This window comes from Callithrix jacchus, chromosome 10 (genome assembly GCF_049354715.1).
Source record: "Callithrix jacchus isolate 240 chromosome 10, calJac240_pri, whole genome shotgun sequence".
Taxonomy (NCBI): Eukaryota; Metazoa; Chordata; class Mammalia; order Primates; family Cebidae; genus Callithrix; species Callithrix jacchus.
In genome coordinates this window covers 13,946,189-14,090,000 of record NC_133511.1, presented here as the reverse complement: position 1 = coordinate 14,090,000, position 143,812 = coordinate 13,946,189, and the positions used below count along the sequence as shown (strand labels likewise).

At 41.3% G+C, this 143,812-nt stretch overlaps 3 protein-coding genes and 1 long non-coding RNA gene across 10 annotated transcripts; 2 read left to right on the top strand and 2 right to left on the bottom strand.

Annotated features, from left to right (window-relative positions):
• Positions 1-7,801: 7,801 nt before the first annotated feature.
• Positions 7,802-17,971, bottom strand: RBM7 (RNA binding motif protein 7). Of its 5 annotated transcripts, none has more exons than XM_002754426.5 (5): positions 17,819-17,971; positions 16,722-16,884; positions 15,641-15,728; positions 12,171-12,264; positions 7,802-10,757 (listed from the first exon to the last, which is right to left on the bottom strand). In XM_002754426.5, exons 1-5 carry the CDS (start codon positions 17,912-17,914, stop codon positions 10,404-10,406), a joined length of 795 nt encoding a protein of 264 aa, XP_002754472.1. In that variant the 5' UTR covers positions 17,915-17,971; the 3' UTR covers positions 7,802-10,403. The 5 variants fall into 5 exon arrangements, with proteins under 5 accessions (XP_002754472.1, XP_009005083.1, XP_035120504.1 ...); XM_009006835.4 differs by having other exon boundaries at positions 12,171-12,261; XM_035264613.3 differs by lacking the exon at positions 16,722-16,884.
• A 152-nt stretch (positions 17,972-18,123) lies between these two features.
• On the top strand, positions 18,124-26,984 carry C10H11orf71 (chromosome 10 C11orf71 homolog). Of its 2 annotated transcripts, XM_035264616.3 has the most exons (2): positions 18,124-18,577; positions 26,762-26,984. In XM_035264616.3, the coding sequence occupies exons 1-2, from the start codon at positions 18,253-18,255 to the stop codon at positions 26,872-26,874; spliced, it is 438 nt and encodes a 145-aa protein (XP_035120507.2). In that variant the 5' UTR covers positions 18,124-18,252; the 3' UTR covers positions 26,875-26,984. The 2 variants fall into 2 exon arrangements, with proteins under 2 accessions (XP_035120507.2, XP_009005084.3); XM_009006836.5 differs by lacking the exon at positions 26,762-26,984 and having other exon boundaries at positions 18,124-19,405.
• A 33,513-nt stretch (positions 26,985-60,497) lies between these two features.
• On the top strand, positions 60,498-129,251 carry LOC128929077 (uncharacterized). Of its 2 annotated transcripts, none has more exons than XR_013523060.1 (6): positions 60,498-60,820; positions 72,430-72,591; positions 87,959-88,076; positions 88,902-89,019; positions 91,826-91,947; positions 129,014-129,251. It is a non-coding gene; the product is annotated as an uncharacterized LOC128929077 (long non-coding RNA). The 2 variants fall into 2 exon arrangements; XR_013523059.1 differs by lacking the exon at positions 129,014-129,251 and adding an exon at positions 92,160-95,450.
• Positions 89,749-107,615, bottom strand: NNMT (nicotinamide N-methyltransferase). The gene is made up of 3 exons (XM_002754431.6): positions 107,323-107,615; positions 105,875-106,082; positions 89,749-93,259 (listed from the first exon to the last, which is right to left on the bottom strand). The coding sequence occupies exons 1-3, from the start codon at positions 107,474-107,476 to the stop codon at positions 92,827-92,829; spliced, it is 795 nt and encodes a 264-aa protein (XP_002754477.1). The 5' UTR covers positions 107,477-107,615; the 3' UTR covers positions 89,749-92,826.
• Positions 129,252-143,812: the final 14,561 nt, after the last annotated feature.

Below are 143,812 nucleotides of genomic sequence, written 5' to 3'. Positions count from 1 at the left end.
GGTAATTTATAACAAACAAAAATATGTTGATTCCCAATTCTGGAGTCTGGGAAGTCTGAAATCAAGATGCCTACAGGTTCAGTTTCTGGTGATGCCATTTTCTTCTTCCAAGAAAGAAAAGATCTTCCACCTTACAGTTCATCCTCCAGAAGGGAAAAGGCTGTATTCTCACACTGCAGAAGGCAGAGGGGCCAAGAGAAAGAGCCTACTTCCAAAAGTTCTTTTATTAAGGCATTAAACCTACCCATGAGAGTGGAGCTCTGATGGCCTAATCACCTATTAAGACCCCACCCCCAATCCCGCTACATTGACAATTACATTTTAACTTGAATTTTGGAGTGGACAAACATTCCCCAAAAGTAGCATGGGGAAGAGATAGATTAATAATAATAAATTGTATTAGCAACTGGTAGTTACCTGGAAAAACATCTGAAATGGCTCCTGACTTCACAATTTATACCAAAATAAAATCTAAAGGATTAAGCATCTAAATGGGAAAAATTAAAAAATAAAATTGCTAGAAGAAAACAATAGCAACTGGTTTTGGTGATTTTTTTTTTTTTTTTTCAGAATCCAGGACCTGGAACAATGGTGTGGCAGACTAAATTTTTAAAAGATCATCAAAACAGTAGCAACTGTCCCATGCACTTTCCCTACAATCTGACTTTGAAATTTTCCTCTCACTGAGTAGTAGGCTTTGTGCCCCCTCACCTTGAAAACAGATTATTGTGACTGCTTTGACCAACAGAGTACATCAGAAGTGACTTCTCAGGCTAGATCATAAAATAACCTCTATTTATACCTGGCTGTCTTGGAATGCTCACCCAGACACCATGCTGTGAGGAAGCCCAAGGAGGCCCACATGGAAAAGAAGCAAAGCACCCAGCTCACAGCCCTGTCTGAGCACCCAGACAATAGCCAGCCCCAACTTGATAGCCATGTGAGCAAGCCATCTTGAAAGTGGACCATTCAGCCGCCATTTAAGTCACCTCACTGATGCTAAGTGGAGCAGAGAAGAGCCAACCCTGTTGAACTTGAACAAATGATTGTTTTTCTAGCCACTTAGATTTCGGGTGATCTGTTAAAAAGCGACAGATAACTAAAATAAATGAATTTTTACCTTCACTGCTAGGAACTGGGTCACTCTCTTGTTTCTTAGGCAAAGAAATGTTAATGTATTTAAGGAAATTTATACCTATTTTATTTTTTTAGAAACAAATATATTTTAGAAAGTATATTGTACACTGATATCAAAATAAAGCAAAGCAATAAGACACAAAAAATGATAATCTGCAAATTTCCTGAAAACTGTTTTTTATCAGATCCATAAAAATTACATTCGAATAATCACAATTCAAGACCTCTGGGTTATATGAAGTGCAAAAAGCACCATGTGAAAAAACAGTAGAGAAAATGAAACAATATTTGATAAAGAAACAGTAGAAAGACACAAACTGAGAAAGTGATTACTTACTGGGAACTGGTAGGGAATGAGCTGACAGGAACAGAATTGAGGGGAATACTTTGCAATATACACCTTTTAATATTGTTTTGATTTTTGAATCATGCAAATGTATTTTCTATTCTAAGAAATAAATTGTAAAAGCAACACAAATAAATACATTTTTAAATGGTATGTGAATAGAGCTTTGTATTTCAAAAGTCAATATCAAGATAAATATAGTCATGATTCTGTTCGATTTGGCTTTGCATTTGCTGGGAACATAAACTGCATATAACTGTAATCGTTGCATAAGTAGTTATACCGTTGGCATCTTTGCTATTATCATTTACAGAGGGAAAATTATTGAAATAATAAAAACTAAACAATTTCTTATTTTAAACATAAAACATAAGAATTCCATGCGACTTCATTAAGTCACAAAAGCAGTTTTGTCTATGCTCGATGCTGCCACACGTAATTAAAATAAACCTAATAGTTAAGAATTTTATCTTTGGAACATTTAAAATCCTCTTAGCTATTCTGAAATACATAAGACATTATTATTAACTGTAATCACCATGCTGTGTAATAGTAAACCAGAATATATTCCTCTGGTCTAACTGAAATTTTGTACCATTTGACCAATGCCTCCCCTTTCCCTGCCTACCCCACCCGGCTCTGGTAACCACCATTCTACTCTCCACTTCTATGAGTTCAACTTTTTTAGATGAGATGGGATAATATTTTTAAATAGTGTGTGAAACTGAAATCTCAGTGACTGTGTTAAAGCATTGTACTAGAGGTGATCTATACGTGAGACGTGGAAGAGAAGCAGCAAGGAATGTGAAGGTATGTGATATGGTTTGACTGTGTTCGCACCCAAATGTCATCTTGAAGTGTAGTTCCCATAATCCCCATGTGTCATGGGAGGGACATGGTGGTAGGTAATTGAATCACGGGGACTGTTACCCCTGTGCTGCTGTTCTTTTGAGAGTGAGTTCTCACAAAATCTGATGGTTTTATAAGGAGGTTCCTACTTTGCTCGGCTCTCATTCTTCTCTCTCCTGCTGCCTTGTGAAGGACGTGTTTGCTTCCCCTTCTGCCATGATTGTAAGTCTCCTGAGGCCTCCCCAGCCATGCTAGACCATAAGTCAATTAAGCCTCTTTCCTTTATAAACTAACCAGTCTCAGGACTCAGCCATCTCTTCATAGCAGCATGAGAACAGACTAGTAACAGTTCGCTAAAGCTATTTTCTTGGTGGAATGCAGGAGAGACAGATGTAATACTGGTATGGTGGCTTTGTACTGTGTCTACTTAGCTGAGGTGGAACTATGGTTCCCAGAATTCCCTTCCCTGTCTAGTTTCCATTTAGAGTCGGTGTTATACCTCAATGCCAACAAAGGCCAGAACTTGATTGGCCTTTGTTCCTGGTTCTTGGGAGAGAACCTCTATATTTTTGGAATTTCCCAAGTGACAGGGGGGCCTTTATTATTCCTGGCAAGCCCTGATCATTTATGCTACAAAGGTGACCCCTACAGTCCCTAGATATTTCAAGATGAGGCCTGGCCATGCTAGAAAAGTCAGCCATATGATTATAGGGCTGGGGCTTTATGCCATGTGATATCAATCTGATATAGATTGGGATTGGAAGGGATTAGAGATTAAGTTCAATCACATCACCAAGGATTAAATGATGCCTATGTAATGAAACTCCAGTAAAAACTCTGGCTATGAAAGCTTGGATAATGCTCCTGGCTGGTAATACACAGGGATGGGGAGTGAACATAGAAGCTTCTCCTTCAGGACCCTCCTGGGTTTTACTCTATGCATCTCTCCTTTTGGCTAGTTTTTATGTGTTTTCTTTTGCTATAATCAATCTATAATCTTAAGTATAGCTTTTTCCAAAGTTCTGTGAGTCATTCTAGCAAGAAGGTAGTGGAAACCCTTGAATTTGTAACCAACTGAAGTGTGTGTGGCCTGGGAATCCCTGAGCATGTGGCTGATGTCTGAACTGAAGGCAGTCTCAAAGAAGACTGAGCCCTCAGGCTGAGGAATTCGGCCTAACTCCAAGCAGTTAGTGTCAGAATTGCAATGCAGTTGACCACAAGAGAAATTTGCTTGAGATTTGGAAGTCATAGGGAAGCAGCAGGCATAATTTACACCCTCTGGAAGATTAATGCAGGGTGCCAGGCCCTGTGGTACCTCATGCACATTGTTGCTGATCCCCTGGCTCACCTTGTTGGCTCACCGTGTTGGCATGTGGCAGCACCCAGCCCACAGCTCCTCCAGCTGCTGCCACGTCTCCTCAAACTTCTCTGTGTTCTGGGCCAAAGATATGTGCAGCCCTAGAGCTAAGGGTGCCAGCTACTCCTGTAGGCCTCAGGCCATTCAAGTCACCTAAGGTGGAGTAATGAGAGACAGAAGCAAGCTCCATTTTTTTCCTAGAAGTTTTTGGTTGGTTCCTGCTCTTATTCTTATTCACCCTTCCTTCCCAACTGCTGGTCTGGCTGACCCATGGTGATTTCAGCCCCAGCACCACCTGCAGGCCAGCAGATTGCTCCACCAGCCATCCGAATCGCATAATGTTGAATCCCAAGAATCAGACTCTTATTCCAGATAACTCTTCGTTCTGCGTCTCTGATTTTTACCTTGACTGATACAACTGTTTCAGTCTATCCATTGATAGAAAATATGTTTGTGATTATTGGGAATTTAAGAGGAAACACCATGGGAATAGAAATAGGATGATACTAGAGTTTTCAAACCGAACAGATATTAGTCTTTAAAACAAAAATACTGATACTACTCTCTTCCTCTGAGATTTTGGGGTAAAGTTTAGGCACTATTTTTTTTTTTTTTGAAAGGTGGTTACAGTTTGCACTCAAGAGTTATGAAATGCTGCATAGAGGAAAGAAAAAACAAAAAGTGATCAATATCACAAACATACACATACAAGAAAGCACAGCGAGAATACATCAGAACATGAGACTCTCCTGATTCAAATGGCAGAGAAGTACTAAATTTTAACCAACAGACAAAGACATATTAGGCGAATATTAATTAAAATAAAGACATGATAGTAATATAAAACAAAATAGAATTAAAAGCTAAAAGAATGAAAATGGACCAAGGATATTTACATTAATAAAGTTCATAGTACATGATGAAGAAATGTTTTCTTTTTGCACCTAGCATAACTTGGCATTATACAAGGCAAAAACTGACAGACATACTCAGAGAAAAATGAGAAAGTAAAATCACCTCCCTCAGAACCAAGAGATCAAGAAGAGAAAAAATATAAAGGATTTGAAAAATTTAATTAGCAAGTCTAATCTATCATATTAGAAGCTCTTTTAATGCCACATTCCTGATTCATTGGATTAACTGATGTTCTCTATTCTTTCTTTAACAAATGTCAATGCCCTTGACACGCAAAGGCGAGAGGAGTAAGCCACTCTCAGAATTCACCCCTTTTTCCTCTCCCCAGTTACGTTAGTCCAGATCTTCTAATATTCCAGATCCTATTAATGTTACTTTTAATATTATGTAAACTAATAGCATATGAACGTAAAAAACATTAGTTCTTTTTTTTTGAGACGGAGTTTCGCTCGTTACCCAGGCTGGAGTGCAATGGCACGATCTCTGCTCACCACAACCTCTGCCTCCTGGGTTCAGGCAATTCTCCTGCCTCAGCCTCCTGAGTAGCTGGGATTACAGGCACGCGCCACCATGCCCAGCTACTTTTTTGTATTTTTAGTAGAGACGGGGTTTCACCATGTTGACCAGGATGGTCTCGATCTCTTGACCTCGTGATCCATCCGCCTCGGCCTCCCAAAGTGCTGGGATTACAGGCGTGAGCCACCGCGCCCGGCAACATTAGTTCTTACTAGAAAATTAGTTGAATATTTTGTAAAGATTCAATACAGATGGATCACTATGCAATTTGCTATCAGATAAGTATGCATAAGACAACTGTAAAATGATTTGAGTGAGAAACCTGGAAAATTTGAATACTCCACCAGTTTCTCTACATTTGCCTTGCACCATAAAGAAATCCAAATCAGAAATCATATGCAGCGCAGTCTGGTAGTGCAGTCCAAGAAAGTGGACTGAACTTTAATTGGTATACTCAAGAATTTTTTTTTTTTTTTTTTGTTAGACAGTCTTGCTGTCACCCAGGCTAGCTAGAGTGCAATGTCCGCCTCCCAGGTTCAAGTGAGTCTACCTTCTTCAGCCTCCCGAGTAGCTAGGATTACAGGTGCCCACCACCATGCCCAGCTAATTTTTGTATTTTTAGTAGAGACGAGGGTTTGCTATGTTGTCTAGGCTGGTCTCAAACTCCTGATCTGCCCACCTTGGCCTCCCGAAGTACTGGGATTACAGGCATGAGCCACCACGCCCAGCCTCAAGATTTTCTTAAAAAGACTTTAAAAAGATCCTGGCCCTGCATCAAAAGACTGACAACTGAACGTTTATTTTTGTGTATTAAACTAAAATAAAATGCATAGAAATTTATTTTTTAAATGATCCCTCAGTCTGACTTTTGGGTTTACAAATCTTATCAGGTAAGAGAGCATTTTGTAAAGATAAAATTTTGACACAGAGAAAACAAATCTTATTCAAACATACATGAAACCATTATAAAAGCTGGGAAAAGAAATCATCAAGCAAAACCATGCAACTAATGCAAGGCCATGCTGGAGTCACACAGCGTATGACAGACTCAGCCAGAGAGGTTGGATGCGGGCCTACACTCTCTTGGCATCTTCTGGAGAGGTGTGCTTGAGCCACGGTTCAGCCCAGCTAACTCACTGCCAGGCAACCTAGAAAAATCCTGTTACCAACCAGGTGGCAATCTGGTTTGTCTCTTCATGGGTTTTTATCACATAGGTTACATTCTCTGTCTACAAAACTACGGAATTAGAAATCACAACAGAAAAATGGAGGAAAAAAAGTCATTTAGAAATAAAGACTCTTCTCAATATCTAAAGTTAAAAGAGAAAAATCAAAACTAAAAATACAGACTATTGGCTGGGCGTGGTGGCTCATGCCCGTACTCCTAGCACTTTGGGAGGCTGAGGTGGGTGGATCATGAGATCAGGAGATCGAGACCAGCCTGACCAACATGTTGAATCCCCATCTCTACTATAAATACAAAAAATTAGCTGTGCGTGGCAGCGCACGCCTATAATCCCAGCTACTCAGGAGGCTGAGGCAGGAGAATCACTTGAACTCAGGAGGCAGAGGTTGCAGTGAGCTGAGATCATGCCACTGCACTCTAGCCTGGGCGACAGAGCAAGACTCCATCTCAAAAAGATTAAAAAAATACAGACTATTAAAAAAGAAGAAGAGTGAGGGCATTACAAATCAAAATCCGTGGGTTAACTTCAACTTCTGGCCAAGATGGAGTAACAGGGATTATTAGATTTGCCCTCCTGCCAGAAACAATCAACACAAAGGCAAAATGTATAAAACAAGACCATCAGGAACAAAGGACAGTGATCCCAGAGAACTGAAAACAAATGAAGCATGATTGCCTTGGTTGCTACCTTGAGGGAATGTTCAGGCTGCAGTGTGTGGAGATGGGGGACAGGGGAGGCAGATCCTGACAAACTCACTGAGCTCAGGAGACACTGCTGAGAGTCCAGGGAAACAAAGGCATATGGGATGCCTGGTACACAGCACTGAAAAGTGGCAAGTTGCACAGCGAGAGAAGTCCTAGAGACCTGCAGGTTTTCTCCAGTATTCATGAGAGAGCTGATCAGTATACAGGTTTGAAGAAACTACCTAAAGACAGAGAAAGGATTTCCCAAAAGAATTAGAGGGAATATCTCTTAGCCTTCACATGTGACCAAAATCAGTGCGTTTCCACTAGCCAGAATGGGTTATTTCATAACTCATGAGGCATCTACTTATTATTCAGAAGTCTTGCCTCACTAATAGGGTGAATTAACCCAAAACTAAATACCCATGAAATGCCACCTAACAAACCTTAAAAGCAAGTCCTGAGGAGACTTTCTAATGGAAGTAGTGCATAGATTGAGCAGTGAAGGACAGTTACTATGAGGACTAAAGCAGTGAAGTCATCGCAGGAGACTGAAGTAGCAGATGCCAAATAGGGGTCATAATAGGTTGAGAATTTTGTACTTAAGTCAGAGGCCACTGAAGCTTTAATTAAGGCAAGTGACAGATTTACATCTTCAATTTTCAAGAGTGTGGAATAAATTTGAAGAAAGAAGACTGGAAGCACGAAAACAGTAGGGTGCTGCTAGAATAATCCTGTAGAGAAAATTGCCTACTCTAAGATGGCAGCGGTGGGTACGGGGAAAGTGGGCACACACAACAAAACTATAAACTGGGATAAATAAAAATTTTATTTTAGATGGGGAAAGATAGAAAATACTAGGTTAAGTATAAAGGAATTTCTTTACTGTAGTACTTGTCAGAAATTTTATGGTGCTGTTTTTAACTAAGAGAAAGTCACACAATAATACACAATGGCTTCCAAACTATTTTTTTTTTGCATAACGCCTTATGAGAGTGTTTCCCATCCCATGGGAAACACTCTGAGAGAAACTGCTTTCCCACAAAAATAATCTCTTCTTCCTTTCTGTTCTTGTAGCTCTCCCAAAGCTGGAGCTGGAGCATCCCAAATCCGAAATCTGAAATGCTCCAAAATATGAAACTTTGAGTGCCAACCCAGATGTGACATTCAAGGGCAATGCTCATTGGAGCACTCTGGATTGCCAGGCTTGGGATGCTCAACCAGCAAGCATAACGCAAATATTCCAGAATCCAAAACACTTCCCAAGCACTTTGGATAAGGGACGTTCAACCCATACTTATGAGTTGTCTCACCAACTGTATTCAATTTTTTGAGGCTGTCTTGCCCTGTCTCTTTACATGTAGTTTGGTTACTTGCAGCTCACTGAACGTGAAGTGAAAAAGAAGATTCACCGGAACTTCACAAGCTTCCCCTAAAAAGTCACTGAAAAAGATTATTCTGAGTCAGGGTCACCTGTTAACCAGCATGAAAAGATCTGACCACAGGTAAAGTTGTAATAAAGCAGTATTAGGCGGGGCACAATGGTTCATGCCTGTAATCCCAGCACTTAGGCTAGGCGGGTGGATCATCTGAAGTCGGGAGTTCAAGACTAGCCTGGCCAACATGGTGAAACCCCATCTCTACTAAAAACACAAAAATTAGCCGAGCGTGGTGGTGCATGCCTGTAATCCCAGCTACTTGGGAAGCTGAGGCAGGAGAATCGCTTGAACCCAGAAAGCAGAGGTTGCAGTGAGCTGAGATCCAGCCATTGCACTCCAGCCTGGGTGGTGCAGCAAGACTCCGTCTCAAAAAACAATCAAACAAACAGCAACAACAAAAAAGCAGTATCCATCTTTGTTAAGTATCTACAAACCTACTGAATAAGTTTTCATACAGATAAGACACCCAATAATAATAATCTCATTGGAAACAAATTCTACTGTGAAAATGCTTAAGCAAACAAATTTTTCATAATTCTTTGAGTAGTTGAATAACTCCATTTACTTAGATACAGAAAAACTGAGTTCATTTTTAAACAGGAAATCTAAGTATACATAAGACTCCTAGAGACCACTGAAGGTAACTAAAGTATATAATCCAGGGATCACTGAAAATCTGATTCTGAAACATTATGCTCTATATGTACAAAAGATATATTTCAAGATGCTCCAAATTAAAGAACTGACATTCTAAACAGCAAGCAATCAGTGAATAAAAGTATGTTGGTGATTCTTTGTATACAATGTCTCTGAGTCAGTGACATAAAAAAAATAACACACACCCTTCCTTTTATATTTTTTTTAGTATATCAAAAAGTGACAGTACAAATGCTGTGGTATTAAAAAGGATCCTTATTTTTCAACAAATGAACTTTTGTAAACAATTCTGTAAAGGAAAACAGTATCTTAATACATAAAAGTTTTTGTTAAACAAGATTTTAAAATTTTAAAATTAGAAAATGTTAAGATTAGATTCTCTCAAAGGTTCAAACAAAAAGCTACCTGTACAATCTCCATTAAATGTCTTTGTACGCATCCTGGGCATTCTGAAAATGTTAAAATTTTTAACGTTTGACCAACAGAGGCAGTACTTAAAGGCTTCATGAATCTTTTCCCAAAGGAGTATGCTTTCAGTAAAACATTTTACCATTTTATCTAACTATGCACTGACCTTTTTGTTCTTCCTGAAAAGGGGATTTATGCTAACTCTGTATTTCAGTGTAAAAACATACATGTAGAGATATTTCACCTTCCTGAGTGACTTATTATACCTCGAATATGATTTAATGAACAATTTCTAAAATTTTAGAATGAAACAGTATGTGTAGATCTATACTTGCATGTTCAACTAGGGTAAAGCTCAAGAGCATGTCACAGAATTTATACCTAAATTATCTAAGAAGCTAAGCAATGCCTTTATCCCCAAACTTAACCAACAGCCTTCTCAAATAGAGCATTAGTAAAATGAATCACTGAACAGTTATATTTTTGAATATATTAACAAAATACTGGTGGCCATTTTAGACTGTCAACTTGGATGTTTTCTATTATGTACACCAAAATCTGATTCACTAGCAAGAAAATTCTTGCAATATAAAAAGACAACGAATAATTAAAATATCTGATTTATCATACAACTTTGCCCCCTCCTAAAGTGTCTAAAATGATTAGGAATTGTAGCACTTTTTTTTTTTGCATAAAACCCTTTCCTCTTCATAAAACCCTGAGGTGAAAGGTTATTACTGTAATAAAACCACAATTCATTTTGTATGAAATTGTAGCTTTAAAAAATGTATAAAGAAATGTGACAACTTGTAAAGCTGCTCTGTACAGTTTTTCAACAAACTATTGCCTTATCAACTTAGTCAAAGGGCCGAAAATGACCCTATAAAAACAATGTCCTTTTAACACGTGTTAGTGTCGAGATGAGCGCCATTTTCCATCTCTACTACTGTCTCTTCTGTTATCATAGTCATGGCTCCAGCCATCATGATTCCTATCTTCATAGAAGAAATCATCTCTGCTTCCCCTGTAATGATGGTCAGACCCATGATCAGTGTAACGCTGTTCCCGGCTATAATGTCTATCTGTTAGGTAGGGATGAGAATTCATTCTGACTTTACGCTGTGAGGATGGGGTATCTTGGCGCCACTGGGAGCTTGAAGACTGGTTAAAACTATGACTGTGTGATGGTGAAAATCCTGATTGATCCAGAGGTGGAGAAGCAAATTTTCCACCATATGACATTTGTCTCAAAGCACTGTTCATCTGAGGGGAGAGGAAAAGCGGAAATATTAATACTTCTAGATAGCAAAGCCAATATGTATTTGGTCAGTTACAGATAATGAAAGAAAATAAAATCACTGTTGCCTAGATGGATCCTATATTAAACACGACTAAAGCAGTACAATAGCTTGATTAATTCCAATGTATACCTACAAGATATATATACACAAATACTACTCTTTGTCCTCAAGAATGCAACTTAGAATAAGTCACACAAAATGCTTATAATGGAAAATCACTGTGTAAAAGCATATAAAGAATCAGGAGGTCAGTATCATTAGGAAAGGTTTCATGAATGTAGCATATGATCTGGGTATTAAAACAACAGATGGAATATTTTAAGAAAATATTTTAAAGGGGAGATATTCCAAGAAAAGGCAATGGCACAAACAATAATAACAGGGAAACACAGAACAGGTTCACAAAATACCAAGTAATTCCGGCTGAGACAGCTTACAGATCTTAGTAAGTAGTAAATAATTAAAGGTAAGACTACAGGGTTTACTGGAATCAGAAAATAAGAATCCCTAATAATTGGGCTATAGAAATGTGACTTTATCTTACAAACAATGGAAAGTCAATGTGCAGAGAAGACAAGCAAAACAGAATTGTAATATTAATTCTGAAATAGTGTGCAAGATGAACTAGTGTGGGAAAATGAAGGTATCATTGACTAGACCAGTGGTTCCCAAATTCTGCCTGTGGATAAATATTACTATATGATCATTTTTAATAGTCTACAGTAAAATTAGAAAAATAGGCAATATGTACATAAAAGTTACCATGCTTCATACTGGGCTCTCAAATTTATTTTCACTTCTATATTTCATTTTGCAAACCTATGAAATACAAAAGCCTGGGGACTATAAGCCAAGATCACGATTTAGGCACCAAACAGTTACCAATAGCTTCCTATTTGAATGTGATGACAAAGATGAAACAGTAAAAGATAGCCAAGCTTTTAAGCCTAGTCTCACGATGATATTACGCCACCAAAAAAAAAAAAAGGTTAAGTTCAAAAAGGAACTGGTCTAGAGACCCAAGTTTATGAAAAGTCACTCAGGATAAGGTGCAAGAACATCAGACAATGAGTAAATGATGGTTGAAAAGAAAAACAAATACAAAAGCAGTTTTACTGCTATTTCTTCAGTCTTTTAAGTTTATATTTCAGCCCAGTGAAAACTAAAACGAGTGCTCAATCTAAAAAGATCACACGAGTCTAACAAAAATTTGGGAAAAGGTTATCTAAAAAGTCCACTTACGCCTTGAGGACTAAAGGAATAAAACCTCCAACTTAACAAAGTTAATTAAAAACCAGTTACTTGATACAACAGGAACATTTTAACAAAGCATGGTTTGTTTTTGGCAATTCAAGTTGAAAACCAGTCAACCTACCACTGCTTGTCTCTGAAAATTTTCTGGAGAAGAGAAAGATCTCTGAATTGTCTGTGCTGATGAAGTCATGTTATCCATAGTTCTTTCGTACCTGCTAAAAGTAAAACCAACATGTAACCATTTAATAATTATTTACTAAATGACAACCATGAGCAAAACACATTTCTCAAAGGTCAGAATGAACAAGACAGACAAGGTATCTGCTTTCATTCAGCTAGAGTAAGAATACGAACAAGATATTTTCTCATGATTTTAAGTGATAAAATGTATGATTAAAGATCAAGTAGAAGTGAAACAGACAGGAGCTATCCCTATCTTTTACCTGGCAAGGGATTGTCTTTCTAAAAGGTGACAATTGTAGTAAAAACTGAACACCAAGGTTACCTGGAGGCAAAAGCTTTCCAGCTGAAGGACTAGCGCAGGGGTGAGCAACTATAGCCAGTGGGCCAAACTGCCAAATTCAGTTTTCCCTAAACAAAGTGTTATTGGAACACAGCCACACCCTTGTTTTTGTATTATCTATGACTACTTTAGTGCTACAATGGCAGAGACAGAAACAGTATCTCCGGCAAAGTCTAAAATATTAACTATGGGTCAGGTGAGGTGGCTCACGCCTATAATTTCAGTGTTTTGGAAGGCTGAGGTGGGTGGATTACCTGAGATTAGGAGTTTGAGACCAGCCTGACCAACAAGGGAGAAACCCCATCTCTATTAAAAATAGAAACATTAGCTGGGTGTGGTGGTGCATGCCTGTAATCCCAGCTACTCAGGAGGCTGAGGCAAGAGAATCACTTGAACCTGGGAGGCGGAGGTTGCAGTGAGCCGAGACCACACTATTGCACTCCAGCCTGGGCAACAAGAGTGAAACTCCATCTCAAAAAAATAAATAAATACAAAATAAAACATTAACTATATAGCCCTTTCTATAAATAATTTGTCGGCCCCTGAACTAATGCAAAGACATAGATTGAAAACTAAAATGAAAAGAATTTGATCGACGAGATATGCAGAATGAGGAAAACAGAAGAAATAAAGGATCAGCTCTAGACTTTTGGCTTGAGCAATTAGGCAGACATTTCCTGAGACAGAAAAGAAAGGTTTTCAGAGGTAAGGAGTTAAGAGTTCTACAACATGCATAGGACATTACTTTTGAGGATTTATACCTTATTCCTTACTTCCTATAGGAGTAATTTGCTCTACAGAAAAACTCACTTTAAGAATGTTTTAAATTATTTTAAAATGTCATTAGAATCAAATAACTAATTGGCTAGTCTTACAGTTTGAATCTTTTAATTTTCAGTTTTCTCTAATCAGGTTATATTATCCGTATGCTAAGTGGGGGGGGGTACAATTTATATTATAAAAATTACAAACTCTTTAGCCTTTGATTAAAACCAAAGTATTTATTATACATTTTTTTCAAAGAAATTCTTTAACGAAAGAGAGTGTCTCACTATATTGCCTAGGCTGGTCCCCAACTCAAGGCCTCAAGTGGTCCTCCCACCACAGCCTTCCAAGTAGCTGGGACTACAGGCATGGGTCACTGCACCTGGCTTTTTTACCCTGCAAGAAATTGAGGGGGAAACTTCTTTTTTTCCTCCACCTAGGATGCCTTTGAAGATTCATTAAAGTGGCTGAAAGTGCTTTAAATTCCAACTTTACCAAGAAATGTTTAAACACTGTTAGCTAACTTCAGCAGGCAAGAAAGAATACCAGGAGGATACCCTTTTTGCACTACTGCTTGCTTACAATTCCACCTTCCAGTATCTCTTCATATCCATCCACTTCTAGCTCATGGCACCACCTTAAACTAAACTATCAACCTCATCCATCAATAGCTTCCTCACTACCCTGCTACCAAGTCCTCACTGCTGTATTTTCACGCTTATGCCCTCCAGTCCATTATCCTACTGCAGCCAAACAACTCTTAAAATATAAACTTGTTCCCATCAGTATTCTACCTAAAACATTTCATTGCCTTCCTATTCTATTTTAGGGTAAAACCTCAAAATCCTGATAATAGTTTACAAGACCCTCTCCAGCCTATCTACCAATATCCCCTACTGCTCTCCATTTTCATTCATTATGATCTAGGCACACTGGCTTCTTTCAGTTCCACATTCCTCTATATCATCTCCTTCTCTTAAAATTTTCTCAATGCCCTTTCTACTCTTTCTTTAGAGAGCTTATTACAATAATCGAACAGGTAGTCACAAAAATATATATAATACGTGTCTTTAGACTTAAAGCTCCTCCCCAGAGTGGTTGGGCTTAATTACACTATACTGCCTGGGTTTGAATCCCAGCCCACTGAATCTGAGCAAGTTAACCTCCATTCTTCATTTCCCTTCATATATATGGTAGAGATAAAAATAATCCCTACCCTCATAAAACTGCTGTGAGGAATAAATGAAATCATATATGTAAAAGATTTGGTGAAGAACCTGACATATGGCAGGTATTTATTAAATCTTTCTTAAATGACTCTTTTTTTTTTTTTTTGAGATGGAGCTTCGCTGTTGTTACCCAGACTGGAGTGCAACGGCACAATTTCGGCTCACTGCAACCTCCGCCTCCTGGGTTCAAGCAATTCTCCTGCTGTAGCCTCGTAAGTAGCTGGGACCACAGGCGCGCACCACCATGCCCAGCTAATTTTTGCATTTTTAGTAGAGACGGGGTTTCACGTTGTTGACCAGGATGGTCTCGATCTCTTGACCTCGTGATCCACCCACCTCAGCCTCCCAAAGTGCTGGGATTATAGGCGTGAGCCACCGTGCCCGGCCTTAAATGACTCTTAAATAGCTCTATGAATATACCAGGAAAAAACTGGTATATTCCTGGTAAAATATTAACCTCCCCAAAGCAAATAAAATTATTTAAGTAAATATGACACCTTCTAATACTCAGTACCTGAAGGGATTTTACAAATCATTTAATTCAACTTCTTTTCCTTACACATGGGAAGATGGGACTAAGGAAAGGAGACTAGCTCAAGATTATACAACTGATAGAGGCAGACCTAGAATCCAATTCCAGGAATTCTTAGTCCAGTAGTCTGCTGACTAACTGGTATTTTTCAACTATAAGTAACAACCAATTAATGACTGTAAAATAAATATAAAATTTTAAAAAATGAAGTAAAAGAGAAATGCAAGTAGTGAGGGTAAGTAATGTTTTGAGAAATTTTGTTTCAAGTGTATACATGTACTGTACACATATGTGGGCGTGATTATGTTGCAACAAATGAACATATAGTTTCATAAGTATCTATTTTAAGGGAACTATATAGAATGTGTTTGTCAATAGCCCCCTTAGAATAGATATATAACAATAACCCCAAAAGGCAAGTAATACAGCAGAAGAATAAAGACACAGGACCATAAAAAGGAAACTATTCACTCATGTGTTTTGAGGCTATTCCGTATAAGAATTCCTGATAAATGATCTTAACAATAAGTGAGAAATACTACCTGCTAGGAGATGCGGAGGTAGGGCTTGAATTTCCAACATGATGCTGGGGATATGACAAACTGACATCTTGCGATGCATGACTACTTCCTAAAATGAAATTATTTGAAAAATTATTTTTGATAGAAAATTTAATTTGAAATTTTGTCTTCCCACTTGAAATCACTTCAAAAAGGTAAACAGTCTACAAGAGAAAAATCTCAAACTGCTGGTCAGGCATGTTGGCTCATGCCTGTAATCCCAGCACTTTGAGAGGTCGAGCGGATCACAAGGTCAGGAGTCACAAGGATCATGAGGTCAGGAGTCATGAGAATCATGATGTCAGGAGTCATGAGGATCATGAAGTCAGGAGTTCGAGACCAGCCTGACCAACATGGTGAAACCCCATCTCTATTAAAAATATGAAAATTAGCTGGGCGTGGTGGCACGCACCTGTAATTCTAGCTACTCAGGAGGCCGAGGCAGGAGAATCGCTTGAACCTCGGAGGCGGAGGTTGCAGTGAGCCGAGATCACACTACTGCACTCCAGCCTGGGCAACAGAGCAAGATTCTGTTTGAGACTCTGTCTCAGAAAACAAACAAACAAAAAGTCTCAAACTGCTGTAGACTGCTTTACAGTTTCATCAGAGTGAACATTATAAGTGTATAATATCGGATACGCAAAACAGCATTCCATAAATATCCAATCTGATCATATTTTTCTAATCACCACCCTAAATTGTAAGACTGGATACATGGAAAGTTTTACCCTCACATAATCAAGAATCAAAACATATAAAAGTAATTACAAAGCAGCCAGAAGTACTTTCAGAAAATAAACCTAGCTCTTTTCAGAGCACTCGAGCCCAACTCTCCTAGTGATACAGTTTATGTTCTTTTCACTAACCCAAAATGAAATTTTAAGCTCAGTTTTAAAATTATAATTTCAAAATCTGTCAATGTTACCCATTTTCAGGGATATATAAAGTTTGCTATTCACAATGAAGAAAGCAGTTTCATCTACAAATAAGAGGGTCTTTAAAATTAATAATAAATCTAAGAACAGCAGGAAACAATGCCCCCCTAACCTCATTGGACAGTTACCTGATCTAAATTGAATTTTGATAGGCCTTCCATAAAGTTTGATTCCATTAAGTAGATTCATTGCATAAGGAACAGATACTTCGTGTTTGAAATTCACAAATGCAAACTGCTTTGGTTTACCATCCTTATCTTTTGGAATTTTCACCTTTATTACTGGCCCAGCCTACAAACAAAAAGGCGTTTAGAATGTACATAAAGCAACTAACGGAAAATACTCAAATTATACAAATAAGAGATGACAAAGTTTAAAAACAACAAAAATGTAATCGGAAACTTCGTTTAAAACTGATGCACCGATTTCCATTTTGGCCACAGTAAGCATCCTAGTTATGACTGAACATTAGATTTACTTATTTGGGGAAGGGGGCTTATAAGGAACTGGAAACACCATCACTTTTGTAAATCACAGCACTGTATGACTTCTTAACATAGTGACCAATCGCCATTATTTTGCCACTCCGTGAAAATGAATATTTATGAAGAACAAGAGAATGATTTTCTTGGGCTAAAAACTGACTTTTGTATTGATTAATCAAACAATACCAGTTGTTAGGGGATAGGGCTAGGGGGAATGGGATACTCAGAATCTATCACACATTTTAATACAGCAACACTAAATGCCGTTTTTCTACGGAGCACTTACGATTTTATTTTATGTATTTAAATAATGTTGCAATTTTATAAGCAAACTTTAAGGGAAAACAGACACAAATAAATTAAAATATTACGTTCCCAGTCAGATAAACCAAAGACAAATTATCCTAAGAGGAAGATGAGAACAGGAGAAATAAAACGCGCTGCTCAACGAAGACCCTTCACACGCACCATGTCCCTAAGGACCCCTGGATCTCTACAAGCTTGACCGAGGATCCCTCCACCACCTTTAGTCGTCACTTTTGGCCTAAACGAAGCAAGATCTTCCAGGAAAGCGACACCCAGCGAGCGTTTCCCAACCCAGACGCGCCCTTCAGCCCCAAACAGCCACCCGTCCGGTCCCCAGAAGGCAGAGCTCGCGCAAAGAAAACGGGGTGGCCGCTCGGCCGGGCCCTAGGCCAAACGGAAAAGGAAAGGCAAAAGGGCCGATCCCAGACGCTTACCTGGTGAAAAAGCTCGAAAAGGAGCTCCTCGGTGACTTTCGTTTCAAGGTTGCCCACAAAGAGAGTACGATCCGCTTCCGCCGCCGCCGCCCCCATCTCAACGTCGCCCCCTCCCTAACCTGGCCAAAGGGTCGAGGCCGACGCACTCACTGCGCAATCTCGGAAGCCCCACCTCCTCACGCTCCCTTGCGTCACCAACGTAAACGCCCATTGCGCTTGCACTCTGGGAGTCGACGTGCGCGGACGGACTGCGCATGCTCATGAGGGTGGCGCTCGTTAAAGGCAAGACGGCGTCTTGCTCTTCCGCCGGCCCAGTTATGGCTTCCGGTGTGGTTAGTCGCTGTGTCCGAGACAGGGTGGACTGATCTAGGGAGCCGCGAAGGGCCTGCCTTGACCAAGAGACGTAGCGCAAATACTGCGGGCAATGTTTGAAGATGGCCCTAAACAGTGTGTCCCTGTCCGCCGGTGATCAGAGAAGCAGGGTAGCCTACCGCTTTTCCCACGGCGACCTCAGCTCGCCGGCGTCAGCGTTGGCGATGGTCTCTGGAGACGGCTTCCTTGTTTCCAGGCCCGAGGCAGTTCATCTAGAACCTCGGCAGGCTTTGCGACCAGGCGTTCGGGCCGAGAACCGTCGAGGGAATGGCGGGGGCCGCGGCCGGAGCCGGAGCCGCCACGGCCGACTCTCACCCTACCCGATACCTGACGTTAAATCCGATCTCTTAAGAAGTGTGCTGCAACAGCGTTTGATTGCATTAGGAGGTGTCATCGCAGCTCGACTTTAAGTTTAAACGAACTCTTTTCTTCTGGCCCTCAATTAGCTTGTAAACACGCCTCTTTAAAATCCTTTGTTGGTGTAGCAGCAATCGTGTTGTCTTATTTTTAGATGGATTTATTTTCATTTAATATAATACGTGGGAGTTATATGAATATATCCTAGCACTAACGGAAGTGTAACAGTTGATTGATTCAGGTGGTTTTATGCAGCCAGAATGATCGGATCAGGGAAGGGGGTGGGTGGAAGGGATTTTCTTTTTTCTTTTTTTCTCTTTATTTATTTTTTCTTTTTTTCAAAACGGAGTTTCACCATATTGGTCAGGCTGGTCTCAAACTCCAAACCTCAGGTGATCCGCCCGCCTCAGCCTCCCAAAGTGGGATTACAGGCTGGGATTACAGGCGTGAGCCACCGCGCCCAGCGGGATTGTCTTAGGTCGTCTCAAAGCTGAGCTGATGGGACCACCCTCCCCAGAGAACAACAATCCTTTCATTCACCTTTTGTTCACAACTTTCCTGCAAGGAATCCCAAGATTCCAGCTTCCTGTCTACCTCTTCAACTCAGACATTTTACTTTTACTTCTGTTGGCGAAAAAGAAATGCTCTTTTTTATTACAGTGACTTATCCTTCCATCTTTTCCTCAGCATTTACCATCTTCCATCTCTCCCTTCACTTTTTATTTCAGATATGTCTACAAACTCCAATCTCAGTCACACTAAAAGTAACAAACCCTACACCTTACTGTTCTTTCAAATTATTAAATCAATTTACCTTTCTTTCTTTGGCAAAGGTTCCGAATAAATTTTTTCCTTATATTTGTAATTTTACTATTTGCATTCAATCCCAGCGCCTTAATCTGAATCTGCTGTCGTAAAATACACTGGTGAAAACATTAGTTGTACAGTCTCCTATCAGAAAGCTGTTCATCCGCTCACTGTAGCCCTCCTTGAAATTTGTGTTTATTCATTCAACGAACAATATTTGGGGATCCCTGGAGTAAACACTGTGTATGAACTTTATACAGTCTGGCCATCAAAAAAGATTACCGAGTATATTCTAGATGGGGAGGCTACTAAGTGAATAGAAATCACCACACTGGGCTGTTTATTAGATACAGTAATAAACCTAACTATTGGTCCATAATGCTGCACTATCCTGGATCTTCTCTTACCTGACTGATCACTTCTTGTTTGCTGATATTTTATGTTCTCTTAACCGTACATTTCCCAGTGTTTAAAGGGTTGTATTGTGAGAAAGTTAATGGGTTTTGTAAAGCACCTACTCTTTATATAGGCTGGTAGACTAGCTTTTTCCCAGCAGACTCTTGTTTAGACTTCTTTAAAATAATTATGTTCAGATAAAGCAGTCTCCCCATACACCACGTAGTATTGAATTGTTAGAACTATATTTTAAGAAGAATGTTGATTAAACAAGGTAGCTTCCATAAGAGGGTGAGAATTAATATATTGAGAATTCTAGAAACAAGATCATAGGAAGAATGAAAGAATAGTAATAGCTACCTTTTAGTGAGTGCTATGTGCAAGTCAATGTGCTAGGACTTTTTATTGTTTATAGAGAGATTTATTGAGAACTTACTCTTCCTTGCTACTGCCTGCAGTAGACACTTAGAACTAAGTGGTGAGCATGATAAAGTCTCTGCTCCTAAGGGATTCTCACAGCAGCCCATAAGAGGGGTATTTTACTTTCATTTTGTTGCTGAAAAACAGCCTGAAGGAGATAAAATAAACTTTCCAAGGTCATACAGCTACTAAATGATAGAGTCCTGCAGTCTTTCAAATGAGGTGCCTCATCTGAAGGCAAAAAAATGACTTGAGTAACTATTTTCTCAATTTTCCCAAGGGTAATATGTAACTAATATTTCAAATAACTAAAAAGAAGTTAGTTTATAATATGCAATTGATGCATTAACCTGGGCATTACAAAAACTCGTGGTTGAGAAAGGAATTCCAAACTATAACCAGAGTTTCAGACTGGGGAAGAAGAATAAAATTAAAGCTGAAGATAAGACTTTCTTAAAACTCAGAGATGGCAAATCACACTGCCACGTGTGTACCTATGCAACTATCTTGCATGTTCTTCACATGTACCCCAAAATCTAAAATGCAATAAAAAAAAAAAACAAAAAACCTTAGAGATGACTAGTAGTGGCCGGGCACAATGGCTCACACCTGTAATCCTAGCACTTTGGGAGGCTGAGGTGGGTGGATCACAAGGTCAGGAGTTAGAGTCACCATCCTGGCCAGCATGGTGAAACCCCGTCTCTAAAAATGCAAAAATTAGCCAGGTCTGGTGGTGTGTGCCTGTAATCCCAGCTACTCAGGAAGCTGAGGCAGGAGAATTGCTTGAATCCAGGAGGCGGTGGTTGCAGTGACCTGAGTGCCAGGGCACTCCAGCCTAGGCAACAGAGCAATACTGTCTCAGAAAACAAAAAGGGGGAGATGCCCAGTAGTGGAAAATACCACCTGAAAAGGTAATGAATTAGCTGCCAGAAAGTTCAGATAGAGGCATCCTATGAAGGATTTTGTCAAAGGAATTCTCATAGTGTGAAATACAACTAGATGACTTCTTTCTTCCCCATTTAGTATATAATCCTGTGCTTTAAAAAATAAATGTGGTTAAAATTGGAAATGGGAAATTGGGGGATGAGAAGAGAAAAATTAGGTATGACACATCGGGTCACCATATCAGCAAATGAGGCACTTGGGAGTGGAAGAGAGGGCTATCAATTATGCTGAGGTGACAGGCAGACCAGTTGCCTCTTCTAATTATCACCTACAAAATGATTCAGCATTAAATATGCCTTGGAAGCATATTTTTTAGCTTGTGAGGGAAAAGAAGATGAGATCTGTCAAATGAAGGAACAAAAGTCACAAAAGTGCACTAAAACAAGGGAGGGCCAAGTGGAAGTGACTTCATTTCTGTTTGTTCTGGAATGGGGTCATCAAGAATAGGGCTTTGGTTGAATAATAACGTATGTGCAGTAGAAAAGAAAATGGTGTGGTTTATGTTTTGTTTGGCAAGAGGAGAACCCTGTTTACATAAGTGCTCCATTATTTTAAATCTGAGTTAATGAATATCTAAATTCTTGTTCTTAACCTCTGCAGTAGCATTCAAGTTACAATGTGACCCTCGAGTCACAAAGACTATGTTGTAGAAGCACAAACCAACCTAAACCTCTTTTTAATTAAATTATCTAAAGCAGGGACAACTAAGTTTCCCAAGAGCAGACCATATTATTAAGCATCCATATATTAGTGCACAAAATGAATTTTTATATAATATCAATGATTAATCATAGCATTTTGTCATTCTAAAAGAGATGAGTTTTAAGAGTAGTCCCAAACAATTACATTTCTGTAAGTTTTTAAAAAGCCATTGTAATTTTCAATTTGTATTGCCCCTTCTTCTTACATCATACTAAGCAACTGGCTAGTATATGTTTAAGTAGGGTCCTAATAAGATATTTATTTCCTCTATTCAGCAGCACTAAAACTCCTAAAAAGCAGTTTTAAGAACTCTGAAAAATAAGAGTTGTGTTATTTTTTGTTTTGTTTTAATTCCATTTGGGAGACAGAAAAAAAGAGACCAATGAGATTGCTTCCCTCAGTAGCCAGATCTGGTGATAAAGGTAACTTTAAGAGGGCCGACAGAGGTAGAAAAGAAAAAGAAAGGGTGAAAAGTCCAACTGGAAGAAAAGGGCAAGGTTCAGCTATCTTTCCAGCAGAATTAATTGTAGGTCTTTCATTCCCTTGGTAAGCTTATCCAGATCCCACTAAGGTGCAGTTTTTATTTTCTTAATTTCTATGAAGAGTGTACCAATTTTTCTAGTCAACAAAATGTGTGTTTGAAACTATGACTCAGTACCACCTGTGTCCTCTCCTTGCTGCCTATTTCCATTCAATTGCAGAGTCCTGCCCAATTGAAATTCACAAAGTATTTATGTTACCTTTTGATAATCACGCTCATCACCTGGACTATGTTTACCTGGACATATCGCCTGTTTTCTTTGCCTCTGTCTCTCTACTTTATCCTTAATGGATGTAGCCTCCAAATGAATATTCCTAAAGCACATAAGCACATATTCCTGATCACATAACTAATACTTTATTGTTTCCCAAAATATATTCTACAGAACTTCTACTAGAAATACAAGATACTCCTTTGAAAAAAGGACATGAGACCAATGAATTTGACAAGCGCGTGCTTTATCGCCTTCTTAGAGAGCCATAATGTGTAAGAGCAGATGAAAGGTTCAGAAAAAGAAATCTCTTTGGCGTTGTTTCAAATAGTGTTTCACAAACGTATTCGTCCATAAATTCAAAATATTTGCATACTACTGCCTTCCTGAGGAGCCTCTCTTCTACAGAAACATAATTAGAAATGCTGTACTTAAAAAGCTCCATTGGCTCCCTACTGGATCCAATTTTTCAGATATTAGGAATGGATTTTTATACAGTGTGGCAGATTTTGGTAAGATTCCAGAATTTTAGGAGTGGGGCACGGTGGGTTGGGCCTGTAGTCCCAGCTACTTGGGAGGCTGAGGTGGGAGAATCCCTTGAGCCTAGGAGTTGGAGGAAATGTAGTGAACTCTAATCACACCACTGCACTCCAGCCTGGCCAACAGAGGGAGACTCCTTCTAAACAAACGATGTCATACATTAGGCAGATAGGCTGGTTTTCTCACTCCTGGTTTGATAAGGTTCAACCCTGTCTTTAATGCATGTGACGACCCATACCTATCAATGTCTTTGGCAAGTGGGTGGGAGAAGGGATTCCCTAGACACTGAGGATCAAAATTGGCCTTGTTACTGATGACAGGCATTAGGAACATCCCCTGATGAAGAGGTAGGTGCAAGTGTTATCTTAACAATGCTAATAATGTATTTTCTTTTTAGAGTAACAGTTTACTTGGCTCCTTATTTCACTAGAATATCTGAAGGCTGCCCTACTTCAAAATGCACTGCTAAATCAGAGGAAGAAAACATTGCCTTCAGCTTCCCAAAGACCTGAGAGTCACTGAAGCAGTGTAACTCTAATACATTGCACACTTCAAAAACAGACATTTAAGGCTTTCCATAATCTGCCCAAGCTGCATCGCCAGCCTTTTCTCCTTAACTCCCCCAGGTGGTTGCTGCTCTTCTCTGCATCTGTGCCTATGCCTATTCTAGTCTCCTTAATTAAAATTGCTTGATCCCTCTCATTTTTTGTCAAACTTTAATCCATCTAGATTAGTAAATGGCTCTTTACATTCAAATAACACACTTATTTTAACCAGGTTAAGCAAAAAATGGACTGTATTGACTGACAGCTGGAAAGGAAGAGGGTGCCTCCTCTCTCATTCTGTTCAAGTATTTGGGTGGGACTTCACAGATAACACCGGGGATAGAGGTGTAATCTATGTCTTATCTCTCCTCTGTAGAAGCTCCTGAGGGTAGGCAACATGTCTAAACTGTGAAGCTGTTCACAGTTCAATAATAGTGGTTAAAGTAGTTCTTCCAAGCATTTCTAAATGCCCAGAGTAGATATTTAATGAATGCCTGTTGAACAACTGAATAACCTTCACAGACAGGCTAACTCTCCTTGGAATCAAAATCCAAGGATAGAACATGTCAGGAAGGCAAGGGCATAATTGTAGTCTCTTTGGTCTAAAATTATCTAATTTCCTGGGCAAATAAGACTAACGTGGTAAGGTAAATATTTCTTAAAGGGTAACGTCAACTTGAAATCAACCTGCCTCTAGGAATACAACCTAAAGTTAGATCCTAATCCAAGATGTGGACAAGTATTTAAGAATATAAATATTTAATGCATTTATCATTTTTCTGTTTATAATTTTAAAAACCAACGGAAACCTATGTCCAAAATAGATGACGGATTTAAAAACTATGCTATCAACTCTACCATATTCTAGTTTGCTGCTAGCCACTTTACAAGGATTCTTCTATTCAATCCTCACATCATGTTATTACAAGGATTGGCGAACATCTTCTGAAGACCTAGGTAGTAAATATTTTAGACTTTGTGGTCCAAGAGGCAAAATCGAAGCTCTTATGTAAATACTTAGAGAAAAGAGAGAAAGCCAACTTTCACAAAATTTGTCCTAATGAAATTCCAAGTATAATACTGATTGAATACCATTTTTTTTGTAGTGCTAATGCTTTCAAGGAAAAGATGGAAGTCTTTTTGGAGGGATACCATTTCACTTAACACAAAGTGAAGTGTTCTTTATCATCAAAATCAATAGCAAATGCTCATCTATAAATGCTGATTTTAAATGAGATTTTATGTGTTTCATCTTCAAAATGTCTCTTCATACAGTTAGGTACTGACAAATACTGATATGAATCCATAGGCATGTGATTGTAATTGAACATATTCATCGTTGGGAAGGCATTTATAGAATTCTATTACATTTTTCTCTTGATATTTGCCTTTTAGCCTGTCCTTACATTGCAGATTAATTGCTACCAATTGAAGTAGAAGCTCTTCAATTGCACAGTTAAATGGATTTTGAATTGTGAACATTTTCTTTGCACTTACGTCCAGGTCTAAAAGACACTGTTAGACTTCTACTTTGAGCTTGTAAAATTTATCTACTGCAAATGTGCTTGGGTATGGAGATCTGGCTTCTTGTTTTAACTTTTAACATATAGGAAGGCATAAAGCAGTTTGAGATGCTGGTGTTCAAACAATGTTAGTTATTGTTGCAATGACTTTATCACCATATAAGTGTGGCATGTAAGAGCTGTTTTGCCTTATAATTTTAGGTTTGAGAAACGTAAGTCTGCAGCAAAAGCTAATTTCTGAAGCCATTCACAGTTCAATAACAATGGTTCAAGGTAGTTCTTCCAAGCATTTCTAAATGTACCAACCATCCTTAGCAGGAGGGCTGTACAAAACTAGCAGAGGGCTAGATGTAGCCTTCAGGCCTTAGTTGCAGAGAATTTTAGTAACTGCTTAAGAGCACAAAACTATTTAGTAGTGGAGGGAGTATTCACTTGTTGACTATGTAATACCACTTATCATGCTAGAGTGGCCAGTGGGCAGATCTGGCATGAGATTTTCTGTGGCTAACAGTTTTTTTTCTTAAAAAGATGCTTTTTTTTTTTTTTTTTTTTTTTTGAGACAGAGTCTTGCTCTGTTGCCCAGGCTGGAGTGCAGTGGCATAATCATGGCTCACTGCAGCCTTGACTTTTTGGTCTCATGTAATTCTGCCACCTCAGCTTCCCCAGTAGCTGGGACTATACAGGCACACACCACCATACCCAGTTAATTTTGTTGTTGTTGTTTTGAGACGGAATCTCACTCTGTCACCAGGCTGGAATGCAGTGGCATGATCTCAGCTCACTGCAACCTCCACCTGAGGGTTCAAGACATTTTCCTGCCTCAGCCTTCTCAGCAGCTGGAATTATAGGTGTCCACCACAGCACCTGACTAAATTTGTATTTTTAGTAGAGACGGGATTTCACCATGTTGGCCAGACTGGTCTCGAACTCCTAACCTCCAGTGATCTACTCACCCCGGCCTCCCAAAGTGTTGGGATTCCAAGCATAAATCCCAGCTCCTGGGCCCTAGCTAATTTTTTTGTAGAGACAGGGTTTTGCCATTTTGCCCAGGCCTGTCTTAAATTCCTGGGCTCAAGTGATCTGCCAGTCTCGGCCTCCCAAACTGTTGGGATTACAGGCACGAGCCACCGTGCCTGGCCACAATAATATGTACAAAACAGTGTAAGTAAAATGCACCAACACCTATATGCCTACCATTCAAGTAAAATATTGCTCCACACTTTAAATCCCTTATGTTTAACTCAGCTTGATAATCTGCTCACATCACTTTCTCCTGCCAAACGTAATCATTGCCCTGAATTTGGTGTTTTGCATTCCTGTGCTTTATTTTTTTCAAATGACTTTAACTGCATGTGTATCCCTGATGTATCCCTAAGTGTAATATCTAATTGTTTTACATGTTTTAAAACAACATAATGATATTATATTGCACGTATTCTTTTGCGACTTGCTTATTTTCCCCAGTGAATTTTGTCAGCATATGTTTCTAAATAAAACTAAATTTGAATGCCTTTTGCTAGGACATGCATTTTCGGTTACCACCACCTCCTGCCATCTTATACTCATCTATTTTGTATATTTTAGTTACTACCTGGCCCCTGAAGCCATTTGATTCTGCCACCACTGATTTAAGATGGTGTTCAATGTATAGTCATTCAAATACTTTTGAAATTTTATTAATATGCACTTATTTGTGATATAATTACATTTATATTATATAAGATGAAAATTGGATATGAAATTATATGTATTATATTATTTTACCTATATGAATCAAATATGCATTAAAAAACTAGAATTGCCAAAATGTTATGGCATTTTCTGTGATATGTACTTTGCTCATTATATTTTTCTGAATGTATAATTGTACATTTTAATCAGAAAATGTATTTGTTTTATTTTTACTTTTCATAGATATGGGATCTTTCTATAATACCTAGGCTGGTCTTGAACTCCTGACCACAAGTAATCCTCAAATCTCAGCCTCACAAAGCCCTAGTGTTACATGTGTGAGCTACCACTCCCAGCCAGAATTTCTTTTTTTTTTTTTTTTGAGACGGAGTCTCACTCTTGTACCCCAAGCTAGAGTGCAGTGGTGGGATCTCAGCTCCCTGAAACCTCTGTCTCCTGGGTTCAAGCGATTCTCCTGCTTCAGCCTCCCTAGTGGCTGGGATTACAGGTGCCAACCACCACACCAGCTAATTTATTATATTTTTAGGAGAGACGGGGTTTCACCATGTTGACCAGGGTGGTCTCGAACTCCTGACCTCAGGTGATCCACCTGCCTCGGCCTGTCAAAGTGTTGGGATTACAGGCGTAAGCCATGGAACTCACCCAGAAGATACTGTTAAAACTTTAAATTATCTGTAAAATATTTAAATAAAGCGATTACTATTTCTCTTCATTTCTCTTTTATTTATTTATTTTTTAAAAATATTTTGTAGAGATGGGGATCTTCCTATGTTAACCAGCTGGTCTCCAACTCCAACCTCAAGCAATTCTCAGGTCTTGGCCTCCCAAAATGCTGGGATTACAGGCATGAGCTACAGCTCCCAGCCTCTTTCTTTCTTTCTTTCTTTCTTTCTTTTTTTTTCTTGAGACAGAGTCTCACTCTGTTGCCCAGGCTGGAGTGCAGTGGAGAGATCTTGGTTCATTGCAGCCTCCACCTCCTGGATTCAAGTAATTCTCCTGCCTCAGCTTCCTGAGTAGCTGGCATTACAGATGTGCGCCATCATGCCCGGCTAATTTTTGTATTTTTAGTGGAGATAGGATTTCACCATGTTGGCCAGGCTAGTCTCCAACTCCTGACCTCAGGTGATTCACATTCTACCATGTTGGCCAGGATGGTCTCAATCTCCTGACCTCGTCACTACCCGCCTCAGCCTCCTAAAGTGCTGGGATTACAGGCATGAGCCACCGAGCCCAGCTGGGAAGTCCTTTTGGCCCTGGCCAACATGGTGAAACCCCATCTCTACTGAAAATACGAAAATTAGCTGGACATGGTGGCGGGCACCTGTAATCTCAGCTACTCAGGAGGCTGAGGCAGAATCGCTTCATCCCAGGAAGCAGAGGTTGCAGTTAGATGAGATTGCCCGATTGTACTCCAGTCTGGGCAACAAGAGAGAAACACCATCTCAAAAACAAAAAACAAAGATTGTTCATATTGATACAATAATGGGTTACATTATGGTCCCTGGACTCAGTGAATATGTTGAGCAACAAGTAGTCTCTTTATTAACTGGAGAAGGCAGCATTCTTTAGTTTAACATGTGTTTATTTACATACATAAAATACATATATATAAAACCTAGTTTAACATGTGCAGATGACTTTTTTTTGTTTGTTTGTTTAATTTTGAAAGCCCTCTCCAGGCATGTTTTAAAATGTATTTGTAAAACTAAGTTATGTGTGTGAGTGTGTATATAATATGATTTGGGGTGGCATCATTCTGATCATTGTGCAAAATATACATGTGTAAAATCATACATGTGAGGTCTTAAGATGAGGTCAATACATTGTCTTGATATGTGGCTACTAAAAATAGACTCTGGCCAGGCACAGGCTCACCCTTATAATCTCAGGGCTTTGGGAGGCTGAAGGACAAGGATCATTTGAGGCCAGGAATTTGAGACCAGCCTAGGCAACATAGTGAGATCCTACCTCTACAAATAATAAAAAATGTGGTGGGGTGTACCTGTAGTCCCAACTACTCAGGAGGCTGAGGCAGGAGGATCGCTTGAGCCTAGGAGTTGAAGGTTACAGTGAGCTATCATCCCACCCCTGCACACTAGCCTGGGCAACAGAGCCAGACCCTGGCTGTAAAAAAACAAAAGTTAACTCCATCTTATATATTTTCCATTTCATTATTGGTTCTAATAAGAGTGGACCTTATAAACTCTCTCTGAAAGTACTATCTAAAGGCTATTGTGGGTAAACAGTTGTAGTATATTTATGCCATGAAGTACTACTCAGCAATCAAAAAGAATTATCTACTGATAAACACACAACATAAATAAATAAATTGCAAGAACATGCTGAGTAAAAGCAGCCAGACACAAAAGGCTATATACATATGATTCTACATAGATAAAACTCTAAAAGGACAAATCTAATGTATAGTGGTAAAAACTGATTGGGGTTACTTGAGGATGATAATTGATTGGGAAGAGGGGACACAGAAGAATTGTTTGGAGGGTGATGAAAATATTCTATATTTGATTGTAATGATTATTACATGGGTATATAGAGCAATCAAAACTTATCAAACTGTACACTTTGAATTGATGCATTTATTGTATTTACTTATTTATTTAGAGATATGGTCTTGCTCTATTGCCCAGGCTGGAGTGCAGTGGTGTGATCATAGCTCACTGTAACCTCCAATTCCTAGGCTCAAGTGATCTTCAACCTCAGCCTCCTGAGTAGCTGGGGTTACAGGTGTGAGCCACCACACGTGCTTCTCTATATAAATTATATATTTCAATAAAATTAGAAAATAAAAAATATTTTATTAGCAAAAGGGGTAGTCTACATGGTATTTCTTTCTTTTTTTCAGACGGAGTCTCACTCTGTAGCCCAGGCTGGAGTGCAGTGGCACGGTCTTGGCTCACTGCAATCTCCACCTCCTGGGTCTTGGTTCAAGCAATTATTCTGCCTCAGCCTCTCAAGTAGCTGGAATTACAAGCATGCACCACCATGCCCAGCTAATTTTTGTATTTTTAGTAGAGATGGGGTTTCACCATGTTGGCCAGGCTGGTCTTGAACTCCTGACCTTGTGATCCACCTGCCTTGGCCTCCCAAAGTTCTGGGACTACAGGCATGAGTCATGGCGCCTGGCCTATGTGGTATTTCTAAAGAGATAATCTTATAAGCAAGTATTTGCAAGGGTTTCTCCTATTGAGGGAAGTGTGTGCCCCAATGTGAGAACACCAACATCTCATTGCTAGAGATGGATGCCTGGCCAGATAAAACTACCAGGTGAAACCCATCAGTTTTTTTTTTTTTTTTTTTTTTTTTCTGCCCTTTCTTCAAGCTATAAAAGCAAACATTGATCTACCGTGTCTTGAGGGAGAGAGTGCTCAGTTCATCTGAGCATTCCAAGCCCCAAGGTGTCTTAGTCCATTTTCTGCTGCTGTAACAGAGTATCACAGACTGAGTAATTTATAAAGAATATACATTTATTTGGTTAACAGTTCTGGGACCTGAGAAATCCAAGAGCATGGTGCCAACATCTGGTGAAGGCCTTCATGCTGTGTGATGTGTTATCCCATGGCAGAAGAGCAAGCAAGAGCTGAGACAAAGTAAAAAGGTGCCAAACTCCCACAGAACCCTAGTGACCTAATCACTTATTAAAGGTCCTACTTCCTAACGTTATCACATTGGGAAATAAATTTCTTTTTTTTTTTTTTTGCCAATCAGTTTGAGCTTATGAGGTTAGCCTTGAACTGATGACCTCGCCTTCGCGAGCGCCATGATCTCCGGCGGGAGCCACTTTGGACCCCTTTTTTTTTAGACGGAGTTTTCGCTCTTGTTACCCAGGCTGGAGTGCAATGGCGCGATCTCGGCTCACCGCAACCTCCGCCTCCTGGGTTCAGGCAATTCTCCTGCCTCAGCCTCCTGAGTAGCTGGGATAACAGGCACGCGCCACCATGCCCAGCTAATTTTTTGTATTTTTAGTAGAGACAGGGTTTCACCATGTTGACCAGGATGGTCTCGACCTTTTGACCTCGTGATCCACCCGCCTCAGCCTCCCAAAGTGCTGGGATTACAGGCTTGAGCCACCGTGCCCGGCCGGGAAATAAATTTCAACTTCAGTTTTAGAGGGGACATTCAAACCTTAGCACATGGTTATTGGCATTCTGTTTTACGTACCAACTCTCTGTCAGTTTGGTTTGTATGAGACAGTTCCAAAGAATCTCATCATATTTGGAGGCCCTTACAAAGAGTTTCTGAATGTCTGAAGCTTGAGGACCGGATCCTAGAATACAGTGTCTGTATCAATGCACTTCTGTTTCTAGAAAGCCTTTTCTCAACCATCCTCCAGTTCATCATCTCTTAGGTCATACTCCCTTCACATCCTTTGCACTTCATGGATACAATAAAACCTCAATTCCATTTCATTTTTCAACTTATTAACAAGCCTATATGGTCAAAGTGAAGACTTGGCAATCACAGGTCAACAATGTAAGTATTTTCCAGTAAAATCCTACCTTTCTTTCTGTTCATGGGGTCAATAAACACAGCAGGGTCTTTGTTGCTGGGTTATCTGGTTATAGCTGGCCTCTGACAATATTTTACACATAAATTAATATTCATAGGCTACTTCATTTCAGGCAAAGCAAAAGGTGTTGCCACACCACGGGAAATCTCAAGATTTTTGTCGGGGAATCCTGGCAAACTTGCCAAATTAGGACATACTAGCAGTTTTGAAAACAATCTAATATGTTGGTGTGGAAAGACTGCATATAAATTCTTTAATTATCTCTCATTTTGGCTAAATTTTAGCTTTGTGGTGTGAGAGCAGATCTGCACTTGCACTGCTGCCATAATATTTGATGGCAGTTCCACTTGGCTCCTTTCTAGGCCTGAGTTCAGAGCAATATGGCAGTTTTGTGATGTGGACACAGTTTCTATGCTAAAGCCATCCATTTTAATAAAGTAAAGGTCTAGCCCATTGAGCCTAGTTGAATACAGCTGTTGCACTGATCTCTTCTGATGCTACAGCCATTGAGTTCATTTCCTTAATCACGTTTTCCATACGGGTAAAAGCATGAAGCCGCTTAGTATCTTCCAGAGTGCATGCATTCTAATTTCAGAATGTAATCAAATGGAACTGGCTTCCTGACAGAGTAAACAGAGCAAAATACTGTATCCAGACCAGCTGCCAAGCTAGCAGCCTGAATTTATTTTTCCTTGCTTTGCTAAATGCATCTTGAATATTTGAAAACATAGTCCAGGTTTAGGAAATTTAACATTTTTGAATCAAGACCAGTCACCTCTAATATTCCTCCATAAGTACATCCATTAAATTTTAAAAGTCAGGTAGCTGAGTTAATCCTTTCTCACATGGCTGTGGCAGAGAAGAAAACACATTTCTCTTTTTCACAGGAATTGTGTACACAGACCCTGGCCATTTGGACTAATCTAATGGCAGAGTAACTTTAAATATCTATCTTTTTTTCTAATGACTAGCTCTGTAGTTCTTGTTTGATTCTTAGAATCTAACTCATCTCTAGAATCTTTCCAGGTATTCTCTATGCCACTTTTTAATACATCATTCCATATACAAATATTAAAGTTTTATTTATAACATAGATTCTTTGTAGCAGCCAGGACACGTAAAGAGAAATGAAAGAGGCAGCTGAGTGAAAATACCTATTTCTCCAACCACTCGACTTATGAAAGAGGGCTTGAGGAGGTATAGAATATTGTTACCAATTATTTTGTGATTGCTAGTTCTAATTTTTCTATCTGCAAAAATAAATTATTTTGCTGCTTATGTATCCTTTATTAAGCACAAATATTTTGGTTATAGTTATGTGGTAATTTCATGTATCCTCTAATGCAATATCAGGGATAGCCTTCAGAGGCGGTATGTGGTGGACTGAGAAACTTTATCATTTAGCTAGGCGATTCCTGGAAATGCACATATCCTCAAATCAAATGAATACCACTTTTTCACAAGTAGTTTATTTATATCCTAACTTCCTAGGAACTCTCCTATTTATATCCTTGCCTCTTTTCCAGGCTAACCTCTAATCATATATAAAAATTTGATCAGCTGTCACCTCCTCCCAGAAGCCTTCCATGCTCTCTTCTCTTCTGTTTCTTCATATTCTTTCTTAATTTCAAATGTCATCCATATGCTGAGGACTCCCAGATCAAATCTCTAATCCAGATCTCCCTGAGTTTCAGACTATGTATAATAATTCATATGCATAACTGTTTACTTACTGTCTCCATTTAGATGACATCTCAAACTCAACATGCCCAAACCAAACTCATCATTCCTTTGTCAAAAAAAAAACCCTAACCTGATACTAATAAATTAGTTTTCCAGTGCTGCGAAATGAATTACAAAAAAAATCTGGTGGCTTAAAATGTAATGAGCATTTATTACCTTACAGTTTCTGTGGGTCAGAAACTTGGGGGTGGTTTACCTAGGCTGTCTGGCTCAAAGTCTTTCATAAGTTTGGTTGGCGAGGACTGCCGCTATCTGATGGCTCAAATGGGGATGGAAGATCCCCTTTCAAAATGGCTCACTAATATATCTGGTAAGTTGGTGCAGTCTCTTGGTAGGAGATTTCAGATCTTCCCCATATGAACCTTTCCATAGGGCTCCAGAGGACTGCTTGAGTGTCCTCACAACATGGTGGCTGACTCCTCTCCAGAGCAGGTAATCCAAGTGAGAACAAGGAGGAAGCTGCAGTATCTTTCATGACCCAGACTTAGAAGGTAAACACTGTCACTCTCTCAGTATTCTCTTAGTCACAGAGGCTACTACAATATAAGGTGGAAGGTGAGTCATAAGACTGTGAAGGTCAGGAGATAAGGATCATTTGTGCCATCTTGGAGGCTGGTTACCACCACTGTCAATCCAAGGGCTCGGACCAGATACCTAAGAATCATTTTGACACTCCCTCTCTTTACAACCTTCAGTCAATATCAAATCCAGTCTACCATATCCATACTCTGACTATATCTATTGTTTTCTCTCTACTCTAAGCCACCATCACCTCTTGTCTATGGTCCTGCAATAGCCTCTGAAGTGTTCTCTCTCATCCTACTCTTGTACGTCTTCAACTGATTTTCCACACCAGCATCAGTAATCTTTTAAGAATGTTAAACTATTACCACTCTTCAACTTAAATACCTTTCAGTGGTTTCCTTTCGGATATACCAGACATGTGAATTGGAAAATGTACTTAACCATTTTTAGACTTAGTTAATTCTTCTTTAAAATGAAAATAAAAAGAGCCAACTCATGGAATTGTAGTGAAGATTAATTTAGGCATAGTATTCGATTGTAGAAAAGTTTCTAAAAGTGAACCAGTGCCCAATGCCTATCGAAGAACAGGTCACTTCTAGTTGGCACATATTGTTTTACTCTAATGGCATCAGAAGAAGTCTTTCTGGGAGGAGGTAATTAGCCTGAAAGGGTGGAGCAGTTTAGCGAACTCTGTCTTCTGGGATAAAATAGAGAAGAATCACAGTCAGGTCTCAGTTGCTATCTCCTTGGGCCTGCAGCAGGGAAGTAAGGAGAAGGTAGCAAGAGGGAGAGGGTGGAATTGATGGCTTGGCCTAGACATGATAATAAGAAACTTTAAGGTTGGGTAATCTCTTGGCATTATGCAATGTCCTTCAAACCATAGGCTTTTAAACTTTTCTGGAGTGAAGAACCCCTTTGGGAATCTGCTGAAAAATTGACAAGTGGGATCTAATTAAACTTAAGAGCTTCTGCGCAGCAAAAGAAACTATCAACAGAGTAAAGAGCTATAGCATGGGAGAAAATGCTTGCAAACTATGCATCTGAAAGAGGTCTAATATCCAGTATCCATAAGGAACTTAAACACATTTACAAGAGAAAAACAACCCCATTAAAAAGTGGGCAAAGAACATGAACAGATACTTTTCAAAAGAAGACATGCATGCCATCAACAAGGATATGAAAAAAAGCTCATCACTGATCATTACGGAAATGAAAATCAAAGCCACAGTAAGATACCATACAAATCATACCACTCAGAATGGCTATTACTACAAAGTAAAAAAATAACAGATGCTGGTGAGGTTGCAATTAAGAGGGAACACTTATACACTGTTGGTGGGAGCACAAATTAGTTCAATAGCTGTGGAAAGAAGTATGGTGATTCCTCAGAGAGCTAAAAACAGTAATACCATTTGACACAGCAATTCCATTACTGGGTATATACCCAAAGGAATATAAATTACTCTCCCATAAAGACATATGCATGCAAATGTTCACTGCAGCACTATTCACAGTAGCAGACATAGAATCAACCTAAATGCCCAGCAATGAGAAATTGGATAAAGAAAATGTGGCACATATATACTATGGAATACTATGCAGCCATAAAAAAGAGTGAGTCATGTCTTTTGTGGGAACATAGATGGAGCTAGAGGTTATTATCCTTAGCAAACGCAGAAACAGAGAACCAAATATGGCATGTTCTTGGTCATAACTGGGAGCCAAATGATAAGAACTCATGAACACAAAGAAGAGAACAATAGACACTGGGGCCTAGTTGAGGGTGGAAGGTGGGAGGAGGGAAAGGAGCAGAAAAAAATAACTGTTGGCTGCTATGCTTAGTACCTGCATAATGAAATAATCAGTACAATAAATCCCGGTGACAGAAGTTTACCTATATAACAAACTGGCACATGTGCCCCCGAACCAAAAATAAAAGTTTTTTTTAAAAAGAGAATTGCTGAAAGACACAAGCTCTCTATACAAAAAAAAAAAAAAAAAAAAAGTACATAGTCATATGCATGTAAAATTTGGCAAATAATTTCAAGGAGTCTGGGGGGTTCACATAAGAACTCCTGCTCTAAACCGAGCCCCTTCCCTAATAATCAGATTCAAAGGCCATTTTACAATAAAAAACAAAAGGAATTAACTATGCATATGGTACATATGACGATTTTCATGTTTGCTCTACAGGTCACTTAATCAGACTGTTCTTTCAATGATTATATTATGTATTTTGAAGGTATAAAGATTGAGACACACACTGGCTCTCACGCATAGTCCCATTTATACTTCATCCCATCTGTTAATATTGATACCTGCCTTAGTCAAACAAAACTAAGTGACCTAAATTCGTGCCAAATGTTGGGCTATTTGGAAACACACAGTTTATCTTTAAGACCCCAAATAAAAATGCAAGTGTGTTTTGATTTCGGAAAGTTTAAATATAGTTATTCCGAAGTTTTTTAAAAAAATTCAAAAAAAGAACAAGTACATAATTACATTCTATTTTCTTCTCCAGCTTGACATTTTGTGTTTAAGATTTTAGAATAACTGTGGGAGTAACTTGTTAGTGTATCAGTTGTAGTGAATTTAAACTAGGCTGTCACTCTGTTGTTTTATTTGATGAGATCCCACTAAGACTACAGCATCTCACTGTATGAGAGCCGAGAGCTGGCAGGAAGTGTGCAATCTCTTCTGTAATGCTTCTGTATATTTCACAGTGGAAGCTGTCCTGGACCATTACTCAAGCAACTAAATCACAGTATTATCTCAATGCTTCCTCACCATCCAAATTCTTTTTTTTTTTTTTGAGACGGAGTCTTGCTCTGTCGCCCAGGCTGGAGTGCATTAGCATGATCTCCGCTCACTTCAACCTCCGCCTCCCAGGTTCAAGTGATTCTCTTGCCTCAACATCCCGAGTAGCTGGGATTACAGGCCCATGCCATTATGCCCAACTAAATTTTATAAATTGTATATTTTTAGTAGAGACAAGGTTTCACCATGTTGACCAGCCTGGTCTTAAACTCCTGACTCAGATGATCCACCCACCTCAGCCTCCCAAAGTGTTGGGATTACAGGTGTGAACCACCACACCCAACCCCGAATTCTTTATCTACAGGATGTTGGAAAATGAAGGAAACTGTAGTTACTGAGCTCCAGGTATCTAACATATATGATATATTTTAATTATTACAAGAAGCCTGTGAGAAAGGGGTCTTTACCTCCATTCCTTCACAACAGGAAACAGAGTCACTAAGTCACTAACCTATATTGTCACGGCTAGTAAGTAGACAAGCTCAGCTCCAGATCCAGTTCTGCCTGCTGCAGAGCTCATTTCAGGGTCTGCCTCTGCAGAAAACCTCCTTCAAGGCCCCTGCCTACAGTCAAGGCAGCAGTTTGTGTGATAAGTGTGGTCTTTTAATAAAGAGATTTCAGTCTTGACATAGAAAAAAGGGAAGGTATAAGTTAGAGGAAAGTTTTTAGCTCTTCCTTTCCCCTCTAAAGAAGTAAGTGCTACTTATCTCAAAGAAAGTTCAAGTCATTGTAAGCTGGGAGGAGAGACTAATCTTTAAGAGAATCAAGGCCCTCGGCGGCGGAGAGAATTGAAAGGAAGATCAGAAGCTGACGAAATGTGTCAAATAGAAAGCTGAGGGAAAAGGAAACGATTTCTGTTTTCAAAACTGGTCTAAAGCACTCAGAGACCGTGTCTTGTTTGGTGGCCTGAGCAGGAATCAAAGGTGAAGTTTGTGTACACCTCTTTCTGGAGGGCACAGCAGTGGCAGACTGCTCAGATGAGAGTGTGCTTGTGGTTTACTGCATCCAGGGGTCCAACCTTCTTTGGTCCCTCAGCGGCCTCATGTTGCCAGAGCTGTTAGGGAAGATTTCATAATTTGCACTGCTCAATGACAGAACATCCTGATGAGGAGACAGCAGAAGTTGACTTAACAGGAAAGCGCCGCAGCAAAAATCTGTACCTCAGAAGGCTTCTTTGCAATAAATGGAGGGAGTTTCAGAAAGAGGACCCAATTAGCTCTTGACTTGTGTCCTCCTCAGCTCCGGGGACCAAGTGTGGTAACATGGAAAGGGCATGTCCAGGCTTCACCGTGGGAGAGAAATAGGTTCTTTTCCCAGCTTGTCATTTATAAGTGGGTGCTGTTTGTGTCCCTCCTCCCCGGGGCTCCACACCTCCATTGTGACTCATAAACTTAGGTGAGAATGAGATCCCTCGTTCTTACCTAAGGGGTGTGTGAGACCCCCTCCTCCGAAGCTTTTTGCTTAAGAAAGATAATTCCTAGGAAAGATAAAGGAATAATTCTCTTACCTCCAACGATGTAATACCTGGTATTTTTGGCCTCCTGGCAGGCAGGCAGGACACTATTTTTAGGTAGAGTAGGCTTAGCATGCCTGGTCAGATGCAGGTGCCCAGGGCAGCTGTACCACACTCAGCCCAGCTCTGTTCCTGTGTGCCCTCATGAGCTGCCTAATTTTTTCCCCAAACATCTGCTGGCTGTCAAGTTAGGAAAGTTACATCTGCCTTCCACTTTCTCAGGGATGTTGAGAGGATTCGTGAAAGGCTGTAATGAAAGGAATTGGGAGATTTTCAAGACAGATATTGTTTAATTGCTTAGGTTGTGTCTGTGAGTAGCTCAGATGTGGAGAGCTGACAACTGCCTGGGGCATCAGTCAAGGTTCCTGTTCTGGAGCAAAGGGCAAGCCCCAGGCACGGTCCAGATTGCCTCTGCCACTCCTCAGCATAATGGACATGAACTCCCGCTAGCCTCATCTTAGGCTAGTTGCATGCTACGGCAGGCGCAGGGGGATGTAAGGTGAAGACCTTAGGCTTCACGGTCCTTACCTTGTGAGACTTCCCAGAGAGGAGGGGTATTCATAGGAAGAGAGGCTTGATATCAAACACCCAAATGAGTCTACCATCCTTGCTTAATTTGCCCAGAGTAGTAAGATTAGGCTGGATAATTCAGATGAACAGTAGGGTCAATTTTAGTTTTCACAATTGTTGCTTCCATAGATGGGTCATTTAATTACAGAGCAGCTATAATATATTTGTAAAACACTTTACAGTTTATAAGAGGATGTCTCCTACTTTTTTCTCTTTGGCTTCTCACAGTTCTGTGAGATATACCCAACTAGGATAAGGTTGAATTTCAAAAACTTGAAATACACAATTGGTCAAGCAAAATAACTTATGTCATAAACTAACTAGCTTAGCAAGCAGCTCTCTTCCCTACAATTATTCAGGGACCAGAGTCTTCAGCATCCTGTTTCTTTGTCCAATTTTCTGTGGGTGCCTCACCTGGACCATTGCCAGTGGAAAGGGGAAAGCTTATGATCGCTCCTGGTCTGGTCCTAATGGAAGGCACCATTTCCATCACATTCTTCTGGAGAGAACTTAGTCACATCTTCTTCATAGAAGATGGGGAAAGGTAGCCTAGCTGCTCAGCCCTGCTCCTGGTTCCATCTCTGTTACTGCAGAAGGAAGAAAGAAGGAAAGCCAGCAGTGTGTGTCACCCTTACATAAGGTCAGTATTAGTCCTTTCTACAGACGAGGAAACAGGGTCAGAGAGGGAAAGTGACTCAATCAGGGACACACAGCACAGCTACAAAGGGATAGCATGGGGGCAACGGCATTGGCTGTGTCTCCTCAGTCTTTTCTTTATTGCTACCATTATTCCAAGACCTTAGGATAGATCATTTGAAATTAGAGCTACCCTGGAAAGGCTGGGGTGTTATTAACACCCACCTAGGAGGCCAAAGGTGTGAGTGCTGGAGAGTGACAGCATTGTCACTCCTCCTGTCTTCTTTCCCTCCTCCCAAGGACAAAGACTCCAAGCTGTGGCTGTACTTCCTGCTGGAGTCCTAGGTTTTGGAGAGTGACTGCGTGGGAATAAACAGAATCAGGCAGATATATTGGTAAAAGCTCTTCTCTCACTCTCTTTACCAGCCTTCTCAGGTCATCCATCTCTGCCACATATGTTTTTCTATGACTGTTCCAGTTCCCACTGGCTTCTATTATTTTAGAATTCCTTAGGCTCTTAACTGTTTCTCTGCTATAATCAGTCTATGGAGAGTAAGAATTCAGTAGGCAAAGAAGACTCAGATGGAAGCAATTGTGGTCTGTCCTTTCCTGCATTGGCATGCATGACGATTCCTGCCCCAGCCACTTCCCTCCTACCAGGACTCCTGCAGGAAATCATCCTGAAACCAGTGCCTTTGCATGACGTGACTCACATGTTTCCAAGCATCATCAGCCTGTGGACTCAAGCTTGTATTCCTTGAGATTCAAACCGAAGTCTTGTTAATTCTGGGCTTTGATGACTCATAAAAGTAATTCCAGTTCCTTCTAAAACCCCAGGCCCCAAGCTCTTCTGAGAGTATGGGCGAAGGGGCTGTCTGACATATGTTCATGTTTCAGGGCTACCTTCTCGGGTCTCTGATGCTTTAACGTGCACCCCTCTGTGAGCCTCAGCTCCTTCCGAGGAAAAGATATTCAACCCTCATTGCTCTCCGTCCTCTGTGCCCCAAGTTCCCTGACCTGTCAAGGGTTGAGCAGAGAAATACTTCCTCTACCATTTAATGCCCTTAGGGGACTCCCACAGCAGAGTTGCTTGGGCCCTGAGGGGTTGCCAGTCCGGTGAGATGGCTGGTTGAGTTCTACACACTTGCCAGAGTATGTGTGCTGCCAGGATAACTGGGCCTGTTAAGTCCTGGGACCTCATACTCCTGATCACATAACTAATACTTTATTGTTTCCCAAAATATATTCTACAGAACTTCTACTGGAAATACAAGATACTCCTTTGAAAAAAGGACATGAGACCAATGAATTTGACAAGCGCATGCTTTATCGCCTTCTTAGAGAGCCATAATGTGTAAGGGCATATGAAAGGTTCAGAAAAAGAAATCTGTTTGGCGTTGTTTCAAATAGTGTTTCACTAATGTATTTGTTCATAAATTTAAAATATTTGCATACTACTGCCTTCCTGAGGAGCCTCTCTTCTACAGAAACATAATTAGAAACGCTGTGCTTAAAAAGCTCCGTTGGCTCCCTACTGGATCCAATTTTTCAGATATTAGGAATGGATTTTTATATAGTGTGGCAGATTTTGGTAAGATTCCAGAATTTTAGGAGTGGGGCACGGTGGGTTGGGCCTGTAGTCCCAGCTACTTGGGAGGCCGAGGTGGGAGAATCCCTCAAGCTTGTATTCCTTGAGATTTCAAGGGCTGCCTACACCTGCACATGCATTGACCCTAGGCACTGACGCTCGGTCCATTCTCTCGCATTAGGATGAATTTTCTGTGCCCTGCCCGCTCTGTAAATTAGCTTTTCTGGAGTGTCCATTCACTCCTAGTTTGTCACAATTCAGCGTATATCCCCAGGCACTGACATGACTTACTCTTTTTTCAGAAGGAATCTTGGCTAATGGAGCCCAGGAAATTCGATCAGGTTACAAAACTTTACCCAAAGCCATGTCCAATCTCAGCCCTGGTCCATCCCATCATCAGTACCACCAGAAAACAAAAGTGCCACCCCCAAGGGTCTCCAGGCACCTCCTAGATTAATGCTTCTCTTTATTCCAATACTTCATTAGTAATCTTTTTTCTTTTGATGCATAACCTTTCAGTCTTGGCTATTGCTTTCTTCCTGGGCTCCATCTTCAGACACATTGAGAAATAAAGGAAGTATTTATGCACAAATTGTATAGCTGCAAAAATTACTAGTTAGCCCAGACATCTGTCTTTAGAAAAATTATTAATTTGTTCTGTCAATTTTCCCAAAAAGATCATGAGAAAAGTATTTTGATCAAGCAAAGCTGATTGGATTAACTGAAGTAAAAAAAAGAGGACACACTTGGCAGTCTTAGTATCATCTCAAAGGGGGAAAAATGCGAGAAAGATATTCGTAGTATTTTAAGACTAGAGCCGGGTGACTGAAGACAGGTCTTGCAAGGCAGAGAACTAGTTGGTATTGAGCAGAGTTAATGACAGGAGAGCTTTGGCCTGATGACCATACAAAGTAACGGAGCTCTTAGAGTGAATATTGCCAAGCAAGCTGTCAGTCTTTCTATAAGTAAGCTCGTTTAGTTGACTCACAGCATTAACTTCCAGAAACAATCTTTCCAGAAACCATTAGCTAAGTTACTTCTGCCTAGTCCCAGTCTGATTTAGCACAGAAACAGGGACATAAATCTCAATGTATTTGTATTACACATCCTACTCTAGGTTGTCTTCATTTTTAAATTTCAATTGTGTTCATTTTTTCTCCTTGGCTAGATTCAAAGCTTCTTTAGGACAGAAGTGAAAGCTTACATGTGTTAATCTGGCAGTACGCAGAGCAGGGCTGTGCACAAGCATCCCACTCACTGAACCTCCCTTCTTCCAGGAAATCTTTTGTGATGCTTCCTCCAAGTGCTCAGTAATTTCACATGACTTTGTTCACACCATGGTTTTAGTGCATGTCATCCAGGGCAAACTAGAGCTTTCTTCTCTCGTCTTTTTCTCCTTCACACTTTCGTGGGAGGGGACCCTTTGGTAAAACAGAGTAAAGAGACAAGGACTTGGTTAATATGATAATTCACTGAAGTTAATCCATGAGAAGATACCAGTATTAGCGAGAGAGAAAGAAAGGATTTCTCAATTTGTGAATATAGAGAACTAAAGCCCCTTCAGCATTTCCAAGATAGGTAACATTTGATGCTACTCCTGCACATGGAACTGAATCTTGGAGTTGGGGAATTGGAGAAACTGAATGAAATCAAGGATCCCATGGGGAAGAAGAGTGAGGGAGACTAGAGAAAGCAAGGTCACCCTGATACCGATAGGCAACTGATTAGAGACTCACTGGGAAATGTCGAGAATAGTCTGCCTCGTCCTTCGTAGCTGCATACAATTAGCCTTCGTGCCTGCCTGTTTCTCTGCTAGATTATGAGATCCCTGAGAGTGGCCCAAAACTATGGCTTACTCATTTTTGTATCCCTGGTGCTTACTAGGGTGACCTCCCTTCACAACAAGGAGTTCTCAACAAATTGATTATGGGGCCGACTTTCTCCATTTACAGGAAAAGAATCAGCCTTTCCGTCAACCGCAGCACAATTGGTTACGTTTGTTGTTTAGATGTCTAAAACTTTGCAAAAATGGCTGCATCACATCGTGTCTATCTTCATGGTCTAAATTTGGCAATTATATATATATATCAGCCACCCTGTAATCCTCTCTAACCTCCTTCATTAAGTGCCTCTTCAAAATGTCTTTTGAAGTGAAGCATCATTATATCATTTTTACTGATACTAGTCCCAGGTCCAGTTTTCCCTCTGGCAGTTTCCTTAATTGGTGATTAGGCAACATTGGGTTTTTTCTTCCAACCTGCCAGTTTCCGTCATTTAAAGCAAATTCTGTCAAATGAATAATTGCCCATAGCACAATTACCAAACACAAAATGAAACTGCAAATACGCATTAGCTTACCAGGGTAGTGCCCAGTATATTAAAAAGAAAAAGACAAGGATATGAGATTGACAAGAGAATGGAGCATTTCATTTTTCCCTTCTGTTTTATTGCTGCAATATCCCATTTGATGGCCTCCAGCTTTCACAGCATCAGCTTCCTGCAATGACACTAATGAAGAAATGCTGCCTTTTGTTCATTCTTTAACCAACTGTGCTGCTCTTTAATGGGAATGTGGCATTTTCCACCCTATTCATGCAGAGTTATGAACAGCAGAGTCTCTAGGGTATCTCTGATGTGTACAGCACTCTTTTCCTTTTAGGATTTCTCTGATTAGATGGTAAATACACTTCCTGTCAATAAATTCAATGTTCTGGATATTTCAAATTATGGGCAGAAATAGGGATATTTTTCCAGCTGGGAAAAAAATAAAGCCCAAGGGGGCAGAGTGATTATTTTTCATCACATTCTCTGCTTTGTGGAAAATATTGTTTTCCTTTTAATTATTTCCTAATCATGTTCTTCGGTCTGTTCCTTATTAAGGCACCCACATTTATAACCATTTTGTTTAATTATTTTCATGTGACTGACTTCTAAATAGTTTCTCATTTAAGCAGAAAGTTATTCTGCCTCTTTGCCAGAGTGTCCCCCCGGCTTGATTTCCCATGAGGCTCACTCAGTTTATTCTCTATTTTCTTCTTTGGGTTCCTTCCATTTGCTCAAAAGTGTGGAATTTGATCTTCTGTCAGTTCTCAGGGACGCCAAAATAATGAAGGCTAGGTTTAAGCTGCCAGAACCGTAAGGCCGGTGAGGTGAGTACACTATTTTCAATTCAGTCTGACCTCCTCTCACAAAATGTAGTGGAGTACCAGGTTAGGTCCAAACTAGCTGTGACATGACCTCACACGGACAAAATCTGCTTCGAGATCTAAAGGGAATATGTTCTTGAGAGCAGGAAAAGAAATGGATTCCCCTCTCCTTCCCTTTGTAGTCATTGCATTTCTAAAGAATAATGAACAGATTTGGTATTACCACATAATAAATGAGTCTACATCACACAGAAACTTCAAATTGAATGGAAATGAATAGGCATTTCAAGTAAAGCTTCCAAAATAGGTAAATAGATCAAGAAACGTCTTTTCAGTTGGGGGCAAAGAAAAACTGATACAACTTTTTAAATAAAAAAAACTTTATTTTTTGAATCTTACTGAATTTATTGAGTATGAATGCCTAGCAAAGGCTTGCTGACATTATTATCATAATTGCTATTGTTGTTATTAGCAATTCAAATCAACAAACATTGATTGAGGCACCGTTATAAAAGACGGGAAGAAAGTAAATGACAAAATTAAATGACATAGCCCTTGAATTAAGAAGCCCGCAAGACAATGGGAGAAATAAACACACAGATGACTAGCTATAAAGCAAGGTGGAATGGCCTAAGTTCTAACCCTGAGGAAGGAATGGGTAATTTTGACTTGGGGTGTTGGTGAAAGAGACCATACATACAGGTAAGCTTGGCACTGAAGTATCTGAAGGGTTGTAGGCAGTGAAAACTTGTCGGCTTTACGGAGTAAGGGAACTGTACAACCTAAGCCATAAAGGCACTAAGGGGAGTCCCATATCCAGGGATTGATGGGCAGTCTTATGTGCCTGGAGCCAAGGGTTGCAGAGGAATGTGTAGGGTGACAGGCTGGAAGCACAGCAGAGGCTTGGCCTGAGTGCCATGCCAGTACTTTTAGTTTGTGGAGGTGACAGGATGTGCCACAAGAAGTATTAACAGAGAGAGTAAGACTTCAAATCTCAGCTCTGGCATTTGATAGCTTTGTGAACATGGGCACCAGTTTTTTGATCCATAAAATAAGATAAATAATAGGTTGCTGCCGAAAATTTTGAAGATCAAATACCTGTGAAAGAACCTAGCACATATCCAGGCACAAAGTTAACTTTCAGAAAAAGGTAGCTACTATTACTGTAAATATTTTAATCTTGTGACAGATCACTGTAGGAAACATTCAGAATTTACTGGAAATACATGGAAAGAAAAGAAAGAACGAGGCGCCTTGGAAATTGTTGCAATGACCAAGTTGTTAAACAGAAAGTCGGATAGGAACCAGAGGTAACAAAATTTAGTAGCTTATGAAGTGTAAAAAAAAAAAGTATAAAATGAATCTAAGTTTCTAGCTTATATCATTGAGAAGACTGTAGAGTGTGTTGCTATTATCTGAAAAAAGAACTTTGGAGAAAATACAAGTTGGGGTTATCGGTGAGTAAAGGTGTTGTTCTGTTCGGTTTTGGACATGATGAGTATATTAGTTTCCTAGGGCTGCCGTAACAAATCGCAAACTAGGTAGATTAAGAGCACCAAAATTTATTGTCTGGTCATTCTGGAAGCTAAATTCTAAAATCAAAATGTCAGCAGGGCTCTTCTCCCACTGAGAGCTGTAGGGGAAATGCCTTCCTCCCCTCCTCTACCTTCAGGTGTTTGCCCGCAGTCCTTGGTGTTCCTGGGCTGGTAGCTTTAACGCTCCAATCTTTGCCCCTGTCACCACATGGCCTCTTCTCCATATGTGTCTGTGTCTCTTTTTATAAGGACACTAGTCAGATTAGATTAAGGGCTCACCTTACTCCAGTATGACCTCATCTTAGGTAAATTATATTTGCAGCAACTCTATTTCCAAACAAGGACACATTCATAGGTAGTGGGGATGAGGGTTTCAACGTATCTTTTTGGGAAACTCAGTTCAACCCATAACATTGAGTTTCAGATGCTTAGGGCCCTTCAAGGTAGAGATGTCCAGTGGGAAGCCGAGATGTGTAGGTCTGGGGCTCAGGAGAGAGGTAAGAGCTATAGACTTACAGCTTAGGAATCATACCTTGAGGTGATAGTTGAAACAAGGGTGTGACCATATGAAACTGCACAGAGTAAGAATAGAGAGTGCAAAGAAGGAAATGTATAGAACCTCGTACAGTTCTTCTCATAATTATGCCAGCTTCTGCTCCACAACAGACCTGGAATTACCGCTGAGGATAGGTCTGGCAGTGGGTACTTGCTGAGCAAGGATTGAGCCGGAATTGGCGTGGAATTGATACTGACAGCAGGAATAGCTCTAAGTGGTTCCCCTGGGATATGGAGTTGGCTGTGAGATCAAGATTGATGGCCGAAAACAAGGTTATGTCAAATAGAAAACTTACATAGACGACAGAAAGCCAATTTCTGCTTCCTGGAGAGAGCTGGACCAGATAGTTACCTGGACTAGTGATTCTCAAAGTGTGGCACCTGGAGCAGCAGCAGCACCATCACCTGTGAATGTGTTGAGATGCAAATTCTTGTTGGCCATTCCAGATCTACCCAATGAGAAACTCCAGACCAGGGTAATCTGTGTAAGAACAAGTCTTCCAGGTGATTCTTCTGTGCAGGTAAGTGTGAGAACCAGTCCAGAGTGTTAAGCACCAGTCCACAGACTGAGAAATTGGAAGCAGAAGGAATACTGCTGGATGGGATATTTCACAAGCTGCTGCCCAGTGCTTAAGTCCTTTGCAGATGATTTTCTCTCTAAGTCCAGAAGAAAGGAGCAGGGTTTTAAGTTAACTAAATGATTAATAATAGCTGAAGATCAGTGCAATGACATCTGACTGTACCTTTGCAATTGTTTTAATGTAATGCTAATCATGGTATAGATTAGTCCTTATTACATTTATTACTGTATACAAGGTCAACATTTTATTGGAAACACAGTATAATTGGGACGTAAGATCACTCCTATAGATGATTGTGAATGGCATATCTCAAGAGGTATGTAAGATTACCAGGGGATTCAAAGAATATGTTAGGATTTCTATATTTTAAAAAATAAGAAATTTAAGGCTAAAAATTTTTTTAGATGGAGTTTTGCTCTTGTTGCCCATGCTGGAGGGCAGTAGTGCGATCTCAGCCCACTGCAACCTCTGCCTCCCAGGTGCAAGAGATTCTCCTTCCTCAACCTCCCGAGTAGCTGAGATGACAGGCATGTGCCACCACGCCTGGTTGATTTTGTGTTTTTAGTAGAGACAGTGTTTCTCCATGTTAGTTAAGCTGCTCTTGAACTCCCGACCTCAGGTGATTCACCCACCTCAACCTCCCAAAGTACGGGGATTACAGGTGTGAGCCACCGTGCCCGGCAATAATTTTTAATATTCAGATTGACCCTGGCACCCTCAGTAAGTCCATTTGTCAGATGGACACATTTCTCGGGTTCTCCTAAAGGGGAAGAGGGAATTCCGTAAGGTTGAGGGTTTAACAGTGGAGCCCTCATCCATTCAGTTCCATTCATTATATTGCGGTATACATTGTGGTTTACATGTGTCCAGTTAAGTGGATTTTTGGACTACATTATCTAGTTTGACTTAAAGTCAATGTACACTAAATAGACAAGTAATATTCCTGAAAGTGTGGACCAGAGTTTAATTCTAATACTGAAAGTACAAGGGAGAGCAAGAAAGTGGAAGAGCCAATGCTTCTCCTTATGCCTGCTTGGGGCAGCTTAGTTCACTAGATAAGAGCAAGGATTCTGGAGCCAGCCGCCTAGCAGCTGTGACTTGAGGCAAGTTACCTAACCTCTGTGTGCTCAGTTTTCAAATGTTTAAAAGGGGGGTGCTAATAGTACCCACCACTCAGGGCCTATAGGATAATTAATAAGTTAATATTTTTGAAACTCTTAGGACAGTGCCTAGTGAAGAGCAAATAATATGTCTGTTATAACAAAAAATTGTTTGAGTTTTTTTGCCAGTGATATTACAAGACAAAAACAAGGATCTATTTAGATCTAATAGAAAGTTACCCATTTTTTTCAATTATCAAGAAAACTATTTAAATTATGGATTTAAATCCTCTGACATAAACTGTGAACCTAGCTCTCAGTGTATGTTGTACTTTTAGTTATTACTCAATGACAGTATGAAGTCATCACAATTAAATTTATATTCAAAAGCATTATTCATCTATATCTCATTTTTAAAAATTTTCTTAAATGTTTTATAATGAAGCAAATATTAGCACATTCATGCTTGTATATAATTTATACATAAATACAAATATACAGTATTGGGGTTTGTATTTAAGGCATTGTGGGTTTGTATGTATGTGTGTTTTGTTTTATTTAAACTGGTAGCATGCAAAATCAAAAGAATTGAAGACAACTTCTCTTGAGCAAGTGTTGGCAGATTATGGGCCACAGGCCAAATCCAGCCCACTGCTTGTTTTTCTAAATAAAATTAAATGTGGCTGGGCAAGGTGGCTCACACCTGTAATCCCAATACTTTGTGAGGCCGAGGTGGGAGAATCACTTGAGCTCAGGCGTTGGGGACCAGCCTGAGCAACATGGCAAACTCAGTCTCTACAAAAAAACACAAAAAAATTAGCTGGGTATGGTGGTGCACACCTGTAGTCGCAGCTACTGGGGAGGCTGAGGAGGGAGGATCACTAGAGCTTGGGAGCCGGCAGTTGCAGGGAGCCAAGATTGCACCACTGCACTCCAGCCTGAGAGACAGAGTGGCACCTTGTCTCAAAATAAAATTAATTGCAACACAGTCATGCTCATTCTTTTACATATTGTGAATAGCCCCTTCTGTGCTACAATGAGAGAATTGAGCAGTTGTGACAAAAACTGTGAGTCCCACAAAGCTGAAAACATTTACTATGTTTTCCCTCGGCAGAAAAAGTTTGTTAAACCCCTGGTTTAGACAACTCTTTGTCCACAGTAGTTTAGCTGAATTGCGGACATTTTACCTAGAATGAGTCACATAACCTCAGAATATCAAGCCTTGCAATGATAGACCTGTCCGTTTTTGGCAGACATTATACTTGCCACAGGTTAAGTCTGTGACATTGTGGCTGAGAACACAAACGTTGCTTATCCCCAACCTCCAGCTTCTCCGTGAGGAGCAGAGGTACTCCAACAACTAGCAAATTGCAGAGAGAGTTCTGCACAGTCCTAGACTTTTCCCCGGGGCATGGAACGTCCTCCCCAAGGACCCCGTCTCTCATTGCCCTGCAGATGGTCAGCCACAGTACAGAAATTTTCTGCCTGCACCACAAGTAAGGAAGAGTTGATGCAGATATGGTCTGATAGCAAAGGGAAGGTTTGTTCCCATCACTTTCATCCACAATACATTTGACCTGAGGCATCAGACTAAAAAAATATGGCTAACCTTTTTGGTCACTTAATAACAAGACAGTTCCGATCACAGATAAAGCATCTGTCACCATTTACAGATAATCAAGTTATGATGGAAAGAGAGGAAGCAAGGTTTTTAGCCATGTCTGTGTGCTTCAAGGAAGCTACTGTTTTAGACTTGCTTTTGTTTCATCAATGACCTTGGCCCAAGAAATCAATCAAACATAAATCAAACATGAGAGTTAATTGGTAAAAAGTATTGAAAATTTAGTGATCAATGGATTGCTTGGCACTGTGGATTTTAGATGACTGCGAAAATGCATCAGCTGAAGGATTTGATTCAGTTACAACATCTACATCATCTACAACTCAGAAGTAGGTCTTTCAGCTCCCAGATAAATCAAGTCACAGGAAATGCACTAGAGAAAGTACCTGCTACTGGAATGTTCTTTTTTATTTTTAATTTTTTTTGGAGACAGAGTTTCGCTCTTGTTGTCCAGGCTGGAGTGCAATGGCGCGATTTCAGCTCACTGCAGCCTCTGCCTCCCAGTTTCAAGTGAGTCTCCTGCCTCAGCCTCCTGAGTAGCTGAGATTACAGGCACGCACCATCACGCCCAGCTACTTTTGTATTTTTAATAGAGATGGAGTTTTACCATGTTGGCCAGGCTGGTCTTGAACTCCTGACCTCAGTGACCCACTCACCTCAGCCTCCCAAAGTGCTGGGATTACAGACTTGAGCCACCATGCCCGTCCTGGAAGTGTTCTTAATCATATTTTTCCAATGTTAGTAACACAATGGTTTGATTTTTATTGCCAAACCCTATCATTTATTAGATAGCAAATCTACAACCAAAGGATTGTTTCTTAATGTATATGTTCTTCTTCTTTTTAAAAGAATTTAGCTGTGTAAACTGAAATGTTGGGAGCCAAGACTTCACTTAGTCTCTGGATGCCACAGGTAAGATCATCCATGACTCAATGACAACCTGAAACAGCTAAAAAGCATAAAAAACGAAGGAAGACTGTGGGATTTCCTAGGTGCTGTCATTGACAAGGATACTCTTTGTGAGTGTTATAAAGCAAAAACAACAGCCTTTCTACACTGGTAGAGGAGGTTAGTTGTCTAAACTCAGGAGAATACACCAGAGCTAATGTAAGACAAAGCTTAAGAATCAGGCATAAACAATACCTAGATGGAGCTTCATTTCTCAGGCTTTCAGTGTCAGCTCAGGGAATGGGCTTTGCTCCTGAGAAAAGCTGTTTGCTGTTTGTTCCTAATGATGGCTAATGTATGAACAAACATACTCCCGGAGCTATAACTGATATCATCAATGATGCTGGTACACAAACAAAGACGCTAATGAAGCGAAGCCATGTGGCTTCTGCTTTAAAAGAGCCTGTGGTGGAGGCGGGAGGGTAAGAGTTTGGCTAAATGAAGTCATTTCTCAGAGCAGTAGATAAAAGGGTAGCGCTAGAACAAAGCAACTTCTAAAAACAATTACATATTTAAATTCCCTTTACCCTGTGTGGCAGGAAAATTTTTATCACTCTCTCCTCTGTCATGTTAAAATACATAAAGCTTTGATGTCCTTAGGGGCTCTGATCTCCAGAGAGAAAAATAAGAGGGCCGAATATCTGAGAGGGCATTTTGGCACCAGTGATGGACAGGTAGAACATTCAGCACACTGCTCTGTCATTCATCCCTCCTCTGTCCACGGAGCTGATTGCACATGTCAGCTGTGCCTCTCTGCCTGGTTACCCTCATGTTCCATGTTGATGCCACGGCTGCCTCAATGATTCGTTTTGCTCAAAGACCATTAACATTCTGAGGGTTACAGAAATGGAGCTGTTCTGTGGGGCGGGGGGTGTGGGGGGAGCTGGATCTCGGCATGTTTTGCTACCCTTGTGAAAATGGCTGTCCCTAATTACACAAAATGATAGAGAGAGCAGTTGACTAAAATCACTGCAAATGACAGTTATTTCTCTGAATAGCCTAAAAGAATAGGTCACTCTTGCTAATACACTAACAGCATACTTTTCTGTATATGCAATTTCCGTCACATTCCCGGAATGCTTCAGCGCTGACTGACATCCGCACTGAGCAGGGAAAACAGTCTTTTTTTGGTCTTCTTCTTGTCAAAATCTCCAGCAATGCATTTATACATGGACTCTGTGATTTGTTTCAGTGAGTATGTCATGCATTTGTTGTAGGAACAAGAAAACAGCTTTGAGTTAGAAAGCGAGGACTTTATGGGCATAACCACAGCTGTAGCTATAGAACAAAACCTATGGTATTTGTCCTCCCTCTTCTTTGCATTTCAAGTATGGGACAGTTTGGTCCTACCAATAATGAGCTCCCTGCTACCGTCATGTGTTTTTACCCCACCTCATTTTCATCTACTGGACAAGCAAGTAAGAACTGCAGGTCATTGATCGATTTCATTATAGTCTTAACTTCACATGCCTGGCCCAGCTCAGTGTCCAGATGGCTTGGGTCTGGAACTACCTGTGGCTGTGTAGGTAAGTCTGTCTAGTTCTGGAATTTAACAGGAGCTTCATTCAATTTAAAAACTTCTGCTCTGTGAAAGACACTGTTAAGAGGATGAAAGAAGAGCCTCAAACTGGGAGAAAATATTTATAAAACATATATCTGATAAAGATGTAGTATCCAAAATATACAAATAACTTATAAAACTTACCAATAAGAAAGCAAACAACCAAATGAAAAAAATGGGCAAAACATCTGAATAGACACCTCACCAAAGAAGACATATAGGTGATAAATAAGCATATGGAAAGATGTCCCACATTATGTAATCGGGGAAATGCAAATGAAAACAATACTACATATGTCCTATTAGAATTTCAGCCTATTAGAATGGTTGAAATCCAAAACCCTGACCACCACGTGGTAGAGAGAATGTAGAGCAACAGAAACTCTCATGCATTGCTGGTGGGAATGCAAAATGTTACAGCCACTATGTTAGACGGCTTGACAGTTTCTTACAGAAGTAAACATACTCTACCGTATAATCCTGCAGTCATGCTCCTTGGTATTTACCACAATGAGTTGAAAACACATACAAACCTGCTTACAAATGTTTATGGCAGCTTTATTAATAATTGTCAAAACTTGGAAGTAACCAAGATGTCTTTCAATAGGTCTGAATAAATGGAATATTATTCAATGATAAAAAGAAATGAACTATCAAGCCACGAAAAGATGTGGAGAAACTTCAATGCATATTGCAAAGTGAAAAAAGCCAGTCTTACAGCGTTACATACTGTGTGATTCCAACGATATGACATTCTGAAGGAGGCAAAACTATGGAGACAGTAAAAAGATTAGTGATGGCCAGCGGTTGAAGGGAAGGTAGAATGAGTATGTGGAGCAGAGAGGATTTTTAGGCAGTGAAACTCTCCCGTAAAGGTGTACTGTAAGAGTGGACACGTGTTAGTATACATTTGTCAAAACCCACAAGTGTACAACACTAAGAGTAAATTCTAATATAAATTTTGGGTTTTAGTTCATATTGGTTCATCGGTTGTAACAAACATCCCACACTAATACAAAACATTAATAATAAAGGAAAATGGGGGCTGGGTCTGAGGCGTACATGGAAATTCTGTATTTTCTGTTCAATTTCCTGTAAACCTAAAACTATTCTAAAAAATAGTCTATTATTTTTTAAACGTGTATGTGAAAGCCATTTCTAACTAAAGTACTATATGAGGACATTTTGGCTACAAGTAATAGAAAACCCAGTTAAAAGTACATGTGTGGTTTTTGGTTTGTTTTTCAAGACAGGGACTCCCTCTGTCCCCTGGGCTGGAGTGTGCAGTGGGACAATCACAGTGGATGGGAACCTCGAACTCCTGGGCTCAAGTGATCCACTTCAGTCTCCCCAATAGCTGGAACTACAGGCCCGCACCACCGTACCCGGGTATTTTAAAATGTTTTTGTAGAGATGGGTTCTTGCTATGTTGCCAGGGCTGATTTTGAACTCCTGGCCTCAAGCAATCTCCCCACTTGGTCTCTCAAAATGCTGGGCACCACTGTGGCTGGCCCATATGTTTTCTTGATTGTGCACACCTAACAGTAAAAGAAAAATCATTTGATAATGCACTCAACAATTCATATAAAAGTATACATTTATAAAGTATATATGTTACCCATATTAATATATTATGTACATTTATACATACATAAAAATACAGTTTTAACAATATAAATAAATATAAATAAACTTTAAAAATAGTTACAGGTAGTATACTTATTACTGACACTTTTAGCAGGGGTACTCTGCTTTATTATTTTTGAAACTTGAAAAATATTTCAAACTTAAACAATCTGAGAGTCTCAATTTGTTTTTGTACTAGGTTTTGGTGGCTGTCAGAATAGAAAAGGATCCTTGGAAAGTATTGATAGAGCTAAATGAAAGCAGTTCATAACTGGCTGTCATTTCTAAAGAGTGGTACTTACCCTAATGGCAATGAAAACACATACAAACTTGCTTACAAATGTCTGTGACAGCTTTACTAATAATTGCTGGAAGTAAATCTTGGAAGTAACCAAAATATCTTTCAATAGGTCAATGAATAAATGGAATATTATTCAACAATAAAAAAGAAATGAGATAGAAATGAACCACCAGCCACAAAAATACACAGAGAAACTTAAATGCATATTGCTAAGTGAAAAAAGTCAATTTTAAAACACTATATACTGTATGATGCCAAAAGAAGCTATATTTCTTTTTCATGGGTATAGATGATGCCAAACTCAGGATAGTCATTCTCAAAGAATGATACCTAACTTCATTCTGTGATGTCCTGGCAAAACCCAGATCTGATTAAACTGAACAGCGTGCATTTGGGAAAATGCAGGAGAGAGGATGGAAGTCCTCAAGGGTGCAGAAATCCTTATTTTTTCCATACCATATCCCCAGTGCCTAGAATAGTACCTGACACATAGAAAAAGTTCAATAAATACTTGCTACAAGAATGAATAAATTAATATAAATGGAATAAAACTGTTAATAATATAAGCATTATTAATTCAAATCAATTCATATTTCATTATCATTGGAATCATTCTACCATATAGGAAAGACATATAGATAGTAACAATGTGTTACTATTTGTCCAATTCAATACATTCCAAAGATAGGGGAGTGCAGGGGGAAAGAGAGAGAAGGAGAGAAAGAGAAAATCACTACATTAGTGGGCACATTCTTATCATTCTTTTTTCTACATAGTAAAGATAGCTTCAGTAGACTTTCATAGGATAAATGAAATCCTTGAAGACTATGCTGATTATCTGCACATCAAGCAGCCTTTTGACCACAGATCTGGATGTCCAAATACTTAATACAATACGTAGGTTTCCTGGAAAGAAGTCACTTCCAGGCACCTGAAAAGTATGGCCACCACTGTAAGTTAATAAGACAGCATTCTGTGGTATATAGAAGACATCATGTGAATGCCTACATCTCTAACTTCGCTGGGAAGGTCTGAGATGGTCTGCATGTGGTGCCAGTTTAGATGGGTGCTGATATGTTCAGGGTTACGAACTTCATCCCTGAGAACTCTCAGAGTCCACTTTTATCTCAATCAGACTGTACACTGTTGGTGGTGTTTTCCAAGATGGTAGCTGGGACAGCAGCCCCACTCTGGTGGCTCTAGTTACCTGGACCCATCTCTGAGTGAGCTGTCATGTGACAAGTTAATTAAGTTCTCTGTGGGACCCTCAGACCAGGTGAAATTTAGAAGTTCTATGCAAGTCATAGGCAGAGGTTTGCCACATCTCAAACATGAAATTACCCATTTCGTCATCTCCCTCATGCAAATATTTATAATTTATAACTTTGTGAGGGAGGCTAGAAAATTGTTTTAAATTATCTTAAAACGTTTTGGGAGTTAAGATTATCCTGAAGGCTATGATCCAAGGAGCAGAGCCTGTCTGTGCAATGGCTCTGTCTTCACTTCTGCAAATTATTTACTAAGGTGTCTATTTTCCCAGAGCTGGCTTGCCCGAGTACACCCTGTTTTTCAATTACAGGCTCTATAAGACACCACCTACATCTTTCAGTGTTTCCATGGAGCTATGGCTCTAGAACTGGGGTGTGTGGTAAACAAGCACTGCAATCTCCTGGAAATCTAGGATGGCACCAGAGGCTTCGAGTTGTATACAAAGGGAACATGGGAGAGTGGGATTCTACTTGAGGAGGTCGACAGTGGGAAAGCCATTGGCTTTGAGAGGATTAGAATAGCAGAAAGTCGGGAAAAGGAGGTAAGAGGCCTGGACTATGGCTGCAAAAGGCATTGGGATGTCCGCAGCTTAACTTCATTGGTTGCTGGAGGCATAGAATATGAACGTGCTTGTCCCACCTACAGATCTAAGTCTAGTCAAATATTCTCAAACCACAAAAGGCAGTTTTCTGCTCAGTAAGGTGGTTTCAAGACACCCTTGGGCTCTCCCAGTCCATATTTGTGATGCACTTGGGGCATTCTAAAGGTAACTCCTGGTTCTCAGGATCACTCTTTTGGTAAAGCTCTCTCCATACATAAGGTGACGGAGCTGGTGCAGGGCCTGGTAGGAATATAATTGCTATTTCATTGCATCCATCTCCCATTACATATTACAAAGGCCAACTGAGTTCTGGAGAGTAACATCTATTTGGACCTGCAGTAGCAGGAATAGTGTTACTGACAAAGTGAGCCTCCATAGATGGGAGTAGATATCAAAGCGTTCGAAGAAAGGAGGGTCGCAGAAGATTGTCCTGAATAGCGTTGGTATGTCGGAAGCTCAGCACTACTTCCTTTGTTTTCAGGGGCCTGTTCAACTTTGGGTAAACCAATAAAATCTACGTTGTGGCTATCTAGAAGTAGAACCATAACCTCAGCTGCTTCCTGTGACCCTAAAAACATCCTGGCCTTTGAAAGTTCTCTTGTATAGCTAAAGGCATGCCTAGTTAGCAATGTTGACATTTTCTATTTATTTTCCTGATAAAGTTTAATATTTTAAGAGTGTTGTCTTTTGCTAATCTTATATATATTATTGAAAGGTGTTTCAAAACTGACCTCAGGAGAAGAAAAAAGATCAGCGATGAAGCCACTAGGGATAGACGCAAGAGAGCAAGAAATAATCAGAAAGCAAAGCTGAGAAATTCCCAATAAGCAAAAATAAAAATACACATACTGTCTCAAAGCTAATAACCCAGGAGGGCAACTGAAGAATATCTTCATGCAAACTTTAACAAATATGAAGTAGTAGTGGGGTTTCCAGCGGAGGGTAGCTACAAGCAAAACTGTAGCTTTCAAGCATGGGCATATATTATAATTGTCTACACTGATAAGGGATAGGGATGGAGGGACATTGTCATGAGGCATTTTGATAAACAGAATAAATGAGGCTCTGTGGGCCCTAGGGGACTGCCAAGCAAAGGCAGATGATGTCTACTACCAATTAATTAAAAGTTAGAAGTGAGTGTAATCGTGGCTGTTGAGTTTATACCCAAGTATAACTTTAGCATGCATCAGAATTACCTGGAGGGCTTGTAAAAACATCAATCACTGGCTGGGCCCGTGGCTCACACCTGTAATCTCAGCAGTTTGGGAGGCCAAGGTGGAAGGATGGCTTGAGCCCAGGAGTTTGAGACCAGCCTGGACAACATGGAAAAACCCCTGTCTCTGCAAAAGAGAAAAACAAAACAAAGCAAAAAACATTGATTACTTGACCCCACTCTCAGAGCTGATCCAATACGAGTGGAATAGAGGCCTGAGAATTTATATTTCTAACAGGTTCCTAGATACTGCTGATCTGGGATCACTCACTGAGAAACACTGACTTAGAAAAGAGCAAAAAGGCTCCTAGCATTCAGTTCTTAACTTACACCCTCACATTCCACACAGGTGAGGGATTTTTAAACATTTTGCGCATGTGTGTCATAGAGTTACAAATCATGTTACAAAAAACAAAATCGAATACTTTTTCTAACTGTAATTAATAAGTTGGAAATTTCTTTTTATGACTTAGAGAATAGAAGAAATTCAAATTATAAAGTAATAATGGGTAGAATTTTATAAAAATGAAAAATAGTAAAGTAATGAAAATTCACAAAACCAAGGCAAAAAAAGTTGTAAGAAAATAAGAAAAACTGTTTGCCATAAATATGGCTCCATATCCAAAGTTTCATATCTTAAGTATATTGAGTTTATTCAAACCAGGATGCCAGTGGGACCAAGACACACACAGACAGTCCAGACACCAGGAAAGCCAACATAAAACCAACATGCGAAACACTAAACCTCAAAAGTTAATTAAAGAAATTCAGATGGAAACAATTACGAGGGGCCATTTAACACACAGCAGATAAACAAGTATAAGAATAAATGACAAAATCCAGAACGAGTGAGACTGTTAGGACATGGTTGCTGATAGAAGTGTAAATTGGTTGTGTTTTGGAGTTAAGAGCCATAAGAATAATCAAAAAAAAAAAAAAAAAAAAACAAAACAAAAAAAAAAAAAAAAAAAAGAATAATCATACCAGAAAATGTAGCCTATATAAGCAATTCATAAAAAGAACAAAACTACAATTATAAAAATATTTATAGCTGAGTTGTTTATAATAGCTAAAAATGAAAATTACCAAAATACTCAATATTTAGGGAAATAATAAAACAAATAACATGATATAAACCTAATTTTCATTCATTAGAAGTGAAAACATGAAGATTCTGCAAGCAAAGACGAATGTACACTTCATGGACATGTTAGACTCCAGAGATTTAAAATGAAGATGAATCCTTTGGCTAAGGAGTCAACCTCTCTGAACTTTGTTCATCTTCTAAGAAAGCAGTTTTCCACTAAAACACAGCAATTTTCAAATGTTTTGACCACTACCTAAAAATGTTTAACTTTTTTTTTCTTTTGTGGTAAGAGCACTTGACGTAAAATCTATCCTCTTAGCAAATTTTTAGTATTGTCAGCATCGACAATCATATGTCCCATGTTGTGTAGGAATGTCCAGAATTTATTTATCTTGCATGACTAAAACTTTGCACCCTTTGACCCACCCATTTCTCCATCCCCCAGTTCCTGGCAACCACCATTCTTTCTGCTCTTATGAATTCGACTATTTTAGATTCTGCATGCAAGTGAGACCAGTCATACCTCAATAAAGTGGTTGAAAAAAAGGAAATTTTATATTGACTCCATATAAACATACATACTGTACACACACACTGCACACACACTACACACTACACACACTACACACACTGTACACACTACACACACTACACACACATACACACATAATCACCCATAGTAATGGTAGGCCTGGTGCAGTGGCTCATGCTTATAATCCGAGAATTTTGGGAGGCTGAGGTGGATGATCACTTCAGCTTAGGAGTTTGAGACCCACTTGGGCAACGTGGTGAAACCTCATTTAGACAAAAAAAAAAAAATACAAAAATTGGCCGGGCATGCTGGTGCACAGCTGTAGTCCCAGCTACCCCAGGAGCTGAAGTGGGAGGATCACTTGAGCCCAGGAGGTTGAGGCTGCAGTGAGCCATGATCATGCCACCGCACTCCAGCCCGAATGACAGAACAAGACCCTGTCTCAGTAACAGTAATGATTGATTCCATTCTGTTCTACTCTCCATTCATTTCTTTCCACTCCATATAAAAGTGCTGGTTACTAAATTGATTTCAAACCCTCTAATATATCACGACCAGCAGTTCATACAACACTGGTCTAATTTATAGGAGTGCTCAAAGGTTTACTGCTCAGCCCTTCTCCTCTCTCCAACACTCCATGGTTTCCCCAGCCCCCAACCTGCAGACACTCACACAACGCACCCAGAGAGCTCTATTTTTAAAGCCAAGGCCAAAATGAAGCCATGGATGGCAGAAATCATAAGAGGCATGAATTTTATGCCATTCTACAGATAGGGCGTGTGTGCTGGGAAGAATAAAGTGGTATTTAATACACATGGACTGGGATAACCTGTTTCGTAGATGGTCTCAACAGCTCTCTCGAATCCCTCTTAGGCTATTTCTTTCTCCCCTCTTTTCTCCTATAGCTCAAACACCGGAAACTATATGAGTTAATTATAGTAAAATGAACAAAGTGCTCATAGTTCGTATGAACAAGTGCATCGATTTCTGCTGGTTTGGTTGTGGTAAGACAGGCCTGAAGGTGTCTTCTTCTGCTTAGACAAGGAACTGACTGTTTATCTTACCTCTAGTTTTGACAAAGTCTGTGATTGTCTAGCTCAGCTCGGAAGTCCTGGTTTATAGTGCTGAACATTTGCCTGTGTGTCTTCTGTGACTTAAACTCTTTAAAACAGTGGTTCTTGAATTTTATCTTTTTATTTATTGATTTAACTTTTATTTTAGGTTCAGGGGTACATGTTTCTTTTTATTTTTTTGAGACAAGTTCTCTCTCTGTTGCCCAGGGTGCAGTGGCACTGTAATACCTCACTGCAAACCCAAACTCCTGGGCTCAAGAGATCCTCCCACCCAGCCCTTCCAAAGCACTGGGATTACAGCCAGGAGTCGTTGCACCTGGCCTCAATTTGTAATATGCTTAAGAATCCCCTAGGTATCTTTTTAAAACCTACAAATGTGTATGCCCCATTATTGAAGAGCCTGATTCAGTGATGTGGTAGGTTCAGGAAATTACATTTTAAACAAATACCCCAAGTGCTTTTTCCAAACAGGGGAAACCCTCCTGTGGGTTCTGTAGCCAAGGCAGAGGGCTGACTGGGATTTTGGGGATTGCAGATCCTGGCCACTGCTGCTTTCCACTGAGCATTTCCAACAAATTCTAGTTTCCTCACCTGTAAAATATAGAGGACATATGAGATCTGTAGGCCTCTTTCAGTGTCCAGAAATAATATTACATGAAAGAACAAAGAAGGCTTTTTATATTGTTTCCAACTTTGTAAAAAAAAAAAAAAGGAAACTATAAATATGTCTGGAGACTAGAAGAGGTCAAAAAGATTTCTATGTAGTGGCATTATAGTGCAATTGTGGATGTACTTCAAACAATAAACAATGAAGACATTAAATAATTTTTTAAATGGGGAACAGCAAGGGCAGAGACATCAAGGAGGATGAGAACTAAGACAGAATGTAAATTAGGTGACTATGACATCACCAGTGATGATAGAGAGAGCAACTTGGCACCACCATGGGCATGAAAATCATTCTGGAGCTAGGGAAGAAGAGGTGGATAGTAAAGGGAGGTAGAAAGAAGAAGAACGAATGTAGCTGAAGGGAAAAGACAGGGTTAAGACAAAATATTTCAAGCTAGATGAGCCCTTGTTAGACAGACTGAAGTCCCAGGAGAGTGAAATCTGAAGCACACTGGAAAGAAATGGACTTAACAAAAAGTTATGTTTTCTCATAGAGGAGGAAAAAGAGAGGATGTGCTACTAATTGCTCTTCCAAGTAAGGCACATGGAAATCGTGCCCCAAAGAGTTAAAGGAACCAACGACTAACAAAAATTTCTGTTTGCAGGATAGCAGGTAAGGAAAGAAACAACTTGCTGAGACTCTGATAGTGAGATCAAGACAAAACTGGCTAGAACTGGTTGAAACTAAGATGGCTAACTGGAGTTTGCACAGAACAAGCTTGATGGCATTCCAGCCTGAATTTCCATGTTTCATACTAACTCCCCCTGAAATTCACACGTGTGACCCATGAGATAATGAGATAGCCGGAAGACACAACGGGACGTGCCCAGGGACTTCCCAGACCTCCTCTTTCCTTTCACCAGTTAGTTACCTATGAATCTCAGAACCTATCCCCTGAACCTTTTCTAATAAAAATACTGCTTTGAAGCCAGTACAGGGAAACAGATTAGAACTTGACTCCTGTCTCCTTGAGAGTCCACTTTCAGCATAAAGCTTTTCTTTTCTCCAAAACCTGGTTCATAGTATTGGCTTCTAGTGCATTGGGCACCCTTTTACTCAATAACAGCATCAGTCAGCTTCGGACGGTGCCCACTCAATGTCTTATGTGAGGACACACTTTTATTCAAGCCACATCTGGGAGGAGAAAATCTTGTGGCTAATAATCAAGGTTCCACCTTGGGAATATTCCTTACAGAACTGACATCTGCACCAGCCATTTCCCAGGAGAGAAATGGCTCCTTACACCATCCACCTGGAGGCTAGTACCGCCTGACATCTGTGCTCAGTTTCATTTCTAAAATACTTTCAAGTATATAACTTCATTTCATCTCCACAGCCCAGCAGGGTATGGGGAGTGGGCTACGCCTTGGCATGTGCTTGCATCTTCTCCCCCACCCCAACTCCTAAGTTCTCCCCCGCCCCGGGTTCCTGTGTACTGATCATACACAAAGATCAGTAGCCAAGTGAAAAGGATTCCTCACTTTATGAAAGATGGCAGGACAAGAACCCAAGATTTTAATGCAAAGACCTGGTAAAAGCTGAGCCAGGGTTGGTGAGCCCATGTCAGAGTGGAGGCTCCTCGCTGCACTCCATCTAAATTTGGAAGTGGCACTCTCAGGGGCCAGAGAGCTGAGTAGATCCAGAAAGATTCTTTGGCTGGATTTGCCGATTTCAAGGACATATGAGTCTGCTTACCTACAGCAATGGGAAAGGAAGACAATGCAGGGCCTGTGCCAAGCATTAGTGCTGGCCTACGACACTTCCTATGATGTAACCCTGCTATCGGGGTGGCTCTATCAGTGATAAGTGGCTGACCAATACAATCTGCAAATCCTCCTTCCTTTGGGAGGAACTAGCAAGGGAGAAGAAGGGGAAGCCTCAAGTGTCAGGGTAGCAATTCCCAATCTTATGGGTCAAGATTAAAGGATGGGACAAAGAACAGAAACATTTCCTCTTTTTTGCAACACAAAATATGCAAGGAGGTTATTATCAAATGATCCCCATTTTATAGATGAAGAAAAGAAAGGACAGAAACATTAAATGATGTCGTTTTCGTCACCAAGCTGGTGAGTATCAACGTGGGTCTGCCGGTGCCTCTTAGTTAGTGATGATGGTGGTGAGAAGATGGCCAGCGTCCTAAATCTCCAGTTCCTGCTCAACTGCTGCCTGCAGCTGCCACTCCACGGGGTCCCTAAAATAGCCATAGACGAGGAGTTCCAGCACAGCACGCCACCTGTTTCTAGCTAGGCTCTTGCTCTCAAGCCTGGTCTCCTATCCAGGTGAACTGTGAGGGGGAAGGGTGGGGGCATATGTGAGCTAGACTGGAGATGAGCCCACTCCCAGCGTCCTTTCCTGGGGCCTCACCCTGTGCTGTCAAGCCATGTCCCCTCCAAACCAGAGAAAGAAAGGAAAGAGCCTTCTCTCCTGAGGGAATGTGCTGCTCTGGAGCGAATGCCATCTAGCTCCGGACTCAGCACCCTGATTTCCATCTCACAGAGCCCCTGTGCTGGAAGGGAAGGTGACTTCACCCCGGTTCCAAGAATGGGGCTTGACTGACTTGAGGCTATCGACATGGCCACATGAGTGGCCAGAGATGGACACAGAACCTAATTAAGGTCACTCAAAGACGAAGACACATTTCCTTGAGGATCTTGGATTTTCTTTGGATGTGAGCAAGGACGTTGGAGTGCTGAAAGCTACTTGCCGCCATCTTGTGGCCACTTGGAGAAATACATGTCGTGTAAGGCAGAAAGGATGGGATCTTTACTACCCTTGAGTTGCTGAATCAAGTCTTGGCTGAAGCCTGGTATCTTTAGGCTTTTCAGACTTGTCAATCAATAAGTTTTCTACGTTCAAGCCAGTTTGAGTGACATTTTTGGTAGTCGCAGATTTCCAGTTAACATGCGCTGTAACACATAAGCGTATTAGTTTAGAGAGCCCACAACTTCCCCTAACCACACTAGAGTTTTCTGATGATGGCCAGAGCAGAAAGTCAGATATTCCTGTGTCAGCCACATGGAAGGGAAGAAAAAAGAAAGTTTAAAAAAACTAAAAGGTCTTTGATGTAATTCCCCCAAAAGACACATATCCAAAGAAAAAAGTAAAGGGCCAAATATATAACATGTTCGAAATAAATTATTATTATTATTACTAGCTTGTAAGTAGACTTTACTTTTTCAGACAGTTTTAGGTTCACAGAAAATTTGAGTGGAAGGTTCTGAGACTTCCCGTACACCTGCTGCCCCCCACATGCACGGCATCCCCCATTACCAACATCCCCCATTACCAACATCCCCCACAAGATGTTATCATTGCTGGACCTATGTTGACATGCCGTTATCACTCGGTGTCCAAAACTTACCTTAGGGCTCATGCTTGATGTTGTACATTTTATGGGTTTAAACAAATGTATAATGACATGTATCCACCATTACAGAATCATACAGAGCATTTTCACTGCCCTAAAAATCGTCTATGCTCCACCTGTTCGTTCCTTCTTCCTCCCAATCCCTGGCCAGCACTGATCTTTTTACTGTCTTCTTGTCTTCCCAAGTTTCTATAGCATTCTGCATTCCCACCAGCAATAAAGGAGAATTTCTGTAGCTCCACAGCCTCACCAGCGTTGGTTGTTGTCCGGGTTCCGAATTTTGGCCGTTCTGATAGGTGTGGGTATCTCATCGTAGTTTTAATTTTCGTTTCTCTGATGACATGTGATGTGGAGCAACTTTTCATGTGCTTATTTGCCATTCCGTGTCTTCTTTGGGGAGGTATTCGTTCAATTCTTTGGCCCATTTTTGAATTGGGTTGTTTTCTTATTGTTGACTTTTAAGAATTCTTTGCATATTTTGGGTTCCGGTCCTTGATCAGATGTGTTTTTAGCAAATATCTTCTCTCAGGCTGCAGCTTGTCTTTTCATTCTCCTAACAGTGTCTCTGGCAGAGCAGAAATCTTTCATTTTAATGAAGTCTGGCATATCAATTCTTTTTTTAATGGATTGTGGTTTTGGTATTATATCTAAAAAGTCATTGCCAAACCCAAGGACATCTAGATTTTGTCCTATGTTATCTTCTAGTTTTACAGTTTTGTATTTTGGTCTGTGAGGTGTTTGAATTAATTTTTGTGAAGGTGGAAAATTCACTTCTCTGCATGGGGGCGTTCCGTCGTCCCAGCACCATTTACTGCAAAGCCTGCCTTTTCTCCATGGTATTGCCTTTGCCCCCTTTCCAAGACCAGTTGACTGTGTTTATGTGAGTCTATTTCTGGGCTTTCTATTCTATCCCATTGATCCTCTGTCAGTTTTTTTTGTTTCTTTTTTGTTTTTGTTTTTTTTTTTAACCAATATCACACTGTCTTTATCACTGTGGCTTTATAGTAGTTTATAGTTTATAATGAGAAAACTTCTAGTTTCTCACCATAGTAATGTAGTAGTTTATAGTAGTTCATAGTAATAAGTGTTGATGTCAGTCCTCCAATTCTGTTTCTCTTCATCAATATCGTGTTGGCTCTTCTGTCTTTCGACTCTTCATATAAATGTTGGAATCAGATTACTGATATCCACAGAATATCTTGCTGGGATTTTGATTTTGATTGCATTGAATCTGTAGATCAAGTTGCGAAGAACTAATATCTTGACTAACACTGAGTCTTCCTATCTATGAACATGGCATAATTCTCCATCTATTAAGTTTTTATTTGGTTTCTTTCATCAGAGTTTTATGGCCTTCCTTACATAGACCATGTATGTATTTTGTTAGATTTATACCTAGGTAGTTTATTTTGAGGGACTGTTAATATAAATGACAATTTCTTTTAAACATCAAATTCCATTTGTTCATTGTTGCTCTGCAGGAAAATATTGACTTTTGTATGTTAGCCTTGCCTTGCATCCTGATACCTTGTTATAATTGTTTATTAGTTCCAGGAGCTTTTTGTTGGTTCTTTCAGTTTTTTATTTGTTTGTTTGTTTTTTTGAGATGGAGTCTCACTCTGTCACCCAGGCTGGAGTACAATACAGGATCTCAGCTCACCACAACCTCCACCTCCTGGGTTCAAGTGATTCTCCTGCCTCAGCCTCCTTAGTAGCTGTTATTACAGGCACTCACAACCATACTCGACTACTTTTTGTACTTTTAGTAGAGACGGGGTTTCCCATGTTGTTGAGGCTGGTCATGAACTCCTGACCTTGTGATCTGCCCACCTCAGCCTCCCAAAGTGTTGGGATTACAGGTGTGAGCCACTGCACCTGGCCTAATTCTTTCAGACTTTCTATTAGATAATCATGTCATTTGTGAACAAGACAGTTTCATTTCTTCCTTCTCAGTTACTATACATTTTTTTTTTTACTTATCTCATTGCACTATCTAGGATTTCTAGCAACATGTTGAAAAACGGTGGTGAAAGAGTTTGCCTTGTTCATGATCTTAACGAGAAAACTTCTAGTTTCTCACCATTAAATATGACATTATCTGTAGATTTTTGTAGATTTTTAAAATCAAGTTGAGGAAGTTCCCCTCTATTTCTCATTTATTGAAAGTTTTTTTTTAACATGAACGTTATATTTTTGTCAAAGGTTTTCTCTACATCTATCGATGTAGTCATCTGATTTTTATTCTTTAGCCTGTTGTTATAATGAATAGCCTTAATTAGTCATCAAATGTTGAATCAGCCTTGAATTCCTGGGGTAAATCCCCCTTGGTGTGGCACAATTTCTTTTTATACATTTAATGGATTCAATTTGTTAATATTTTGTTGAGAATTTTTGTATCTATGTTCATTAGAGATACTGAACTGTGGATTTCTTTTTCTTTTGGAGAGGGAGTCTTGCTCTGTCGCCCAGGCTGGAGTGCAGTGGCATAATCTCAGCTCACTGCAATCTCCACCTCCCGGGTTCAAATGATTCTCCTGTCTTACCCCCATACCTGGCTAATCTTTGTATTTTTAGTAGAGACAGGGTTGTGCCATGTTGGCCAGGCTGGTCTCAAACCCCTGATCTCAGTTGATCTGCCCGCTTCGGCCTCCCAAAGTGCTGGGATTACAGGTGTGAGCCATCACGCCCAGCCAAGAGACACTGAACTGCCAACTTATTTTCTTGCCATGTGTTTGCTGGGTTTTGGTTTTAAGGTGATGCTGACTTCATAGAATGAGTTAGGAAGCATTTCTTGTGCTTCTATCTTCTGAAAGAGGTTGTAGAAAATTGCTATAGTTTTTTCCTTAAATGTTTGATAGAATTCTCCAGGGAACCCATTTTGGCCTGGTGCTTTCTGCTTTAGAAGGTTATTAATTATTGATTCATTTTCAGTTGAATAGATATACACTTACTCAGTGTCTATTACTTCTCATATGAGTTTTGGCAGATTGCATCTTTCAAGGAATTGGTCTATTTTATCTAGGTTATCAAATTTGTAGGCATCAAGTTGTTCATAGTAGTCCCTTATTATCCTTTTAATGTTTATGAGTTTTGTAATGATGTCCCCTCTTTCATCTCTGATATTACTAATATATGTCCTTTCTCTCTCTCTTTTCTAAGTTAGCCTGGGTAGGGGCTTATCAACTTTATTGATCTTTTCAAAGAACCAGCTTTTTTGTTTTATTGATTTTTCTCATTAATTTTCTGTTACAATTTCATTGATTTCTGCTCTAATTTTTACGTTTCTCTTCTTCTTCTCACTATGGATTTAGTTTGCTCTTCTTTTTCTAGTTTCCAAAAGTGAAAACTTAGGTGTTTGCTTTTAAATCTTTCCTATTTTCTAATATATGCCCTTCGTGCTATCAGTCTCCCCCCAGCACTACTTTTATTGCACCCTGCAGTTTTCGATAACCTGTGTTTTTATTTTCATTTAGTTCAAAGTACTTTTTAATTTCTCTGAGATTTCTTCTTTGACCCTTGTGTTATTTGGAAGCATGTTGTACTTGTATCTCCAAGTATTGGGGGATTTTCCAGGTATCATTCTGTTATAAATTTCCAGTTTAATTCCATTGTGGTCATATCATGATTTCTACTTTTTAAAAAATATTTTTAAGGTATATTATGTGGTCTAGACTGTGGTCTATCTTGACAAATATTCCATGTGAACTTAAGAAAAATGTGCAGTGTATCTGTTATTGCTGGATGAAGTAGTCTATAGCTGTCCATTATTTACAGTTTATAGATGATGTTTTTGAATTTGATATGGTTCTTAATGATTTTCTGCCTGCTGAATCTGTCCGTTTCTAATAGAGGGATGTTGGACTCGCCCACTATACTAGTGGACTCATCTATTTCTCTTTACAGTTCTATCTGTTTTTAACTTCATGTGTTTTGATGCTCTGTTATTAGGTGCACACACATTAAAAATTGCTATGCCTTCTTAGAGAACTGACCCCTTTATCATTATACAATGCTCCTATGTATGCCTAATAATTTCACTTGCTGTGAAATCTGCTGTGTCTGAAATTAATATAGCTTCTTCCACTTTCTTTTGATTAGTTTTAGCATAGTATATCTTTCTCCATCCATTTACTTTCAGTTGATATCAGTCTTTATATTTAAAGTGGGTTTCTTATAGACAACATGGAACTGAGTCTTGTTTCTGTATCCATTCTAAGAATCTCTGTCTTTTAATTGGTGTGGCTAAGGCCACTCACATTCAGAGTGATTATTGATATAATTGGGAGAATATCAATCATATTTGTTACTGTTTTGTTACTCTTGTTCTTTGTTTCTATTTTTGTCTTCCACTCTTGTTCCACGTTTCATTGTTTCAATTTAGCAACTTTATATGATTCCATTTTCTCTCCTTTCTTATATCAGTTATACTTTTTACTTTTTTTAGTGGTTGCCCTGGAGTTTATAAAATACACTTACAACTAATCCAAGTCGATTTTCACTGAACATTATGCTGCTTCATGGTTAGTCTTATTGTAACAAAATAATCCTAATTCCTCCCTTGTACGATTGCTGTCATTCATTTCACGTATACATAAGCATATGTAATAAAATACATTGTTGGTATTATTCTTTTGAATAAACTGTTATTTGTTAGATAAATTAAGAATACGAAAAATAATTTTTTTGTTTTACTTTCATTTTTTTTCTTCTTCAGTATTTTTCTCTCTTTATGTAGAGCTGAGTTTCTGACCTATAATTTTTGTTCTCTCTAAAGAATTTCTTTCAACGTTTCTTGCAAAAGTCACTGGTAACAAATTTTCTCAATTTTTGTTTGTCTGGGAATGTCTTTATTTCTCCTTCACTTTTGAAAGAAATTTGTTGTATACAGAATTCTAGGCTGGTAGGTTTTTTCCCTCTCAACACTTTAAAATTTTCACTTTATTCTCTTCTCCCTTGTATTCTGAGAACTCAGATGTAATTCTTACCTTTGCTCCCTGTAGGCAAGGTATTTTTTCTCTATCACTTCTTTCAAGATATTTTCTTTATCTTTGATTTTCTATAATTTGAATAGGTGTAGTTTGTTGACCTTTGTCCTGCTTGATGTTCTCTAAGCCTTCTAGATCTGTGGTTTGGTATCTTGACATTCAATTTGGGAAATTCTCAATCATTTTTGCTTCAAATATTTCTTCTGTTTGTTTCTCTCTTTTTTCTTCTGGTATTTCCATTGCCTGTATGTTACACCTTTTGTAGTTATCCCACAGTTCCTGCATATTATGTTTTGTTTTGTTTTTCAGTCTTTTTTCCCCCTTTGTTTTCAGTTTTTGCAGTTTCTACTGAGGTATCCTCAAGGTCAGAGATTCCTTCCTCAACAATGTCCAGTCTATTAGTGAGCTCATCTAAGGCATTCTTCACTTCTTTTAGTGTTTTTTATCTCTAACATTTCTTTTTCATTCTTTCTCAGAATTGCCATTTTGCTGCTTACATTGTCCATCTGTTCTTGCATGCTATCTGTTTCATCCAGCCCTATTACAGCCCTTAGCATCTTAATTATACTTATTTTAACATCCAGTCTGATAATTCAAATATCCCTGCCATATCTGATGCTCACTGTGTCTCTTCAAACTGTCTTTTCTGCCTTTTAATATGCCTTGTAATTTTTCCTTGATAGCCAGACATAATGTGCTGGGTAAAAGAAACTGCTCTAAATAGGCCTTTAGTAATGTGTTGGTGAGGTATGAATGGAGGGCAAGCATTCTATAGTGTTGTGATTAGGTCTCAGTCTTTTGTTGAGCCTGTACTTCTGGACTATAAACATCACAAGTGTTTCTCAGTCTCCCACACCTGCCCCTTTAAGTGGAAGAAGATGATGAGAGTGGGTTGGAGTTGGGTATTTTCTTTTCCCTGGTCAGTTAGGCTTTGATAAAACCCCAGAAAATTAGGCTTTGGTTGATTAGTTTCTCCTTAAGACAGACTGTGTTAAGAAGAACAAAATGCTTTGGCATATTTCAAAATGATTGTTTCCCCTCAACCTAAGGGAATTTTATCCAATATTCACTACAAGAATCAAATAGAGCACCTGGGGGTAAAACTCACAAAATATAACCCCCACCCCCAAGATTGGGTCCCCCTGGAGCTTTTGACTCTCAGAGTTGTCCATTCTGAGCCTCCAGCAATTTGTCAACTATGTTTCAGGTTTTCCCACTCAAGCATTGATTCCTGTGGAGAATTCTGCTTGTGGGTTTCTGTCCCATAAGTTATGATTCTCTGTATTTGTTCATTTTTCTGTTTGATTTTGGGGAGAAGTTTGCCCTGTGTCCTCACTTTTTTTTATGAATTTAAGATGAGTTGATTTTTTATTTTGTTCAGTTTTTTTTTTAATTGTTCGGATGGAGTGATTTCTGAACTTCTTACAAGCTAGACCAGTTATTATTACTTCTTTAACACCTCTCACAGAATGTTCCATTACCTGCTGTGATGGTTTCATAGGTGTCTTTGCAAATTTCGTTTTAACCTAGTTATGCTGCTCAGGGGAAGGGACAAACTTTCAACTACCCTCATAAATTAAAAACTTGACCACTTGACCCTGCTGGTACCGTAGCTTCTTCAGGGACAGGAACGGTTTGCAAAGATACAGAGCTCTACAGCGTAGTAGCATCTGAAGAATGGCTCGTTTTCTGAATCTTGAAAATGAAACCAATGCAAAATCTCCTGTACAAGAAATCTTCAAATTCTAAAACTAGTGGGGATGACTCTTCAATTTCCTTTGAAACAGAAGTAGCCATCATACGCTTGCCAGGTTTGAGGAGGAGGCAGTAAGAATAAATAAACATACCAGTGACCCTTTGCAAAGAAGGTCTGGGGTCTCTTCTCTTGTAATCAGTGATTTTTCTTACCCTAATGAAACCCACATGCTTCCGATGAAAAGAATGGCTGGCATTCAAGCCATTTGCAAATTCTGCCTAGGGGTAAAGGGAAAGAAAGAAAAAAGCTGTGCCCCACATCATTAATTTTAAATATCCTATTCTGTTTTATTTTCAGAATGAAATGGTATGGAACAGTGTAATGAGCAATAGAAATATGGAACCAAGAAGCAATTATATCTTCAAAGGAGCAAAATGAGAGCAAATAAAAGGCCTTGCACAAGTTAGCATACAAACAGGCAGATCAGAACATCATTTACAGAGTCCAAATCATGCCTGTTGGTTATGTCTGTAAATTATCTTTCACAAACATCATGTTATATCTCTGGAGACTCATTTCTGGGTTATAATAAAAATTGGATTTCTCAAGAGGCCCTAAAACATCTCAAATTCAGTTTTGACACTATTGAGTGCTTCTAATCTGTAGCCATTGTGCCAGGCACTAGGGAAGAAAGATAACTTGGGCATAGCGTCTACCTTCTAAGGGCTTACAGTCTAGTAAAGAAGACAGAGCTATAAGCAAATAGCGATAATGTAATATATGCTGGGTAACAGAAGATGGTGCATTTAATTCTAATACATTCACATTTATTTAAAAAGATAGGAAAAAGTTTTACAAGGAGGTAGGCAGGAACTGAAGCCATGCAGTGCAAGAAAAACTGGGACCAGCTAGACTGTATGGAGGCTGTCTTCAATCATTCTGTCAGAAAAGTGCCCAAGAGCCACTTCAGGGGTGGATGGGAATCAGAATTCAGCACCCTGTCTGAAACTTGGGACTGAGCCAAAGTTCTCCCCAAGTGAACTGGCACAAAGACAGCTCAAAGTTGTCAGAATCTTTCTGCTTGAAGTAACAGAGAGCAATGAGATAGATAGATATATTAGATGGAGTCTTACTCTGTTGGTCTGGCAGGAGTGCAGTGGCATGATCTGGCTCACTGCAACCTCTGCCTCCCGGGTTCAAGTGATTCTCCTGCCTCAGCCTCCTGAGTAGCTGGGATTACAGGTGCGCCCCACCACACCCAGTTAATTTTTTTGTGTCTGTGTAGTTTTAGTAGAGATGGGGTTTTGCCATGTTGGCCAGGCTGGTCTTAAACTCCTGACCTCAGGTGATCCGCCCACCTCAGCCTCCCAAAGTGTTGGAATTACAGGCATAAGCCACTGTACTTGGCCAGAAAGCCATGATTCTCATATAAAAACAGGAATTGGACCTATGCTGTGCATAAGTAGTATATCCAAAAATCGTGCTATATAATAGAGCAAAATGCCTAAACCTTTATTTGAAGATCTGGTTCAGAACTGTGCATCTCGGAGAACCAGACTGATGTAGCAATGAAACCATGCAACAGGAAGGAGAACGCATGATAAAAATTTCTATTCATGATCAGTTTTCATGCAAAAATTACGAAGCACATGATGACATACATAATAATGAGAGCTGATTGGCAAATCCAATAAATAGGATAAATCACACGTAAGGAAATAGAAATAGTGGAGTAACTTACCAAGGTGTTTAAAACAAGTTTGTCTACGATCCTCAAAGAGATAAAGAAATAGCATTTTTTTTTGGCATGGGAGTGTCTGTCTCTTCATTTGTTTATAAGAATGTTTAGTCACATATCTAGGTAGAATAGCATTCATAAACTGACAATAAGTCTTTACATTAATGAAGGCATATACAAAAACTGAACTAAAAATTATTGAAAATAAAAAATTGAGTAAAAAACTTAGTATATATAATTAAATAGTAGGCAAGATGAGATAGAGAATCTGCACATTGGAAAAGAAAATTAAATAAATTTGATGGAAGCTGACTAAATACCCATTCGAATTTTTCTTCCTGGGCACATAAGAAAATCATATTTTCTGGATGTTCTGGTAATGGTATTGGGGTCATGTGATTGGAATATGGATGAAAGTAATATGTATGCTTTCAGGTCTGGCCACAAAACATCCTGGAAGATCATCTCCTTCTTTGGAGGTCATGAAGGCCACATGTTGATGATGGCAGCATCACAAGGTGAAAGGAAGTTAAATCCCTGAGTCATGAGAGGAAATCTTCCCAAAGAGCCCTCAACCTGCATCAAACTGTGGCAAAGGCAAGAAATACACTTTGAATGCAATAAAATAACTACATAGAAAAATGAAACTGAGATTATAGAGGATCATCTGAGAAGTTCAAACATATGTATAATTGGTGCTCCCAACAGGATAGTTCAAATAGGGGAGAGAAAATATTATGAGGGATAAGAGACTGAGAAATTTCCATAATTAAAAAAAGACATAAATCTTTAGATTTTTTTTAAAAGTCATTCAATAATGGTTTATTGAAATAGTTAATTTCACCAAAATTATTCTAAAAAACAAATTGAGCAAACTTTAGAAATACATGAGGCTGGGTGCAGTGGCTCACTCCTGTAATCCCAGCACTTTGGGAGGCCGAGGTGGGTGGATCACGAGGTCAAGAGATCGAGACCATCCTGGTCAACATGGTGAAACCCTGTCTCTACTAAAAATACAAAAAATTAGCCGAGCATGGTGGCGCGTGCCTGTAATCCCAGCTACTCGGGAGGCTGAGGCAGGAGAATTGCCTGAACCCAGGAGGTGGAGGTTGCAGTGAGCTGAGATTGCGCCATTGCACTCCAGCCTGGGTAAACAAGAGCAAAACTCCGTCTCAAAAAAAAAAAAAAAAGAAAAGAAATACATGGTAATTTTTTAACCATTCATTCTTTCATACAAAATATGTTAAGAACTCACTATGGATCACATTTATTCTTTGAAACTTAGAGTTTATAATATATTGGGAAATCAGAAAAGTCACTGGCAATTAGTATGGAGAGCATAGTATAGAGAAAGGAGAGATTGAGGACATCCTGGCATAAAATGGCATAATACATGAAAAAAGATATGAATAATGAATTAAGGTTAGAGTGAAGGAGTAAAGGAGACATGTGAGCAAGTAGCTGGAGATAATACTAGAATAGTAGGCAAGGGCCAGATTCTAAACGGACAGATTTGAAAAATAGCTTGAAACCTTAGAAGCAACATTCTCACTAGATGCTTTTAAGCACAGGAAAAGATTTTTCTTTTTGGTGGGGGGATGGAGTCTCGCTCTGTTGCCCAGGCTGGAGTGCAGTGGCATGATCTTGGCTCACGGCAACCTCCACCCCACAGGTACAAGCGATTCTCTTGCTTCAGCTGTCCATGTAGCTAGGATTACAGGCATGCACCAGCACGCCCAGCTAATTTTTGTATTTTAAGTAGAGACAGGGTTTCACCATATTAGCCAGATTGCTTTCAAACTCCTGACCTAAAGTGATCCACCTGCTTTGGCCTTCCAAAGTGCTGGGATTACAGGTGTGAGTCACCATGTCTGGCCATAGGAAAAGATTTTTATTTTTGTTTTTGTTTCTAAATTTTTAATTTCCATAAGTTTTGGGGAGAACAAGTGGTGTTTGGTTACATGAATAAGTTCTTTAGTGGTGATTTGTGAGAATTTGTTGCACCCATCACCCGAGCAGTATGCACTGCACCCAATTTCAGGTCTTTCATCCTTCACCCCCTTCCCACCCTTTTCCTCTCATTACACTAAGTCCACTGTATCATTTTTATGTCTTTGCATCCTCATAGCTTAGCTCCCACTTACGAGTCAGAACATACGATATTTGGTTTTCCATTTCTGAGTTATTTCACTTAGAATAATAGCCTCCAATCTCATTCGGGTTGCTGCAAATGCCATTAATTCACGCCTGGAAAATGGCTTTCTAAAAACAAATCCCTGCCCCACTCTGCTATCTGAAATACCAGCACAACTCTAAGGAGCCTGGATTTTGACTTGGACAAAGCATTTTGCATACCTCTCCAAAGCACACACACAAGAGGAGAAGCATCTTAGCCAGGTTGCACCATTGCTGTGATTCATTTCTCTTGTTTGTGACATACTGCCTTCCTTACCAGACAAGAATTTTTCTTTCGGTTGCTCTACGACCAGGCTTTTATTATGACAAGTAGAAAAATGGGTAAAATGCAAAACTGAAAAAAAAATGGAGAAGAAATGGGCCAAAAATGGGGCAGAGTATGAGAATACGGTGGGAAGACTAAGGGGCAGGAAAAAGGGTCAGCTGTAGGGTGGCTGGGCCATGAGGAGTTAGAGACAGTCAGTTACTTGGGGAAGAAAAGTTTTAAAGAGAGAGAAAAAAAGATTCCATTGTGAGGAATGGGACTGAAGAAAGTTTTAGAAGTGAATTTATTTTTAGAGATAAAGTCTAGGTACATTGCTCCAGCTGGTCTGGAACTCCTGGGCTTAAGCAATCCTCCTGCCCTGGCCTCCCAAAGAGCTGGGAATATAAGTGTGAGCCACTGTGCCTGGCCTAAAAAGTGAATGCTTAGGAAATCTTTCCCTGAGTTGTACAATATGACATATTACTACCTCAGGACACCTCAGAAAAGACTGTTGTTACTTTTCAGTGCTTTTAGATTTCGATTTTTATTTCATTTGAAGGTAATATTGGCCACGAGGGAGCCTAGTTTTACTTGGGTTACATATTCATACCCTGTTTCCTAATATGAAAGTCCCAGGCACACAGTCCACATGATTGGAAAAGAAGCCTATTGCTACATGAGGAAGGAGAATGAGCAGCCAGCAGTAGCTCACAAGCAGTCAGTGTCTAGAGAAGGGAGAGCACTGGGCGGTGTGGGGTTAATGGAGACAAATTTCAGCCACTTCATCATTTTGACCAGATCCATTCTCGTTGTACAAATGGCCACAGGCCTTGGAGAAATGAGATGACACCTGCATGATATAAATTGTGGTCAAGGGAGAATTTGTTAAAAGGTGAAAATTTGACCCACCCTGCTGGGCTATACTAAGACTGTTACTCTCCTTAGATGCATCCTTGGAACTCGGAGGGACTGGAGAAATGCCCCTTGGGGAGGGTAAGTTACTTTAGAAGTTCTGAGGGTGGGAAAGAAGATTGGTTCTTCGGATGAAATAATCAGAGCAGTGCCAGGCAGATAGGCCAGGAGGGAAACATGTGCAGAGCTGGTTCTTTATTCATCTTGCATGAGAGGATTGAGAAAAATGGCAAACATTCCCTCTGGCAGAAAGAGAATTTGTATATAGGCAGCAGTCGTACCTTCTCCGGAGATGTTGGCCTTTCTCTTCCTGGAAAGGTCTGACAAGTGGCTCTGAAGTATGGAAATGACTCTCACTGGAGACATTCCAGAGTCTCCTTCCAGCCACAGACATTCTAAGCTGGCTCCCAGAATCTCCTGTGACCATTTGAAGGACTCAAGTGAGGACTGTAAGCAGCTCAGGATGTGAATGGCGACAGTGTTTTTTGAGAACGAGGGCAGTTATGTTCAGAATAAAAATATCTAGGCCACAAATAGGGCTTTGATTCTCAGTTCCCTTGGTGCAGGCAGGAGCTCACTGGTCAGAGGAATTATGGATGTCCTGGTACCTAAGATGGTATTTCTTTTTATGCTTATTCATTCCCTGAGCACACAGCCATTTCCTCCAGGTTGAGCAGCCCGGGCACGCTGTCAGTGGGATAATGGCAGAAAACTCAATAGCTAGAGCTTTGGCCATTTCCAAATACCTGACATTGACCTCAAAGCATGTGGGGAATGATGATTGAGGTGTATGTACTATAGAGAATTCTCTCATGCTACACAGGACTGTCTAGATCCTGGGTGGTTAAGGCACGATGGTCCTCCTCCTGACATAACCAGGTGTCAGGCTGCTACCTGAAAGGCCTTCACACCCCAAGGCCAAGTCTGGGTCCTCCCTGGGTCCCAGGCTTCTCACTCTACTGCTGGGGAGCCTCTGTTAAGGCTGTGCAGTGCCTCTGCCATGCCCTACACTTAGGTCCAATTTGGACAATTCACTTGCCAAGCCTAAGTACAAACCTTCCTTGTTTCACCCATAAACAGAAAATCTCTCCTTCCACACAATAGCTTTGACCATTCACCTTTTCAAATTAATGAGGGAATTCAGTCCTCTAGGGGTATAAGAGGTCCTGGTATCGACTCTGCCTCCTCCTAGAAGCCACTCCTCCTTCCTCTTTCACCAGTTGGGCCAATTGTCATTCTCTGTGGTTGATTAATTGGTTTATTATGCTCAGGTCTCGTGTTTTGTTTTTTTTTTTCTAGACATTTCTCCAAAAGGGCTTAAATGCACAGATAGAATAGCACAGCAATTAAGCATGCGGGCTTCAAGCCCATGTGAAAACCTTGCTACAACTATTAACTATGTTACTATAGGCAAGTTTTACCCTATCACGGCTAAGCCTTGATTTCCCCATCCATAAAGTAGGAATAAAAATAACAGCATCTAATTCAGAGAACTCTTGTGAGCGCTGGATGAGAAAATGGCATGTGGAAAACTACATGGTAAGATCTCCAAGTCCATCTGCTGTTGGCATTATTTCTTATTGTATGCCAGCTCCTCAAAGGGCCCACACTGTAGTCACCAGACTCTAGTGGAAGAAAGGACATAAATTACCAACTTTCATTCAGGGTAATAAATGCTATGATAGAAATACAGTTCATTTTCATTATTCGTGAATTCTGGACTTGCTGATTTGCCTTCTTACTAAAATTTTTAATCTCCGTATCGACACTTGCGTCACATTTGGGGTTGTTTGTGGACCTGTGAGAGGTGGGACATTTGAGTTGCCTGACATGCATATTCTTAGCTGAGGTCAAACAAGGCAATGCTCTGTCTTTCTGTTTCAGCTCTCATACTGTAAACAAATGTCTCTTTCATGGTCTATTTAGTGCCATGTTGTGTGTGTGTGTGTGTGTGTGTGTGTGTGTGTTTTGCATTTTTGTGCTTTTAGTTGTTTGTTTCACTCTGTAAAATGACCCCAAAGCATAGTGAAGTGCTGTCTCCTGTCCCTCAGCACAGGTTGGCTGCGATGTGCCTTACAGGGAAAATATGCTTGTTAGATAGGCTTCATGCAGGGGCGAGTCACAGTGCTGTTGGCCATGAGTTCAAAATTAAAGAATCAACAATCTAAAGTAAATACGATGTTTTTAAAACAGGAAACAAGGTTATGCATTGGTCAGTTGGTGAAAATGTCACCAGAAGCTCGCAGGAAACTGGCCCTGCAACTTTCCTAGGAGCAGTGGATCCATATTTACTAATTCAGCACAGTGGTGATTTTATAGAACGTAATGACCACAATAAGAAGAATCAATTGTACGTGGAAAGAATGCAGAGGAGAGTCTCTCAGCTCTGCCAGAGGCAGGGACTTCTTGGCAGAGGGACTTCTGAGTTGGTTTGGCAAAGGACCCCAAGGCCAGGTCTGGGTCCCCTCTGGGTGCCAGCCTTGTCCCTCTGCTGCTGGGGAGCCTCCACCAAGGCCCTGCGGTGCCTATGCCACTGCCTCAGGCAGTTAGGTCCAATGCAAACAATTCATTTGCCAAGGCTAAGTACACATCTTCCTTGTTTCAGCTGTAAACAGAAAATCCTTCCTTCCACACAATAGTTTTGACCATTCACTTTCCTGGTGGATCCAGGATGGCAGTGACATGTGCAAAGCCCGAAGGCCTGGGGGGCACATTTGTCAACCACTGAGATAGATGCCCAAAGACAATCCAGGGTTCTTTCATTTAACGAGTATTTACTGAACACATTCTAAGTGTCAGGCATGTATGAATGAGGGTGGAGAATGAGGGGCAGAGGTAGGTGGGGCCATTGATACAGACCCTGGACGCCATGCTAAGGGGTCTGGACTTGATCCCATGTGCCATAGAGGATTACCAAAGGTTTATAGGCTGGAGTACGGAATGAGTAAATGTGGCCAGGGAGCAAAAGGCCTGGGTAAAATTAACGTTTTAAGAAAAATCTCTTTTTCTTCTTTATTTCTTCTAAAAAATAAAACAGAATACATGTGCAGAACATGCAGGTTTGTTAATAGGTATACGTGTGCCATGGGGGTTTGCTGCACCTACTGACCCATCCTCTCAGTTTCCTCCCCTCACTCCTCACCCACCACCAGGCCCTGGAGTGTATATTGTTTCCCTCTCTGTGTCCATGTTAAACATTCTCTTTCAAGACATGAACACTTTTCAAAAAAGACAGACATGGGGCCAACAAGTATATATTTTTTTAAAACTCAATATTATGGATCATTAAAGAAATGCAAGTCAAAACCGCAATGAGATACCATCTCACACCAGTCAGAAAAGCTATTACTAAAAAGTCAAAAAATAACAGATGCTGGCAAGGCTGCAGAGAAAGGGGGATGCTTATGCACTGTCGATAGGAATGTAAACTAGTTCAACCATTGTAGAAGGCAGTGTGGCAATTCCTCAAAGAACTCAAAACAGAAATACCATTTGACCCAGAAATTCCATTACTAGGTATATACCCAAGGAATATAAATCATTCTACCACAAAGACACATACATGAGAATGTTCACTGCAGCCGTATTCACAAGAGCAAAAACAGGGAATCAACCTAAATGCCTATCAATGATAAATTGGATCAAGAAAAGGTGGTTGTATACACCATGGAATACTATGCAGCCATAAAAAATAACAAGAACATGTCTCTTGCACGAACATGCATGCGGCTGGAGACCATTATCCTTAGCAAACTAACACAAGAGCAGAAAACCAAATACAGCATGTTCTCATTTATAAGTAGGAGTTAAATTATGAGAACACATGGCTACGACGAGGGGAACAACACACACTGGAGTCTACTTGAAGGTGGAAGGTGAGAGGAAGGAGACGATCAGAAAAACTAACTTTTTTTCTTTTGAAACCAAGTTTCACTCTAGTCACCCAGGCTGAGTGCAATGGCATGATCTTGGCTCACTGTAACCTCTGTCTCCAGGTTCAAGCAATTCTCCTGCCTCAGCCTCCCAAGTAGCTGGGATTACAGGCATGCTCCATCACATCCAGCTAATTTTTGCATTTTTAGTTGAGACGGGGTTTCACCATGTTGGTAGGGCTGGTCTTGAACTCTTGACCTCAAATGATTCACCCACCTTGGCCTCCCAAAGTGCTGGGATTACAGGTGTGAGCCATTGCACTCAGCCAGAACAAAATAACTATTGAGTACTAGGCTTAGTGCCTGGGTAATGAAACAATCTGTACCACAAACTACTTTGACATGAGTTTACCTAAATAACAAACCTACACATCAGAAGAAATAACTATTGGATACCAGGCTTAGAACCGGGAGATGAAATAATCTACAACAAATCCCAGTAACATGGGTTTACCTAAATAACAAACCTGCACATATACACCTGAACCTAAAATAAAAGTTTTAGAAAATGTTTTTTAAAAAACATTTTCTTTCAGTTACCCAGCAGAATAAGCAGCCCAAAGAAGCTATGGGTTCCCTCCCTGAAACTATCGAAGGACAATAGAAGTCTCTGGTTCTCAAGGCCAGAATGTGTTACATCTTTCCTTAACCACCTTCAAGGGCCTTTCCTGTGCTTGGAATTAAGTACAAATAGCTTCAGTCTTTCTGATTCAGACTTTGGTTCTCTCTTTAGTCCACCTGTAGCCATTTCCTCATTAGACCAGCCACATGGAACTTCCTTTGGGTCTTCGAATGAACCATGCTCTCTCTTGTCCCCAAGTGTTTGTTGTATTTTGCCCGGAATGCAGATCCCCCTTTCCCAATCCTTACTTGCAACATGCACCTTGCTAACTCTATTCATTCTCTAGGTTTCAGCTTGAAACTCACTTTCTCCAAGAAATCATACCTACATGTGTTTCTTTCTTTCTTTCTTTTTCTTTTTTTTAGGAGAGGAAGAAAGAGGAAGAAAAAAAGGGAGAGAGAACAGGAATGTAGCTTTATTCTAAAAATGGGTATTAATAATGGCCGATCAATATTTTGTGTATTTAAGGTGGAGAATGTATATTTTGTGTATTTAAAGTGGAGAGCTCTATAAATATTTATTAAGTTTACTTGTTCCGGATCTGAGTTCAAGTCCTGGATAACCTTATTAATTTTCTGTCTCGTTGAGTCTAAATCTCTTTATGAGTCTTATGCATCTGGGTGTTAGGATCGTTAGCTCTTATTGTTGCATTGATCCTTTTACCACTGTATCTTTGTTGCTTTGAAATCTATTTTATCAGATGCAAGAATTGCAACTCCTGCTTTTTATTTATGTATTTATTTTTGCTCTTCATTTGGTTGGTAAATCTTTCTCCATCCCTTTGTTTTAAGTCTTTCTGTATCTTTGGATGTGAAATGGGTCTGGATGTAGCATATCGTTAGGTTTTGGCTGTATCTTTTGATTGGGGGATTTAGTTGACTTAAATTTAGGGTTACTGCCATTTGATGTTAACTGGCTATTTTATCCATTCATTGTTGTAAATTCTTCTTTATGTTGATGCTCTTTACTTTTTGGTATATTTTTAGAAAGGCTAATACTGGTTTTTCCTTTCTATGTATAATGCTTCTTTTAGAAGCTCTTGTAAAAACAGCCTGATGGTAATAAAATCTCTGAGTACTTGCTTGTTCATAAAAGATTTTATTTTTCCTTCAATTGTGAAGCTTAGTTTGGCAGGATATGAAATTCTGGGCTGAAAGTTCTGTTCTTTAAGGATGTTGAATATTGGCCCCCACTCTCTTCTGGCTTGTAGGGTTTCTGTTGAGAGATCTGCTGTAAGTCTAACAGGCTACCCTATGTGGGTAACCTGACCTTTCTCTCTGGCTGCCCTTAGTATTTTCCCCTTTGTTTCAACCCTGGTGAATCTAACAATTATGTGCCTTGGGGGTGTTCTTCTTGAGGAATATCTTTGTGGTGTTCTCTGTATTACCTGGGGTTGAATATTGTCCTGCTTTGCTAGATTTGGAAAGTTTTCCTGAATGATATCCTGAAGAGTATTTTCCAGCTTGGATTCATTCTCTTCGTCGTATTCAGGTACACCTATCAAACTTAAATTAGGTCTTTTCACATAGTCCCATATTTCTTGGAGACTTTGCTCATTCCTTTTTATCCTTTTTTCTCTATTCTTGTCTTCTCGTCTTATTTCATTAAGTAGGTCTTCAACCTCTGATTTCCTTTCTTCTGCTTGATCAATTTGGCTATTCAAACTTGTGCATATTTTGCTAAGTTTTTGTGTTGTGTTTTTCAACTCCGTTAGTTCATTTATATTCCTCTCTGTATTGTCTATTCTTGTTAGCATTTTGTCAAACCTTTTTTCAAAGTTCTTAGTTTCTTTACATTGGGTTAGAACAAGTTCTTTTAACTCCCAGAAGTTTCTTATCATCCACCTTCTGAAGCCTACTTCTGTTAATGGCACACAGTCCTTTTCCATCAGGGCTTGTTCCGTTGCTGATGAGGAACTGTAATCCCCTGTAGAGGGAGAGGGGTTCTGATTTTGGGTATTCTCATCCTTTTTTCTCATACCTACGTATGTTTCTATATGATCGTCTTCATCCTGAATTGTCGTGCTTGATTTTATTGTCCATCTTTGCTGTGGTAGTCAGTTCCAGCTGCTCTAATACAATACCATAGACCATGTAGTTTAAACAACAAACTTACTTCTCAGAGTTCTGGAGGCTGGGAAGTCTGAGATCAAGGTGCCAGCAGATCTGGTGCCTGTTGAAGGCCCTCTTCCTGGTTTGCAGATGACCCTCTTCTCCACGGGTCCTCACATGGCACAGAGCAGAGCATAAGAGTGAGCTCCTGTGTCTTCTTTTGTAAGGACGCTGATTCTGTGGGCCCCACCTTCATAACCCAGTTACCTCCCAAAGTCCCCACCCTCTAATACCATCACACTGGGGGATAGAAAGGGGGACGTTGGGAGGTAACGGGACTATGAATGTATGAATATATATGAATTGGGAGGGACGCAAACACTCAGTCCCTTGCACTTGGCAATCGACCATAAACTTGGAAAGGGCAGGGACTGCGTATGTCCGATTTACTGTTTCTCTCCCTAGTATTTAGTGCCTGACACTTAGTGTCAGGTGCCTCTGAGCCCAAACAGAGGGAAACAAACAAGTTCACCTCGGGGTACTTGGGCGTTTAGCTCCCCTAGCCTAGGGATTACTGGGGTTTTCCATTACGTTAAAGGTTAAATGTTCCATTCTCCACTCTGGGGACTGTACTGTTCCCTGAGATCCAGGTTTCCTCAAGCCCTACTCTTCTAATGATGATAAAGTTGCTGAGGGTGCTGAGTTTGCCCTCCAGCCATCAGGGTCCTCCTTGAACTATGAAACAATTCTTCTCAAATGCACAAAGTACACTTAAATGTCTACAATTATAGTTGCATTTTCTAAAAGGACACTAATTATCTTTAATTCATGGATTATACTTACTGCCTGGGAGCAAGAAACTGAAAAGCACCTTGCATTGGTGGGGAGGCGTTCTGCTTCTTTGCCTCCCAGTGGGTCTTGTTGGAGTTCCTGCTACTCACGCTTCAAGTTCCACCTCCCATCCTGCCCCACTATGGGAGGTCATTCACCCTGATCTCTAGGAAACTAAAGAGAGGGATGAAACATTTGACTAGTGCAAGGTAAGTCTCAGAAAACATCAATGTCTTATTTTGGTGATTGGTCTTGTAGGTTCAGAAACATGATTTTTTATTACATTTGTGGCTGGTCTGATTACTCACTTATGCAGGTCAGACTCATACGAGACTGAATCAGCACCAGAAAGTGGACTGTTTTCACTTGGTATGTGGAGTTTGCACTCCCAGAATTTGGAATTCTGGGAGTTGTGATTCAGGGCATTCCTGTCCTCATATCCTAGAAGATCAAAGAACATTATATCCTCTCTTTTTCTTAGAGATGGGGTCGCGCCCTGTTGCCCGGGCTGGTTTCAAACTACTGGGCTCAAGTGATTCTCCCGCCTCAGCCTCCAAAACTGCTGGGACTACAGACATGTGGCACCACGCCCAGCTGTCTCTTGAAGAGTGTTTTAGGCTAGCTGTACCCCGACAAAGCAGGGAGAACATGGATTACTCTTCTCTCTTTTTAAAGGACTGAGGTTTTACCTGAATGTCATGATTGACTAGATTTTGGAGTCCTTAGTTACAATTTAAGAGGCTGGAGTAAGTCAGAGTTACGTTTAATTTACTGTAATCCTAATAATCAAATTTAGATGGATACATCACATAAGAATTTTCACTGAAAACGGGAGTAACTTTAGTAAAGCCTTAACCTGTTCACGGTTGGGGCTCAAATTTGGACCTAGTGCTTAAGTCCAAACTTCAATCTCAGCTTATTTTCCTTTGTTATTGTCTCAGCCCAGGTTTCACAGAAGCAGAGTCCAAGACAGGGATTGGGAACATGTAATTTATTGAGGGAATGCTCTTTAGGGAAAACGGGTTAGAGAGGTAGAAGGAGCCAATCAGGGATGTGGTCTCAGGTGAAATCTAATCTCGGCCTGATCCACGAGGGGAGAAGTGCAGAAACAGAAACTGCATTGATGAGTGTCCCCCCCAACCCGTGCAGGAGGGGGACAGGATTTTGAATCCCCCTATCAGTCAGGCATGGCTATGGGTAAGGGAGGGGACAGTGGCCTGTAACTCATTGTGTATATCACTCTCATCTACCTGCCTCTACTATGCTGTGCTTGGCTTCACTCAGTTACTGATTAACTTGATGTTTTTCAAGTTTAAATCCTTTAGAAGAGCATTGTGAAATCCTGTATGCAAAAAGGATTTATCGAGTGCATTTATTGAGGTGGTGGCTCTGATTAGCTAAGAGCGGTTCTCCTGAGAAGGGGACAGCTGCGAGCTGTGAGCAGTGAGCAGCACACTCCCCTTGGAACAGCTGGGGGCTGGGTGTGCTGACTGGGAGGAGGCCCAGGTGTGGCACCGCAGCATCTACAAGGGTCCCCAATCCCGTGTTCCATCCCTCTCACCTCTGGGCATTCCCATCCATGCTCTGTTCCCATACATTCCCAGACGTGCTCTTTTGTCTGACTAGAACTTGTTTTCTTCTCTTTTTCATATTAGACATCACCCCCTCCAGGACACCTTTGCCAACCTTTCGCGACTAGTCTAGACTTTCCTGTGTTTTCCCATCTACACAGCATTCCATCTTAGAGCTGGCAACCTGCTTATCTGGGCCCATCTTAACCGTGAGCTCCAGGAATTCAGAGACCACATCTGTCTTGGCTTCCTCTCTATGTAACACTTGGACTCATTTCTGGCACTCAATAAATGCTTTTTGTAAACAGAATTTCGTAACGCTCTTCTAAAGGATTCAGACTTGAAAAACATCAAGTTATAATCCGTAATTGAGTGTAGCCAGGTACAGCCCAGTAGAGGCAGGTAGGAGAGAGTGATGCACACACTATGCCCCCATCGTCATGAACTGTGAGAGAGTTTTCAGGGGAAAGTCGTGCTTGTGTTGAACAACACTGTTTTGCACTGATGAGCACAGTGAACTTTGTGACATATTTCTCCTCTTTGCTTTGGAGGCTTGCAAGCCCAGAGCCCGAGCGCCTGATTAGGTAAAGGGGGAGAAATTTCTAATTTTAAATATTGGCACCACAATTCCTTTCAAGGAAAACACCTTGAAGCCTTCAAAGAAGTGAAGCCCCAGGGGTGCGGTCAAGACTTGAAGAAGCAAGTAAAATGAAGAGATGAGTACAGCAATTCAGGAGAGGAGGCAAACAGCACAGGAAGAGTGGGCTGGGGACCAGGGCAAAGAGGGCGGATGCCAGAGCAACATGGCCAAGGTCCATTGAAGAAGATGAGTCACAGAGAAATTCCCCATGAGATTAAGAGCAAGAATGCCAATTATTTTCAGTTGGTATGGTCCTAAGTGTGAACCCATTCTGTTGTCTTGAGCCTTTAGCAAAGGCTGCTACTCATATATATTAGGGCCAGGGGAATTTCTGGTCTGGTTAGGGGTCATGTGGTGCAGAGAAGAATCAGCCCATGCTAGGGGTGAAGGATTCACACACTGGAACACAGAGCAAATGGAAGTTCCACTCCAGGGGTCACCAGGAAAAATACAAGTTACTGCCCCTACAATTCCCTGCAAAACGAGAGGAATCATAGGCTGTGTGAAGGACAGGGTTTGAGCCAATTTCACTTGAATCTTAAAGGATGGGATTAACTCAAGTGGTCCTTTTGTTAGAATTCTGTTTTAACAAGTATTGTTCTCTAATTCATAAATCAAAACACTGGAATTCACAGATACCTAATTCAACTTTTCATTTACAGTAGACTAAGGCACAGAAAGGTAAAGCTCCTTTCCCCCTTACAGTCTCTATTTCTTCACCTTTAGAGGTTTCGATTGTTAATTTTATAAATGTTAACTCACAAGCAAGATTATAAATTCTGCAAAGGCAAAGGTCATATTAAACAAATGACCTTCCTTCCTTCCTTCCTTCCTTCCTTCCTTCCTTCCTTCCTTCCTTCCTTCCTTCCAATATTTTTGTAGAGACAGGGCCTTGCTCTGTTGCCCAAGCTGGTCTCGAACTCCTGGATTTAAGTGATCCTCCCGCCTTGGCTTCCCAAAGTGCTGGGATTAGAGACATGAGCCACCATGCCTGGCCAACAACTGGGATTTCTATAGCATTTAACAAGTATTAGACAGCAGTGAGAAGGGGCCAGAAATGAACCCTTGAGAGGTAAAGGAGCAATAAACTAACTGCTTCCCCTCACCTTTCTAGAAAGCTCTTCTTCTTCCTGGTGCAAATGAAGTGTTTACCTCCCTGCTCTTAAGAAGATTACCAGGTCTCTTAGGTGGAAGGCTTCAAAGCGAATTGTTCTTGCTATTACTGATCTTTCTTTTCTTTTCTTTTTTTTTAAAAAAAAAACAGAATCTCGCTCCGTCACCCAGGCTGGAGTACAGTGGTGCAATCTTGGCTCACTGCAACCTCCAACTCCCAGGTTCAAGTGATTCTCCTGCCTCAGCCTCCCGAATAGCTGGGATTATAGGCATGCACCAGCACGCCTGACTCATCTTTTTGTATTTTTCGTAGAGACAGGGTTTCACCATGTTGGTCAGGCTGGTCTCGAACTCCTGACCTCATATAATCTGCCCACCTCTACCTCCCAAAGTGCTGGGATGAAAGGGGTGAACCACCTCACCCAGCCTGATCTTTCTAAAGAGCAGCCTAAATGCTGTTTACAATTCTTTAACTCCTCTTCTGTTTAAACATTCGGAAGCTTTCCTCTGAACTGGAGAGACAGTAACCTACCAGGAAAGAAACTACTTCCTGGCTTTCAATACTAAAGCCCAAACAAAGGCAATAATAACTCGTAATTATTTGTTGAGAGTTTGAAATTCAACCCCAACCCTTCTTCTGAATTCACCAGATCCTTTTAAAGTGCTAAGCATAGCGGTTTGGCCGGCAACCGCAGCCATAGAAAGCCTTCTTCATTTTTTAAATATTAGAAAACTGGAGTTTGAAAAAGCACAAAAACCTTCTTTCCCTTCTTTGGGTAAACAGCAAGTAGGTGAGTTAACAGCATGATCTAATGGCTATCATTTCTCATGCTAATCTGGCCAAGAGCCTCTGTACAGTTTATTAAAATTTGCATTTTGTCTGTACACCTTAAAGGGAGAATGTTAAATGTGTGTATCCTTAAAAATAATTATACACTTTTTTTGTTAAAGAAAAATATGCTGAATTCCTCTTTCCCTTTTCCTAGCACCCTCATAAGTAGAGTGTGAAAAAGGAGACAATGCGGAGAAGCTTCTTGTTTGGGAAGGTTTAACTCAATTTAAATTCCTTCCTGTATAAATGGTCAAATTCAGGAAGGAATGGCTTCAACAAGAGCCACGTGCACCCTCTGCTGGCGATCAGAGGGCCAAGGAAAGCATTTGAAAGGCCAAGGAAAGCAACTCCTTTCAGTGTGAAACCGGCCAGCAAGGGAGACGAGAAGGCCAAACTCAGAAAGTTAAAATCCCTGCTTTCACTAGAAGATATGAAACAGAAAGCTTCAGTGACCTCACTCGCAATGGTGTTTTTCTTTGTGATAATCTTCCTTAAACACATAATCCTAGCTCAACATTTTTTTGTGAAGCTGATCTATACATGAAAAAGTACAGCTGTAAGAAAGGCCTGGTTTGTCTCATTTGGGTGGCAAAAGGTCCTGACTGGCTGACTTGAGAACCAAAAACATCTAGCACTTCTGCTCAGGCTGTGTCAGAGTGCATTACTTTCTGGTCTTCCTTGGAGGGATATAAGTCCCATGAGGCCAGAGACTGCGTCATCATCAGTGCAGGATTCTCAGCCCAGACTCAGTGCCTAGCACGTAACAGGGATGTGAGAAACATCTTCCGAATGAATAAGAAACTATGAAGAGGGTTCTGGATGCAAGGTGCCTATGGGGCTGACTTGCATATAAAGCACACGCAAGGCAGGTTTCGTAGGCCATACTCAGCTTATTAAGAAATTTTTTCTCACTTTTAAGATTTGTTTCCTTCAAGTTTAATTCTAGATTCAGGGGGTATGTGTGCAGGTTTGTTACATGGATATTGCGATTACTGACCTCTCTTTTTTTTTTCGAGACAGAATCTCGCTCTGTCACCCAGGCTGGAGTGCAGTGGTGCGATCTTGGCTCACTACAACCTCTGCCTTCCAGGTTCAAGCGACTCTCCTGCCTCAGCCTCCCGAGTAGCTGGGATTACAGGCATGTACCACCACCATGCCCAGCTCATCTTCTTGTATTAGAGACAGGATTTTACCCTGTCGGTCAGGCTGGTCTCAAACTCCCAACCTCAAATGATCTACCCACCTCAACCTCCCAAAGTGCTGGCATGATGCTGACATTTGGGATATGATAGAACCCGTCACCCGGGGAGTGAACACAGTATCCAATAGGTGGTTTTTCAACCTTTGCCCCTCTCCCTTGTCCCCACTTTTTGTAGTCCCCGGTGTCTATTGCTCCCACTTTTCTGTCCGTGTGTACCCTATGTTTAGCTTCCACTTACACATGAGAACATGCAGTATTTGGCTTTCTGTTTCTGGCTACTTCACTGAGGAGAATGACCTCCAGCTGTATCCATGTTGCTGCAAAGACATGATTTCATTTTTTATGGCCATACAGTATTCCATGGTGCAAATATACCACATTCCTTTATCCAATCCACCACTGATAGGTGCCTACTTGATTCCATGTCTCACTACTGTGAGTAGTGCTATGATGAACATATGGGTGTGTGTGTCTTTTTGGTAGAATGATTTATTTTCTCACTAAGAAACTGTTCATGAATGCAGCACATGTGGCTTCATGACTGTATTAGAATGGATTAATACTATCAGAATTATCAAATATTTGTCACTTAACAGCTTACAAAATGCCTTCACAGGTACTTCATTTAATCTCAATACAGTCCTGAGAGTTGGTGATTTCCCCTGTTTTCTAGAGGGGTCCCAAGCCTGAGAAAGCTGGAATGATACTCGTAGGACAATCAGGTCGTCAAGCTAAGATTCACACCTGTTTTCTGTCTCTTAGTCCTGCGCTTGTTCCGTGTTCTCTGAGCCTCCATAAGATGTATTGGTCACCTCCTATTCTCCGAGTTGGCTGAGGCTAAAATTAGAGGAGGTAGTTACAGCTTTTAAAGCTCAGCCTGGTAAGTCGCACCACGGACATCTTTTATTACTTTTGATATCCAGATGATGAGAATTATGAAGACTGAGCTGCATGACACCAAATGGGTTAATGATCTTTTTAATAGCTTTCTTTTCCCCACTCTTTCCCCAGGATGTTACACAGAGACTCGCAGCTTCCTGCGTCACAAAGGTTTGCTTAAATTGAGACTGTTGAACATTTCCCCAGAAAGTGCAAACTTAGAAAACCAGAGCTGGGTCAGCGGTCAAAGAGATTTACGAGTTAGGACCAGAATGACCCTAGTCCTTGTTTGCTCATGACTTGGTCGGTCTGTTTGATTTCAAGGAAAGCAAATGAAAAACCAGAAGCCAAATATTTACTTAGGTCCCGGCTTCAGTCAGAGAACAAACCTGTGAGGAGGCTGCTATCAGGAGGAGGAGTCATTTCATGTCTTTGTACACGTTGTTCCCTAGACTGCCCTTTTCCTCTCGGTTGCCAAACATGCCCCTATTCAGTCTTCAAGGCCCAGAGCAAATGCCACCTTTCTTGCCATCCTCCCCCTTAGCATCCTGCGCCTACACATCTCAGAGCCTTTGTCTAGCTGTATCTTAACTGTTTGCATGTCAATTTCTCCCCATGACTCACAGTTCTTTAAGAACGGGGGCTATGTCTTTCATTTCTGTGTGAAAGAAAAATGTTGGTTATCAGAGATGAGTCCCAGAGCCCAGAGAGCACCAGTGGCCTTCAAATGTTTTAAGAATCACAACCCAGAGTAACAAATGTGTATTATATCATGATCCAGTAACAAATATGCACATGTGCAGATAGAAAGACATGGTTGTAAAATGGAAACGAAATTTCCCAAAATAATATACCATATGCAGTGCTATTATCTGAGATTCTGTTTTCTAGTTTATTCTCTATTCGTTTTTTAAATGTTAATTTGGTGCACCAAATTGATTTTATGATACACTGCTGAATGGCAACTTGCAGTTTGAGAAATATTATTGTAGGTAACACTTCATCTGCCATCCCCCACCACCCTTGCTTTCTGATTTTCTGTTTGTATCTATTGAATGCCTCGAACTGGAAAAGGAAGGAGGAGTTTTGATTGGGAGATTCAGCAAGAAAGAGAGTGCTAGAGCAGGGATGGAACACAGAGGAAACCATATTCTGCCTGTTTTTCTGTCCAGGCTGTTGAACTTGAGCTTCTATAAGTAGAAACTGATCAGACCGTAAGAAAATGTATACAGATGGCCTTGGCTGACAATGAGGTTACATCCCAATAACCCATCATTAGTTGAAAATATCGTAAGTCCAACATAAATTTAATTCACCTCATATATCAAGCATCATGATTTGGCATAGCCCACCTTAAATATGCTCAGAACACTTTCATTAGCTGAAAATTGGGCAGCGTCATCAAACACAAAGCCGACTTTGTAGCAATAAAAATAAAAGATCAAAGTCTGAAATTTGAAGTACAGTTTCTACTGAATGCATATAATATTTGTACCATCGTAAAGTCCAAACGTTGTAAGTCAATCATAAGTTGAAATTTGAAATTTGGACACAGTGGTTCATGCCTGTAATCCCAGCACTTTGGGAGGCCGAGGTGGGCAGATCACTTGAGATCAGGAGTTTGAGGCCAGCCTGGCCAACATGGCTAAAATACAAAATACAAAAATTAGCTGGGCATGGTGGCACACGTGTGTAATCCCAGCTACTTAGGGGGCTGAGGTGAGAGGATCACTTGAACCTGGAACACAGAGGTTGTAGTGAATCAAGATCGCACCACTGTACTCCAACCTGGGCTCCAGAGATTCCATCTCAAAAAAGTAAAATAAAAATGAAAAGAAATAAGTAGGGGATCATCTGTAAACTTCAGGCACAAACAAGGCTACTTAGGGGTCTAGATCAGGGGTCTACAAACTACAACCCTCAGGCTTAGTCTATCCAACCACCTGTTTTTATAAATAAAGTTTTATTGAAACACAAACATGCACATTTGTTTGTGTACTGTCTATAGCTACTTCTGCTACAACTGCAGAGCTGAGTAGTTGCAACTAAGACTGTATAACCCACAAAGCCAGAAATATTTACTATCTGGGCCTTGACAGGAAAAGTTTACCAATCCCTGGAATAAATGGACAGTGTTTTTTACCACTCTGGGAGGAAAGCAGCATGGCTCTGAGGCATCTAAAGCAGCGTGTTAAGCATGGGCAGTATCTTTCTCAAAAGAGGACATTTTGGCCCCTTTCCAGCATCCTCAGGCTGGGCTCAGGGCCCCCAGCATCACAGCCTGAGCAGGAGAGCCTGAACAGGGGAGATTCTGGGCTGGTGCAGGTACACTACTGCCCTTGGAAGGACCTGGGGGCACTTAGGGTGTTTCTAGGACTATGAAGATGAGGGCTCTTGAGTCAGTTGACACTGGCATTTCATTTTCATTCTTGTGCCTGGTGCATGAAAGAAAGATGCTTAGAGAGTGCTAAATAAATGTTTGCTAGAGATTTCTTAAGTCAAAAAGGAATTTGCGGCATGTGGTATAGAAACTGAGTTTTGTCACAGCCTCTCTCAAAGGCAATGCCAGTACAGAGTCCAGTGCCTGCAGCCCAGAACAGAATTCTTCGCTCCTGTTTGGAGAATAAGCCATCTTTTCTCAGCTGTTTTGGCAAATAATATCAAGGATGATGTGTATAATAATAATGATTATAACTAACATTTACTGAATGTTTATTAAGTGCCATGCAATATTCTAGGTCCTTTACATGTAGCAATTCACTTTAATTTATTTTATTTATTATTTATTTCTTGTTTTATTTTTTGAGAGAGCATCTCACTCTGTCACCCAGGCTGGAACACAGTGGCACGATCGCAGCTCATTGCAACCTCTGCCTCCCGGGCTCAAGCCATCCTTCTGCCTCAGCCTCCTGAGTAGCTGGGACCACAGGTATGTGCTGCCACACTTGGCTAAGTTTTTTGTATTTTTAATAGAGTCAGGGTTTCATGTGTTCCCCAGGCTGGTCTCAAACTCCTGAGCTCAAGCAATCTGCCAGCCTCAGCCTCCCAAAGTTCTGGGATTATAGGTACAAGCCACCACGTCTGGCCACAATTCACTTTAACTCTCTTAATAAAAAGTACTATTTTCATCTCATTTTACAGATGAGGAAACTGAGGCACTGCAAGATTATATAACTTGCCTAATGAGAAACAGCTAATAAGTGGCAGAGTCTGAATTTGAAAATGGAATGATCTTTGTAGCTTAAAAAAAATTGAATTGCTGGGATGAACAGAAATGATGGACAGCTGTTCTCTGGCCCGTGAGGCCAGAGTAGAGTCTAGCAAACAGCTATCCCCACAGCGCAGCGTGAACATCGGCAGAGGCTGGGGTTTGGTATCCTCTCCGGAGAGAAGGCAAGAGTTGAAGAACAGCAGAAGCCCATTCATTTCTGGGTGAGAAGGAGACAGCAGACCCTCTAGGAAACTAGTAGTAAATAACTGCAGACACTTCTCCGTAGGCAGGTATGGGCTTGAGCCCCCATACCTAGATGTTTAGGGAAGTGAAGTCTTCTCTTGTAAACACAGGCAATGAAGACTGAAATACCAATTGCTCGTCTTTGGGTCCCATAGCACCAGCATTTTGTGTGCAACACCGGGTAAGTGGTCAATGACTTGTTTGTAGACTGACTGACTTCTCCAGTCCCACCCTAGATGAACTCTTGGGCCCCAACCACTGAGCCTCTACTCAGCACTTGACTTGGCAGTTCGAACCAAGGACTGAAGCTTCCTGGACGGGTCAAAGGAGTTGCTTTAATTGACATCACAGGCATCATGGGGATCTGTTCGGCTTCCTCCCCACCAGGGAGAAAAGTCCTTCATTGTTGGCCATGGTGGAAGAATAACTTTGCGAGATCACTTCAAACTGTTCGATCGTGTAGCCAGCCTCTTTCACAGCAGCCTCTACTGCCTCCCGGCCCAGGGGGAGGCTGGAGAACTTCTGCTCGCCAATCATGTAGTAGCTGCTCTTCAGAGCGTCCATGATCACCAGGAAGCCACCTGGCTTCAGTAGGCCGCTGAGGTTCCTGAGCACCCTGCAGTAGGTGGGGAGGTCCGGGCAGGCGGCATCCAGGCACAGCGTGCTGAGCAGGCAGTCAGCCAGGGGTAGGGAGACAGCCCCCAGCGGCTGGCTCTGAGTCACATCACACTTCAGCACCTGCTTGACCGCCTGCCTCAACCTTTCCTCCTTCTCTGGGCCGTTGACTCTGAAAAACACAAACCCGCAATCATTTCTACAAAACCCGCAATGTTTTCTACCGCAGTCATGGGGAACCCAGATCTCTTTCGAGTCAAAGGTAAAAACGGCAGTATTGTTCTAGATGTGTTTCCTTAAGGCCACCTCTATCGGGAAAGGAGAGAAAGAAGAACTGAGAGTCCATTTTGGCATTTGAATGTGACCATATTACCCTGAGCTACATGAAATCTCTTTATAAAGTGAATAATACATGAAAATGAAAATAATACTACCTAGCAGCCTGCTTCTACCATGGACTTCCCTCCACTGCATAGTAGAGAACTCATTTATATTATACGGGCTCATTTATTAGTATTTATTTGGTATTATGCTTGTCCTTTCTGTCAAATCATAAGGTAGCGGCTACTTGAACCATACACTTGAACCATACACACAGCAAGTATTAATAATAAAGGGTTTCAAATGCTGAAACATTATCTTTGTAGTGGTTGCTGATCAATAAGAGTGGTGAGGTCACCCACAGACATTTTTAGGAGCTATTGATCACTATCCCACAGCTGTGAACAGGGCATTCCTGGAGAGAAGAAAGCTACATTTCCCATTCTCAGATTCCAAAAACTATTGCAGAGAGTATGTTTTCTGCCAGAGATCATATTTTTGGCAGACTTCCAGGAGACCTGCCCCTTTTTTTTGCTAAATCAATGGCATGTTTTGAGTTTTTGTTTTGTTTTGTTTTGTCTCTAGAGACAGCTTCTTGTTCTGCTGCACGGGATGGAGTACACTGGCACCATTGTAGCTCACTGCAGCCTCAAACTCCTGTGCTCAAGGGATCCTCCCACTTCAGCCTCCCAAAGGACTGGGATTACAGGCATGCACCACCATGCCAGGCTAGCTTTTTGTGATTTTCGTTTTTTGTTTTTGCGACAGAGTCTCGCTCTGTCGCCAGGCGCCAGGCTGGAGTGCAGTGGTGCAATCTCGGCTCACTGCAATCTCTGCCTCCTGGGTTCAAGCAATTCTCCTGCCTCAGCCTTCCAAGTAGCTGGGACTACAGGTGTGCACCACCACGCCCAGCTCATTTTTGTATTTTTTAGCAGAGACGGGGTTTCACCATGTTGGCCAGGATGGTCTCAATCTTTTGACCTAGTGATCCGCCCACCTCAGCCTCCCAAAGTGCTGGGATTACAGGTATGAGCCACCGCACCCAGCCACTTTTTGTGTTTTATAGAGACAGGATCTCCTTATGTTGCCCAAGCTGGTCTCAAACTTCTGGCTTCAAGTGATCCTCCTGCCTCAGCCTCTCAAACTTCTGGAATCGTAGACATGAAATGGTGTGTTCCTTGAGAGAAAAGTCAGTTAATGAAAGAATGAAAGAAGAGAAGGCAACAAGAGGAGATGGGATAGAGTGCCTTGGATCCTATTTGAATTTGTTAGAGGAGGAAGGAAGGAACAAACAAATGATCAAAATTAAATAAACAGAGTGCACAAGAGAAACTGGAGAGAGGGGCAGAAAAAGGAGGAAGTAGCAGAAAATCAGAGCAGTGAGAAAAGGGAAGCAACATTGAGTGTGTTAAGGACGCAGGCCCCACAGTATTAAGAGCAGGAGTGACCCCTGGTTATTGAGCTCTTGGAAGGAGTGAACCAGCATTATGGAGCAGACACACCTCACCATCAGGAAACAGACACTCCACCAACTGAGGCAGACTCCAGGAGAAGACAGCCACTTGGGCATCAAAGCTTGACAGAAATAGCAGAGAGGGGCTCCGCCTTCCAGCAAGTGAGGGAGACTTTCACTGGGAGCATTTTTGGTCATGAGGAAAAGTCAATGGTTTAAAGAAATAAAACTTGAAGATTTATCTCCAAGAAGAATGATTTGAGAGAGTGGAAACTAGTCGTGGGCATCTTAAATATTCACTAAAAATCTTAAGCCTAGTGCATATAATCAGTTCTTTGCAAATATGTTTTATGCTTGCTATAATTTTCCATTTAAGAAGCTTAGCAATTAGAGTATGAAAAGATGCTCAACTTCGTCAACCATCAGAGAAAGGCAAATCAAAACCATGAGATACCAGTTCACATCACTATGATGGCTATGATGAAAAAAAAAAGAACAGATAATACCAAGTGTGTGAAGATACCAAGATAATGACAAGAATGTGAAGAAACCAGACCTACATACACTGCTGCTGACAATGTAAAATAGTCCAGTCACTCTGGAAATAGTCCAGTCTGGCAGTTCCTTAAAAAATTAAACATAGACTCACCACATGACCCAGGAATTCTGTCTAGGTGTATACCCAAGAGAAATGAAAACATATACCCACACAAAAGCTTGTAATGAATGTTTATACATAGCTAACGGGTGAGAACAGTACAACTCTCTGTCAACTTCTGAATAGGTAAATAAAATGTGGCATACACATACAATGGAATATTATTTGGCAACAAAAAGAAATGAAATTCTGACACATGCTACCATGTGGATGGACCTTGAAGACACTACGCTAAAGGAAAAAAAGCGGAACTAAAAGGCCACATATTGTATGATTCCATTTATATGAAATGCCCAGAAAAGGCAAAGCTGCAGAGACTGACAGCAGAACAGTGGTTGCCAGGAGCTGAGGGGTTTGGGGGGAAATACGAGTGACTGCTAATCGGTACAGGGTTTCTTTTGAGAATTACGAAAATGTTGTAAAATTGATTGTGATGAAGGTCGTGCTAAAAGCCACTGATTCTCGCAATTTAAATGGGTGCATTAATTATATGGTATGTGAGTTATATCTCAGTAAGCTGTTATATTAAAAGAGAGAGAGAGAGAGAAGCTTAGCAAGGTATTGATTTCAGGGAATTCCTACTGACCAGTAAACTGTTATCTACATAGAAAACAAAAATTATCCTGGGTTGGATCTACCTGCTCCTTTATCAAGGCTAGAAATGGTAATAGGGTGCCCACTTTTTCCTGATTTGTCTCAGACTTTTCTAGTTTTAGCACTGAAAAATCCCATATTCGGAGTCCCCCTTGCAGTCCTGGACAAAGCAGAGACAGTCATTCTAAAGGTGGGTAACTAGTTGCAAAGCTACCACCCAGCCTTGATACAACATGGATGGTTTGATAGAACACTTTAACAATAAAAAAAAAAAGACACTGTGGAAATGAGTGAGAAACATGCATTTGAATAGAAAAATTAATCTAGAACAGAAAAACTGAAATAAGTTATCTGCACATAGGAATAATAATGAAGTGTATACCAAAAGTAGAGTAAGGACCACATAGTGTTTTGGGGGGTGTGTTTCTGGATGATCCTGTGTATTGGGAACGTTGTGGAAATGTGCATTTGATTACATCAGAAGCAGAATGCGTCTCTGCGCCCTACTGTGTATCAAGCTATTTGAAACACTTGAGTTACCACAGAACTAGAACTTGCCAGTCAGATGATGATGCAAATTGTTCCCAAACTGTGAGTCACCCTGTGAAGTCTCCAAAACTCACAGAGAATGTGCCAAGTTGAGAGGGAAATTTGCTAGAAACACCCAGTGTGGTAGATCCCTGCTTGTCCTTGGACACACAGCAAACACTGGGGAAGTCAGTTGCCAAGGCAGCTGTGTAAAGCCTGCATACACCTCAGGGCACCGCAGGGAAATGGACTCACCAGAGACCCAGCCAATTACCGCTTTGCCTCACGTTTAGCTCATGGGGTAGGTAATAAACACACACCGGGAAAGGGTTGTGCTGTTTCGCAGAAAGCTAACAGCGGTGTGGCCATTTCTTTAGTTCTAAAAATCTACCCTCTCGAATGAATCAATATGCAAAAAAAGGCAGCCCTGTCCTCTGGATATATGCATCTATAAAGGCCTGAGGAGTGTGGGGAAGGAGGGAGGGAGGCGAGACAGGATAAGGAGGAGGGCTCCTGGAAGAGCCCTTTCTGAGAATGTCTTCCCACATTCCCGGTGAACCATCCTGAGATTTAAAGGCAGTTCCTCTTGCCCTGTCTCAGCAAGGCGGGCAGTGGATCAGAATCTCCTGAACAAGCTGTTTTTCATTGTTCTCACATACCCCAAACCTCATTCCCAGAAGTTCCTGCAGGCTCTCTTGAGAAAGAACCATCAAAACAGGTCAAGGAAATCAAGGTTAACTAAGCTTGGAGGTCACTGTGAGAATTGCACAGGCAAGGAGTACTCATTGGGGCACCTTTAATACAGACCACACCCCACGCTCAAATCATGTGAATGACATTCTAGGAGGAAGTCTGAAAAGCAAAATGCGGGTATTCACGTGTTTTACAAACATGTTTTGAACCTCTATTACGTGGCAGGAAATGGGCTGGGCACTGGGGACACGAGGATGAACAAATGAGAAACAGATTCTAACCTCATGGAGATTGCAGACGGGTGGGTGGTGGAAGAAAGCATTAACCCAGTGATCACCCACAGAAGTGGAAGTTAACACTGACAAATACAAGGAAGAAAAGGAGCGTGGCACTAATGGGGAGATGTTGGGAGCGCCCCATGACCTAGAGAATCAGGGAAAGCGCCTCCAAAAAGGCGTCGGGCAAATGGAGATATAGAAGACAAATATGTAGGAGTTAACCAGACTGAAGGAAGCAGGGAGGGCCGGAGGAAATTCCAGTTAGAGGAAACCTGGAGAGCAAAGGCCACGTGGTGGGAGGAAACACAGGAGGAGGGTGCCAACGTGGCTGGATTGTCGGCAAACAGGTTGGCAGGTGCCAGATGAGGCAGGGCTGTGTGGAGCACAACAGGAATTTTGCTTTTCATTCCAAAAGCTTCGGAGAGTCATTAGGAAGCACTAAGGAGGAGAGTGACATAATTAGATTTACATTTTGAGAGGGTCACTTGGGCTGCAGGGCAGAGAATTGAGTGGAGGGGCAAGAATGCAGGTGGGAGGACACTCAGGAGGGAGAGGGGGGTAGCTGGGACCAGGTGATGGTAAACAGGGGAAGAAACCGTTTAGAGAGGACGTCAGGAAGTAAAATAAGAATTTGATGTTAAGTTAGACTTGGAACATGACAGAGAAGGACAGGACAAGACCAATTTCCAGGTTCTAGCTTGTTCAATTTATTATATGATGGTGCCATTCAAGGAACTAAGAATACCAGAAATAAAGCAGATCTGGAGCAGATCGTAGCTCTGTTTTGGACACACTGAGTTTGAGATGCTCTGAGACCTGTGAGAAGAAATGTTTACAATTGAGGAAAGGCTAGCTGAAGGCTTCTCAACCTGCCCTGTGAATTTCCCCAGGGAGATAAGGTGGCGAGAGCACCTATTTGAGAGCAGCACCCTTGTAAAGGCAGGACTGTTTCCTAGGCATCACGAGACAATCATCGTGGCCATCAAGATCCTGGTTTTGAAAAAGCCTGTCAATATCCTTTTGCAAGCCGTGAAAGTCCAGAGATGCTTGGAATAGATGTGGTTCACTAGTTTGTGGAACACATTTGGCACAACTGTGTCTATTTTTGGACAACATACAAACATCTTTTTAAATAGATGTGGAGGTCTTTGCGCAGAGAGCATTTACGTAAGAGAACTGACAGTGACTCAAGCTTTTTTCTGTCACATACACTGAGGTGAAGAGGAGGAGCTGTTCTCTACAGAGGCGACCAGGAGGTGCTCCACCCACTCCAGGCCCTACCTGGCTGTCCAGAGGGCCAAGGAAAATAGCTTGGACAGCATACCTGATTCCCACACACCTGTGTGTGCCCTGGCATACCTGGAGGGAAGCCCTCCTCCAGACACCAGTGTTTCTCTAACTGCAATGTGCGTTCCAGACTTACAGATCTTATAATGAAGGTTTTCATTCTGTAGGTAGCTAGTGGGGACTCAGAGCCTGCATTTCTAAAAGCTCCCATGTGTTGTCCAAAGTGCTAGCCCAGGGACCACAACCTAAGCTATGCATTCCAAGGTCCAAGAACCATAGGTTTATTAATGCAGCTTCTGTAATTTCTTAAGGAAAGGGCTCATTTTCCTCTGTTCATGGTATAAGCTTGAGTAGTTATATCTTAATGTTTGACTTTCTTGCTACTTTTTGGATAGTTGTAAAAATTAGGGGTATTTATTTTAATTTATTTTTATTATATTATTATTTTTAAGACAGAGTGTTACTCTGCCACTCAGTCTGGAATGTGACCACAGCTCACTGCAGCCTCGATCTCCCAGCCTCAAGTGATCCTCTCTCCTCAGCCTCCCCAGTAGCTGGGAATATGGGTGTGCACCACCACGGCCAGCTAATTTAAAATGAGTGGTATTTAAATGCAGAGGTAGAGAGACGGGAGACAGTTTATATGTCTTTGGCAGCCTTCAGCACAAGAAAAACTTCAGATAAAGAAGAAATCATCTTGAAGGAAATGGGTTGTAGGTTGATAAAGCTACTTCAAGATGCAGGAGAGACATTAGTTGCATAGGATCACTATCATTCTCAAAATAGTTAAAGCCACAGGATGGAGCACAAGGATATGGGTAAGAACACAGAAATTTACTGCCAAAAATACAATTCCTCATTCCAACAGTGACTGGGAAGGGACAGTGTCTCAAGAGCCCGTTGTTCCAAGCTGATGATTCAGGTGTGAGATAAGTAATGCTTTTACTTTCCTGCTAGATGGTAAGGGTTTGTTTTTGAACGAGATGGAAAGGCCTGTGATGGATAGAGAAAGTGAGAACAGTTTCGAAAGCCTTCTTGACAGATGATTTGGACTTTGGAAAGGTGTGTTGTCTAACAATGACTGAAGACTTTTTTTTTTTTTTTTTACAAAGTTTCCCTGAGAGTCTACAAATCCTGGGAATTTCCTTATTTACTTAATAATTTTAGATATTATCCAAATTGTCATAGCTGCAATTTTTTTTAGTTAATATCAATTTCATTCTGTGGAATCACAGAGTCAATAGAAAAGGAGGTATATGAAATTACTTTTATATTGAAGAATATATCTCCACCTTGAAGGCTCTAGCCAACATAACATTCTCAGTAAGGGGTTTACAGATTAAAATGTAAAATGGCATATGAAAATAGGCTCTCTCACCAGCCTAGGCAGCAGGGCAAAACTCCCATCTCTACAAAAAATTAGCCAGGCATGGCAGCGTGCACCTGTAGTCCCAGCTACTCAGGAGGCTGAGGTGGGAGGATCCCCTGAGCCCAGGAGGTCAAGGCTACAGTGAGAGCTCACCACTGCACTCCAGTGTGGGTGACAGAACAAGACCCTGTCTTAAAAAAAAAAAAAATAGAATAGCCTCTCTCAACTTCTTACTACATGTCAGAAAAAATGGGGCAATATTTAAATAATTTTATGATTTTGTTCATGTGCAACGGCGACAAAATCCATTCTTCTATATGCATGGACTTAGGAAACACGTCATTATGTGTTCTTGAAAAAAGATCTTGATGACCTATTCAGTTGACAGATGAATCAAAATTAAAAACTCAATGTCTAGAAAAATTGTATAAAATGAACACAAAATATGCCTAAATAATTATAAATTTGATTACAAACCCAAAGCAAATGTCCAAACTGATCTTGAAAGAAAATAATACTTTAAATTACAATATGTGAACTTTAAAATCTCCGATTTCGATAATAAGTACTGAAAAGATAGATGCCAGGGGACTTTGGGTATCAAAAATTGTTAAATTCCTCGAGACAGCAGGGAGGAAAACAATTACTAATTTTTTACCCGACTTAATAAGTTAAGAGAATCTGTCTCCAGCAGACCTACATTATAAGTATTACTAAAATAAGTTCTTTGGGTGAAGGAACATGATGCCAAACAGAAGAATACATCTTGGGAAAGGAATGAAAAACACTAGACAGGAAAGATGTGTGTAAACATAAAAGATCTTACATGCATGCATAATATAGCCTTACTTAGTTTGGACTCCTGTAACAATACCATAGACTGGGCAGCTTATAAACAACAGAAATTATTCCCCACAGTTCTAAAGGCTAGAAGTCTGAGATTAGGCTGCCAGCCTGTCAGGGTCTGATGAGGACTTTTCTGGGCCCCAGACAGCTGACCTCTCACTGTAGCCTTACATGGCAGAAGGAGCGCTAGAGAGCTCTCTGGGGTTCCTTTTAAAAGGGCACTCATTCTATGCATGAAGTCTCCACCTTCACGACCTAATTACCTCCCAAAGTCCTGACCTTTTATACCATCATAAGGAGGTTAGGATTTCAACATAGAATTGGGAGGGAAGGACACAAACATTCAGTCCAACATTTCTATGTTTAATATATATTGTTATATACATTGTATAAAACCCTGTACTAACTTATGTGAATGTACTTAACACTATTCAACTGTACACTTAAACATAATGAAGATGGTAAATTTTATTTTTAAAATCAAAATTAAATATAAAAATAAATAAAAGCACTATTATCTAAACCAAAACTAATAACAATATATGCATTGTAGTGTTATACGTAGAAATAAAATATATGACAAGAGCATAAGGGCCAGGAAAGTCAGTTAAGGATATTACACTGTTGGAATATCTTAAATTGTTTCTGAGACATCAGATATGTCAAGGATGTTTATTTCAATTTCTAGAAAAACCACACAGACTCACACAAGACACAGAAGAGGTTAATAGAGGAGATAAAAAAGAAATACTAAAAATATGTACAGTTCTACTAAATGGAATACTAAAAATTACTGCATTCGCCAAGGGGAAACAGGAAAAAAGACACAGGTGAGCAACAATCAGATGGGACAGATAGAAAACATGTACCAAGATGGTAGATTTAAACTCAACCTTGTAACACTGGTAATTACATTAAATGTAAATGGACTAAACAATCCAGTTAGAGGCAGAAATTGTCAGTCTGGATTAAAAAGAGAAAACATAGTCTGAAAACAGAAGAGTAAAAAAAGAGATGTAGATATATCATGTATATTAGTTATATATCACTGCAGGATAAATTATTCCCAAAATTTAGCAGCTAAAAATGACAAACATTTATTTTACTGTTTTTGTGGTTCAACTGGGGAAGTTTGGTTCCAAGCTCATTCCCCAGGACAAGAGAGTAGGGTAGAGAGAGAATACCCAATAAAAAGCTGTTGTTGCCTAAAATTGATTTTACTTTTTACAGCAATATTAGGTTCACTGCAAAATCAAGCAGAAGGCCTACATTGGCCTACCATTGTCACCCAAAGTCTATAGTGTATATTAAGATTCACTCCTGGTATTGTACATTCTATGGATTTGGACAAATGTATAACAACATGTGCCACCTTTATAGTACCATAGAGAGTAGTCTCACTGCCCTAAAAAATCCTCTGTATTCCATCTATTTATGCCTTCTTCCCCTGACCCATAGCTACCACTGATTTTCTTTACTACTTCCCCAGTTTTGCATTTTCCAGAATGTCATAAAGTCAGAATCATACATGTTCGCTTTTTAAGATTGGCTTCCTTCAATTAGTAACAGTATTTACATTTCCCCCATGTCTTTCCATGGCTTGATAGCTCATTTCTTTTTAGCACTGAATATTATTTCATTGTCTAAATGTACCACAGTTTATTTCTTCATTCACTTACTGAAGGACGTCTTGGTTGCTTTCAATTTTTTGCGATTATGAATGTAGCTACTATAAACATCTGTGTGCAGCTTTTTGTGTGGACATAAGTTTTTTACTTTTTGGGGTACACATCAAGGAGTACAACTGCTAGATTGAATGGGTTTACAAGGAATAGTCAAACTGTCTTCCAAAGTGGCTACATCATTTTTAATTCCCACAAACAATAAATAAGAGTTCCTCTTTCTCCACAGCCTCATGAGCATTTGGTGTTGTCAGTCTTCTGGATTTGGCCATTCTAATAGGTGTGTAGTGGTGTTTTTAATTTAATATCAGAATTGTTCTTATTAATTTAATATTAAAATTGATGTCTCATCACTATACTGCATTCTACCAAATTTGTCAATATTGAATCACTAATTCCAGTGGATACTCTAGGGAACTTTTTACCCAAAGGTGAAAATACTGACATAAGGATTATTGGGGGCCATCTTAGATACTGCCCACCATACCATGCAAAATGCCAAGCACAGGAAGGCTGATGTCTCTATATTAACATCAAAAAAGATAGACTTCAAAATAAACACATTACTAGAAATAAAGGGAAATATTTTATGATGGTAAAACGGTCAGTTCATCAATAAGACATAATCCTAAAAATGTGTATTACAGAGCTAAAAACAAGCGTCAAAATGCATAAAGCAAATGTTGACAGAACTATAGAGAGCAGAGGATAAATCAGCAATCACAGTTTGAGACGTTAACACCTCTGTCTCAGTAACTGACAGAGAAAGTAAACAAAAAGTCAGCAAGGATGTAGAAAATTTGAACAATACTATCAAACCTACCTGACTTGATTGATATTTATAGGAGCTACACCTACAACTGAACAATATACACTCTTTTCAGTGTAGAAAGCACATACAACATTCACTGAGATAGACCATATGCAGTCACAAAATAAATCTCTCATTACAACAAAATTTAATTTTAAAGCAACAACAAGAAGATATCTAGAAAAATCCCAATACTTTGGAAATTAAGCGATATAATTCTAAATAATTCATGGTTAAAAAAGAAATGGCAAAGGAAATGTGACAGTATGCTGCATTGGATAATAGTAAAAATACCCCATAAAAAATCACAGGATGCAGTTAAAACAGTGCTGAAGGAAATGTGCAGCATTAAATGCCTTCATTAGAAGAAAGAGATATGTGAAATAAATGATATGTTTCCAGCTTGAAGAGCTAGAAAAATTAAAAACAAGAAATTTTAGAAAGCTAGAAAAATAATAAAAGAAACTAGAAAAGAATGAAAATCAAAGTAAGCAGAAAAAGAAAATTGTCAAAAATAACAGCAGAAACCAAAGAAATAGAAAATGGACAGACAATAGAGAAAAATGAAAAAAACCAAAAGTTGGTTCTTGGAAAAGATTAATAAAATGATCAATCTGTAGCAAGGTTGATCAAGACAAAAGAAAGAAAACAAGACAATTACCAATATCAAGAAGAAAAGAGGAGAGATCACTACAGATCCTACAGGAGAGATCACTACAGATCCTATAGGCAAAACAAGGTATTAAAAGGATAATGTAAAAAAAAAAATGCCAATAAAATTGACAACCAAGATGAAAAGGACAAGCTTCTTGAAAAATACCACTTATCAGGCCAGGTGCAGTGGCTCACGCCTGTAATCCCAGCACTTTGGGAGGCCGAGGCGGGTGGATCACGAGGTCAAGAATCGAGACCATCCTGGTCAACAAGGTGAAACCCCGTCTCTACTAAAAATATAAAAAATTAGCTGGGCATGGTGGCACGTGCCTGTAATCCTAGCCACTGAGGAGGCTGAGGCAGAATTGCCTGAACCCAGGAGGCGGAGGTTGCGGTGAGCTAAGATCACGCCATTGCACTCCAGCCTGGGTAACAAGAGCGAAACTCTGTCTCAAAAAAAAAAAATACCACTTATCAAAACAGACAAAAGAAGGAACAGAAAATCCAAGTAACCATTAAAGAAATACTAGTTTTAAGAAAGTCTTCTCTCACACAAAACTTCCGGATTCACCTGGCTTCACTGGTGAGTGCTATCAATTGTTTAAGAAGGAAATTATACTAATAATGCTGAAACTCTTTCAGAAAACAGAAGAGGAGAAATCATTTTATGACTCCAGCATCATGCTGATATCAAAATTTGTGAACCACATTAGAAGAAAATTATAGCTCAATATCCCTCATAAATATTGATGCAGAAATTCTTAACAGAATATTAGAAAACCACATTCGGCAATACATAAAAAGAATATTTTATGACCAAGCAGTTTATGCCACCTTGGTGTAACATTCAAAATCATCTGATGTAATTCACATTTTCAGAATATAGGAGGAAAATTGCAGACGTGGCTACCTATGGTTAATAAGCTATTGCAAATTTCCCATATTGGAAGAAATTAAAATTTACATGAACAAATGAGATTCATTTGCATACATTTACTTGTAGATATGGTAGTGTAAGATCTTGACCATTAGTTGTGAGTATACAAGGTCTACTTTTATGGATGGTGATTAATAAATTCTTTTCAAAATTTTTTTTATGTTGCTTACCTCAGTTTAAAAACCTAGTCAGCTTTTGGTTGTATCTGGTGGTGTCAGCATTAGCCACACTCACAGCCAAGTTCTACAGGCTTAGATGGCCACAATGGACCAGCAGTGAGGCGAGGGACAAGCCCTGATGTCCAAAAGCTGCTGGTGAGAAGCTGGGTTAGCCTTTTACTTGCTATTGTCCTAAACGTAGGTCCCAAGGTACTTGACTGAACACTGCTCTTGTCCCCACAGGTCTTGAAAGTTTTAGGGTTTACTCCTCTTTGCCCAGCATCCATTTCTTTATCCCTCTCCCTGTGTCTTCTGTAATTCTGGTGCATACACACATGTGCACATACACAAATTTACAAACATGCACACACATGGACCTATCTCATCTCTCTTGCTCTCGCTCTCTCCTTAGCACTCATTCTCCATTTGAATTTCTCTTTGGTCCCTATCTTTCTGTTGCTTGCCAACTGTCACTCAGGTACCTTCAAAAGCCAAGAAGTAGACACCAGTTTCTCTACCTGTTCCCTTCAAGATCACACACATAGGTCACCACTGGGGACCAGTCGAAGGCCTCTGGCTCTTTCTTCAGCCACTTCTCCAGCTCCTGCAGGTTCTGGTCTGAGTAGTCAGTGACAATGATCTCCTTAAAGGATTCACAGGCAGAGAGGAGCTGATAGATGGTGGGGCCAGAGCCGATGTCAATCAGCAGGTCTCCTTTCACACCGTCTGGGTTAGATGAAGGAGCACAGAAGAGAGGTCACACATCTTGTGCAATCAGCAGAGTCAGATGTATATTGTCTTCCCTGGGATCGTGCTGGTGATCCTCAAAGACAGACCACTACTGTTCACAACGTTTCCCTCAAAATGTGTTTTTAAAACATCTTTTCCAGGCCAGGCACGGTGGTTCATGCTTATAGCCTCCGCACTGTGGAAGGCCAAGGCAGGAGGATCACCTGAGGCCTGGAGGATGAGACCAGCCTGGACAACATCTGGTCTCTACAAAAAACCTAAAGAGATCTCGTCTCTACAGAGAGGAAAAAAAAAAAAAAAAACCTAAAAATTAGCTTGGCACCATGCACCTGAATTTCTAGTTATTGAAGAGGCTGACAAAGAAGGATCCCTTGAGTCCAGGAATTTGAGACTGTGATGAGCTGTGATCACACCACTGCACTCCATCCAGCCTGGCAGCCTGGGCAACAGCATGAGACCCACATCTCCATTAAAAAAAAAAAACAACAACATATTATTCAAAAATCCCTGTAATTTACATCATAGTGACAAAGAAAATATAAATCAAAAACACTAAAAATGTCTGACTGGAATTAAAGCCTGTCAGTTTATAAGAACTCAAACATTAATAAAGTGAAAAGTCAAAGAGAGAAAAAAAATCCTTTCCCGGGTGGAGGCATGTTGTCAGGAGTTTTAAGGTAGGAGAAGATAAAAAAGATCTACGTCTGGTATACAGACTGAACACCAGATCCAGAAAGGCTGTTACAGAGGGATGTAAAAACTATTAAGCAATATTTTCAAGGAAAGTTAATTTTTTAAAAATTGACTTTATATAATGTCATTCTTCAAGAAGCACCTGGTTCTTCCTATATTGGAAGGTCTTTATCTCATGCGTCTTCACAGCCTTCCCTTGAATTAGGATCAGAATAGGCACTGTTTTAGAATTTCCACTTAAGGGGCCCTTTGAGGCTGAAAGCTGCCTAGCAAATCAAGGTAGACTCAGGACAGCACTCTGGTTCTCTGGCTTCCTTTCGCATGACCAAGTGAGACAGTGGATACAAAGCACTTTGTAAATGGTGGAATCCCTATACTAATATTAGTTTTTGTCCGAGTTAAATAAATGGGTGATGTCAAAAGGGCTGTGAAGCAACAATGATCGACACAAAACCCAGTCCCGCCGTGAGCCCCTGTCTACGTGACTCACATTAGTGGGGAGACGTGTGGCCAACAGACTTACCTAGGTAGAATATCTTGAAAAGATTTTTCAGAAGGTGCTTAAGAATCTGGCTTTCTGCAGAGTTCCTAGACCCAAACTTGTAATATTTTTCTAGGTAATCCCGGGGGTTAAAATGGCTTAGGTAAGTGTCCTTGGAGGTGAAGCCTGATTCCATTGTGTCTCACTTCTGTGCCACTGGACCGCTGCCCTCTTTCTCTCTCCTCCAGAAGCCAGGGAGTCACCCTGCAGAAGTTGTGTTCCTGAGTCTCAGGCTATCAGTCTTCCTTCCATCAGTGCAGCCCATCCTTTAGAACAGATGTTTGGTTAAACACTAACAGAGAAATAGCCTCAAATGTTCCGGCTGTTCTGGGAAGTGATGAAATTCCCTGAGATGGAGCCTAGGCCAACAGTGGTAAAGGGAGGGCCAGGTGCTGTATACAATGGTTGGCCAAGGGGTGAAGGCCAGCTGCCAGGGGTGTAGACCAGAGGGAGCACTTGGGCTCATCAGGAAAATATTTAATGCATAGGACCTCAACGTTCAGAGACAGGCTATCTCCTAACAAGCACCATCTTTCTTCTCATTCTTGCCATGATTTCCCCAGGAAAAGGACTCACAAAGAGTAGTTTAAACTTAAACAAGTAAAAGAAAGAAATAAAGGGGGAAAAGATGAGGATAGGAAAGGTATACAGGGCTAAGGAATGTTGGTTAAAGGAATCTCAGATGAAGCCTGGAAAGAGTAATTTTAAAAATCTGGATAAGGCCTTCTGTAAAGTCTAGTCCAGCCAACCATCCTGAAATCCTCTCCTCATGCTCAGATCCCCTCTCCATCCCTGCCCTAGGCATCTGCAGCTTTACCCACCACTGCCATGACCCAGTGTCTGGTGAGTACCTCCTCCCTAAGCCTCTCCACTCCTTTCAGTCAATCCAAATCCTGACAGTTCTTCCAAAGTTAACCTTACTTCCTTTAAGAATTCTTTAAATCCCCTTTTCTGAACTCATTTTGAGACAGAGTAGGGATGGGGCTTAGCTTCAGCTCCCTCCCCACTAAAGCATTCTTTCATGCTATCCCACCGATCACAAAACCCACACCACTACTTTCTTAAGAGATAACCAATGTTGCAGGGTGTCCCACCTCGGGAAGGAATCCTAAGCAATTGATTTACAGCCTTTCTGCCACTGGCCAGACCACCAGGAGGCCCATTCCTCAAGATAACCATTGCAACCAAGTAGTGCTGACCTGCATACCCTACATCTCATGTCCTTTGCCCAGCACAGCCTGCACATCCTGCTCCTGACATCAAGTCTTATGCTTTGCCTGATGAAAAACATCCTTACTGGTTCTTTTCAAGGAGTCAACAAGCCAGAGAATTCTCTCTTTTGCTGTCTCCCTTATGCTTGGGCATAAGTTCCAGTAGAGCCTTGTCTGGGAAGACTATTGACATTGTGTCAATTTCTATACACTGAGAGCCCGAGAACCCTTGGTCATGAACACTGTTGCCATTAGAATTTGTTCTGCCCAGCCAGGCACTTGATTTGTTTTTCTTTCTTTTTTTATTTTTTTTTTGTTACTATTTATTTTTCTTTTTAAAAACTTTTTGTGGATACATAGTAGATTTATATAATTATGAGTTACATGAAATATTCTGATACAGACCTACAATACAAACTAATCGCATCAGGGTAAATGGGGTACCCACCATTTCATGCATTTATCTTTCTCATTACAAGGAACCCAATTATACTTGTTTAGCCACTTTTGAAGGTACAATTAAATTATTTTTTACAATATTCATTTTGTGCTAGCAAATACTAGGTCTTATTCATTCATTCTAACTTTTTTTTTTTTTTGAGATGGCGTCTCATTCTATCACCCAGGCTGGAGTGAAGTGATGCAATCTCAGCTCACTGCACCTCTGCCTCTTGGGTTCTGGCGATTCTCCTTCCTCAGACTCCCGAGCGGCTGAGACTACAGGTGTGCAACATCACGCCCAGATAATTTTTGTATTTTTAGTAGAGACGGGCTTTCATCATATTGGCCAGACTGGTCTTGAACTCCTCAGCTGATCTGCCCTCCTCAGCCTTGCAAAGTGCTGGGATTACAGGCGTGAGCCACTGAGCCTGTCCTCTATTTTTTATACCCATTGATATATCCCCCCTACCCATCTCACTACCCTTCCCATCCTCTTGTAACCATCCTTCTACTTTCTATCTCTGTGAGTTCAATTATTTTTATTTTTAGCCCCCACAAATAAGTGAGAACACGCAAAGTTGGCCTTTCTGTGTCTGGTTTATTTTGCTCAACATAATGACCTCCAGTTCCATCCATGTTATTGGAAATGACAGGATCTAATTCTTCTTTATGACTGAATAGTACTCCTTTATAAATATAAACCACATTGTCTTTATCCATTCATCTGCTGATGGACACTTAGAGTGCTTCCAAATCTTGGCTATTGTGAACAGTGCTGCAGTCAACATGGGAGTGCAGATATCTCTTTGCTATACTGATTTCCTTTCCTTTGGGTATATACGTAGGAGTGGAATTGCTGGACACACGGTAGCTCTATCTTTAGTTTTTTGAGGAACCTCCAAACTGTTCTCCATGGTGGTTGTACTAATTTACATTCCCACTAACAGTGTACAAGGGCTCCCTTTTCTCCATATCCTTGCCAGCATTTGTTATTGTCTGTTTTTTGGATAAAAGCCATTTTAACTGATGTAAGAGCGTATCTCTTAGTTTTGATTTGCATTTCTCTGATGATCAGTGATGTTGAGCACCTTTTAATATATCTGCTTGCCATTTGTATGTCTTCTTTTGAAAAATGTCTATTCAGTTCTTTTGCCCATTTTTAAATTGGATTATTCGATATTGTATTATAGAGTTGTTTGAGCTCCCTATATAGTCTGGTTACTAATCCCTCATCAGGTGGGTAGCTTGCAAATAACTTCTCCCATTCTTTGAGTTGTCTCTGTACTTCGTTGATTGTTTCCTTTGCTGAAGCACTTGATTTTGTGTTGGCACATATTTGTTCGCAGTTTTGTCTGTGTCAGTGTTTCTTCTCACACTATATTTTACATATATGATAAACTAAATCACCAGCTCGTTTAGCTCAAGGACTATGAATCAGTTCTCTTTGTATCCCCTACTCTACATCATGGATTGGTCCACCCAGTAGGTGTCCAAAACATTGGTTGATTAATTGACTGTTGTCATATTGCACCAAATGCAATGGTATCCAAAATTCCATGGATGATAACTTAGCAAGGGCCCATTTGGTTACAAGGCATAGAAACTCACTCAAAGAATCTCAAGTTAAAAGGATAATTATTAACAGAATAATATAATGGAAACAAATTTCAGGGTATCTAACTAGGCCTCATGAAACAAAAAAGCATTAGGTAGCTTATTTAGCTTTCTTTTTCTCTATTCCATGTTGTTTCTGTTCAAAGTCTATGGGCCCCTATTCTCTGCAAAGTTTTGCTGTCCCATACACACAGCTCCATTCTGGCCATGCCAAAAGGTAGCCTCTACCCTTGAACTTAGATCAGTCACTGATCCTGCTCACTAAGTGTGTTAGGGTGAGGAAGGGGAGTAAAGGAAAGCCGTGTGGTATTAAGATTGCCCATTGCAAGCAGTTAGATACGGCAGGCAGATTGTCTCAGATGACTGCAACTGTTGTATCTTCAAATGTCAATTCACAGACAGGAGATGTAGAATGGAAGCAGGGTGCCTTTGGGGACTGACCGAAGGCGCTGCTGCTGGAGCACTGACACTCCCTGCTTCTGCTGACTGCCCTAGTAATGGAGCACAGCAAGAGGCATCCAGAAAGTCCAAAGGCATAAGTTGTTATCCTGGTTTGCCACTAGCGGTTTGTAAAATAGGCTACTGGAGAAACTAACTTTTGAGACTCCTAAGCCTCAGTTTGGCAAGTCAATTTTACTATTCAATCTGAGATATTGAAGAATTTCAATGATAGCTTTCCTTACATTGAATCCTTGCCTTGGGAACTATGCCCCATTCTTACTCATAATTTACCAGGAAACTTTAGACATAGTGATTATATAGCTTATATGTGGCCTCAGTATGGTACCCCTTTCCCCTCACTCCATCATTAATGTTTTTCTGCGCTCTCCAGAAGTTTCCCAGATTTACAGTCAGAATCAGATTTTATTACAGACAGGAACCTGTTTCCTTGTAATGACCCTCTACCCACCCTTGTATAAATGTTTGTTATGAGTAAATATATGCACATATAAGGGAAGAAACAAAGGGTGAGAAGGGAGGCAAGAAGAAAGGAAGACGTGTTATTTCCATATTGTCTGGGTATTTGGTGCATTAGTGACTGTTCTTCCCATGTGATCTGTTGGTAAAGCATTTGAATCATTATCCCAAGCTATGACCTCATGAGAAAATAGTGCTGCAATACTTAGTGTACCAAAAATCAATTTACTGGGGCATTCACCTAGAAAATACAACACTCTAGACTCCAGAGCTGCCAGATCAAATCTGTTGCTAGAAAATACTATACAAACCAAAAGTATAAACACCAGCATTGCTTAAGTTTGTTGGAGAAAAAGATTCCGCATATTGACATATCAGTTTCCAGTAATGTGTTTGACTAACTCTCAGATATGCCCTCTTCCTGAAAACCTAAAATGCTAAAAACCTAAAAATGCTGATATATAGATATATAATACCTTGTATATATTAGCAGTAGAGGAGTTTGACAGGATGTTATTATAATTGAATAGAAGATTTGTAAATAGGAAGATATGCTAAAAGATTATTTAAAATGTAACAGAGGGCAAATGAGAAATAGAAAAAGTGAAAGAGAAAGCTAAGAGATGTAGACTACAGAGGAGAAAGGTCTACTGAATGTCAGACTGGAGTTCCTGAGAAAGAAGAGAGATCAAATGGACCAGAATAATATTCGAACAGATAAAGACAGAGAATTTTCCAGAATTGATGATAAATATTGTATCAGAATCCAGTTAGGAGGCAGAAACCACCATAAACTCGAGCCTGAAATCATTAATATAAAATTTAGTATAAAGAATCAGCTAAGTAAGAAGTGGTTAAAGGCTAACGGAGTCAAGGGGGACTTGGGTGTAACAGAGGCAGCCAACGCGGAAAGTCACCAGGCCAACAGAAAAAGGAAACCCGAGGAAACCTAGAAACTTAGAGGACGAGTCCACAGAAGCAAGCATCAAAAAGCTCTGATGAGAAAGCACAGCTGCTACAGGAATGCTGGACACCTCAGGAACCCAGGAACACCACTGCAGGGATGAGCCATGCATTGAGCCAATAGCTGCATGAAGACAGCCACTGCCGAGATTGCTCACAGGATCATAAGCCCACAACCAGACCTGAGTGGGAAAAGAAGGACATAGTAAATCCCTTCCTCTTCCTGAAGCCTTGCGTGTCCCTCCAGAATCTCTGGTTGGCGGAATGTAACATAGGGTAGCTGGCAAAGGAAACTTTTGTGTGCAAAATAAATTTGTAAATCTATCCAATTTGTAATTGGAGGATAAGCTAAAAGAATGTATGCAAAATGTGGCAGAGGGAGAAAGGGAAACAGAAAAAATAAAAGAAAGCTAAGAGACTTATTCACAACACAGAATAAGAGGGGTGGGTTGGGGCTGTGAAGCAATGTGTTAAGAAGTGGCACAGACATCTACACACAGAATCCAAGAAAGGCAGTATTTATTGAGCGCTTATTTGTGCAAGTACTATTTTATATGTGCTATACACATATTAACTCGTTTAATCCTTGTAACAGTTATAGGAAGAACTACATTTAGACGTCTAGTGAATCACAAGCAAAATATGTGAAAAAAAAATCCCTCCTAAACATTTTACTGATAAAAAACTGCACCACCAAAGACGATGTTAGAAATATCTAGAGGGCCGGGTGCAGTGGCTCATACATGTAATCTCAGCATTTGGGAGGCCAAGGTGGGTGAATCACCTGAGGTCAGGAGTTTGAGACCAGCCTGGCCAACATGGTAGAAACCCCTCTCTACTAAAAAAAATACAAAAATTAGCTGGGCATGGTGGCAGGTGCCTGTAATCCCAGATACTTGAGAGGCTGAGGCAAGAGAATCGCTTGAACCCAAGAGGTGGAGGTTGTAGAGAGCCAAGATCGCACCGTTGCACTCCAGCCTGGGCAATAAGAGTGAAACGCCATCTCAAAAAAAGAAAAAAATATATCTAGAGAAAAAACACAAGTGACAGTTACACTAACAGCTGACTTTGCAGGACTAGGAGGAATGCTGGAAGACAAGAGAACAGTATTGTAAATGTGCTAAAACAACGTAACTGTCGACTTAGAATCCTATGAGAAAAAGTCTTTGACGAATTGGGACAAAATAAAGAAAGTAGCAGACAAAACTAAAAGTTTGCCACTAGTAGGTCTTCTCTAAAGGAAATTCTAAATGATGAATTTCAGACAGAAGGAATGTGAACGCCAGTGGAAGATTGAAATGCAAGAAGGAATGAAGAAGTAACTGAGAAGGCCAACCTGTGGGGGATTCTAATGGACATAGAAATTTATGTCATGTGTGTTTAAAAATAAGTAAGATGGAATTAAAGTGGCTGAGCTCCACCCTCCGTCAGCTCGCTTGCTTTCTCTGTCTCTCTTCCCCATCCCCTCACTGGTGCTTAGTGGAATCCATAGTAGAATACTTACACTCCAACTTTAGACACCACAAAATAATATAATCAAAGTGTATTAACTTCCAAATTAGTAGAGCAGGAGAAATAGAATGACAAAATACTATCAGTTCAAAAGAAGGCAAGAATGGAGAGAAAAAGAAACAGCTCTTTAAGGAAAAATAAAAAGCATAACATAAGAAGATAATTGGTGGAGGATTAAAAACAGACAGAAACATCCGTAAAAATACGTATTACGTGAACAGCAGGATTAATCAACTTGATTTAATGGACATACACAATATACTGCACCCAAACACCCACTGCTATGGTTGGAATGCTTGTTCCTCACTGAATTCATATTTAAAATCCTAATGCTCAACATAGTAGTATTAAGAAGTGGGGCCTTTTGGGAGGTGGTGGGTCTTGAAGGTAGAGCTCTTGTAAAGGGATCAGTGTCCTTCCCTTCCTGACACCTTACAGTAAAATTAACTCCAGGTGGATTAAAGACTTAAACATAAGACCTGGCAACATAGAAGAAAAACTATAGAAGAAAATCTAGGCAAAACCATTCAGGACATAGGAGTAGGCAAGGACTTCATGACCAAAACACCAAAAGCATTGGCAACAAAAGCCAAAATAGACAAATGGGACCTAATCAAACTCCACAGCTTCTGCACGGCAAAAGAAACAGTCACTAAAGTGAATCGGCAACCAACAGAATGGGAAAAAATTTTTGCAGTTTACCCATCTGACAAGGGCTGATATCCAGAATTTACAAAGAACTCAAACAGATTTACAGGAAAAAAAACAAACAAGCTCATTCAAAAATGGGCAAAGGATATGAACAGACACTTTACAAAAGAAGACATATATGAGGCCAACAAACATATGAAAAAATGTTCATCATCACTGGTCATTAGAGAGATGCAAATCAAAACCACATTGAGATACCATCTCACGCCAGTTAGAATGGCGATCATTAAAAAATCTGGAGACAACAGATGCTGGAGAGGATGTGGAGAAATAGGAACACTTTTACACTGCTGGTGGGAGTGTAAATTAGTTCAACCATTGTGGAAGACAGTGTGGCGATTCCTCAAGGCCTTAGAAATAGAAATTCCATTTGACCCAGCAATCCCATTACTGGGTATATATCCAAAGGACTATAAATCATTCTACTATAAGGACACATGCACACTAATGTTCATTGCAGCACTGTTTACAATAGCAAAGACCTGGAACCAACCCAAATGCCCATCGATGATAGACTGGATTGGGAAAATGTGACACATGTACACCATGGAATATTATGCAGCAATCAAAAATGATGAGTTCGTGTCGTTTGTAGGGACATGGATGAATCTGAAGAGCATCATTCTCAGAAAACTGACACAAGAACAGAAAATGAAATACCACATATTCTCACTCATAGGCGGGTGATGAAAAATGAGAACACATGGACACAGGGAGGGGAGTACTAAACACTGGGGTCTATTGGTGGAATAGGGGAGGGACAGTGGAGGGGGAGCTGGGGAGGGATAGCCCGGGGAGAAATGCCAAATGTGGGTGAAGGGGAGAAAGGCAGCAAAACACACTGCCATGTGTGTACTTATGCAACTGTCTTGCATGTTCTGCACATGTACCCCAAAACCTAAAATGCAATAAAAAAGAAAAGAAATAGGCCCAAGAGAGCTCATTCACTCTTTTCACCACATGAGGACACAGTGAAAAAGTGCTATCTATGAAGAAGGAAACACGCCCTCACCAGACACTGCTGGAGCCTCAATCTTGTATTTCCCAGCCCCCAGAACTATGAGAATCAAATCTCTGTTGTTTATGAGCCACCTAGTTTATGGCATTTTGTTAGAGCATCCCAAACGGCCTAAGACACTTACACATTTGTTTCAAGAATGCATAGGCCCCTAATAAATTTCTATACACTAGCCCATACAGCAAGCCTCAACATGTTTCCAAGGACTGAAATGACATAGGGCATGCTATTTGACCAATAGATTAAAGCTAAAAGTAAAAAATAAAAGATAACTAAGACACCCTTATTTGTTTGGAAATTAAGAAACACACTAACAAACAACCTATGGGTCAAGGAAGAAATGATAATGGAAATTATAAAACATTTCTGCGTAGTAATAAAAATACTACATATCAAAATGTGTGGGTTGCAGCTAAAGCAGGATTTAAAGGGAACCGTGGTCCCCACATATGTATAATAGTGAAGAAGAAAACCTGAAAGTTAATGAGCTGAGGAAGTCAGGAAAGGAGCAGCAAAATAGACAAAAGTAGAAAGAAGAGAATGCTGCAGAGCAGAAAAGCTAAGAATTAATAGGGAGAATCAACAGGCCCAAAAGTCGGTTCTCTGAAAAGATGAATACAATTAACAATTTTCAGGCTAGAATGATCAAGGCAAAAGAGAGAGAAAGCTCGTACACCCAATGTCAGGAATAAAAAGGGGAATCTCACGGCAGATGCTGCAGCCTTTAAAAGATAGTAACAGGATATTACAAATAACTTTATGCCTCTACATTGAAACATTACATTTAGAAGTTCTCAAATAAATACATAACACATATAAAATCTGAATAGCGGCCGGGCGCTGTAGCTCACTCCCAGCACTTTGGGAGGCCGAGGCAGGAGGATCACAAGGTCAAGAGATGGAGACCGTCCTGGTCAACATGGTGAAACCCCGTCTCTACTAAAAATACAAAAAAGTAGTCGGGCATGGTGGCGCGTGCCTGTAATCCCAGCTATTCAGGAGGCCGAGGCAGGAGAATTGCCTGAACCCAGGAGGCGGAGGTTGTGGTGAGCGATCATGCCATTGCACTCCAGCCTGGGTAACAAGGGCGAAACTCCGACTCGGAAAAAAAAAAAAAGAGAAAAATCTGAATAGCCTTGTAACCATTAAAGAATTTAAATGGAAAATTCTTTTCATACAAAATCTTCAGGGCAGATGGCTTTACCAGTTAATTCTACCACATCTTCAAGTAATCAATAATTCTAATCTTACACAAACTCAGAGAATAAAAATAGAGAAAATACCACTCAATGAATTTTATAAGTCTAGCAAAAGCCGAATAGCTAAGGTTATTCATGAGAAGAAAAAAATTACAAGCTAAAAATCACCCATGAGCATGAGTATAAAAATGCTGGAGAAGTTATTGTCTGGTAAATTAGGCAGCAAATATGTATATGGTACTTACTGTTTTCAGAAACTGGTTTAAGCCTTTGGGGCGTATTTCTAAACTGTACAGTAGTTCCATGTGTTAGGACCTATTATTATCCCCATTTCAGCATATGAAGAAATCAAGGCACAAAGATGTAAAGTAACTTACCCAGACAGTGGTATTGCCAAGTTTTAGACCTAGGCAGTCTAACTCAAGAGCCTAATTTTCTAGCAGCTTTACAATGGCCAAGGCATGTTTTCCCCAAGAATACAAAGTGATTTAACATTCAAAATTCTGTTAATACAAATCATCACATATACATATTAAAGGAAAAATACCTTTTGATCCATTTAACAGATGCAGAAAAAAAAGAAAAAGCTGAAATCTTATATCCATTCACAACAAAAACAATTCTTGCCAAACTGGGAATAGAATGAGACTTCCTTAACCAGATAAAGATTACCTACAAAAACCTCAACAAACACCACTCTTCCTGGTGACGCATTTATAAGCTTCCCTTTAAAGTTGAACAGAGACAAAAATCCTAACAAATACCAATTTCATTCAACATCCTGGATAGTATAGTAGGTTAAAAAAAAGTTAAAAATGTAAGTATTGAGGAAGAAAAAGAAAAAATTGTTATTAGCAGATAACATGATGATATATAGAGAAAATGAAAAATAATCTATGTAAATTATTACAATTAATATTAGAGTTTAGCAAAATATCTTGAAATAAAATCAATATAAAAATTAAATTCATTTCTAATCAGCAACAGTTATGCAATGAGATTTAGAACAGACATGAGCCACAATGGCATTGAAAAATATGAAGTACCTAAGAATAAATCCAGCAAAATACGTATAAGACATTAATAGAAACAACAATAAAATTTTATTGAAAGACATTAAAGAAGACCTAAATAAATGGAGAAATACACCACTTCATGGATTGGGGGACTCCACATGGTAAAGATGTCATTTCTCTCCAAATTGATTTATAGACTCAGTAAAATCCCAATTAAAATACCAATAGTTTTTTGGTGAAACTTGACAAGCTGACTCTAAAATTTATATGACAGTGCCAAGGGCCCAGAGTTGCTACTCTTAAAGAAGAAAAATAAAGATGGGAGGACTTGCTCTACCAGATATAAATACTTATTATAAAGCTATAGTAATTAAGACAGAGTAGTATGGGTAGTAGGATTGACAAATAGACCAATGGAACACAGTAGAGAGCCCATAAACAGACCCACACTTTTATGAACAGCTGATATATGACAGAGTGATAGCTTAGATTGGTGGGGAAAAAGATAGACTTTTCAATAAACACTACTAAGATAATTGAGTACATGTAGGGAGGAATAAGGAATTAGAACCCTGCCTCATATTATGCGCAAAAATCCATTTAGGCAGATTAACAAAGTAAATATGAGGGACAAAACTCTAAAGATTTAGAAGGTAACGTAGAAGAATATCTTTATGACCTTGGGTGCAGGTAAGGATTTCTTAAGCTACGCGCAAAAGCCATTAATCACAAATAAAAGATTTATAAATGTCAGTATATTATAATTAAGAATGTCTGTTCAACCAGAGACACTTTGAGAGAGTGAAGAGACACTCTACAGAGTGGGAAAAGATACTACAACGCATAGAACTGACAACTGAGAATTTACACATTCTGGCAACAGAATTTACAAAGAACTTCTGTGAATCAATATGAAAATAAAGAAAACAAAAAACTTGAACAGACCCTTCCTAAGAAAGGAAATCCAAGTGACCAATAGGAAAAGATGCTTAATCTCATCAGTGGAATGCAAATGAAACCACAGTGAGATACAATTACACAGCCATCAAACTGGCAAAAATCACATCTGACCGGCACCAAAGGCCTTGACCAATAGATGTTCTCATGTATTTCTAGCAGGTATATAAATGGATCCAGTATTGTGGAAAACAGTCTGGCACTGACTGGTAGAGCTGAGTTGCTGTATACCCTATGCCAGCAATTACACTCCCAGGTACATACCTAGAGAAAACTCTGGCATATAAACATGAATGTTCTTAACAGCATTGTTTGGAACAACCCCCAACCATAAACAACCTGAAAGTCCAGCAGTGTTAGAATAAATTGGCGTGTACAACAATGAAATTGAACCAATTACAGCTACAGACATCAATGTGGATGATTTTCCAAATGGTGTAGGGCGAAAGAAGGAAATACCAAGGAAGAGCTCCTTTTTATTCAATCTGTAAAGTCCAAAAGTCCAAAACAAAGAAAAGTAAATTGTTTTATTTAAGGATATATAAATGGGTGGGAAAACTAAAGAAAAACAATGAGATGATTACATTAGATGTCAGGATAGTGGTTGCTTGTGGGTGAGTGGGGAGGACGAAATTGTGCTCAGGCTTCAGAATATAGGAGGAAGAAGGTGCTTCAAAGATCCTGCAATGCTAACCAGTGTTCATTCATTTTATATTAACCCTTATGCAATATATAAATGTTCTATGAACTTTTCTATATATGCATCTCGCAATTTAAAAAACATCCTGCAGGCCGGGCGCGGTGGCTCAAGCCTGTAATCCCAGCACTTTGGGAGGCCCAGGCAGGTGGATCACGAGGTGAAGACATCGAGACCATCCTGGTCAACATGGTGAAACCCCGTCTCTACTAAAAATACAAAAACTTAGCTGGGCATGGTGGCCCGTGCCTGTAATCCCAGCTACTCAGGAGGCTGAAGCAGAAGAATTGCCTGAACCCAGGAGGCGGAGGTTGTGGTGAGCCGAGATCGTGCCATTGCACTCCAGCCTGGGTAACAAGAACGAAACTCCATCTCAAGAAAAAAAACCATCCTGCATACCCAGATGCAGTCCCACAAACAAGAACAAATTAAGAGATCAAATCTACTTAATAATATTGGTCTTCCCAAGTTTCCTCTCTGAGACAGGATCTAGTGTTTCTTTTTCACTCAATGTTACCTAGTGGGGTTAAACCAGCCAATGGTACTGAAGGATAAACAATGATCTCTGCAAAACTGGGGCAAGGATGGAGGAGAACGTTACAGTAACTGCAGCTGAAGTTTTCCCTCCAAGCTTTTCTTACCAATGCCGGAAGAAGTCCTTCTGTGTCTCAGATGACATCAAGGCCTACTGTAGATCAGAGGGCCCCAGGATGCTTCAGAGATGACACAGACTTCTGTAGACAGTGATCTCCCTTCTGACACTTTATGCCTTCTGCTTATCTCCAAGAAAGAAATGTACCACTGGGTACACCACAGCAATTAGGAGCTTGCTCCCTTCACCTCTTCCTGCTGCAGTGGTGGGTGGGAGGTTCACATATGTTGCTGAGAAGCAACTACTGAGCCTCTTCCTCTTTCTCTGCTCAGACGGTAACTTGTGGCAGGCATGAGTCCCCAGGAAAGAACTGCAAGGCAGAACCAAATTGAGCAACTCCCAGAGTCAGAGGAATTAGTAATTTGGGAGCGTTTCAGGTGCTTGGTAATTAATAATAAATAAACAAAAGTGTCATCAAAACTATAACTCATCAAGTTTGATGTGCTCCCACAGGGCCTTCTCTAGATTTTAGTGACTATGTATGATGAATCCAGGGATGATTAATCTGAGCCTTAATTGCAGGAAGGTAGGGAACCCTTTCTTGGAGTCCACAACCTGTCGGCTTCTCTCTTTTGTCAGTCTTAAGTCATGGCTACCTGTGTGGGTAAAAATGAAGCTGCAGACCATGAGGGGGTCACTGTATGTATGCAGAGGGCTCCCTTCAGCCTGATTCTGACAGTGTGCCCTCACATAGAGCTTTGGGTTGAAAATCCATAGCCACAAAAACACTGATTCAGCCAGAAACTGTAGTTATCTAACCATCTGGTTGTCAATGCTCAAGTGTTTCAGATGTTTTAACTGGCTGCTGGGTCCATTGCTCAGGTTACAGAAAGCATTGAGAAGGATGCCAAGGAGGGAGGGAGAGGAAGGGTGTAAGGCGGAAAGCTGCTTGGCTAAAGGAAGAAGAAGTGTGATGAGAGAAAAGACATGTTGGGGCCGGGCAAAGTGGCTCACACCTGTGATCCCAGCACTTTGGGAGGCCAAGGCGAGCAGATCGGGAGTTTGAGACCAGCATGACCAACATGGTGAAACCCCGTCTCTACCAAAAATACAAAAATTAGCCAGGCATGGTGGTGTGCATCTGTAATCCCAGCTACTTGGGAGGCTGAGGCAGGAGAATCACTCAAACCCAGAAGATGCAGGTTGCAGTCAGCCAAGACTGTACCACTGCGCACTCCAGCCTGGGTGACGGGGCGAGATTCTGCTCAATAAAATTAAAAAAAGACACGTTGGGGTGAAGGTGATTGAGGACCACTCCGAAAAGAGAACGATTCCTGAGCCTCAGCCTGCACCGGTTTCCATAACCCAGCCACGAGGTGTCCAGCCCCAACCCACACCTGCTATACAGTTTGTAAACTGCAGGCAGATGGCATCCGGAGTGGTAGGGTCTTTGGCAGAGCCAGATACCAGCAGCGTTGCTGCAGCAGGTGGCCAGCTTGCTGGAGATCCACATCTGCCTGGCACAAGGAGGCTGGAAATCAGGGTGGAGCCTCCCCAGCATCCTGCTGGCAGAAGCTGAAAACCTGAGGGGCTTCTGTGCTATTTGCACTATTTCACTTTGCTTCCTTTCCCTCTCGGCTCGATGCTCCTTGGTCGCGTGCTTACTTACAAAACTTACCGGGAGCTGATTTAGGGCTATCTGCTCCGTTCCATTGATTTTTCTTGGCTTCCTACTAATTACTGTAATGGTACAATACCTATTTAGGACATCTGTCCTATCACTACTAATGCTATACAAATATCAGGATAATGGAATTCACTCTTCTCCCTCTGTTTATTACCGACGTAAAAAGCAAGTCGTTTTACGTTCAGGATAAAAGACGTTAGAACTGAGATTGGATCTTGTAATTCTCTTCCTCCTCTATTGTTTTGTTTAGTTTAGTTTTTGAAAACGTATGAGGTCAGGTGGTTAAAAGAAAATGCTTATTAAATTGGAAAAAGCAGCAAAAGCAGAATATAAGTTTTTTCAAAAAATGAGGATAGATGTAATAACCTCATGGAAATAAGATTCTGTAAAGAAAACTAAGCCTCAGAAGTAAAAAAAGCTGTGATTGTCAGTCTTCAATCTCTTGTCAAAATGCTTTTGGAATAACTGAGAATCTGTACGGTGGAAGGAAATTCACTCATATGATTATATTTTCTTTCTCCCCTTTTATTTTCCACTCTCATTTCCCTTTCATAGACAACCATGCCAAGGTGTTTGATGTCTATTCTTTATGTGCATATTTTGGTGAAATATGTACTGCTGCTGTGTATGCATATATTATTTGCATCATATTCTAGGCATTAAAGGCCTATCACATTATGTGCGTGCATGTGACCCAGTGCTTCATGCCACTGCATAGTTCTCCGTGTTTTGCACTCCTCTTGTTTATCCACACCCCCAGTGATGGATACCCAGATCGTTTCCAACTCCTCAGTACAATGATTCCAGAGACATCCATGTCTCCTTCATACGGAGACCTGTGTGAGAATTCCTATGGGATGCATTTCCAGGAGAACTGGTGAATCCTAAAGTATCTACATATTTAATTTGAATAAGAACCACCAGATTGCCCCCAGCAAGGCTACACTACATCTTCACCAGCAGTGCGTGGGATTTCCTGTATCACCACACCCCCTCCCATTCCTATCCTCAATTTTTAAAACGATCTGCTTTACTAATTTTTGCTAGTCTAATGAGAACAAGTGAAGCGGTACCATTTTTAAATTTTGCCTTTCTCTGATGAGGTTGAGCACTTCTAAACATTCCTATCAGTATCCGTGAGGTAAGCTAAGTGATGTAACAGACCTCAAATCTCAGTGGCTTAACAAAATAAATGTTTATTTTTTGTTCACATCACAGACCATGGTGGGGGGCGAGGAAAGGGTACTCCCCCAGTGGTCACTGGGGCACTCAGACTTCTTCCATCGTGTGGTTCTAGGGCCCCAGAGCCTTCTGTTGAATTCTCTGCATCCAGCCAGCAGGGGAGGGAAGAGAGGTCCCGGAGGAGACTGGACTTCGAGGATTTTGAGGGCACAGCTTAAGTAGTGCCGTACAGTAATCTGTTCATATTCTTTAGGTCAGAACTTGACCACACGGCCTGAGGCAAGGGGGCTGCGAAATACAGTCTGGCTGTGTGCTGAAAAAAAGACATGCAGACGAGGGAGGAGCTACATCATCTCTGTCCCAAAATGCTTGCTAACTGTTGGGGTTCCCTTTTCTGTAAGTTTCCTGATCATATGCTTGCTCCTTTTCATCTCCAGACTTTTTCTTATTGTTGATTTGCAGTAGCTCCTTGTATATTCTAGAAAATATCTGTCCCCTGTTGCTTTTATTCACTGTAAATATTTCTTCCAGTCTGTTCGCCTGATCACTTTGGCAGGAATCTAATTATCAAGCAGGAATCTAATTTTTTTTTTTTTTTTTTTTTTTTGAGACGGAGTTTCGCTCTTCTTACCTGGGCTGGAGTGCAATGGCGAGATCTCGGCTCACCCTGCAACCTCCGGCTCCTGGGTTCAGGCAATTCTCCTGCCTCAGCCTTGTGAGTAGCTGGGATTACAGGCACGCGCCACCACGCCCAGCTAATTTTTTGTATTTTTAGTAGAGATGGGGTTTCACCATGTTGACCAGGATGGTCTCGATCTCTTGACCTCGTGATCCACCCGCCTCGGCCTCCCAAAATGCTGGGTTTACAGGCGTGAGCCACTGCGCCTGGCAGGAATCTAATTTTTTAAATTGTTTTTGTATTGGTTTACAATGTCTTTTTGTTTAGACAGGCTCTCACTCTGCAGCCCAGGCTGGAGTGCCATGGTGCAATCACAACTCATTGCAGCCTCAACCTCCCTGGCTCAAGCAATCCTCCATCTCAGGCTCCCAAGTCGCTGGGACTTCAGGTGCACACTACCATACCTGGCGTTCCTAATTTTTAGTAGAGTCGAGATCTCACTACGTTGCCCAGGCTGATGTTTATGGTCTTAAACTGCATTCCTCTTGAGTTACTTCTGTTAGGCCTGAAAGTCTTTGTTAACCTGCCTTTGTCAATTTCTTCATCGGTCTCCAGTTTGCAGAGAAGTCACTTGTTTAGGCAAAGCAAAGAAGTTCCCTCAGAGAAGAACGCCTGCCAGAAAGCTAATTTCCCTGCCTCTGATTCTCTTTTTCGGCATCCAATTTCCCCTAATCCTGTAGTCCCTAGCCTAGAAAAACTCAGTTCTCCAAAGCCCCTGTGGGAATGTGCAAAACTCAGTTCTCCAAAGCCCCTGTGGAAATGTGCAAAACTCAGTTCTCCAAAGCCCCTGTGGGAATGTGCAAAACTCAGTTCTCCAAAGCCCCTGTGGAAATGTGCAAAACTCAGTTCTCCAAAGCCCCTGTGGGAATGTGCAAAACTCTTCAGGAAGCTCTTTCCCCTGGCTGGAGAGGGAGACAAGAGCCAGCTCACGCAGCGTGTATGTATCAAGATGGTTCCAGTAAACACTGCCAGACTGGAACTTTCTCAAACACACTGGAACTTCTAATCCCGTTTATGTTGTTTCTCGGTTTTGATTTCTTGCTCACATGTCTGACCCTTTGCCTGAAAACCCCGCCCTCCCTTTGCGTGTCTAAACTCTTTTTTCTTTTTTTTTTTTTTTCCTGAGACGAAGTCTCACTCTGTTGCCCAGGCTGGAGGGCAGTGTCACGATCAACATTTGCCTCCCAGGTTCAAGCGATTCTCCAGCCTCAGCCTCCTGAGTAGCTGGGATTACAGGAGTGCACCACCACATCCAGCTAATTTTTTTGTATTTTAAGTAGAGACAGGATTTTATCATGTTGATCAGGCTAGTCTCGAACTCATGATCTCATGATCTGCCCGCCTTGGCCTCCCAAAATGCTGGGATTACAGGTGTGAGCCAGTGCGCCCAGACATCTAAATTCTTTGATCTTTAAAACTCAGCTTGGGTATGAATTCCAGGAAGTCTTCACTGACCTCCCTCCACCACACCCCCAGGACTAGGTTAATGGACCTTTTCCATACTCCACAGTGCCCTGAACATCTCTCTCTCACTAAACTTGCCACATGATGCTGCCATGGCCATTTGTCCACCAGATGGTAAGCTTTGTGGAAGGGCCTGAATCCCATTCATCTTTGTATTCCTCCCACTTGCATGGGCCCTAACACACGGATTGGCCTGAATAGCCATTGAATGGATCTAGTGAGCTAACTGCGCCCCATCTGCTGCAACTGGCCTTCCTGCCCCAGCTTCGTGGGCTTTAAGGAGGTTTTCCCTGTAGCAGAGAGAGGCTGAGGAATTCTCCTCCAAGGGCCAGCTGGTGTGCCTGTCCCTTGGTCTGTCATCCAGGCAGCATATGGGTAGCCTATATCCCTAGTGGGACTCTGGGCCAGCAGGTCTGGGTTCGCTTTCCTGGGCCTCTGTTTCTGCAGTCGAGGCCAGGCAACAATACATGGCCGGGTGGAGGTCAGGGCACTCTGTGCTGGCTGCGGCCCTGCTCTTCCTGGTTCCCCTATTCAGTGACCAGGATCTGGGAGAACAGGAGAGCAGGATGCAGGCAAATGAGCGGGCAGCAGAACAGCAGAGGAGGGAAGAGCCCTCCCACCCCACGGGGCCCTGCAGCCCGCCAAGCTCAAGGCTCGGCTGCCCTCTTGTGCCCGGAGAGCGAAAGACAAGGGAAATAACCCAAAAAACAAGTCTAGGTCTGGTGCCTAGAGCCATCCTGCTGTCTTTGTGCTTCATTTTCCCAAAGAGCACATCCCAGAGACACATTCAGCAGGATGACCTTCCTTGTCGCCAAGAATGGGCCCCCACCCCAGTCACTGCCTGTACCTTCCCCTGGAGGTCTGAGTACCTAGGACCCTTCTCTGCAAGGGAAAAAGGAAGGGCTTGGAAATGTATAAGGGGATTCTCTGGGGCAGCGGGCAGGGCAGGCAGACAGGGTGTGGAACAGACAGGATCAGCTCCGGTCTGCCTGTAGGTTCTGCTTTCGTACGTATTTTCTGCTCCAACTTTGGAGAGCTCTGGTCCAGTGAAAGGGAGAGTGCTGGGCTCAGCACCCTTGCCCCAGGGGCTAACCGCTCTCACACCACCCTCTGGCTGTGTCAGCCCAGCCCAGGTCTGTCCATCCCAGGCACTTGTACGCAGCCCTCTCCAGCCCTCTGCCCCAGGTACTCTCCACGGTGTCAGGCTGTGCGTTTCCTTTTTAGGGCTTCTCCCACACTGAAAGCATCCCCATCTTTCTTTATTTTTTTCATTGTCTGCCTTTCCTTCCCTTCCCAACTAGAACAGGAGCAGGGCCATGTTTGATTCATTCTTGTGGCCTCACGATGCAGAACAGGGCCTGGCACAGAGCAGACTCTCAGTACATGCTTCCTGATCGAGGTTTCCCAAACACACTCAACATCCTTCCATGGCGCCCACCTTTGTCACGTGGCTTCTTCCACCGGAAACACCTTTGACACCCTAGCCCAGCACCACCTTCATCTCACTGCCTGCCTGGCAACCTGCTAGTTCCTGTTAGTTCACACTGGGTGTGGGCATATTACCTCTTTGTGAAGACTCCCTGATCTCCCCCAAATTGGGCATTTCTTTCTGTGAGTTCTCACCTCCTAAAAGTTGTCGTTACTGTCTGCCAGCCCAGCAAGGGCAAAACTTGTGTTGTATTTATCCTCACATTCTTAGTGCCTGGCAGGTGGCAGATGATATAGAAATCCTTACTGGTGAACTCTGATTACAGAGGCTCCCAGGGCCACGCCTGAGCTACCTTCCTAGCACTGGTCTCCTTCTGCCCTGGCATAGGCAGCCCACTCTTGATCCAAATGAAACATCACATCATTCACCCAGCATCTTCCTAAGCCCCCCTCAGATGGGGTTAACACTCAGCCTCTTGTCCCATCTGCTGCAAGCTTCTCCTGATATCCAACTCCTGATCTGACCCCAGGGCCACACTTTTAGCAGCGTTGTTTCCTCCAGCAGGGATGCCTTTCCAACTGTCACCCTCTTTTAAGACTCATCTTCACTGCAGCTTCCTCCATGAAGTATTCCCTCGTTCCCCAGCAGGAACTAATCTCTCCCTCTTCTGAGCTTCCCATCATCCCCTTGTATTAGAATTAGCAAATTCGGCCTTGTAGTAGAGTCCCCTGCCTACTCAATGGGGACTTCATAAAAGCACGCTGTGTGATTTTTAATAAATTTAGTGAACTGTAAGCTCTTCACTATCACGAGCCACGTCTTGTACATGTCAATATCACCCTGTCTCCTGTGAGGCCAATAGCAATACCTACTCACACTGGACCCACGTGTATATGGGGACTTGAGGGTCAAAGGAGCCAATAGTCTCCCAATGTAAATGCTCATGTCACCAACACCAGATCCTTAGAAGAACCTATCCCAGGACACACACCCTAATCCTGGGTGGCCCAAGCTGACCCATCCTACTTTATGCAGTAAGTGGGGCACCAGGCAACCCAGTCCGGCCCAGGGCACCTGCCCCAGAAACCCTGCACATGTGCCTGGCTGCCTTGTTCTTTGCCTTATGCCCTCCCATCCCAACATGGCTTTCCGGCTGCACACTCCTGTGTACACGTGGAGCTCCCGTTGGATGGAGTTAACACTCAGTGTATGGTCCTATCTGCTGCAAGCTTCTCCTGGCATCCAACTTCTGATCTGACCCCGGCGCTTGGGATTCAACCTCATCCATCACCCACGTGGTGGCACCACTGACAGCTCTAGCCACACTCCACCACCTGAATCACCACACACATGCATATGCACACACTCACATATGCACACGTAATACACACACATATGAGGATTAGGTCCACCTCCCACCCCTGCCAACCTCTGGTACTCACTGCCTGCTTGGAGCACTGGCCTGTTCTATCACACCAGGTGCCCAAAACATTAGTAGTGCCTTCTAGGGACAGTGCCACAACCTTTGTACCTAAGTACAAACAGAGCGTTCTTGATGTTGCTGATATAGTTTGGGTCTTGTCCCCTTCAAATCTCATATTGAAATGTAATCCTCAATGTGAGAGATGGGACCTGTAGCAGTGTTTGAGATTATGCCATGGGGCATAATCCCTCAAGAATGGCTTAGTGCCATCCCTGCAGTCATGAGTGAGCTCTTTCACAAGAGAGCAGATGGTTTAAAGAAGGCTGGCACCTCCTCCTCTCTCTCTTGCTCCCTCTCTTGCCATGTGACATGCCTGCTCCTCTCTTGCCTTCCACCATGAGGCCTCACCAGACGCTGAGCAGATGTTAATGTCATGCTTGTACAGCCGGCAGAACTATGAGCTAAATAAAGTTGTTTTTTTTTTTTTTAAGACTTACCCAGTCTCAGGTATTCCTTTATAGCATTGCAAAATGGACTAACACAGTAGCCAATACATTTATTCTTTTAGTAATGGATAAAGGATAAGGTAAAAACCACTGACATCAGTACTAATGGAGAGAAAAGAGGCAGACAAGGCACATGGAGCAGAATGTGGTCAAGGGCTTCTGTGTTGCAACTATGTTTAGCGTAAGGACCAGCCCTGGGCAAAGGTTCTGACACCGAGCTCAGCACTGAGCTTTACAGAGTACTCCACAAATATTTGTTGAATGAATCAATAACTTACATGCCCATCTCCCACACCTGTCAACAGTCACCTCTGGTCCTCTCTGCTGGCTCGGAGCACTGGCCTGTTCTACCACAGCCTTGGTAGTGCCCTCTAGGGATAGTGCCACAATTATATCTAAGGTTCTTGAACTTTCCTTGAAGTTCACCTAACATAATATGTTCTTTCTTCTCCAGGTCTCAGCATGTGAGAATTCCTCCCGTGAGAATCCACCCCCCAACCCCACTCCTTCATGTGGCTCACCCTTAAATATCCTCTACATCTCACCAATGTGCTGCGACTTCCCTCAAAGGGTCTGTCCCCAAGTGTCTCCTCTCTGCCTCAAACTGGGTTAGAGGGTTTGTGCTGAACCAAGAAAGAAGACAGCTTCTCCAGCTCTCTTTAGAACTGCTCATTTCATGAATATAAATAAAGTCAGCCAAAACTCTTACATACTACATCACACACATAATTAATTGCTAAGTGCACTCCTATTATATCTTTGGGGTCTTAGGATAACCCTGGGGACAGGTATTATTATTTTGATTTCTTTCTTTCTCTTTTTCTTCCTTCCTTTCTTTCTTCTTTCTTTCTTCCTTTCTTTCTTTGAGACAGAGTCTTGCTCTGTCCCCCAGGCTGGAGTACATTGGTGCAATCTCAGCTCACTGCAACCTTCACCTCCCAGGTTCAAGCGATTCTCCTGCCTCAGCCTCCCAAGTAGCCGGGATTACAGGCATGAGCCACCGCGCCCAGCTAATTTTTGTATTTTTTGTAGGGACAGGTTTTGTATTTTTTGTAGGGACATATTGGTCAGGCTGGTCTCGAACTCCTGACCTCAGGTTATCCAACTTCATCAGCCTCTCAAAGTGCTGGGATTACAGGCATGAGCCATTGTGCCCAGTTAATTTTTGTCTTTTTTTGTAGGGACAGGGTTTCACCATGTTGATCAGGCTGGTCTCAAACTCCTGACCTCAGGTTATCCAACTTCATCAGCCTCTCAAAGTGCTGGGACTACAGGCATGAGCCACCATGCCCAGCAATTATTTCCATCTTAGAGATGAGAAACTGAGGCTCTGAGATGTTAATAACACACCGAAGGTCACAGAGCAAATAAGTCAGAAAGCCAAAGAGGAAAATCCATATCTCCTGATGCGAACATCTGTGTTCTTCTCATTTCATGGGGTAGGGCTGCAGTATTCTCAGGGGTGAAGATGGAGGTGCTGATGGGCTCAGAAGTTGTGTGTTGACAAATCGCCTAAACCAGGAGACCATGGGGGGCTCCCTACTCTTCTCTCTATGCAATTCTGCAGAGTCCTTGAAACGAGAAGCACAGCTTTATTCCTCCTCCCTGGGCCATTAGTGGAGCATATTATAAACCCCCCTGTTTGAAACCAACATTCCTATTTACCTGGCAATCATGTATAATAAGACTCTAAAAGCATTTGCTGGTAAGGGTTCTAAATAAAACTGACTAAATGGGGAGGAAAGCAAATGAGGTAGCAGGATGGCAGCTAAAAATCCTGCCCCTGTGTGCCCCCAGCTCCTGCTGCACCAGTCTCTTTGCTGGCCCACAGAGAACATCCCCCGGGTCATGTGAGCAGTCGTGGAAGTGGCTCTCAGCTGCCTGCTGAGCCTTCTCCAACCTCTCAAACTCCAAGCCTGTCTCCTGCAGGGCCGCAAACAGAAATTCTTCTCCAGGGTCAGTGTGGAGAACCTCCCGTCCCCCGCCATGTAGAAGCTGGTCTCAAAGCCTCTGCTTGCAGCATACAGTCCCTGAGTTAAAGTAGAGTCCAAGGTGGCACAAGCATCTGGCAGGTGCCCAGGGTGGAGTGGGCAGCCCGAAAACACAGGAAGAAAAGGAGGCAGCCGGCCAGGGGCAGGACTGCAGGTTTCAGAAGCCATTCTTTCCAAATGTCACATTTAAGCACATTTGAGTAGGTTTCCTTAACCACTCCTCCTTTTCAGCCCACTTCTCTCCGGAAAGAAGGAAATGAAAAGAGTGGCCAGCTGGGTCATGCTCACCTTGTGAGACACATAGATCACTACTGGCCATTCTCTGCATCTTACACATCTTGCAGGATATCAGAATATCCTAACCCTAATCCTAACGGTAACCCTAAACCTAACCCATATACAACTCACAGGATATCAGAATATCCTAACCCTAAATCTAACCATAACCCTAACACCAACCCTTACACACACTCACAGAATTTCAGAATTTCAGAATCAGGTCACCCATTTTACAGACGACGACACCAAGTCCTGGAGATGCAGTTGTGACGTCAGCTACTGGCAAGGGCAGGCCTAGGGCCCGCCGACCCCGCGGTCAGTGCTCATTCCATTTGCCAGGTCTCGCTCTGACATGTGCTCCTGACAATCAGCCCATTCTTTCTCTGCCTGGTCCATGGCTTAAAACAAGTCAGGCAAGTGCAAAGGGAAATGGAGAATCTGCCTGCAACCAGCAAAGCAAAACTGTTAATACAAAGCAAGCTTAGCAGACTTCATTGAGGACATCCAGTACCTCCATCATCTCTTCCCTCCCACACACTCCACGCAGTTGTCACACACATTCTCTTCTTAAACACCTATTATAGGATATGAGGCTCATTCATACTGAGATATGAATAAGGACCAGCACTTAAAGGGTTACTCTTTACAGCTCTTCTGTAGTATATTACAAATGTCACTGTCTTAAGCAAAAGGAATAAGGCTCTAATGAACAATGGCAACCTTCTTACTTAACTAGGGCATGTGGTGTTGGGGAAGTGGAGATGCCGTGGTGGACTTCCCTGGTGCCAGGAAATTACACAAGGTAGGTAAATTCTATTCTGCCTGGAAGTTAGACTGCTCTTAGTTCCATTACTAAAGCCAACCCAAGTGATGGCCTTCTCTGTGTTTCCTTGTTCCCAGCAGTGAAAGTTCATCTCAGGAGACCCACAGGAAGGTTCCAGAGGTTTGGGGTCAAAAGCCTGGAGGTTTCAATGGGAAGGACAGGAACGTTGACCAGTCAGAGCGGTTGCCTGCCATCAAAAGCCAGCCGACTGCCATCCTGCCTACTATACAGATTCCTGGATTAGACTCTGGCATTTCAGACAGTTTCTTTCTGGCTCCAGGCTTGTCTCTAGCCATCTATTTCAGTTCCCTCCTTCGGGTTTTATAGAACTCACTCGTCCTTTCTTCTTCCTGCGGTTCCACTGATGTCCCACCTTTCTTGCCATTTCTACATGAGCCCCACAGAAAATTCTTGGTTCAGCCAGCCAAGCAAAGCTCTGGCATCCTCAAGGTGCAAAAGCAAACACTAAACTCCTTACGTAATCCCTTCAAGTTCACATACATATGTTACCACTGGAGACTAGTCAAATGACTGCAGCCTCTGTCTCAGCTACCTTTTCAACTCCAGGCCATTCTTGTAGATATTGCTGGAGGCGATGGTCTCCTAGACAGACTCACAGGCAGGAAGGAGCTAATAATGGTGGCCCCAGGGCCAATGCCAATTAGTCACTTTCCTAATTAGTCCACCTGTTTTAGAAAAAGAATATTTCTAAATCATCAGTACCAAAGTATGCCTCTGAAGTCCACGTTTCCCAGAAGGATCTACTTCCTTTAAACTTCTTACAGAGACATGCTTGTTGGGGTGTAGAGAGTCAACCACTTGGGAATGCACCCTCTAAAATCTGGAATTTTATCTGCACTAACAGCCTTAGGCACCACTGAGCACAGTTCCCAGCACTGAGCAGGGATGATTTGGGTAGGAGGAGAGTGTTAAGAGCAGGAAGTCACTGAGGGGTGAGGTGGCAACTAGGAGAGAACCAGCTATGCCACTTCAACTGCCATTTGACCACTGTGAATAAACCGTTCAGAGATACCTGGTCACATTCACGAGGACATTGGCTTTCCTCTTCCAAGCGTTCTTCACTGAAGTGCTCTACGGCCCCACTCAGACCATCTGTAACATGGTCTCAAACTTTTTTTTTTTTAGACAAAGTCTCACTCTGTCACCCAGGCTGGAGTGCAATGGCACAGTCTCAGCTCACTGCAACCTCCGACTCCTGGTTCATGTGATTCTCCTGCCTCAGCCCCCTAAGTAGTTGGGATTACAAGCACATGCCACCACATCAGCTAATTTTGGCATTTTTAGTGGAGAGAGGGTTTCACCATATTGCTCAGGGTATTCTCAAACTACTGACCTCGGGTGATCTGCCCACCTCAACCTCCCAAAGTGCTGGGATTACAGGTGTGAGCCACTGCACACCTCAAACATTTATTAAGCACCAACTGTATTTTAAGAATTTTGCTTGGCAGCACAGGGACTCAAATGAGAACACAGGGTCTATGCACAGAACCTTTGGTCTCTTATTCCAACCTTGCCTTCTCTCCCGCTAGGAGAGACTGGGATGACACAAAATATCAGTAACATTTGGACAAGGGGCTTCCAAAATGAACAAGGCAGTGAAGAGAGAAAACTGGCCTAACCTGTTATAATTCCTCCTCTGGCCCAGCCTCTACCCTCTTATTCAGCAAGAAGCACCTCTCAACATCTGCCTGAGCTGGAATCTTTCACCCTCTTATCCCTGAGCTGTAACTGGCCTTCAAACATCCTCAGATGGCAGAGCACCTGGAAGTCTTGGCCCTTTTTGTAGAACAACAGGAAATAGTCATCTCTTTAATTCTAACACACAAATTATGAACAATTTTGCCAGGAGAAAACACGCCACACAACAGTAGTCAGGTCCATAGGCAATATCAAATCAGAGGCACATACGTGCAGATCCAGGAAAGCACCGGCTATTGAATGTAGCATGCCCCTTCCCTCCTGAGTTCTGCCGCTACTCTGCATTTGCTCCCTGCTCATTGTTTTATCCATAGGGCACAGTGGCAGATAGGTTGAGGTTTAAGGAAAGTTTATGGCAGATAAATTTTACCTGGGAAAAGTCTATCTAGTGGGTTATGCTATTTTTTTCTCATGTTAATTATGGAAAACATACCCATATTTGATTTTAATGGTCTAACCTGGCTAATACCATTGTTTCCCCAGGAGCAGATCTGAAAGCCACCCACAGTGATGTTCTCATGAGCCACCACAGTGATGGGCAGAGCAGCCTAGGCCACCTACAGGAGGAGGATGGTTTCCTAAAGCTTCACTTGGGACCATCAAAGATACAGTTCATGGATTTTATGGGGGGCAGGAAATCTCGACCTCAGAAACCTCAGAGACTTTGAGGGCCCCCCATCATGGACTATGTATCAAGTGTTACTAAAACTTTCCCATATGGCAATTCCACACATTCTGAACGTCCAAAGTGCCTGTCAATTACCTGGTGGCTCTCACCGGCCTCCCTGCCTAACCCTGTCCCAGGGTCGAAGGAGATCAGCACCTGACTGAAAGTCTTCACAGCTACCCTGACTGACCACAGACCTCTGGCAAGGTTGAAGGAGAGCAGCATCTGCCTTAAACATGTCACTGTGGTCCTTCCTCAGGAAATGGAGGAATCCATTGCCCAAAATATTCCGGCCGGATTTGAAGTAGTCCAGGTGGGCTGCGGGCTCACAATCCGCCCACACGATGTCAGGTGCCGTGGATTCCTGAAGAATCATGGAGGGCAGGGAGTCTGTCCAGGAAGGAGCAAAGCATCTGATCCCCTGAACCCTTCTTAACTGAGTTCAGACTCTGTAACCATCCCCCAACCCCAGCTCCACCTCTAGACATTTGGGTGACGAACTGAACAGCCAATGAAGGAAGTTTCCTACACCTTTTTCTCCCAGGTATTCACCTCTGTCACGACCACCTCCCCCTCCTGCCAGTTCCCACTCTGCACAAATGCTCCCCTCAGCCAGACCCCAGGCTTTTCAGCGGCTCAGGGTTTCCAGTCTCCTCTGCTCCACTGTACTGGACTCTCTCCTACAGTGGGTTTTTAAGTAGCACACCTAATCAATTTTTAAACAAAATCTCCTGTGAACCCCACAGGGTGCGAGATACTAAGACAAAGACGTCTTCATTGGGTTTTCGTCTTTAGTGTTTTCAGCTCCTGAACACAACACCCTGGTTTCTGTCCCCGACCGCTGAGTAGATGCTGATAATTCGTAAACTAGGAAACACAAGGAGAAGAGCAGGTTTCGATGAGGGTGAGGAGGATGACATGATGAGAGGGAGGAGTTTTATTTGGAGCATGCTTGGCTTGAGGCTGAAAAATGGAACCTAACCCAGATGCAGGTTGGAAACTCACAGAGAGACCTGAGCTGGAGCCGCAGATGTGGTGGGACAAGTGTGCGAGAAGCATCTGCTCTCTGACTGCACTGACTTACTTCTTCAAGTCCCCATTCAAATGGGTAGTAGACGTTAAAGCTCAGTCATTTAGAGGCTCCAGTCACTGGGGTTGGGGTGGATGGTACTTGGTGCCAGACACAAGGGCTAACTTGTGTCCCTACTTCTGGTACCTACTGAATATATATATGGTTTTTTTTCTTTTTTCTCCCGACCCCCCCCAAAAGTATATTGTATAATTTGGTTCGAGATCACAGATTTTAAAAGGTTGCAACATCCCCTATACCCAATCTCAATGTCTTTCTGCCTTTAAAAAAAAAAAAATGTTTCCCTTTCTCTTCTATTCCCATTCTCTGCTTTTATGGACTGAATTGTGCCTTCCTCCCTGCCCCCTACCAGAATTTGTAAGTTGAATTTTGGCCCCAATAAGACTACTGTGTTTGGAGATAGAGCCTTTGCCAAGGTAATTAGGGGCCAGGCATGGTGGCTCAAGCCTGTAATCACAGCACTTTGGAAGGCCAAGGCAGGTGGATCACTTGAGCTTAGGAGTTTGAGACCAGCCTAGCCACATTGTAAAACTCTGTCTTTACAAAACAACTACAAAAATTAGCAGGCTATGTCAATGCACACTTATAATCCCAGCTACTCGGGAGGCTGAGGCAGGAGAATCACTTGAACCTCTGAGGCAGAGGTTGCAGTGAGCCAAGATTGTGCCACTGCACTCCAGCCTGGGCAAGAGTGAGACCAAAAAAAAGAGAACCAAACAAAAAGGTAACTAGGGTTATATTAGGCCATTGAATAGGACCTTAATGCAGTAGGACTGCTGTTCTTATCAGAAGAGGGAAACACACACAGAGAAAAGGTCATAGGAGGACACGCTGAGAAGGTGGCTATCTGCAAGTCAAGAAAAGAGGCCTCGCCAGAAACGAACCCTGCTAGCACCTTGATCTTGGACTTCCAGCCTTTAGAAGAGTGAGAAAATAAATTTCTGCTGTTGAAGCCACCCAGTCTGTGGTCTTTTGTTACGACAACACTGGCAAATTCATACACCCACTTGGGAGTAAGGGAAGTCACTCTCCGTCTGCTTACAATGCTCTGGGCTATGAAACAACCATCGAAGCACTGCTTCTGCTCCAGCACCGTGCTGAGAAGAGAGACCGGGCTGGAGTCTTGACACTTTCCAGACCATACCCAGGGAAAGGGCACAGGTTTCCTCTGTTATGTTCCTAAGTAAATGAGACTATAGAAGATATTAAAATGTAATTAATAATTCAAATTTAGCTAATTCGCATGTTGAATGCTCTAATCTAAAAATAGAAAATAGATACCTTCTTTTCAAAGTACCCGTGCAATATTCACAAAAGCTGAGTACATAAAAAGCCACGAAGAAATTGTTTAAACTCTCAAGAAGTAGAAATAATACAAAATATTCTCTGATCAAATTGCAACAAAATAAATATTTGTTATGGAAACAAAAGACTCTACCACACAGAAATTTAAAATTTTTTTCTTCAACATTTTTGGATCAAGAAGAAACCAAAAAATTGAAAACTCTCTAGAACTTTTAAAACTCTACACATAAGAGTCTATAGGACACAAGGGAGAGGAAAATCTATGGCCTTATTTTTCTTATATTAATAAACAGAAGAAAATTAATAATACACGCATTAAGCATCTAAATCAAGAAGTTAAAAAAAGAATAACAAGTATATATATATATATATTTTTTTTTTTGAGACGGAGTTTCACTCGTGTTACCCAGGCTGGAGTGCAAAGGCGCAATCTCAGCTCACCACAACCTCCGCCTTCTGGATTCAGGCAATTCTCCTGCCTCAGCCTCCTGAGTGGCTGGGATTACAGGCACATGCCACCATGCCCAGCTAATTTTTTGTATTTTTAGTAGAGATGGGGTTTCACCATGTTGACCAAGATGTTCTCAATCTCTTGACCTCGTGATCCACCCGCCTCGGCCTCCCAAAACAAGTATATTTAAATAACAGGCAAGGACAAAATTAATAAAGATAAAAGCCGATACTAGTAAATGACCAAAATAATGAGTACAGAGGGCAGATTGCAGTGATGGAGTGAGCTAGAGGTGAGAGGGTGGCCAGGAAGTGCAGACTGAAAAATGAAAAAACACCGCTGAAAGCTTGGCTGGGAACGTGAAGAAAGACAGGGCAGTGGCTAAAAGTGGATGAGCCCCTGACAGAGAAACACCAAATATTTTGACAGTGGAGGAAAGGCAAGGACAGATGCCAATAAACGTCAAATTTATAAGGGATGTGTAGAAAACTGAGAGTTCAGCTGAAAATGTTGTTTTTTCTGAAAATAATGAATAGGGAGGTGTAGGTGTTTGAGATTCAGACAAGAACCCTATGGAAATGGAAAGTAAAAACTAGGGAAATGCAGAATTATTAGGGATTATTGAAGGCCCAGATAACTTGGCAGGAACTCGGTCTGCCCAGAAGTTGGATTTTCGGCGGTGTGCAGAGATGTCTTGGTGCTGAAGAGAAGACATTGGATTGAGGTAAGGTTGAGATTTTCCTGGCAGGTAGAACCGTGGTTAAATGGGCAAGAAAGATAGAAGAGAAAGCCATCAGTGCATTTATCCAAAATATATTCATTAAGCACCTAGTATGCCAGATAAAGGGTTGCTGCATAAGAGCACAGAGTCTGGACCTAAACTGCCTAGATTCAAAAGCTGGCGTTGGCACTTATAAAATATGTGTCTGTGGACAAGTTATTTAGGCTCTTTTATCCCCCCCCCTTTTTTTTAATGTGTGAAAACACAACGACAATAATCTACCTCTTAGAGTTGATGAAAAGATTAAGTGAACTAATTCAAATTTAAAAATCAGAACAGAAATTTGTCTTCCGGCCATGACAGAGTAACAGTTACTAGAATTGCCTCTCACCATAAACAAGTGCAAAACTGGACAAAACCTATGACACAACACCTCCGAAAGCTTGGCTGTGAAAGGGCATCTGCTTTCGGATTCCCAGGTGGCATCCCCATAATTCTGATGCGGAGGTCTAAGGCAGGGAACCAGCTTTGAGTACATTTTTTAACAGTCATGAGGTTGGTTGCACAGCTGCTCTGGGAACCACAGTAAGTCCCAGGTATGGAGACTGATCCTCTCCTAACAAGCTCCAAAGGATGCAAGATAAAGAGGGAACCTTGTGAACAACTGGGAGGACTGTACGGATGCTCTGACCAGCTGGGAGAGGCTGGGAAAGGGACTAAAACAAGCGGTACAGTGAGCTCATCTGTGAGGTTCCCATCAGCTGTCACACTAGGGACCCTGTAAGAGGAAACAAGGCCACTGTTGATCTGGTAGCTCCCGAGTGTCTCGGAAAAGTCAGCGACGTCACCACTCCACTGGCCTAAAGCTGGGTTAAGCAGATGACTCTGCTCCACGGGGTCTCTTCAGATCATTTCCTCCTTTTACTCCTATGACCCAGCCCCATTTCAGGCCCTCATCATCGTGTAACTGAATCGTTAATAATCATCACTCCTTCCTACAACAAGTTAACAGCATGGGGAAAATGAAGTTTAAGAGAAATAACCAATCGATACAGTGTGTGGGTCCGACTTGGCTCCTAACTCAAATACATCAACTTTAAAAAGTTAATTTTGGAGCAATCAGGAAAATCTGAACACAGACTGAGTGAGGATACCGAGGAATCATTCCTAATGTTGGAAAGATATGGATGGCACTGAGGTTAAATGACAAAAATTCATTTAAAAAAAGGCATGAATTGGAGTATGTAGTGGTGGAACAACGTGATGTCTGGGATTTTCTTTAAAATATTTCAACAGAAAAAAAAGAAATGAAAGACAAAAAAAGGAATAATAGAGGAATAGATGAAGCAAGTGTGGCAAAATCTTGACAATGTTGCATCTGAGTGATGGGTATTATGCGGGGTTCATCATATTATTCTATTTTTGCATATATTTGAAGTTTAAAACAATATATATTTTATTTTTGAGATGGAGTTTTGCTGTTGTTACCCAGGCTGGAGTGCAATGGCGTGATCCCTGCTCACCGCAACCTCCACCTTCTGGGTTCAGGCAATTCTCCTGCCTCAGCCTCCCGAGTAGCTGGGATTACAGGCGCACACCACCATGCCCAGCTGATTTTTGTATTTTTAGTAGAGACGGGGTTTCACCGTGTTGATCAGGATGGTCTCAATCAATTGACCTCATGATCCACCCGCCTCGGCCTCCCAAAGTGCTGGGATTATAGGCGTGAGCCGCCGCGCCCGGCCTAAAAAATATTTTTAACGAAGAACTAGTGTCTGGCATGGTACACAATGAGTATTAGGTAGGTATTGGTATTTGTAGTCATAACAATTGTATGGCAAGCACACTTCATAACGCCAAGGGTATGGTGGCAGACAAAGCCAATACAGCCCTGACTCTCACAGGGTCCACATGCAGGGGACTAGGACATGAACCATGACAAGTACACAAATAAAGAAGATAATATCAAACAGTGGTAAACACTAGGGAAAACAAACTTGATTTTTATGTAATTTTTTTTTTTTTTTGATGGAGACTCACTCTGTCACCCAGACTGGAGTGCAGTGGCATAATCTTAGCTCACTGTAACCTCTGCCACCTGGGTTCAAGCGATTCTCCTGCCTCAGCCTCCTGAGTAGCTAGAATTACAGGTGTACACCACCATGCCCAGCAAATTTTTGTATTTTCAGTAGAGACGGGGTTTCACCATGTTGGTCAGGCTGGTCTCAAACTCCTGACCTCAGGTGATCTGCCCATCTTGGTCTCCCAAAGTGCTGAGATTACAGGTGTGAGCCACTGCACCCAACTGAAAACAAACTTTAGATGGGACAGTGTCTCAGTCTATTTTCTCTTGTTATAACTAAATACCACAGAGTGGGTATTTTTCAAAGAATAAAAGTTTATTCAGCTGATGGTTCTGGAGGCTGGGAAGTCCAAGGGCATGGCACCAGCATCTGGTGTGGGCCTTTGTGCTGTGTCATGACATGGTGGGAGGAATTGTGTGGCAAGACAGAGCAAGCAAGCCAGAGAGAGCTCATTTTTCTAATGAAGCCACTATCAAGGTAAGAAACCTACTTTCCTCATAGTATTAATCCATTCATGAAGGCAGAAGAATTAAGTTTCCAACAAATAAACTTCTGGGGGACACATTCAAATCATAGCAGATGGTCAGGTAAGACCCCACTGGAGGCAATATTTGAGCTGAGACCCAAATTCTATGTGAAGGAGGTAGCCATGCCAAGATATGGAGTGGGATTGGGGGTGGGGGTGGGCAGAGAGCTCTTGGTACTGGGAACAGCACATTCAAAGATCTGTCCTGTTCTGGAAACAAATGAATCAGAGTGAGGCTGGGTATGGAGGTGGGAAGAGGGTGGAAGATGCTTAGGAAGGTAGACAGAGGCAAGTTTATCTAGAGCCTTTGCTGGCAGTAAGAAGAGCAAGATAGCTGGTTAGAAAGACAGAGCCCTGTGGTAGGCATGAATAAAACATTTAGGAAAACTCTTTTCTGCAACAACTTAAAAGGTAGACCAAGCCAAGTATAGTAAGCCTATAGCTCTAAGGGAAACAGCGAGGTGGGATGGGGGGCACAATATTAGCATGTGTTGATTGCTCCTCATTGTTGTAGCAAGATATTACTATGAAGAAATATGTCCGGGCAATAACTGACAATTTCCCGAGAAGAAATAAATGTAAGTTGGAGGAATCCAAAATTTGGGGTTTTCTTGGATATAGGAAAGCTAACTGCTTCTGAATCCTAAATTACAGTCAATAAAACTGGAAAAGGCTTCAAGCATCAAATATGAGACCAACAAACAAATGAAAAAATGCTCATCATCACTGGTCATCAGAGAGATGCAAATCAAAACCACACTGAGATACCACCTGATGCCAGTTAGAATGGCGACCATTAAAAAATCTGGAGAAAACAGATGCTGGAGAGGATGTGGAGAAATACGAACACTTTTACACTGTTGGTGGGAGTGCAAATTAGTTCAACCATTGTGGAAGACAGTGTGGCGATTCCTCAAGGACCTAGAAATAGAAATTCCATTTGACCCAGCAATCCCATTACTGGGTATATACCCAAAGGATTATAGATCGTTCTATTATAAAGACACATGCACATGTATGTTCATCACGGTGCTGTGTACAACAGCAAAGACTTGGAACCAACCCAAATGCCCATCAATTATAGACTGGAGAAAGAAAATGTGGCACATATACACCATGGAATACTACTATGCAGCCATAAAAAAACGATGAGTTCATGTCCTTTGTAGGGACTTGGATGAATCTGGAAACCATCATTCTGAGCAAACTGACACAAGAACAGAAAATCAAACACCACATGTTCTCACTCATAGGCGGGTGTTGAACAATGAGAACATGTGGACTCAGGGAGAGGAGCATCACACACTGGGGTCTGTTGTGGGGGTTTCGGGGAGGGGCAGCGGTGGAGGGGAGAGTGGGGAGGGATAACGTGGGGAGGAATGCCGGATATAGATGAAGGGGGAATGGAGGCAGTAAACCACCTTGTTATGTAGATACCTATACAACAACCCTGCCTTATCTGCACATGTACCCCAGAACTTAAAGTAGAATTAAAAAAAAGAAAGAAAAAAAATGATCTTACAGAGACTCAGTTCTGTGACACACATCAGATTAAAGGTGTTGCTTTTCGCAGCAAAGCTGACTCTCAGATGACCTCAAGGTAGCCACCAGGAAGTTGACAAGGAGACTTGGAGGTACAGAAGAAAAATAATAACAGGACAACTAGAACGAGGAAAGAACCTCAGTTGCGGTTGATAAGTTACAGGCATAAGAAATCGGTTGGAAGCAAATACAGCCAAAGGCTATTTTCGGATAAACGGAGTTGCCCAAAGTCCATGATCCCAGCCTGAGAGTGTCTTTGACTCTTGGAGCTTCAAACCACACTCAGTCTCCCAAACTTGCACAAGCAGGCATTGGGCTGGTCCCGAAAGCCATCCAGTCCCGAAGCAGACTCAATCCCAGGACTCACTGCAAATGGGGCCAGGGCAGGTAACAGTTAGGGAATAATCTCCCAGAGCCACACCCTGAAAGCAACAGAAATAGAGGAGACATCAGGGTGGGGGAGAATGTAGCTAGGCAAAGCAAGTGTCGAAGAACCTTTCAGAGATTGTCTGATACGCAGAGCTCCAGCAGGAAAAGATGATGGGGTCGGCCAATGAGGCTGAGTAGCAGCAGCCAGTGAGGGAGGGGAAACCAGAAGTGTTTCCAAAAGGAGCAAGTCAGTTATGTAGAAAGCTGTTGGGAGATCAAGGAAGATAAAGCCAGCTGTGATCTTGTGAGGTATATATTTGGTCTTCATCCCTGTCTCTTGGCATACAACTCCTAAAATCCTGGAAATCTTCAAAGCCATATTATGTTAAAAAAAAATGTCTCTTCATATGCGAATGAATTTACTGGGGGTTGGCAGCCAACAGGCAGCTTCAGGATGGGGGCTGGAAAGGCCAAGGCAGGATTAGAGGGTTGGGACTCTCAGCTTTACCCCAAAACATCCAGGGAGGGGAGAGGGGCTGAAGGATGAGTTCAGCTCCAATGGCGAGTGACTTAATCAATCATGCCTACACACTGAAGCGTCCATACAAACCCAAAAGAACAGGGTTCAGAGAGCTTCCAGACAGCTGAATCTTTGGAGGTTCCTGGAAGGCGGCACACCCAGGGATGGCGTGGAAGCTCCAAGCCCCTTCCCATTCCTCGCCCTCTGCATCCTTCAACTGTATCCTTTCTAATAGGTAAATGTAGATGCTTCCCTGAGTTCTGTGAGTCTCTCTAGCAAATTAATCAAACCCAGTGAGGAGGTTGTGGGAACCCTGATATATATATCGTCAGTCATCAGAAGCACAGGTCAAACAACCTGGAGCTTGAGATTGGCACTGGAAGTGGGAGGCGGTCTTGTGAGACTGAACCCTTCAATGTGGGATCTGATGCTATCTCCAGGTAGGTGGTGTTAGAACTGAACTGAGTTAGAGGGCACCCAGCTGGTGTCAGCTGCTGGAGGAGTGCGTGCTTGGTGTGTGGGGAGGAGCTCTATACATTAGGTGTCAGAAGCTGTGTGTGACTCTTTTGTGAGAGGATGGTAGGAAGAAACTGAGTTTGTTAATCCCCCATTTTCAGACCAGCAAAGAAGCCATTGCAAGGTGGAACCACTAGTGAACTTGAAAAGATTATTTTAAAGGAATAACAGAGATAAAGCTCAAACTGGAAACTGTTGTAAGAAAAAGGATGGAAGACAGTGTCTGCAGACAGCTCTCTAGAATTTTGCCCTCCCAAGGAAAAGAGGGATATGGGTGGAAGCTAAAAAGGGGCGTGGGCTCAAGGAAAGGCTTGCTAAAATGGGAGGTGTTGTCTGCTGAGGTGAATAATCAGGAAGAGATGGGGAAATGGATGTAGCAAAAAGACAAGTGCAGGAGCAAAGAGCTTGGGAAGACTAAGAGGACATGATCCAGAGCCCAGGTCAGGAGGCGCCAACTTTAATAGGAGGACGGACACATAGTCCATTCAAAAGAGGAAGCCCACGCTACTCTGGGTCTCACTTTATCAGGCTTGTCGGTGGCAGGGATTATAGATGGGCCCTGTCTGCTGAAGTCAGGCAGAGAACCAGGCAGGAAGGCATGACATGGGATACCCATGCTACTGCCTGTGAACCGGATGATCTAATGGTAT

Excerpts from the sequence above, each read along its gene's own strand:
- RBM7 (XM_002754426.5), bottom strand. The coding sequence starts at position 17,914 with ATGGGGGCGGCGGCGGCGGAAGCGGATCGTACTCTCTTTGTGGGCAAC. Across the intron at positions 16,885-17,818 it reads TTTTCGAGCTTTTTCACCAG|GCTGGGCCAGTAATAAAGGT; the intron begins GTAAGCGTCTGG and ends TTTTGTTTGTAG. Across the intron at positions 12,265-15,640 it reads ACCTCCGCATCTCCTAGCAG|CAGGTACGAAAGAACTATGG; the intron begins GTAGTATTTCTC and ends TTTTACTTTTAG.
- C10H11orf71 (XM_035264616.3), top strand. The coding sequence starts at position 18,253 with ATGGCCCTAAACAGTGTGTCCCTGTCCGCCGGTGATCAGAGAAGCAGG. Across the intron at positions 18,578-26,761 it reads GCGTTTGATTGCATTAGGAG|TTACTACCTGGCCCCTGAAG; the intron begins GTGTCATCGCAG and ends TGTATATTTTAG.
- NNMT (XM_002754431.6), bottom strand. The coding sequence starts at position 107,476 with ATGGAATCAGGCTTCACCTCCAAGGACACTTACCTAAGCCATTTTAAC. Across the intron at positions 106,083-107,322 it reads TTTCAAGATATTCTACCTAG|ACGGTGTGAAAGGAGACCTG; the intron begins GTAAGTCTGTTG and ends CATCTAACCCAG. Across the intron at positions 93,260-105,874 it reads TGTGATCTTGAAGGGAACAG|AGTCAACGGCCCAGAGAAGG; the intron begins GTAGAGAAACTG and ends TGTGTTTTTCAG.